This window comes from Indicator indicator, chromosome 19 (assembly GCF_027791375.1).
Source record: "Indicator indicator isolate 239-I01 chromosome 19, UM_Iind_1.1, whole genome shotgun sequence".
NCBI classification, from domain to species: domain Eukaryota; kingdom Metazoa; phylum Chordata; class Aves; order Piciformes; family Indicatoridae; genus Indicator; species Indicator indicator.
Window position 1 is genome coordinate 5,629,575 of NC_072028.1, and position 142,686 is coordinate 5,772,260.

The 142,686-nt window shown below is 45.4% G+C and overlaps 5 protein-coding genes across 5 annotated transcripts; 4 read left to right on the forward strand and 1 right to left on the reverse strand.

Annotated features, from left to right (window-relative positions):
* The first annotated feature begins 30,603 nt into the window (after positions 1-30,603).
* Positions 30,604-61,536, forward strand: CDH5 (cadherin 5). The gene is made up of 12 exons (XM_054389472.1): positions 30,604-30,635; positions 45,701-45,902; positions 49,288-49,576; positions 49,670-49,786; positions 50,998-51,162; positions 51,545-51,732; positions 53,407-53,660; positions 54,440-54,582; positions 55,655-55,779; positions 56,770-56,878; positions 57,751-57,996; positions 59,582-61,536. The coding sequence occupies exons 2-12, from the start codon at positions 45,714-45,716 to the stop codon at positions 60,073-60,075; spliced, it is 2,319 nt and encodes a 772-aa protein (XP_054245447.1). The 5' UTR covers positions 30,604-30,635; positions 45,701-45,713; the 3' UTR covers positions 60,076-61,536.
* A 1,001-nt stretch (positions 61,537-62,537) lies between these two features.
* Positions 62,538-104,800, forward strand: BEAN1 (brain expressed associated with NEDD4 1). The gene is made up of 7 exons (XM_054389482.1): positions 62,538-62,582; positions 79,708-80,545; positions 81,097-81,171; positions 88,431-88,565; positions 100,342-100,551; positions 101,665-101,806; positions 104,449-104,800. The coding sequence occupies exons 1-7, from the start codon at positions 62,538-62,540 to the stop codon at positions 104,798-104,800; spliced, it is 1,797 nt and encodes a 598-aa protein (XP_054245457.1).
* Positions 104,801-116,519: 11,719 nt separating this feature from the next.
* TK2 (thymidine kinase 2) lies at positions 116,520-127,472 on the reverse strand. The gene is made up of 10 exons (XM_054389620.1): positions 127,451-127,472; positions 126,598-126,635; positions 125,364-125,438; positions 123,926-123,979; positions 122,839-122,928; positions 122,169-122,242; positions 119,293-119,381; positions 118,857-118,936; positions 117,670-117,750; positions 116,520-116,702 (listed from the first exon to the last, which is right to left on the reverse strand). Exons 2-10 carry the CDS (start codon positions 126,622-126,624, stop codon positions 116,604-116,606), a joined length of 669 nt encoding a protein of 222 aa, XP_054245595.1. The 5' UTR covers positions 126,625-126,635; positions 127,451-127,472; the 3' UTR covers positions 116,520-116,603.
* A 300-nt stretch (positions 127,473-127,772) lies between these two features.
* CKLF (chemokine like factor) lies at positions 127,773-130,709 on the forward strand. Its single transcript, XM_054389483.1, has 4 exons — positions 127,773-127,835; positions 127,986-128,144; positions 129,142-129,237; positions 130,383-130,709. The coding sequence occupies exons 1-4, from the start codon at positions 127,773-127,775 to the stop codon at positions 130,485-130,487; spliced, it is 423 nt and encodes a 140-aa protein (XP_054245458.1). The 3' UTR covers positions 130,488-130,709.
* A 9,636-nt stretch (positions 130,710-140,345) lies between these two features.
* LOC128973545 (protein phosphatase 1 regulatory subunit 3E-like) lies at positions 140,346-141,305 on the forward strand. Its single transcript, XM_054389887.1, has one exon. It carries the CDS (start codon positions 140,346-140,348, stop codon positions 141,303-141,305), a length of 960 nt encoding a protein of 319 aa, XP_054245862.1.
* Positions 141,306-142,686: the final 1,381 nt, after the last annotated feature.

A 142,686-nucleotide genomic window follows, 5' to 3' on the forward strand; every position in this document is an offset into this window, starting at 1 on the left:
ATTGTCTTTTCTATGGGACTTCTTGTAATAAGGGGATCTCCATCCTCCTGGTAGCCACCCTGTATGTGCTGGTCCATGGTGATAAGGTCTCTCCTAGGCCTTCTCCATGTTGAACAAGCCCAGCTCTCTCAGCCTTTCCTCACATGGCAGGGCTGCCAGGCCTTTGAACATTCTCCTGGCCCTTCTCCAGACACTCTCAGCCTGTGCTCCCATTTTAGCAGGATGTGTACATTGCTACGGCTTCATGCCCTGAATGGAGACTCTGTCAAGTGGCAGAATAGAAACCAAAGACCTGTAACTAAGCCCCATTCACCTGAGCCACTCTCCATTCACCTGAGTCACTCTCCACTCCAGCAGCCCCTCTCCCTTCCTTTGCCTGGCTCCAGATAAGACACACAGCCTGCCCCAAGCTCTCCCTCGTTCCTACACCATCCCTAGACTTGGAGGGAGAAATCTATCTCCTTTTCTTCAGAAAGGAGATTAAAGGATCAAAAACCTCTTACTACCTCTCACCAGGGGGGTTGGCTAACACCCTGATGAAATATTCCCTTTCTTGCAACTCTGTGAAGATGATTAATTCATTCCCACCACATCTGTGCCACCCAGGAGCTTCCACTCCAGCCAGCAGCAGTGGCAGGGAGACCACTGCAACCCCCCAGCACCACCAAACACTCTGTAATCAGCCTGGCTGCACGTTGAAGGGATTTTCTCTCTGCTCTGTGCTGTGAAAAGCCCTTGCTCTTCACTTCCAACCCATCTAAAATATTTAATGAATATTTGAAATGGGCACCAACGTTTAGTTTGCCTCCTGAAAAACAAGGAGGAAAACATATGGGTACTATGCAGCTTGTTTTGCTAAACAATCATGAAGCATCTGGTAACTTCTCCAGGAAAAGAAATGAAAGCAGAGGGGATATTTTACAGAACCTGGAAGCATCCATGGGATGTTGCACTATTATCCAGCATGTGTCTAAACACACACAGTCTCCTAGCACAGCTTGAGGAAAGATATTTGCTATATTCACTGTAAATCTCTGGCAAGCACAGCACACGGCCACTCTGCTCCCACCAGCAGGCACGGGAGCCAGCCCTGCTCCCACACAGCCAGCCCAGGCACAGGATTTGCTGGACACTCAGGGGAAGGCTGGTGACAGAGCTGCAGCAGAATCCTGCCTTCATTCATAGATTCATAGAATGGTTTTGATTGGAAAAAAACCCTTCAAGAACATTGATTCCAACCATTCCCTAACTCTACCAAGGCTCGTCCTAAACCATGTCCCTCAACACCACATCTCTGCCTCTGTGAAACACCTCCAGGGATGGGGATTCGACCACCTCCCTGGGGAGCCTGTTCCGGTCTTGGAGAACCCTCTTAGGGAAGAAGTTTCTTCTGAGATCCAATCTAATGCCAAGAAAAAGGAAGCCTCTAGATGAGGAAGAGTAGAAAGGAGAGAAAGCTGCTGGGACAGGGATGGGGAAGGATTTTGCAGGTAGCCCAGCACCAAGAACTGAGGCCATACTGAACCACTGTATCATAAGCCTCACATGCCAATGGATTTTTTCCTGCTGGGGTAAGACACCTGTCCTAAAATTCAGGTTTGCCTTTTGAAGTTTAACATCAAGTCCAATTCTAATCTCTGCTCTGAAGAATAGACAAACAAACAAACAAACAAAAAAGCAAAATATCAAAAATACACCTTCCAGATACTGCTTTTCTTACCTATAAGCACGTAGAAAATGGCAAATTGAACAAGCACCACGTGTTCTGCACTACTTATTGCTCACACACACCTATTAGGCAGCACACACTGAGCAATACCTTCACACTGCTGTAACAGAGCCAGGGTTTGTCTTAGCAGTGTAAGGAGAGCATGCTAATTAGAGAACTGCCAGACATCTTATACCCAAGTTGTTATAAAATGCTGGAAAAAGGATCAATGCTGACAGAGGGGGGATGCAACTGGCATGCAGTCGGCAAGGACATGATCAAAGCTAGGACAAATAGACTGCAAGTACTGTATAATGTGCAAACAGCTCTAAGGTATGCAGAAGAGTCTGTGAAGCATCCTCACAGCAGGAGCCTGCAAGCACATTTGGCTTGGCCTAATTCACCAACATATCACAGCCAACTAATAAAAGCATTTCTCAAAGACAGGCAAGTTCTGCTGGCCTGGCCTAGCACTATGTAGGGAAATTAAAAAGCTGTTCTCCATCCTGCACACAGCATCCATCCACATCTTCGTTACACCTTCAGCAGGGCATGGAATCCATTGTTGGAATGTTTGGCTTTTGGCAGAAGGCAGCAGCAGGAGGGTATTTAGCAGCAGGCAGCCTGGCCTTAGCAAGGAGGACAGCCCAGCAGCAGGCTGGGTCCCTGCTTGCACCTAGTGCAGGACCAGGGCTTGCTGGCCCCTCACACCTTGGAGGGGGCAACTGGCATAATTAGCTTACAATCCCTGCTGCCCTGGGCCAAGCTGGCTGCAAGGCACTGAGCCCCCCACACCATGGACACCATCAAGCATCTCAGATGCCTTGAGTTAGCTTCCATCTGAGCTGAAGAAATGTTTCTCTTTCCTCAAAAACACCATGCCTTGGGTGTTCTTCTAAGCAACTCTGTCCCAATTCCCTTCAGGAAATCTCACTGGGGGGGCAGGAAGGGGGGAAATGGGGAGGGGGACAAATGGGGAACAGCAGGAGGGAACAGTCACTGTCAAGGACCTGGGGGTTAAGGGTAAACTCCAGTCACAGAGGATGGCCCCAGCTGTCAGGCTGGAACTGCTGCCACAGGAGCTGCCCCAAGTTGCTTTACATGTGCTCTCAGCTCATCGAGTCCAGCACCACCATGGCCATTAATCCATGGCCCCAAGTGCCATGTCTGCACGTTTCTTGAACCCCTCCAGTGATGGTGACTCCACCACCTCCCTGGGCAGCCTATTCCAGAGCCTGACCACTCCATGTCCTTCAAAAATTAGAAGAGGGAAGGGGGCACTTTGAAAATCTCAGCCTTTACCCAAAGTAGTCTTCTTTACAAGTCTGTGCCATGCCTAAGCCTGCAGATTTCCAAGGAAGAATCAATTATTAATAACTTAATGCAATGAGAGCTGCTGTTTTCCTTCTCCTTACAGCTGTCAGGGAGGCACAGATGCAGCACCACCTTCTGTAATTGGAATCTTTATTTTACAAACAGTGCAATAGACTGTGTTTTATCTCCTTTGATCCCTGTGTAATACAAACAAGGCTCACTAATCAAGGCTCCTTCCCCTTTGTTTGCCCTTCAAATGCTGCAGAGAGCCTCTTCCTTCTGGATGCTGTTGTTGTGTACATGGCAGAGTGAAAATGTGTGTGATACAGCAGGCAGTACAGGGAGTTTTAGTCCTGACTTTTAAGGCATCTCTGTAGTGCCAACTGGCAGCACATTCCAGCCCGGCCAGGTGCTCTGCTCCTAAAGACACCATAGTGTCCCACCAGTTAACACATCTATCAGCAGATTTCCTTTGTGGCTCTTGGTGCAGAAGAGCAGGAGTGCCTGGATGGGACACAGAAACCTATCTAGCTGGCAGACCTGAAACATGACCAGAGCAAAACAGCTCCATTAAACCACAGAAGGGGTGGAAGCACAAGCAGATCATAACCCTGTGCAAAGCCCTTCAGTCACAGCCAGAGCAGAAGCTCTCACTGCCTGACACTTGTACCTGCAGAACACCATCTTCAGCTGGAAACTTCATCAAATCTTAGCTTGTTAGGGCATTGCCAAACAAAGGGAAACATTTTGTGTCAGCTTTTCAACCAAAACGCTTCTGCCTTTTTCTGAGAAGTGCCCTGAAAGAAGAACAAATGAGTTTTGCCCAGGGTAACTACAAATGTTCACAAGCTTTTCTGTTTTGTTTTCTTCAAGAGTTAGAATGTCCCAGTACTGTGGAGCCAGGGGATAAAACCTAAACAGCCTTAGTTTTCATGATAATATGTATGATTTTAACATGACTTCACAAGAAAAGTTCACTTCCATTGAGGATGCTTCCTTAAAATATGGTAGAGTCAAGACATCTCATGGAAAAGATTTTTTAGGGTCAAGGCATTTCATGGACAAGGTTTTTTCTCTATGCTCTTTTTGGCTGCTTACTCTAGCTTGTTCTAGGGGGGCAGGAAGGATAAGAGTTTAAAATTGCAAAAGATAAATGCTAAATAATCAGAGACAGCATGATAGATCAGGACTAGGAGATAGCTGGGACTGGGTACAGAAGAAAAACTAAACAAAACAAACAAAAAAACCCACGAGAAATCAACAGGAAAAGTAATGAAAAGTCAAAAAATAAGGTTTTGCTATAAGCAACACAAAAATAAACCCAAATGAGTTGATGAGGAAGCAATATACTGGAGAAACAGGGAAACAGGCACTCATTTGACAAACAGCAGTGGCGATGGAAAGCCAGAAAGACAGGAAAATAGGGACAGATTGGTTGCAGAGCCAGGAAAATAGTGTGAATGATGTGAGGAGTGGGGACTGTTACTGAAGGGAGTTGGGGACTGTTACTGAAGAGAGCTGGAGACTCTAGCAGGCTTGCAAGTGAGCTGAGCACCTGCAGCAGAAACATCAGGACTACCTGAGTAGTGATTTGGCTCTAGGTAGGTGAGGAGCAAAGGTTGTGTTTGGACACAAACCACCTCGAGAAAGGGCTTGTTGGAATGGGAAGGGAAAAGCAAGCAAGGTTTTGGGTAAGGGAGCAGCAGAACATGTGTCCAAAGAGTACATCCTCTGCCTGCCTTAGCACACCTGGTGAGGACACAGCTGCATTGCTGTGGGAATAGCAAAAGTGTTTGAAGAGAATTAGCAAGGTGGTTAAAACAGCTATCACATTAGCTGTTAGTTCAGCTTGTGCAAGCCTCTTGGAACCCTGCAACCCAAGACCAGGGCAGCTTTTGATGGTGTCTTTCTCCTCAGGGTGTGAGCTGTGGCATGGGTGGCAGAATAAGCAGGATTTCTATTTTGTTATGCAGAGGTTTTGTGGAGGAAGGTGAAGTTCACCTGCCCCTCAACCTTGCAGCACCAGGCTGACTGCTCTCTCTGACCACACAGGGAAGTGGCAGACCCTCTCTCCAGTGAAACCAGGGTCAGGCCCACCAGCTGCCTCTGTCCTGGTTTTGTGCCCTGCCTTCCTGGCCATCTTCCCTCTTTTCTCTGAAAGTGGTAAAAAGAAATCCAGCAGCAAGGAAATGAGGAGGCTTTGGATGGGAGTCTGCATTCTCTACCTAAATCCCAAGAGCTCAAAAGCTTTCAGCTGCATCCTATTCACATCTTTTCCTTGTCAGACATCCCTTGACAAGAACAGAGCCTGACAGGAGGGGAAGAAGAAAGAAATTACATAAGCAAAACAAAGTGTAATTAAATTCCCACTGCAGATGAGCAGATCGGGGCTCGGCTGTTACTTTCCTTCACTCTGTCACATTCTGGACTGTTCTTTAAGGAAAACTCTGCTAAATGAAACCAAAAGGGCAGCTTAAGGTTTCCTCTTTCTGAGGAGTGCCATATGTCTGCTCTCTTTTTTCACTCCTGCTGTCTCATGCCATTCTTCCTAGGATGAGCACCAACCGGGTGCAGCACAAAGCATACATTTTGAAGGTACTAAAAGGACTCCACCAAAGCCGTGGTTGAATTATGCAGGAAGAAAGCATGCTTTCCACCAAGTGTCAGCCTCCCTGGGGTTTAGTCCTCAGCTGTCTTAGCAATGGCTTGCAGCAGTAACAAAATGCCAGCTGACTGATACTGTTAGCATTGCTAAGGTATCTCATCAATCACAGCTTTAGCCTTTCCCAGTGAGTAAGGCAGGAAAACAAGGCCATTCCTCCTGCTCTGGTGGGTTTCAGTGGCTCCATTATTCTGATTTACCGACAGATGCCTTGTTTCTCCCACTACACAACTATTGGGTACAAACTCCTTTTGATTTAGCACACAGATTAAGTCCCTACCCCATCTCACCTTTCTAATTGGAAAAAGGCTCAAGAAAGACTAGGTTTGGTTTGGTTTGGCTATCAAAGAATGATTTCTCATTATTTTAGGCACAGTTAATTGATCTTATTGAGGAAGGCATTGAATATGATATTGCAGCATCCTTAATAATGCAGATTCTGAGTGTTGTGTCAGACACTTCAGGGAGGACTTAGTACACACAGTCAGACAGATGGCCAGAGGACTGCATACCTATAGAGTTTATTAGCTCTATGAGTTACTAATGATCAGATTTCCAGCTAGTTTTACCCACAGCTTCTAGCTTTCATGCTCCACACTGCACATGCAATTGCTTAATCCCTGCACTCAATGGCTCACCCTTCAACCTTGCAGAACCCAGATCCCTGCATGCAGCCAGCCAGCGCAGTTCCAGTAAATAAGGCTGTGTGAGGGAGCAGACAAAGCTGTCACGATGGTGTGCACTCAGCAGGTGCAGGAGGTGGCCATGCACTTCATCTTTTGTGCCCACAAATCCCCAGTCAGTTAGAGGACAGCTTTCCAACGCCTGTCTTCTGGTCTCGGGTATAATTTAAACAACAGTCACAGCAGGACAAAAAGATGAGCCAGTAAAGCGTTGCTGCACTATTGAAGAAGCTCTAAGGAATGCCATGAATTAAAATGGCTCAAGGAGTAGAGGCATACAGTTAAATGTGTCACTTCAAGGAACTACACTGCTCCACAGTCCCAGAACATTTGGCCTTGGGCTCACAGAGCTGTGCTACGTAATGAGCCACCACACAGATAGAAAGGTCTGAGCTGGTTAGCATGTCCTCAGACATCCCCCACAGCTGCAGAGAAGGGGCAAAGATTGTGGAGACAGCACTCAGGGAGCAGCAGAATTTGTATCAGATGAAAATTCAAATGGAGAGGTTGTTGGGATGGAGTCACAGAATCACAGAATGCCAGCTTGGAAGGGAGCCCAAGGATCATCCCCTCCAACCTTTCTAGGTGATAGTGGAGTTGAAATGAGCTGGCCCAGCACCCTGGCAAGCTGAGTCTTCAAACTGCCTGATGTAGGGAAGTCCACTGCTTCCCTTGGGAGATGATTCCAATGTCTGACTGTTCTGGAGTCCAATGGGAATCTCCATAGCCATAACTTGTGCCCATCATCCCATGTCATTCCTGAAGAAAGGCTTGGGGACCCATAGGTTCGGTTTAAAAACTCTCTCTTAACCCAGGACTATACTTGATCTCCTAAGTAAGAGAGCCTTGTCTCAAAGAGTCAAACTAACAGCAGCCTATTCCTTTAAATAAATAAACAAATAAAACCCCAAGTTTCACAGAGTGATGACCAAGTTGTGGCTCAATATTATCCCTCCCATCAAATCCTGGCAATAATTCCAGTGTAAATGCAAGCAATAAACATTTGCCTGTCTTAACTGAGAAGGACACACAGCTTCTATGACCCAAATAACTGCAGTGATAACGCACAAATGTAAGTGAAAAACAATACCCAGCAGGGCAAGAGAAGGGATTCCACCCCTCCACTCTGCTCTGCTGAGACCTCACCTCAAATACTGTGTCCAGTTCTGGTGCCACAGTGTAAGAAGGACACAGAGCTGTTGGAGCAAGTCCAGAGGAGGCCACAAAGATGATCAAAGTGTTGGAGCACCTCTGCTATGAGGACAGGCTGAGGGAGCTGGGGTTGTTCAGCCTGGAGAAGAGAAGACTCTGGGGGGGACCTCAGAGCTGCCTTCCAATACCTGAAGGCTTGGGGGAGCATGGCTGTCAAGCTGTCTAGCAGAAAGGAACCTGGGGGTTCTAATTGACAAGAAGCTGAATATGGGCCAGCAGTGTGCCCGAGTGGACTCTCTCTGTATTTGATTTTGACAATGTATCATTTTTCAGACCAAACAATAACCTCTTCTTTCTACTTAAGATTCATGAAAACCCAAAAGGATGGGAGTTTTCACCACGTGCTTTAGAGCTAAGAGCTGGAAGTGGTAGGGAAAGTAAATCAGCGACTGCTGCCTGCTCATTCATCTGCACATCTACATTTTCATAGATTCATAGGATGGTTTGGGTTGAAAGAGACCTTAAAGATCATCCAGTTCCAACACCCTGCCATGGCCAGGGGCACCTCCCACTAGCCCAGGCTGCTAAAGGCCCCATCCAGCCTGGTCTTGAACACCTCCAGGGAGGGGGCATCCGCAACCTCCCTGGGCAACCTGTTCCAGTGTCTCCCCACCCTCACTGTATAGAATTCCATCCTAATCTCCAGTCTAAATCTCCCCTCTTTTCTACCTTTTTTTTTCCTACCTGTGAGGAGCAGGCAGTTTTTCTAACCATTTCCACAGCCTCTCTCACGTCAGGGTGATGTGGTCTAGTGGGAGGTGCTGGAATTAGTTGATTAGATGATCTTTAAGGTCCCTTCCAACCCAAACCATTCTGTGAATCTATGACCCCTCCAAAGAGGGCAGCGAGGTGCCATTGCAAGGTTTCTCCTCCTGGCACAAATCACAGTGCCACAGAAAAATCAGAAATATTTCCCTGCTGCACTCTGCTGGCATCTACATAGCCATATTTTTTCTCCTTAGACACATTACAAGCATAATGGAGAATACATAAAGGAATGCACAATGATTAGAGATATTTATATGCATCCTGCTAGTGAGAGATCATGCCTGTAACTCAGAGGAGGGGAAGCCACAAAATTATGAAGATCTTCCTACCACTGCTATTTATAATCCGATGGGAATCCATTAGGGTTTTATTTCTCTTGTTACAAGAGGCAATTTATGACTGTCTGTATATCACAGCATGTTTTTAGAGGTGATGGTAATGTAAAACCAGCCTGACCTCAACATGGAATAACTGATTCAAGGAAAATGCCATTTCACTAAAAGTAGGCTTGGTTTCTTAGGGAACTAAGTAACTACAGGTAAGTAGCATTTGTGATAACAACTATCCTGTACCCTCCAGAGAAGCTGCATGCCACTCCTGAGAGCAGGACATGCTGTGACTGTTCTGTCACCACTGTTCCTGCTGGGTTTGCCTTTCTTTCTAAGGATAAGACTTCTAGTACATCCATTTAGTTTCTTACCACAGCAGCACCATGTCGTTCATACTTTCCAAGCCTACCCCATTTCAGTTTTCAGATTCTTCAGTGTCCAGTGTTAAGGACAGCATTGCCACATTCTGGTTACAGTTTACAGAAGCAGTAGAATCTGTGTTCTTCTACAGGGCTGCAGTATTTCAGAGGAGATTCGTAAAAACTGGCAGCTAGCTAAATTTTATCCATCTTGACCTCACTAGGAGTTCAGTTTCACCTGCAGCAGAAGCATTTATATTGGCATAATGTGCTACACAAGTAGAGCTGAAGTCATATCATACTTAATAAGCTAGGGTATATTTTTAAAAGAAAATGATATAATGGCTATAATATTTAATGCTCCACTTAACTATCACATTAATAGTAAATCTATCAGCAAAGATGACAGAGCTACAATGATTTAGCAGTTACCAATCCAGACCATTAAGAGCTTCATGAGTGACAACAATGAACAGCATTATGGGACCAGTTCAGATCTTTTCTCATATGGAAAATGAGTCTCTTGAAATTTCTGCTCAGTCCAAACTAAATGGGACTAGTTTTGAGGCTACCCAAAGCCAGTCAAGGTACCAGAAGATGGTTCTAGCAAGAATAAAATGCTGGTTAGATACCTCTTGATATGATTCTATGCAACACCTAAAGGATCTGCTGGATGTGCTACTCTCACAGTGCCTGAAGGATTTACCTGTACTCAGCTCTGGTTAGACCACACCTTGAGTGCTGTGTCCAGTTCTGGGCTCCTCAGTTTAAGAAGGACATTGAGATACTTGGACGTGTCCAGAGAAGGGCAAGGAGGCTGGGGAGAGGTCTGGAGCACAAACCCTGTGAGGAGAGGTTGAGGGAGTTGGGGTTGGTTAGCCTGGAGAAGAGGAGGATCAGGGAGACCTTATTGCTGTCTACAACTATCTGAAGGGAGGTTGTAGCCAGGAGGGGTTTGGTCTCTTCTCCCAGGCACCCAGCACCAGAACATGAGGACACAGTCTCAAGCTGTGCCAGGGGAAGTTTAGGTTCAAGGTGAGGAGAAAGTTCTTCACAGAAAGAGTAATTGGTCATGGAATGTGCTGCCCAGGGAGGTGGTGGAGTCACCACCCTGGAGGTGTTCAAAAAAAGATTGGATGTGGCACCTGGAGCCATGGTTTAGTTGTCAGGAGGTGTTAGGGATTAGGTAATAGGTTAGACTTGATGACCTCTGAGGTCTTTCCAGCCTGGTGGATTCTGTGATTTTGTGATCTGCTGGCTGTGCTGCTCTCAGAGTGCCTGAGGGATCTGCTGGCTGTGTTACTCTCACAGTACCTGAGGGATCTGCTGGCTGTGTTACTCTCACAGTGCCTGAAGGATCTGCTGGCTGTGTTACTCTCACAGTGCCTGAAGGATCTGCTGGCTGTGTTACTCTCACAGTGCCTGAAGGATCTGCTGGCTGTGCTACTCTCACAGTGCCTGAAGGATCTGCTGGCTGTGCTACTCTCACAGTGCCTGAAGGATCTGCTGGCTGTGCTACTCTCACAGTACCTGAAGGATCTGCTGGCTGTGCTGCTCTCACAGTGCCTGAAGGATCTGCTGGCTGTGTTACTCTCACAGTGCCTGAAGGATCTGCTGGCTGTGCTGCTCTCACAGTGCCTGAAGGATCTGCTGGCTGTGCTGATCCCACAGTACCTGAAGGATCTGCTGGCTGTGTTACTCTCACAGTGCCTGAAGGATCTGCTGGCTGTGTTACTCTCACAGTGCCTGAAGGATCTGCTGGCTGTGTTACTCTCACAGTGCCTGAAGGATCTGCTGGCTGTGCTGCTCTCACAGTGCCTGAAGGATCTGCTGGCTGTGCTGATCCCACAGTACCTGAAGGATCTGCTGGCTGTGTTACTCTCACAGTGCCTGAAGGATCTGCTGGCTGTGCTGCTCTCACAGTGCCTGAAGGATCTGCTGGCTGTGTTACTCTCACAGTGCCTGAAGGATCTGCTGGCTGTGTTACTCTCACAGTGCCTGAAGGATCTGCTGGCTGTGCTGCTCTCACAGTACCTGAAGGATCTGCTGGTTGTGATGCTCTCACAGTGCCTGAAGGATCTGCTGGCTGTGCTGCTCTCACAGTGCCTGAAGGATCTGCTGGCTGTGCTGATCCCACAGTGCCTGAAGGATCTGCTGGCTGTGTTACTCTCACAGTACCTGAAGGATCTGCTGGCTGTGTTACTCTCACAGTGCCTGAAGGATCTGCTGGCTGTGTTACTCTCACAGTGCCTGAAGGATCTGCTGGCTGTGTTACTCTCACAGTACCTGAAGGATCTGCTGGCTGTGCTGCTCTCACAGTGCCTGAAGGATCTGCTGGCTGTGCTACTCTCACAGTGCCTGAAGGATCTGCTGGCTGTGTTACTCTCACAGTGCCTAGACACAGACAACTCTTTTCCAGCATCAAACAGGCATCCCTTCTTGTCTCACCTGCACAAGTGTCTCCCTAAACTGACTCAGTGCATGTCCTAGAGGTGCCAGAGAACAGAGAGGGGAGGTCAGGTGTGATGGTTTGAAACTGTCTTTTTAATTTTTCCTTGCAAAGTTCAGAACAGAGAAAGTGAAAGAATGTAAATAAGTCACTATTGGGTGTAAGAAAGCAAAATAACGATTGTTCTAAACACTTCCATTGGATAGATAGAAATGTTTAAGAACTATTACCCAAAACAAAGTAGGCACTCTGCACATTCTGCGTTCGGCAGTGGGGGCAGTTGCTGGGCTGTCTGGCTGCTGTTTCTTCTTCTCTTCTGGCTGAAGATAACACACTGACCTTGGCAGCTAAGTTAACAACTTTTTGCTTAACTAACCTGCTTCTCTGTCCAGGGGGGTCTGGGGGGGAAGCTCCTGGGAGAGAGGAGGCCCCTTTGGGAGGGTCCCCTTGGGGGGAAGCAAAGGGAGATCGGTTGTGCTTTTTCTGTTGATTGTATATATTTGTGAATGTTGTGAATTTTGTATATTTGTACATATTCATTGCATTTCATTGTAGATTTTAGACTCTGCTTGTAAATACAGCTTTTCATTTGCTTCCAGACTGAGCTAGCCTGGTTATTGTTGGTGGGGGGGGGGAATTTCAGCTCACACCGACACACTTTTTATTTTTGGCGCTCCAACTCGGGGCTCGATTGCTTGTGATTTATTTCTGCTCAGATTAGGAAGCAAAATGAAGCTGTTTTGGATTTTGAGTCATTTTATTTCATCTATTATCGGTGCAATTGTCTACAGATGGGCCATTTCTTGCATGATAGACAAGATTGTGAGATATGTGGCATATAAGTCATTTCTTTGGGTTAAGAACAAGTTACTGAATGTTGGTGAATTCTGTTGTGGTCTTATTGGGCTAAGAAGCTATGGTAACTCAACTATGGATGTGCTAGCAGACACATATGAGTTTGTTACTCCTCTTACAACTACAGAGGGTCTTTGGAACCAGTGGTACCCTAGATATCTTGTGCTTGCCTTAATTTTGTTGCTTCTTGGAATAATCATATGGCTACTGATAGCACTGTGTCAAGAAAGACATAAGGCTACTTGCTCTTCCAACTCTGCTGTGAATGTGAAAACCAAGCCAGTAAATTTGGTGGCCACTGTAACCAGAAAGCGTAAAGGAGATGCAGATGCTGCAGGAGATGGTGCAGATGGAGATGAGGGTCCTTCTACTCAGGGTCCCTCTCTTAAGAAAGATCCTTCTGATGAGGAAGAGAGGGTTAGCCTTAAAACTCTGGTAGACCTCTTGAGACCCCACATGGATGATGGAGATGTAGGTCAGGATGTAGACCCTAGTAGATTAGCAACTGCTGGCAGTGCCTCTGAACTCAAAGAAATTCAACGGAGGATTAAAATAGGATTATGGGGACAGCGACCTCAGGATGATGATGATGATGATGATGAGGATGACATACAGTCAGCTAATGCACCCAGACAGGAAATTAGACATGTGAGGAAGGATTACATCAGAGGAGATAATGAGCCAGTCCTGTCTTGGCTAGCCAGGTGTTTTGATATGGGAGCCCCAGCATTGGTGGTAGGTGACAAGTCGGCCTCTCAGTTGGGGATGCTCTCAAAGGATACAGGCATAGACAGGCACCTAGGCAAGTGCATTGGTAAAGTTTCTCTGTGGGCACGCCTCCTACTGGCAGTCTCGCTGAGGTACCCCAGCAGAGATGATTTACCATGGAACCCTAAGCCTTGGACCACAATAGCTGAGGGAATCAAGCGTCTGAGAGAGTTTGCTGTGAGAGAAGTAATGTATGGAGATCATAAGACTCTGAATCCTGATGAAATTCCTGTTGGAACAGGCCTTGCCAAAAAGCTCATTAAGCTTGCTCCTCCTAATTATGCTACTATTCTGGCAAGCAGGATTGTGGCAAGAAATTATGGTGGAGTGCCTCCCACTGTTGGCCATTTCACTGACCAAATGAGGCAGTTGGAGGATAGTCTTGCACGTACTTCTTTGGTTTCAGCCATTGAAACTTTGTCTGGAGAAATGAAGAATTGCATGAAAGAGCTGAAGGAGGAACTTAAAACCTCCATATCCAACTTGATGAAGGGGGATGATTCTAATTCCTCTTCCTCCAGATGGATACAAGTTTCAGCTGTTAGGAACAGACGTGCTCCAAGAAGGCCATTCCAGAATAGGTCAAACCAAAACAGACAGCAGAGGCAATCACGTGGCAGTATCTGGATAACTCTGCGTGATCAGTTTGGTGAGAACATGAACAGATGGGATGGTCAACCAACTTCTGATCTTTTCAAGAGGTTACGGGAGCTGCAGAGGGGCAGATCCCGAGGTAGCAATACCAGGAGGGTAGCTGTCGCTTCCTCAGTTTCCCAGAACAACTCTGATAGCTCCAACAGTGATCCTAATTCTGGTGCTGGACGTTGTGCCAGCTGTACATGTGGAGGTAATCCCCACCATTAGGGGTGCCCTGCCTTCCGCCAGGGGGAGGTAAGGGATAATGGAGATAACAGAATCTATTGGGATGTGTACATCCAGTGGCCTGGCACTTCAAAATTTCAGAAGTACAGGGCCTTGGTTGACACAGGAGCTCAGTGCACCATAATACCATCAAATTATCAAGGGGGAGAATCTATAACTATTCAGGGAGTCACTGGTGGATCTCAAGAGTTGTTTAAGATAGAGGTTGATATAAGTTTAACTGGGAAGCAGTGGAAGAAACATACTATTGTAACAGGTCCTAATGCACCTTGTATTTTGGGAATTGACTTTCTGAGAGAAGGGCGTTTTAAAGACCCTAAGGGTTACAAATGGGCTTTTGGAATAGCAACTGTAGAAATTGATGGAGGAAAATTGAAGTTGTCCATTAGACCTGAGCTTTCAGATGAATCTGCAGTTGTGGGACAACATGAGATAGAGGATGTAAAGCTGCCGGTTGCTTCTCAAACTGTGCATCACAGACAATACAGAACCAACCGTGACTCTTTGGTGCCCATTCAAAACTTGATTCGTCAGTTGGAGAGTCAGAAGGTCATCAGCAAAACTCATTCACCTTTCAACAGTCCAATCTGGCCTGTGAGAAAGCAGAATGGAGAGTGGCGTCTGACAGTTGATTTCCGTGCCTTGAATGAAGTAACTCCACCCATGAGTGCAGCTGTACCAGACATGATGGAACTCCAATATGAGCTGGAATCCAAGCAGGCCAAATGGTATGCTACCATAGACATTGCTAATGCTTTCTTCTCTATTCCCATAGCAGAGGAATGCAGGCCTCAGTTTGCTTTCACCTGGAGAGGCATTCAGTACACATTCAATCGTTTGCCCCAGGGGTGGATTCACAGTTCAACCATCTGCCATGCAGTGATCCATGATGCTTTGGAGAAAGGTGGAGCTCCAGAACACATTCAGTTCATCGATGACATCATCGTCTGGGGTGAGACTGCTGAAGAAGTCTTCGAGAAAGGTAACAAAATCCTTGACATTCTCTTGCAAGCTGGTTTCGCTATCAAGCGAGACAAGGTGAAAGGACCTGCCAGGGAAATCCAGTTTCTGGGAGTGCGGTGGCAAGATGGTCGCCGTCACATCCCAATGGATGTGATAAACAGAGTCTCCACCATGGCAAATCCCATCAACAAGAAAGAAACTCTGCGTTTCTTAGGCATAGTGGGATTTTGGAGACTGCACATTCCTGGATACAGTCAGATTGTGAAACCTCTCTATGATGTGACTCGAAAGAGAAACAGTTTCCAATGGGGTCCTGAGCAACAAGCAGCCTTTGACCAGATCAAGCGAGAGGTAGTCCAAGCGATGGGTCTGGGACCTGTCCGAACTGGTCCAGACATTAAGAACATTCTGTACACGGCCGCGAGTGACAATGGTCCAACCTGGTGCTTATGGCAAAGAGCTCCAGGGGAGACACGAGGACGTCCTCTTGGTTTCTGGGGTCGTGGCTACAGAGGCTCAGAGGCAAACTACACTCCAACAGAGAAAGAGATTTTAGCTGCTTATGAAGGAGTGAAAGCTGCTTCTGAAGTGATCGGAACTGAGTCACAACTTCTTCTAGCTCCTAGATTGCCAGTTCTGAATTGGATGTTCAAAGGCAAAGGTTCTTCACCACATCATGCAACAGATGCTACCTGGTCTAAGTGGATGGCTCTGATAACACAGAGAGCTCGAATGGGAAATCTCGAAAGGCCTGGTTTGGTGGAGGTGATCACAAACTGGCCAGAAGGCACAAGCTGTGCTAAACCTCCAGAGGAGAGAGTAACTCGTGCTGAGGAAGCTCCTCCTTACAGTGATCTGTCTGATGATGAAAAGAGATATGCTTTGTTCACAGACGGTTCCTGTCGTCTTGTTGGGAACAAGCGGAGATGGAAATCTGCAGTGTGGAGCCCAACGCGCAGAGTTGCAGAAGCGAGAGATGGAGAAGGAGAATCCAGTCAATTCGCAGAGGTAAAAGCTGTCCAGCTAGCTCTTAACGTAGCTGAACGTGAGAGATGGCCAAAGCTTTATCTCTACACCGACTCGTGGATGGTAGCCAATGCCTTGTGGGGTTGGCTGAAAGACTGGAAGAAGAATGGCTGGCAGAGGAAAGGAAAGCCAATCTGGGCTGCAGATCTGTGGCAAGACATTGCTGCTCGCATTGAGAGAATCCCAGTGAAAGTGAGACACATCGATGCTCACATTCCTAAGAGCAAAGCTACAGAGGAACAACAACACAACCATCAGGCAGATCTAGCTGCAAGAGTTTCCCAGGTGGACACAAACTCTGATCCTGATCCTGATCTTGACTGGAAACACCGAGGTGAGCTGTTCTTAGCTCGGTGGGCCCATGACTCGTCAGGACATCAAGGCAGAGATGCAACCTACCGATGGGCTCGTGACAGATCCATTGACATTTCCATGGATGCTATCACACAAGTCATCCATGACTGTGACATTTGTGCTGCTATTAAGCAGGCAAAGCGGATCAAGCCCTTGTGGTACGGTGACCGATGGTCCAAGTACAAGTATGGTGAAGCCTGGCAGATTGACTACATCACTCTACCTCGTTCTCCATCTGGTAAGCAGTATGTGCTGACTATGGTAGAGGCAAGCACTGGATGGCTGGAAACTTATCCAGTTCCTCATGCAACTGCACGTAACACCATTCTTGGTCTGGAAAGACAAATCCTGTGGAGACACGGAACTCCAGAGAGGATTGAGTCGGACAATGGAACTCATTTCAAGAACAATCTTGTAAAAAACTGGGCCAAAGAGCACGGCATCGAGTGGATATTCCACATTCCCTACTATGCACCAGCTGCAGGGAAGATCGAACGCTACAACGGTTTGCTGAAAACCACTCTCAAAGCCATGGGGGATGGATCTTTGAAAAACTGGGAGAAACATTTAGCACAAGCAACCTGGTTGGTGAATAGTAGAGGTTCAGTGAATCGAGCTGGACCTGCCCAATCAGATTTGTTGCGAAAGGAAGAAGGTGATAGAGTTCCTGTTATCAGATAAAAGAATCTGTTAGGCAAAACTGTTTGGGTATTTTCTCCTTCAGGAGAGGCCAAACCTGTCCGAGGGGTGGTTTCTGCTGAAGGTCCTGGTCACACCTATTGGGTGATGCAAGAAAATGGTGAAATTCAGTGTATTCCACAAAGAAATCTAACTTTGGCTGAGAGAGGTTAAATTCAGAGTGTTGCGCAGATACAGCATCGCGCCCAAGAGGAGAGTTCATGAGATCTACGGTGCACGAACCCTGAGAGCCCTGAGTCACCTGAGAGTCCCTGTTCCTTCCTTCGCTCCATCTGCGAGGAAACAAGCTGTTTGCTGTTTTTCCTGTGATTTGACTCTTTTGAATCATCTACATCTGAGATAGCCGGAATGGACTATGGTCTTTATTCACCTATTGTTGTAGATATTATTTTAGATTAGATAAATGATAGTAGCAGCCAATGGAATTGTTTAGAAGGGGTGGACTGTGATGGTTTGAAACTGTCTTTTTAATTTTTCCTTGCAAAGTTCAGAACAGAGAAAGTGAAAGAATGTAAATAAGTCACTATTGGGTGTAAGAAAGCAAAATAACGATTGTTCTAAACACTTCCATTGGATAGATAGAAATGTTTAAGAACTATTACCCAAAACAAAGTAGGCACTCTGCACATTCTGCGTTCGGCAGTGGGGGCAGTTGCTGGGCTGTCTGGCTGCTGTTTCTTCTTCTCTTCTGGCTGAAGATAACACACTGACCTTGGCAGCTAAGTTAACAACTTTCTGCTTAACTAACTCTGCTTCTCTGTCCAGGGGGGTCTGGGGGGAAGCTCCTGGGAGAGGAGAGGCCCCTTTGGGAGGGTCCCCTTGGGGGGAAGCAAAGGGAGATCGGTTGTGTTTTTCTGTTGATTGTATATATTTGTGAATGTTGTGAATTTTGTATATTTGTACATATTCATTGCATTTCATTGTAGATTTTAGACTCTGCTTGTAAATACAGCTTTTCATTTGCTTCCAGACTGAGCTAGCCTGGTTATTGTTGGGGGGGGGGGGAATTTCAGCTCACACCGACACATCAGGGGACCACAGTAGCCCATGCTTAGATGAGTTTAAGCTGCTGTGAAGCTGAATATCTAGAATGGAAACAGCTTAGGATTGATTTCAGCTTCCACAGCACCTGTGAGTTAGCTGCAAGTACAGCTAGCAACTCCACACCAAAGTGTTAAGGAATAAACTGAGTTTTACTATTCCTACATAAGACATTTTATTTTATATAGCTTATAATCTAAGTGTAACTTTAAGTAATAATTACATCTGGATTATAAAATAAATTATAATTTAAAATCAAATTATTAAAAATGATCTAATTGAAATTTTTTTCATTGCTGGAAATGGAAAAAACAAGTTTAAGTTTGCTTGCTGCATTCAGTGCCTGCTCTGCTTCCTCAGCAGAAACTGAAACCTTTGTTTCTATCTTCAGTACCTACCCCAAAAATAAGATTCATGCCCACAGTGGTCAGCTCAGAAACTCAGTAGCTTCTGGTGACAGATAACCATCCACCAGGTAACCTAAAATGTTGTCTTCTTAAGATTAAAAGAAGTGTGTTTAAGATTGCTCTAGCTTTCAGTTCTCATTCTTGCATCCTTCCTTAACTTGTGGCTTCTCAGGAGATTCTGCCCAGGGGTGGATTCAATGTGTTTTTCCTCTTTCATTCATCACAAGAGGTGGGGTACATTTTTTAAGCCCTGGAATGAGAGCTGGTCAGCACAAAACAGCATGCAGGGAAAATAAAACTGTGATGAAAACAAACCTGGGAAAACAGCCCAGAGAAGTGCACAAAAACCTCTGCCACCAGACACAAGACCTTATATCAAGCAGCTCACTGCATCTGCCTCTCCAAAGTGCTGTAGTCTCATCTGATGTTCTCATTGCCATGATGCATTAAGGATTATTAACAAGAACCTGGAATATCTCCCAAAAAAAATCAACAGCTTTTCTCATCTTTGAGGCCTGTTCAGGGAAGGAACCCAGGAAGAAACCCACTCAATATTCCTCCTGGGTTAGTATTGTCCACACAATAAATCCAGCTTCATAGACAGAAACTATTGCAAGTACTTTCCACATAACCTTTTAGTAGACCATGACTTTGCTCCATATCTATTTCACACTTTATGGATCTACACTCACCCTCTTAAGTCTCCCACAGAAGTGTCAAGGAAGGAGCAGCTTTCACTACACCTGAAGTCCTATGTGTCATTAGAAGATATTTCTCACTATTTACTTTTCATGTTAGAACCAACAGGAATTAGGATGCAAGTAACACACATCGAGTAACAAAACTACTCTTGAGATTACTGAGAGCATTTCCTCTCCAAATCAGAGGGGATTAACAACAGGGTTTGCCTTTGCACAGCACAGAGATCCATGCTTACTACCAAAGTCCTCAGTCATGAAAGATTTGACTATTTTGTGTGCAGCTATGATTTTGGGACAGGTCACAAAACTCAAGGAATGCAGTTTCCATCTCTGGGGGTAGCTGCTATTGCACTGTGTGTACATCACAAACTGACTGTTTTAAAACTCAGGTTGCTAGATCTCTGCAACAGCCCAGAACACCTTCTGAATTCAGAACTTAAAGCACCATGGCACTATTGGCACAGAAAAATGAAACCCTAAAGATGAAATCTTCCTGCTGCTGAGCATTTTCATCTATCACTAATCTACATGAGCTGTTATTTCAGAGGGATAGGGATATACCAGAGAATGTCCAATGGAGGCTATGAGGTTGATGAAGGGACAGACAGCTGTCTGATGAGGAAAGGCTGAGAACCTGGGGCTGTTTAGTCTGGAGAAGAGAATGTTTTTAAGCAAACAAACAATTTTTCAGCTTTCTGAAGTCCTTCAGTAAGACACAGGTATGGTGGTGCAAGGGAAGATGCCAGTAAGTGCCATCAAGTACACTCTGAGTAGAGTAATATGAGGGAATGGGAACATCTTTTTCTTTCTGAATACAGAAGTTCTGCTTTTGTTTTACCCCATCTATGCCTCTATTGAAAGGATTTCCGTTGTGTAACAAAGCCTGGGACAGGAAGCACATTGTGTGGGGACCTGTGCTGAATAAGGTAGAGACTGTTGTGAAATGTTTAACCTGCACCTTTAAAGTGGGCTGCTCTCTGTTGGAATTGTTCTTTTCACGCTTTAGAAACTGGCTCATGGGGAAACAAAGCAAAATGTAAAGCAAAGGAGAAAACTGTTTTTCTCTGTTGGTATAGAATTTTAATGCTGGAGGAAGGAGAATGAAGAGTCTCATTTTAAACATCAAGCATGCTCCCTTTGCTCACTATTTCAGCTTCCTACAATAGGCAAGGGTTGTGTCTCACCTTCCCTGCACCTGAACTCCCCTCCTGAGCAGCTGTTGTAACCCCAGCTATGGTGGTAATCACTTTACATGCTGATCTGACCTCAGCAAGACATCTTCTGCCCTCTCAGTGTCTCCTCAGAGGCTACCTGTCTGTCATAGAATCACAGAATGGTAGAGATTGGAAGGGACCTCTGGAGATGATCAAGTCCAACCTCCCTGCCAAAGCAGGATCATCTAGGGCAGGTCACACAGGAATACATCCAGATAGGTCTTGAAAGTCTCCAGAGAAACAGACTCCACAACCTCTCTGGGCAGCCTGCTCCAGGGCTCCAGCACCCTCACAGGAAAGAATTTTTTCCTCATGTTGAAGTGGAACTGAAACGTTCTCCAGAGCCACACCACGTGTGTGTTCCTCCGCCCATGAGAGAGCATCACCCAGGGCCAGCAGCACGTTCCAGCCTGCTGACTCACTGCATTGCACTGCTGGTGGGTTCGGTGCCTCCTTTCCAGCAAGCCGGAGTGTGGAAATCTGCTCGAAATTAATGCCTGCATTTCAGAACACTTCTGCACTCATCTCCTACGTGCAGCCCTGGTTGTGATCGTGCTCCAGAGGGGTGATTTAAAATGGCTTATTTCACCCAAGCCTCCCTTCAACCAAGCTTCCTGAAGAGCTAAAGGAAACACGTGGAAGGTATTTCTCATTGTGCTGCTGTACACCTGCAGGCAAGGGCCAAGGTCAGCAGAGGAAACAACAACAAAATTCTTCAAGCAAGCCAGTTCCTTTGGCATCTGAACATGGGCAGGAAACGCTGGAAGTATCATAGGAAAGTTATTCTGATGAGACCTTAGCCCAGTCTAGCAGAAGCCAAACACAGATGATCATTCTAGGTCCCTTCAATCTGCAGTCACATATTCTGCTCTTTGCAGCTCCGAGGAAGAGAGGTGCTAACATCCAACATCCGGCTCTTCCAGCCCAACAGTCCAGCAGCCCAACAGTCCAGCAGCCCAACAGTCCAGCAGCCCAGATCCTCACCTGCACAGAGGTTTCTCTGCTCCAGGGCAGAGACAATCACAGAACTTTGCTTTGAGGGGAGGGCAGGGTCAAGGTCTGAGTCAGCCCTGATCTGGCTGAACTGTCCCATCTGCCAAAGAAGGGCCTGAGCTTCTGAGGATCTGTTGTTCTTGTTTAACTTCAGGCAGCCTTCAATGGCAGATGTGAGTTATTCTGCAAGACAAATAAGATTGAGGTGCTGGAGTATGTCCAGAGAAGGGCAACAGAGCTGGAGAAGGGTCTGGAGAACAGGGCTGGTGAGGAGCAGCTGAGGGGGCAGGGGTTGTTTAGTCTGGAGAATGAAGCTGAAGGGAGACCTCATTGCTCTCCATAACTCTCTGAAAGGAGGTTGCAGCCAGGTGGTCACTTCTTCCCAGTCTCAGGTGATAGAAGGAGAGGAAATGGCCTGAAATTGTGCCAGGGGAGGTTTAGCTTGGAGATTAGGAAACATTTCTTTGGCGCTAGAGTGGTCAGGCATTGGATCAGGCTGCCCAAGGAGGTGGTGGAGTCACCATCCCTGGAGATGTTCAAGAAACACATGGCCATGGCACTTGGGGACATGGTTTGATGGCCACGGTGGTGTTGGGTTGATGGTTGGACTTGATCTTAGGGGGCTTTTCCAACCCAAACAATTCTGTGATTCTACCATTTTATGATGCTCTGATAATATTAATTGCCAACCATTTTATTTCACAGGTGCTTGAAGCACATCCACAAAATACTGCACTTACTGTACAAATCATACATACAAAGTGGGGGCTCTGGAAAGCCATGGGTTTTAAATTTATGCTTTCTCTTCAAAACCAAATTTTTTAAAGCTAAATCAGGAGAATTTTCTGCTGCATTAAAGTCCTGACAAGCCAAAATAGCTACAAATCTCCTTGCAGTAATTCATAACCATTTCTCTTTCTTCTTGTTTATTGTAAATATATCTTCACCCACAAGTATATTTTTTCAGAAGCACACTCCAGAAGATGAATCCTAACAGAAGTGTTCATGCCCAACCTTTGCACACCATCAATCATTTTTCTCTTTCTCTGAGTTTCCAAAATTAATCTAAATCCTGAAAAGTCAAAGCAAGGATTCAGCTGCCTTCAGATTTCCATGGTGCTTTTCAATATCCACATTCTCTGTTGTGAGATTCTGCCTGGATGTTAGCAATCAACTCTTATTCTTTTTTAATCTCTGTTAAAGTGCCCAGGGATGGGCACTGCAGAACCATTTGTATGTTGAAGATGAAATATCAGCAAAGGAAAAGTGTCCAGGGCAGATATATTTCAGCATGAATCATTAATTCCTAAAGCTTGAGTCTCTTCATTATTCATTGCCTGGTTTTCACCTTGCATTACTCCCTCAGCAGGGTTGCAATGAGGTATTTGCAGTGGTAGCATGGAGCTGCTGAGACCAGCCCCATGCCTCAGCACTATCAAACTGAGCAATTCAAAGGGAACCAGAAGATTAAAAAATACTTTTCCACTGCACTCCATAGATCACAGGCACTGAAATATGGCAATTTATAGGCTGGGTCCTCCTTAAGTCCAGAGAAGGGCAACCAAGGTGGTGAAGGGTCTGGAGAACAAGGCTGGTGAGGAGCAGCTGAGGAAGCTGGGGTTGGTTAGTCTGGAGAAGGAGGAGGCTGAGAGGAGACCTCATTGCTCTCTTCAACTCCCTGAAAGGAGGCTGCAGTGAGGTGGGGTTGGCCTCTTCTCTCTAGGATCAGGTGACAGAAGGAGAGAAAATGGCCTGAATTGTGCCAGGGGAGCTTCAGGTTGGACATGATGAAAAATTTCTTTGCTGTTAGAGCAGTCAGGCATTGGAACATGATGCCCAGGGAGGTGGTGGAGTCACCATCCCTGAAGGTGTTCAAGAAATGTGTGGGCATGGCACTTGGGGACAATGTTTAATGGCAATGGTGGTGTTGGGTTAATGGTTGGACTGGATGGTCTTAGAGGCCTTTTCCCACCCAAACAATTCTATGATTCTAGGCCTATTTGTAGGGTAGTTCATCATGACAAAATAGCAAACAAGAAAACCTAAACCAAAATCTTTGGGTTTCCATCAGATTTCCACCATCCTTATGCTTCTCAAAGATGGGAAGTCTTTAATGCATAAATCTGTTTCTGCTGTGGAGAATTAAATGCTGTTTTATGAGTTCTGGGGAAAGACTGAAACTTTTTCTCTACGTTCCCCTACACTGTGTATGTTAGATTGCTTCAGAGTGGAAAGCTTGAAGACTCAGCTTGACAGGGTGCTGGGCCAGCTCATTTCAACTCACACTATCACCTAGAAAGGTTGGACCAGATGATCTTTGGGGTCCCTCCCAACCTGGCATTCTGTGATTCAAAATTCAACCCAGTGCACATCTGAGCAGCTTCACTGCAGAGAATGGCCTCCAGTGCTTAAATAAAGGAAAATAGTAGCTGGTGTTGCCTTCACACATGGCTCAGCTTTAGGAGGGGGGAGGGGGGAGAAATCTCTGCTGCCTGATTTCCAAGCCGTTAGGAGTTGCTACACATATTCTCTGTGGCTATAAGAGGCACAATGCAGACTGCAGAACAATACGTGGGGGACTGTCAGTGATCCACTTAAACCATCTGCATTTGCACAGTGTTTGGCAGCAACACCACACCCAAGGCAGCCTAGGTCTGAGGGTGTGCTAAAGGAGTGCATACAAATGAGTAAAAGTCACTGGAGCAATTTCCAAGGCGTTAGTGCATTGGCAGCCACACTCCAGCCCCTCAGCATGAATTCTTGCAGAGCAGCTCTCTCCACCCTGCCCTTGGCAAGCGCTCAGCCAGGCTCAGCCCAGCAGACAGATCCACCAACTGCTCGCACAGAAAGCACAGGCACCTCCTCCCTTTGCCCATGCGCTGCTCTAAGGAAACAAAGCCCCAGGCTGAGAGCCCCAGCCCTTGGGAAACGGGTGGCAGCGAACCGCAGCCTGGGTCCAGCTGATCTGTCACAGAGCCCTGGGAGTCTCACACCCACTCTGTGCCGTGCAGCAGAGCCTGGACCCCAAGCCTTGTGCTTCTGCATCCCCTGCCTGGCATCTCACACATCGATAGCAGGGTGGCACAACCTCTCTCCCACTCCAGGAAACCATATGCCAGAGAGATCTGGCCAGCCCCAACTGTGAGCTGCCAACCAGCTGGGGCTGGCACATTGTGCTGCAAGAGGGCCCATGGCCACCCAGCAGCAAGAGAGCATCTGAATGTGCATAGGTGTGTGGGCATGAGTGTGGGCATCTGCCTTCACAGGGCACATCAAGTACTGCTGGAGGATGCTCCAGGCACAGCAGCAGAGTGCTCCTGCCCACCCCGGTGTGATGAAAGCAGAGGGAGGGATGATCTGTGACCCCTGCCAGTGGGTGATTCTGTGACCTGCTGCAGGAGACTAACATCAATGCATGGCTTCATGCATGGGGCTGACATCACCTGGAGTGCCAGCAGTCCAGTGTGACAAGATAAAAGGCAATTCTGGAGACTTCAAGTGGCATCAAGGAATGTAATTAAGATATTAATCACAGAATGGTAGGGGTTGGAAAGGACTTCTGGAGATCATCCAGTCCAACTTCCCCTGCCAAGGCAGGGTCACCTAGAGAAGGCCATACAGGAACACATCCAGGTGGGTTTGGAAAGTTTCCAGAGATGGAGACTCCACCACCTCTCTGGGCAGCCTGCTCCAGGGCTCTAGCACCCTTAAATTAAAGTTCCTCCTCATGTTTAGATGGAACTTCTTGTGTTCAAGTTTGTGCCTATTACCCCTTGTCCTGTCACTGGGCACCACTGCAAACAGACTGGTTCCATCCTCCTGACACCCACCCTTGAAGTATCGGTCAGCACTGATGAGATGCCCCTCAGTCTGCTCTTTTCCAGACAAAAAAGCCCCAGTTCTCTCAGTCTTTCCTTGTCACAGAGATGTTCCAGTCCCCTCAGAAGCTTTGTAGCTCTTTTCATCTCACGTCCCTGCCAGGAACTTGTTTATTTCCAGAGTCATCTAGCATGGAACAAAGCACCAGTGAGACACAAACCTCTGGCAACTTTACAAGTGGATAGGGTGCACCAGTGATGGGAAAGACACTGAGGTGAATGGCACCCTCCTCCAGCTCCCACCCTGTGACCTGCTTTTTGTTGCATCTTGCTCTCTTCAACCCAAACCTGTAAAATCTCACTCTCAAAATAAAGCTTCTCTGCCCCTTCATTAGCCACATGAATCTCAGCAAGACTGCTGCAGCTTTTGGGGTGCCACCTCCCCAGTGTCTGGAATGGTTATATGGTGTGTAGCTTGCAGTTCCAGCAGTAATTTGATTTCCTCTCCCCTGAGGCTCTCACAGAACAGTAAGAAGCCAAAAAAAACCCTAAGTTTCAATCTTTTTTCAGAAGAAAACCCAACATTATTTCAACTTTTTTTTTTTTTTTTTAAGTTTATCTACAGTCCTGTGGTTTAGAGCTTTCTGGCAGACTTGTTTCTTCCAAACAAGTCCAAGAGCCAGTGTTGCTGAGAGCAGGGACCAAGAGCCACCACCCTTGGTCATCCCAGCACTGAAGCCAGGAGTGTGCAGCTGGCAACTTCTGACCTGTTAATGAGGAGAACATGACATGAAAGCCAGGATCAGGATGGGTGTATCAGTTATGTAAATAGTGCAGGAAGGAAAGAGAGGAGGCCTAAGCCCTGCTTCTCTGCAGATCCCTACTCCTGACACGCTGCATCCCTTATGGAGTGAGGAATGACGGCACACAAGACATGAGCACAGTGTCCACAAGCTCTCAGAGGGAAACCTCTCCAGTTCCTCCTTCCCCAGCAGCTCCACAGCACTACCCTCCATCACCTACTGCAGACTCTGGCTCTGTTTATTTTGGACATTAGTGCCACACACAAAGAATGTTTGCACTGCAAACTGTGCCAAAATTTCAGAGGGATGTTATCCCTCTCATTTCAGACCTGGCATAACAGAGAGAAGGAAACTCTCTACATCCAAACATCAGCTTCCCATTCACATGACTGGTCAGAGTTGAAAGCTGTGTGATATATAAATGTCTACAGGCAATCAGCAGTGTTAGTGAATGAAAGGTAACAAATCTCATCAGTTTTGTTCAAGTGGCAGAAGAGGAAATTGTGGTGGTTTGGTTTCTATTTGAAGGGACATAGCAGATATGTTTTGGGGGTGCTCAAGATTTTTTTTTTAATCCAAATAATTTCTGAAAAAAATCTGACCAGCTTCATACCTCTGCAGCATTAGACTTGCTCTTCAAACTCCCATCCCATAGCAAGGTCAGTGTGCAGGCTTGCTTGCTGAAATCCCTGGGGATTGTGTTTTCAACAAACAAATCCAAGGGAGCCACGAGTCCTCTCTTTCAGTTCAGTGATGAGGCAGTTTGATTCCACAGCTCCTGCTCAGAGTGCTACAGAGTTTCAATACAACATGGATGTATTTTCTACCAGCTAGTTTTGCCTGCAATTTCCAAACAAGGAAAAAAGACCATTTGGGATCATTCCCTGCTAAGCATTTCAGAAGGAAATCCTGCAGTCACCAGTCTTTATGCAGCCAGAGGTCTCCTATATGATAAGAGATTTGCCTGATTAAGGAGCACAGAATGTAACCCTCCATGAGGGATCCACTTTAATGAAATGTGCATGGTACAGCCTGAGCAACCTGATCTAGATAAAGAGCTTTAAAGAGCCTCCCTGCTCACCACAGGGAGCTTGGACTAGATGACCTTTAAAGGACCTTTCCAACCCAAACCGTTCTTTGATTCTCTAATAACAGTACTCTAGAAAACACTTCTCAAAAATGCTATCACAAACACCCAATTCCACCAGCTTCAACTAAAATTCCTCAGCAGTTATTTAAATGCACCTTATAATAAAAAATAAATTCAGAGCCACGTTCTTCACTTTAACAAACCTGACAAAAGGAAGCTGAGTCAGACTCGCTCCAGGATGTGCACCTCAATCTATGACGGAAAGGAAAACAGTTACCGAGTGGAAATGACTAAAAGCACTGCACTGCCCTGATTAAAAGTCCCAGGAATAACAACAATGTTCTGCAGAGATTGTGCTTCCCACGTGGAGCACACTAACCTGCGGCTTTTAAACTTCAAGGAAAGCTTCTTCCAGAGAGGCTGCAGACAAGAGGCAGAAACTACTGCACACTGCAAACGGGAGAGGCTTTACAGTGATGGCCTCAGCTGTTCAAAATTAGTGGTTCAGGTTTGTTTCAATAACTGAAGGAAAGCTTCTGCTCTGACCTACCATAGTTCGTAGGTGGTCATAAAAGCCCTGACACAAGGAGTGCTGCTGTGACTAGATTTCAGTCTTGGCAGACCTTCCCTTGCACTGTGCCTGTAACATGCTGCTGTTAGCAAGCCAGACTGCTAGGTCTAACTTGTATGAACTGTTACAAAGGCATTCTTAGCTCTGCTGCCAAGTGTAAAGCCCTTCTCCAGTGAGAGTCAACTATTAGGATGACTTTTTGAGAAATACAAACATCCTGAGCTGCAGCTGTGTCAATAGCTGTCACTGGATTTGATGGCTGTGCTTATTAAGAAGGGCTTGTTAACCATGTGGAACTTCACCATAACTAGGTTTGGTTGGAAAGAAAAGAAGAAAATCCATGTTCACTCACAGAAAGGCATGAGCTGTTTTATCAATTTGGCTGCACTTCATGTGAGTTAGGAAAGCAATGGACATGTTCCTACAGCTCTGGTTTCCATTAATTCTTTGAGGAGAACTTCACAGATGGGACAGCAAACAAGCACTACAGTGAAATCTGAAATGAGATGTAACCAAAAGCTATTGTCAAAAGAATCACAGAATTGTGGAATTGTTTGGGTTGGAAATGATCTCTTAGATCATTGAGTCCAACCATCAACCCAACACCACCATGGCCATTAAACCATGTCCCAAGGTGCCATATCCACACTTTTCTTGAACACCTCCAGGGATGGTGACTGCACCATTTCCCTGGGCAGCCTGTTCCAATCCCTGACCACTCTTGCAGCAAAGAAATTCGTCCTCATGTCCAACCTAAAGCTCCCCTGGCACAATTTCAGACCATTTCCTCTCATTCTATCACCTGATACTAGGGAGAAGAGATCAGCCTCACCTCACTACAATCTCCTTTCAGGGAGTTGTAGAGAGCAATGAGGTCTCCCCTCTGCCTCCTCTTGTCCACACTAAATACTCCCAGGTTCTTTACGGACATTTTCTCACAGCCAGAAGGAAGGCTTAAAGAATACATTCAGCAGTGATGGAATCTGTAAAGCATAATGTGGAAGGTGTTGAGATACTAAATCAGGTTCCTAAACAAAAATGAAAGCATCTTCCTCAAAGCTTACAAGTGGTTTTCAGTGACTCTGAAACAGAGCATGCTGAAAATGCCTTGAGAAACTTTCTCTTCTCTTTCCTTGGACTTTTCTTCAGGTATTTAGCAGGCATCTAAACAGACTTTGATACTCCAGGTCTGTTGCCTTAGGGCATGTATAGAGAACACAGAGGTTTTGTCTTTCCCTTTTCTTAGCAGTGGAGTGAAGGGCTCCCTCTCCCCTTCCTTGTTTAGATGAGCTCAACAGCATGCTCACTCCCAACTCCACAGCTATGGACATCAAAGGCTCCCCAACGGTTGGAAATGCAGTTGAAGTAATCTGCAAATGTAAATCATCTCTGGGGCTGTTGTCTGCTGTGGGCTCCAGATTATCACTGAGCTGCATCCTACCAGATAACTGCCAGTTCCCTGGAAAACCCCTATCAACATCCTCCCTGCTCTCCTCTCAGCAATGGCACAGGAACAGCTTCTCTCGTAGGGGGACTTCACTCAAGTTGGTCTCCTTACACAAGCCTTTGAGAAATGGCCCCTCATTAGTTGCTTTACTTTGCTGAAAAATTAACATATATAATTTCTTTTTTTTTTTTTTAAAGCCACTCATCTTTGCATCTTTGCTGCTGTGCATCATTAAAATGTTTAACAGTCTAACCAGCCTCAGCCTTCTAGCAGCCAGGAAATCAGTGCCATCACCTGTGCTAGACTGTGGTGACAAATAGAGGCAAGAAAGTATTTAATTGGGGAACATTATTATTGAAAGTCCTGCTTCAGATACATTGGACATTTGACTACATTTATTATAACTGGTTCCAAACCAAGGGAGTTTTGAGTTAGGTTCCGCACGTCTCAGATTTTCTGCATTACTTAGTAAAAACACTCCTCTGCAAGGCCAGGGAAACACCTTTGCTTGCATTCAGTTTTAGCATGCAGGTGAGGGTCAGAAAACAGCAGGTTGCACTGAAGAATGCATCACAGCCCCACAGAAGAGTTTGGCTAGGCTGTGACAAAACCACTGACTCATCAGGTTGGACTCTGTCAGCAATGTTCTGATTTAAGTTCGATGTGGGCAACAGTACCAGAGGCACTCGTGCCTGGGCTTTGGTGAGCCTTCCCCAGGCTACCACTGCCCAGCAAGGCAGCCTCAGCAATGACCACAGATGCTATATCTGCCCTGAGTGATATCAAGACTGAAAACTAAGCCCCCTCACGGTGTTACAAACATTTTCTCCTTCTGAAAAGCCCACTTACACCATCTTGCTTCTGAGGTTATAATTTTACCTTGGAAAGATCCTGTTAAATTTCATTTTTGCAGCCAGCACTGACGAAGCTTAGCAGGAACCTGATCTCATTCATATGAGGGGTCCAACTTATTTTTGCTTGCAGGTATAAAAATGCTTATAGATAGGACATCTCCAAACTGCTTTGAAAATCCTGTTTGTGCAAAACAGGCAGATTCTGTGCTGATCAAATATCAGACACTATTTAAAGTCCCATTCAGATGTTTGCCAACTCCTAAAACTCTCTCTGAAGCGACACTAAGTAACATACCAACTTTTGTGTTTCTCTCCCAGCCAATTTCCTTTTATTCAGCTCCTTCATTAGAGCCAGCAACAAATAAGTTGGTATAGCAATAATAAGGCTAAGTTTATCTTGTTTCCTCCACTCCCTTTTCTAACTGTATTACTAAGACTTGGAACAATAACAGGATGCCGGGATGCAGGATGGGAAAAGGTTGACTCCCAGCTGGAAAACCTTGGAGACTGAAGAGCTGAACACTCCCAGTATTGCTTAATGAAAAGTGAAGTGGATTTTTCTATTTGATCTTCATTTTCTGTCTCCTGCTTAACATTTTGGGATACTGTTGATTTCAGTTTGCCTGACTTGGGAACAAACCGACGCTCTGCCGGCTCTGGCTCAGGTAAGGGTGAATGGTTATTTGCTGTCTTTCACCTATGAAGTTCATTTCAAAGGCTTTTTAGTTAAAAAAAAAAAATCTCTTCTAATGTCTTAACTTAAGAAATGTGAACAGACAGGCTATGAATTTTATACATATCCACAGAATCATCTGGGCCTAACATTGATGGCAATTAAGCCGATTTTAGTGCAGAGAAAACAGAACTGTTTGCAATTGACACTGGAAGGGAGCCACTCTCTGGCTTTCTTGGGCTGTACATTCCCAGATTGTTTAAAGGAAGAGCCATTTTATGCTTTTTAGTAGTCTTGTTTTCTACTATTTAGATTATGTTGTGGCTGCTCACTCACAATGGAAAAGGGACAGAAATACTGCAGGTTGCACCTCTAAAGCCTTTAGGCAGGAATTTCACTTGCAGTGTGGGAAGGTACAGGCTTAGTGCTGCTCTGATGGGCAGGTGCATGAGGTGTGCTTGGACCAGTGTTTGATCAAAGCAGGGGCTGCCTTGGTATCTGTCTTTAAGGAGCTGTGGCTTTCTTGAGCCCAGTGCCAGGAGGAGGTGAAAGCCACAATGTATAGCAACCAGCTTGTGTGCATCTCTCCTGCTACGAAATCTGTTCCAGACTTAGAGGACAGTTTACATAAGCACATCGGTGACTTTGTCTCTTACATCTCAAGTTTAAAGTGGCTCAGGTACTTTGGCAGCCTAACCCTGGACCACCAGGTTTTACATCCCCTTGCTCTAAAAGAGCAGCAATTATGACTTCAGAAGTTTCTTGATCTCAGCGGTCCAAAAAGAAGCCTTTTCTTTCTTGACGAGGTGTTTTATGAGCAGTGGCTTGATACAAGAAGTTGGTTAAAAAGCTTTTATCTTATCCTAAAGATTGTGTAGCAAGTCCCTAGAGCTAACAAGTTTGCTGTATAGCTTGCAGAGACAAAGCATTTATGCATAAGAGATGAAGTGATACTGCTTTTTCTGTAAGAACTCTATCCTGCAATAGCAGAGCTGTCAGCCTGCACAGCAGCACCTTGCTGTGCTGGTTGTCACACTGTAATAAAGATAAAGGAAAGAAAGAAATGCAAGGGGGGTGGGGGGGGAAGTATGGAAGAAGATGAATTTCTGTAAGAAAATCTGCTCCATTCTTAGCTGCTGCAAACATTCAAAGTTGGTTGCTACTGCAGTTAACAAAGGTGCAGTTAATCAATGCGTGCCTGCCTCTCCTGATTATAAATCATGACATCAGCATTTGTAAAAGCACACAGCGTTATAGATGTTCATGCAGGAAACAAACAGGAGACAAAAGCAAGGATGCTTCAATGATTTACAAAAGCTTCTCATCTGAGGTTAATTTGTGCCTTGTAACAACAACCAGTATAGCAGAAACAAATCACAGAAATGCTGACTTGCAATTTATTTCTGGTACCTCCAGGAGGTACTTTTTATCCTTAAATAAAGGGTGACCAACAGGAGAAAAGGACACAGGATTAATCCAGGATATGAAAGCCTTAGAATGATCCAGTATGCTACAGAGAAGAATGGGAATTCACAGCCAATAAAACAAATTAATTTGAAAGCAAGAGATAAACACAATTAACAAATCACTGCCTTGCCCACAAACCTGGGCTTTGTTTTTCAGAGTGCTGTATCTGCACTGCAGTGCAACAAGAAGAATTTCCCAAAGCTTTGCACTTTACCATAAGAGCATAAAAACTGTTCCTTAAACATTTGAAAACAAATGAAATAGCTACAAGTCACTCAGCAATCTGCAGCTTGCAGAGCATTAAATGCAGGGCTCAGTGCTAAAGAGGCAGCCTTGTACAGTATCACAGAATGGTAGGGGTTGCAAAGGACATCTAGGGATCATTCAGTCCAACTTCCCTGCCAAGGCAGAGTCACCTAGAGAAGGTCATACAGGAACACATCCAGGCAGGTTTGGAATGTCTTCAGTGATGGTGACTCCACAACCTCTCTGGGCAGCCTGCTCCAGGGCTCCAGCACCCTTAAATTAAAGAAGTTCCTCCTCATGTTTAGATGGAACCTCCTACATTCACAGTTGTGCCTGTTACCCCTTGCCCTGCCACTGGGCATCACTGGAAACAGACTGGTCCCATCCTCCTGACACCCACCCGTGAAGTATTGATCAGCATTGATGAGATGCTCCTCAGTCTGGGAGACCTGGGGCTGCTTTCTTTGGAGAAGAGAAGGCTGAGAGAGGATCTTATCAATGTCTATAAATATCTGAGGGGTGGGTGTCAAGATGAAGGGGCCAGGCTCTTTTCAGTGGTGCCCAGTGATAGGACAAGGAACAATGGGTACAAGCTGGAACACAGGAGGTTCAACCTGAACACGAGGAGTCACTTCTTTGTGGTGAGGGTGCTGGAGCCCTGGAGCAGGTTGCTCAGAGAGATTGTGGAGTCTCCATCTCTGAAGACTTTCAAAACCCACCTGGATGCATTCCTGTGCAACCTGCCCTAGGTGGTCCTGCTTTGGCAGGGGGGTTGGAATGGATGACCTGCAACCCCTAACATTGTGTGATTCAGGCTGATCCTTTCCAGACTAAATTCAGACTTTCCAGCCCAAATTCTCTCAGTCTTTCCTCACAAGAGAGACATTCCAGTTCCATTCAGCATCTCTGTAGCACGTTCTGTCCAAACAGTTAACAGGTTTGTTGCCAGCTTTGCCTCACATCCTGCCTCTCTTGAGAGAAACAACTGAAAACAGGATACAGGTACAAAGCACTGGGGCTGGCTTAGAAGTTCCTCTCATTTATGGCACTTATGGAACAAAGAACTTCACTGTGCACCTATCAATCAATTACTTCAATTAATATTTCCAGTGAAAAATAGAAACCCTGTTTTTAAAATCCTTTTTCCTTGTCAGGGTGTTTGCCTACAGAACTACAAAATCAGGTCAGCTAATACTTTATATTTTCTTAAAAAGCAGTGGTTTACAGAATAGAGGTAACTGATTGTTTCTAGCATCTTCCTTTCTGTAAGGAACCTTCCTGGTTATTTTTATCAGGTGTTCATAAGTCTGGGATTTGCTTACGTTCTAGAAGTTTAATTCAGAGGTCCAAATGTTAGTGTCAAAAGGAAAATAAGAGGTTCTCTGTCCTTGTGAGAAATTTGCTGGCCATGAAAATATTTTGGTGTATTAAAAAAATCAGTCAAACAAACAAACAAATGTTTTCCCCTTTGTTATCCTTCTGGGTTTACAAATCAAAAATCCATCAAAGTTTATCCCTGACAGGACTGGTTTCCCTTCTACCACAGAACACAGTAGACAGTGATTGTTTATGTCAGCTGAAGATTTACTGGGACAGAGAGGTGCCCAGCTCACAAGCACTAACGTAAAACATTTCCCCACACATGACTTTGAAGAGCTGATCAGAATTTGAACTAGGAGAACTAGAACCCCAGCAAATCCAGAGCTGGATAGTTGAGAGTTTGCCTGATCCAGCTGCAGACTTCCATTTGAAGGGCCTCTGCAGGCATATCTCTACTGCAAACACAGAGAGCAGACAACACTCTGCTGCCACATTCATGATCAGAAGCCACGATTTTTGCTGCCAAGAAACTTGCAGGCATCCTGCTCCAGGGTCTCTCCTTAGTGCAAGTACAGAGCCCACTGCAAACCAGGGAATGTCACCAACAGAACTGGGAACAATGACATGGAAAATGAATACACACCACTCAGCAAGGCATGTGCCACCTACCTCCTGATTCCGCAGTAAGTTTGGTCTTGAAACATAACCAAATGAATTAAAAACTGTGAAGAATCTGACTGCAGGTCTTCAGTGCCAGAATACAACCCAGCCCTGTCATCTAATGAGAACCTGAGCTTCACTCATCTTCTCTGAACATGCATCTGAATGTCAAGTGTGTCAGTAAGCACTGTCTCTATTGCTTCCTGAAAGGAGGATGGAGCGAGGCTGATGTTGGCCTCTTCTCCCAAGTAACTAATGACAGGACAAGAAGTAATGGCCTCAAGCTGCACCAGAGCAGGTTTAGGTTGGATATTAGGAAACATTTCTTTGGTGCTAGAGTGGCCAGGGATTGGAACAAGCTGCCCAGAGAGGTGGTAGAGTCCCCATCCCTGGAGGTGTTCAAGAAACATGTGGACATGGCACTTGGGGGTACGGTTCAACAGCCATGGTGGTGTTGGGTTGAAGGTTGAACTCAATGATCTTAGAGGGCTTTTCCAACCTTAATTATTTTATGATTCTATGGAACTAGATACATGAACTAGATATAGTTTGAATATAGGATTTTGCTGAATATTTTAAGTAAATTCTCTGTAACATACTTCTGAGACTGACATTACCTGAAATGCAAGTTCCAGATGGGCCAAAAGCAGTTATGTTTACAATTCTTTAGTTTTCAAAATCCAGAGAGGTCAGTTTTATTGTCCCTGTCTTGCTGTCACAAAACCCCTCCTGTTCCTGTGGGATTTCACCACTCTCTTCTGCCAAAACTAAGGAGAAAGAGCTCCCTGTTTCCATCACACATTGGTTTTAAAAGCCCACCATCAGTCTCCACAGATTAGCAGCAGCCCATCTGGCTCTGTCCCAGCTGAAGTCATCTATTTCTCTGCATTTTGCTCTCTTCTCAAGCCCACTAGCAACATCTGGAATGGTCCTTCTGACACCTGGGGAAGTTCACAGGGTGCAAGGTGGGTTATCTGCAGCACACACAGACCCTTCTCCTCATTGTGTATGACATTGTTAAAGGGAAATTCCATTGCCACAGTGTGTCTGGAGGATACAGTTGAGCTCCTTCTCCTGTCTTTGTCTACACATCTAAGCAATGCTTTGGTAGGATCAGTCTTCCTCTTCCCCTTCCTTTTACGATGCTATCTGCTATGAATTTGTGTGGTGGAAATCCTCTAGGAGTGGAAAGTCTACCTTAAAACATGCTGCTTGAGGAGACTAAAGGCCTAATGCTGCTCTCCTGCAAATGATAGGAAATCCTGCCATTGATGGGAATTGTTCCTGTGATGGGTTCAGCTTCACTGGCAGAACCTCCATTGCCAGTTTTAGGTTAGCTTCTCCATTCTCTTTGTGGGAAACCCCTACCTCCAGGTCTAGACCTGAATTCAGAGGAGATTTTCATTATCTTATTGGATTTATTGTCATTATCTTTCAGATACATATGATCTGTCTGCAAGAGAGCAGGTTAATTATGTTAGGCTTAGTGCAGCCAATTAATACCACTAATGAGGTATCAGACTTTCCACCATATAATCAGTGAATCCAAACCTACAACAAAATGTCACACAGTGTTTATTTGCTCAGTATTGTTTTTAGACTGCCATTAAACCCAACAAATATTGCTGTGCTCTGCATGTGTTAGAATCACCCAAACCACCAGTGCACCCCACTTAAAATGTGGAGCCAGCACAGAAATTCAGAAGGGAGGGCAGAAAGCAGAGGGCACAGGGGAAAAATAAATGCTTTTTGTGCTGGGTTGGTTTTACAAAGACAGAAAGGTGGACGGGATAGTGACAAAGCTACTGCAGAGCTCTGTCATCTGCAGCACCGTTTAACAAACAGAGCTGCTTTGTACACTGGGTTTGCCAGTAGCTGCCCTGGTGGAAGTTTAGGATTGGAATAGATACTGAATCTTCCAGTAAGTGCATTTGAAGATGACTTCAGTTTCACACAAGAAGAAAGGGGCACGTTTCTCTTTGGAATAGATTGCATCATTTTCCTGCTGTGAGATCGTGAGCTCTATCACCTGCCTTATATGGATTGATCTTTGGCTTCCTTAACTGAAGAGGAAGGCTTCCTTCCCACAAGAAAAGGGGCTTCAGTGGCTGTGATTAAAACATGAGCTGTGGGAGAAATAAATGTTCCACTTATACAGCCACTGACTAAGGAGGAAAAAAATCCCCCTCCAGCTTAAGAAAGATCTCCAGCTGTGTTTTGGATCCAGGCAGCAAACCCACAAGTGCAGCACTGCTGTGAAGAACTTCCCAAACCGTGAGGTTACTTTAAAGCTGTCAGCTCCCAGGGGGCTGCAGGCTGCTCCCCACCTGTGCTCACTGCACTGAGCCCCAGCAGGGCAGGCAGCAGCAGCAGCCACCAGCCTAGATGCTGGGTACTGGCTTGAGCAGACCTGTGAGCAGAAGTGTTCTCCACTCAGCTAGCTGAAAGCCCCCATCTCTTACATGTATCACTTCCACAAAGCAATCTTACCACATGAAAAGAAAAGCAGGGCCTGCCCTGAAAGGGGATCACTCCTCTTACATGTTAAACTGACCATTTGCTATCTGCTTTGTGCACCAGGCTCTCCTTGGGTGTGGGTTCCCTCGTGCCTCTGCCACTGGGCTTGTAAAATTCATCAGACTAACTACCTGCTCAAGACAGCACAGAGATAATGGAGCAAAACACAACACTACACTGTGTCAAATCACAGTCACTCCCATATGGAAACATTTCCAGGCAGAAAGACGTCTAGCTCTAAAAAAAAGTCATGAAACACAAGAGCTTCCCTCATCTTTCAAAGTTTCTCTCTGCCTGAGGTCCCCTTCTCACCCCACCCCTCCCCCCACCCTTTATCAGCATGGTAAGCTGGAAATTTGCTTCCCCAGTTTTTATTTGGATTTAAGTAAGCAAAAAACATTGAAAGGCTCATTGTAAATTCATAAGAGCAATAATAATATCATTTGTATCATCTCACAACACATGGAGATCAAAACAATGGAAATGGTCCAGGAAAAGACTAACTATAGGGGTGGGCAGCAAAGGTCTTAGAGTTAATTAAGCCTGGTCTGGAAGTCTAGTTGAATAAGGGCAGGAAATAGAGAAGAATGAACTGACATTTGAATCAGACATTTTTAAAAGGGAGAAAAGAACTGAATACTAATTGCAAAACAAAATAGATCCAGACACACCCTGGGATTTCAGCCTCTTGCCCAGTCAGAAAACCAGAGATCTGTGTATGTGGAAATGCTTTCCTTATCTGCCACAACATGAATGTTCAGAGGAGATACTGATGCATTCAGTTACCCAGTAGAATCACCTGGGCAAAGGAGCCAGAGCACACAGCCAGCTAGACACGGTTCCTCTGCTTCAGACGACTGTTAGCACAGTAAATATCAATTACTGTGACCTGTTCATGATGCTTGTGTTCAAGACAGATACCTTTGCTCTTGAGCTTTGGTTGAAGGAAAATGTCAAAAAAAAAAAAAAAAAAACTTATCTCCTGTAAACGTAGCTCCATTGTGCTTAAAAAAAAAAGAAAAATTTAAAAAAAATCATATTTATTGCAAGCAGTTCCTCAAAGGATGGGGACTTGTCCTTCATCAAAACTCCTCAGCTGAAGCTCTCTGCTAGAAACCTCTCTGATACGAAGGTTTTATCTAGAAGCAAAGGGCAAGTGGGAAAAGCTCTAAACCACATTATTCTTGTAGTCTACCTTGTTTTGTTTCAGCTTGGCCAAACTCCTAAACATTCAGTGGCAGCTCTGTGTGCAGCAGAGCCAACCAGAGGCCACAGCAGAAGAGCTCAGTTTGGAAAGGTGCACACAACTTTGTGTAGGACGCCAGGCTTCTGGTTACAGACGCTTGAGAAATCTTTGTAGTGATCACAAACACCTCCAATATACCCAAACCATTCCACTTCTGCACTGGGATGGGACACAGTAAGAATGGTGAGACACTGGAACAGGCTTCCCTGGGGAGGGTTGTGGTCCCAAGGAGAGTTGTGGTCCAAGGGAGGTGTTCAAGGCCAGGTTGGATGAGGCCTTGAGCAGCCTGGGCTAGTGGAAGGTGTCCCTGCCCATGGGCTAAGCAAAAGGAAATTGGCTCAGAGCAAGCAAGCAAGAAGCTGGATGGACAGCCACATAAATATGCCACTCAGCCTGCCAGAGCCTCCTTCTTCCTCAAAGTCAGTGAGCACACCTGACTGCAGGATCAGCCCTGAAACTACTTTCTGGATACAAGGAAGAGAATGAGTTCCTTGCCTGTCTTCAACACTGGCACTCCATCCCTGTTGTCAGCATCTATCCTTATCAATAATTAATCTGGGAAGGAGTCATTTTCCTGTTGGACAAAGAATCCACAGGGGAACATGTCTGCAGTTCCAAACTATGCATGCAGGCTTCACCCCACCCATTCTATTCAACTCAGAAGGGCTGTATTTAATGCAAAGTTAACCCCCCAAAATAGCTGAGACTTCAACAGCACTTGGCAACTGTCATCCAAAGACACAGCCAAGAACAAGTTTTTTGCTATTGAATTGCTAGTTTCACCCCTGCAACATCTGTAAAGCAAATAAATCATACTAGTCATAGGTGCTGTGAGGATGCTGCTTTCAAAGTCCAGAGTTCTGTAAATCAACAGAGCACAGCTTGTGGGTTTGAGCATCCTGACTAAACACCAAAACACTCCTGCCCCCTAACAGTTATTCAGCCCTCATATTTGTGCTCCCAAAGCTCAGAAGCTGTAAAAAGCTAAAGAAGAATAGCTTATGACCTTAAGCTCAATGTTGGCCATGCTGTCAACAGCTAAGGGAAAGCCAAAATCCTCTGTTCATGTCAATGTTTCTTTTTTATGAAATAGTGTCACAAATTGGCTTTGTAACTTACTCACAAACAAGCTTCCATTCAAAATTTGTTTTCAGTTCATACTCAGCCTTTCCATGTGTCCTTCTCTCAGTATTTAGTGCAGCACTTCAAGCATGGGCTCAGCAGATCACTTGCTAAAATGCCAGCAGGGGTGTAGAAAAGGCACCAAACTAGTGCTTGCCTCCTCCATTTTCAGCCAGTTCTGTATCTGAGATGACAGAAAGCCTGGGAGAGCAGTTTGAGTGCCTGCTTTCTGCTGGACAATGAACCTCTAATGTGTATGTAGTACTACCAGAAACTTGGAGCTTAAATCACAAAGAACTTTCAGTTTAAAACTATTCACTTTTTTCCCTGGAAACGTATGAGGAGCCAAAAGTGAAAAAAAGCCTTAAGTGCTGAATTATCCACCTCAACATGAGGAAAAATATCTTTACAGTCAGGATGCTGGAGCAGGATGCCCAGAGAGGTTGTGGAGTCTGCATCTCTGGAGACTTTCAAAACCTGCCTGGATGTGTTCCTCTGTGACCTTTTCTAGGTGACCCTGCCTTGGCACGGGGGTTGGACTTGATGACTTCCAAAGGTCTCTTTCAACCCCTACCATTCTATGTTCTGATGGGGAAGGGGGGAAGATAAAAATTCCAAAGCCCTAAATGATACACAGCCTCCAGCAGGGCTGGACTCATAGATCCATAGAATGGTTTGGGTGGGAAGGGACCTTAAATATCATCCAGTTCCAACCCCCTGCCATGGCCAGGGACACCTTCCACTAGCCCAGGTTGCTCAAGGCCTCATCCAACCTGACCTTGAACACCTCCAGGGAAGGGGCTTCCACAACCTCCCTGGGCAACCTATTCCAGTGTCTCCCCACCCTCACTGTCAAGAATTTCTTCCCAATATCCAGTCTAAATCTGCCCTCCTCAAGCTTCAGTCCATTCCCTCTCATCCTAGAAACTTCTTGTGTTTCAGCTTGTGGCCACTGTCACTGGGCAGCTCAACGATCCTCAGAGGTCCCTTCCAAGCCCTCCCATTCCCTGATTCTGTGATCTCCTCAGCTGTGTTGATACAGTGCTGCAGCATCAACACCGAGACCTGAACAGCACCAAACGCACTCAGGAGTGCTCCCACAAAGCTGAGTGATGTGCAGGGCTTGTTTTTTTAAGTAGCAGGTTTAGTTAAGATATTGCTGAAGTGGCTCTTCATTCAAAGCTACCATCACAAGTATAAAATGTCATTTTATAATCAGTTTTCAGGCAGGCATTTGCACTCCAGATTGTGTAGTCATCAAAGTGGCTATTTACTCGGAGGTACTACCATGCATATAAAAAGTCATTTTATACTCAGTTTTCAGGTAGGCATTTGCACTTCTGACTGTTTAGTCATCAGTGGAAACCACTTCTCAGATGCATAAAATCGACATAAGGACAATCAAAAATATAATACCTGGTAGTCAGGCACTGGGCCCATTTAAATCAGCTCAATAACCTGGAAATGAAAAGGCAGCCCAGCATGCTCAGGCTAGGCTGGCTTCAAAATGAATCATTATACACTCCCGAGGACATGTGACAAGAATGCTTTAAGGAGAAATAAAAGAAACACTGAATAACCTCCTGAAACAAATTTTGCTTGAAAATGCAACTGAGAGAAAGCTTGCTCCAAGTCAAACATTGCACAATTTACTTCGTTTTTTTAAGTAATGTTACCAGAGTTTGAAGACCTTCCCTAGTTCCCCTTCTCACTGTACCCCACTACGTGCCCTCAACTCTTCTCACACTCTAAGCCCAAGGGAGCGAAGGAGGATCACAGTTCTGCAGCTTAGATGCCAAGCTGAAACTGGAGGGAAGGTAACAATTCCAGCTGGGTAACTGCTTTGCTGTCATGTTTCTTTGGGTTTGTCACAAGCTGCTAAGAGCAATGCTGTCTAATTATGAGGTGAAGAAATTGGGAGAACAAAGTCCTAGACTGTTGTTACTCCTCACCCTGGTCAGGAGGAGGCAAATGCATCTAAGTCCTCTGTGCTTCAGCTGTACCTTTTGAAGGGGATATTGCTTTTTGTCTAGCTGCAGTACTTTCCTCAGAGGAATGAGGAGGCTCTGCTGAGACCCCCACCTCCAATACTGCCTCCAGTTCTGGTGTCCCCAGCATAAGAAGGACATAGAGCTGTTGGAGAGAGTCCAGAGGAGGGCCACAAAGATGATCCAAGGGCTGGAGCACCTCTGCCATGAGGACAGGCTGAAGGAGCTGGGGATTGTTCAGCCTGGAGAGGAGAAGACTCTGGGGGGACCTTAGAGCTGCTTTCTGATACCTGAAGGGATCCTACAGGAAGGCTGCAGAGGGACTTTACATGAGGGTGTCTAGAGACAGGACAAGGGGGAATGGTTTGAAGCTGAGGGAGAGCAGGGTTAGACTGGATCTTAGGAAGAAGTTCTTCAGTATGAAGGTGGTGAGACTCTGGAATAGGCTGCCCAGGGAGGCTGTGGATGCCTGTTCCCTGGGGGTGTCCAAGGCCAGGTTGGATGAGGCCTTGAGCAGCTGAGTCTAGTTAAGAGGTGTCCCTGCCCATGGTGGGGAGGTTGGAGTAGATGAGCTCTGACATCTCTTCCAACCTAATCCATTCTATGATTCCATGAATGCAAACTTCTAATTAGTACAGTATTGTCTGTATCTCCACTTGACATTTTTTTTAATAACTACTCCCAATCTGCAAGAAGAAACTGCACTGTGTGAGCCATGTGCCCCATAAATCAGTCTGAATAGCAGAATTTCTCAGTTAACTGCCTGCAGTACCCTGCAGACAAAGACTTATTTGCTGAAATAATTCAACATATAAAATGAATAATGCTGGTGGAAAACCCATCATTTGCTGAAGGAAAATTTAAGAGCAAAGCAAGAAACGTAGCTATTTGAATAAACCATTCCCCTGCTAACTTCAGAGAACATTTATGGTCCCTATTTAAATTGAAACAGAAGTTTGACTTACTGGTCTAATCTGGTGGAGACACAGGGGTATAACTGGAGACTGCATGTTAAGGTAGAGCAGTGGTGGGACCTCACAGCAGCATCCAGAGGGAGCCACACGTGGGATGGATCAGTCACCATGCATGCTGTGCTGGCCCCTTCTCTGCAAGTGTGTGGCCACGGAGGTCCCTAAATAAGGTGCACGGAGGGTGCACCTTATTTCCTCCTCTCCTTCCCCCCATCACCCCTCTGAAACCTTCTTGCCTCTGACTCCATGGGAATGCATTCTCTTGCTCAGCCATGGGAATATCTCTCTTCTGCTACTACCTCTGGCATAGCAAAACTAGCATGGCCAGAGAGAGTATTTAATACAGCTTGTCAAGTGCTAACATCCATGGAACATGGCCTTCACACCAGGACAGTGCCCTTATCCAGTTACTGCTCATCAGGGTCCTGCTTCTGAAGTGCTTATGCATGCTGCCAAAGAAGGGTACTCTTAAATATGGTGATTAATTCAGCTAAAGATTGAACAGCAATGGACTTCCAGCTGCTGAAGGCAAAACTTGCATGGTATCACAGAGGAAGTCTTTTCAGAGTCACACTGTCCTGTGGAGCAATGTATATCAAATGTCCCTAGACAGCATGCAAAGTGCTTGAGTGTGCAGTGTTCCTTCCAACAGAATGAGACATTCTGAAAGGCACCAAAGACAAAGCAGAAGTCATTTTTTGCAAGAAGCTCTTCTGTCTCAGCCTGTGTTTGGCACAGAGGTGCATAGCAGGAGGCAGACTAACCTCCAGCACACTACTCACAGAGGAGCCATTCACCTACCAAGAATTCATTAATGAGGAGTTAAAGAAAGGGAAGCTATCTTAAAGTCTAAGAACACAACGATGGAGGTGCTGAGTGGAAGGGCTAGCTGAAGTTTCAGAGGAAATGTGCATACATTTAAAAAGATTCAGCCTATCACCTTCTGTACTAACGGCCAAGCTTTCAAGCAAGGTCTGAAGTGTGAGACATGGACTGGCCACCGACTTCAAAGGAGAGTTTGAATTTGCTGTGTGGATCTTCAGGAGTTATCAGGCTACTGCCACAGCCCCAGAGCTGCTATGCAGATAACCATGCACTGGTTAGGAATTTGAGCCTTCAATTTCTGATAAGCAGTGCCCCTGTCTGAGGACACCAAAGGTCCAAGAGTTGCTGTTCCTTCTCAGCAAGAGCAAGAGAAGTACCCTGAGGAGTTTGACAGAGGCTGTAAACTGAGCATGAATAAACAGAGGCAAATACTAGCAAAAAACTGCTGCGAAGAGACCAAATTTCTCTTCACAAAGTAGAATTAGACTGAGACCAGTATGCTCCAGTGGAGATTTGACTCTTTAAATTTAAAAAGCTGTCTGCGAGGATGTTTGTAAATGTATCACTTGGAGTGAAGTGGGCAGCATTGTCCTCAGTTTTCCCAACTCACCTCTTCACCAGAGCGGCAGAGGAGATCTCCACTGTGCCAGAGATACCACAGAAAGGGACTTTCTAAACACTACAGCCTGGTTTTTCCAAACAGGTAGCACAGCCTGGACTAGTTGAAGTTACCCAACTGCTTTCCTTCAATTATCATGTTTTGTAATTTTATGAATGACAGACTGACACCATCACAACAGAATCATAGCAATGCCTTTCAGTTTCCAGCTGCAGTCTGTTATGTATGCAAAGAAACAAAAGCAAAACAACTTAATCTTACTCATTTTCCTAAAAATATTCTGAGCCAAAACAAGGGAGACCTTGCAGCAGCCTTCCAGTACCTGAAGGGGACTACAAGAAAGCTGGGGAAGGACATTTCACAAGGGCTTGTAGTGATAGGGTGAGGGTGAATGGCTTTGAGCTGCAAGAGGGGAGATTGAGACTAGAAATTAGGAAGAAATTCTTTACAATGAGGGTGGGGAGACACTGGAACAGGGTGCCCAGGGAGGTTGCGGATGCCCCCTCCTGGAGGTGTTCAAAGCCAGGTTGGATGAGGCCTTGAGCAACCTGGGCTGGTGGGAGGTGTCCAGAGAGGGATTAGAACTGGATGATCTTTAAGGTCCATTCCAACTCAAACCATTGTGTGATTCTATGACAATAACTGCATAGAATTCAAACAACTAGCTAAACCAAAAAGTTTCAGATGACCCCATAAAACATATAAAGCACAGCTTAGTTATTAAAAAGCAACTTCAAAGCCACCTTTTTAGTCATTTCTTGCAATCACAAAGGTGGAGGACTGTTCCTCAGTGTATGTACAACAATATAGAAGACAGAAAAGAAGAGGAAAGCAGTATTTTGTGGTAAATAAAATCTTTTTACTGACAGTGATGATGCACCACGGGATGACATTGATTGCCTAGTTACCAAAGAGTAATTTTGGAAACATCTCAACACCTTCCTGCTGAAAATATTAATTTAATCTCACATCTAGCAACCTGTGTGATGTCGACTTCTCGATCACAATTAATGCTTTTATTTGTGATGTGCATGCTGACAGCTCCTAAAAGCTAATGGAAAGTCATTTATGTGTAATTTAAAGTCTGATTATCTGAGTGGTAAAGTTCCTTGACAGTCCTTTCTATTGGGAAGGGGAAATTTAGTAAGAAAACAAATCAGCTTTGCTACATTAAAATAACTTCTCCATCTGATATGGAAGTCATGCCTAAAGTTTGTTAACATATGATGCAAAAGGATGGTTTCAGCTGAGAATAATTTCACAAGTTGTCATTTTGTAGATGGCAAAACCTGAGAACAGAAAGGAACTTTATCTGTGTCTTCAAACATTACAGAAGACAAGGAATTCAATCAATAAATGGGTTCTGCGAGTAAGATAATTTGCTACGTTCTATTGGAACTGACTGGAAAATTCACAGAAATCATCTTTCCACCAAAACCCCCAGATTTTATTCTAAATCAATATTTTCCATATGAAAAAATTTGGCATATTTTGTGTCAGGGCAAGTCAAAACATTACATTTGGGGTTGTCAAGCTGCAACATTTAATTTCAAATAGAGTTAGCATAAACATTGTTCTGGCTCAGCCCTGGTGTAGCTTTCCAAGGATCCTATTCCCACAAGCAGCTAGACTACAAATTCCATGGAAACACAGAATCATTCAGGTTGGCAAAGACCCTTGAAATCATCAGGTCTAATCACTAATCCTACTCTGCCAAGTTCACCACTAAACCATATCACTAAGCACCACATCTAAACCACTTTCAAACTGCCAAGGCACAGAGGGTGATCTTTGCTACTCAGTCATCTCTTCAGGTTAGCTACGGTAGCTCAGCTGGGTGCTTTTAAGCTGCCTTTCAAAACTTGCACATTCTTTTTATTTCAGGAAAATATTTTTGCTGGGTTTTAGTTGGCACTCAGTTAAAACTGTTTCATGGAAGGAAGAAACCTGGTATTGCAAACTTTGATGCTAAGGAACCAAGCTTTCCTGTAGAAGAAAAGTCCATTAGCACTTCTATGTGTGCTCTGTTATTATTAGTTTATTTATATAGCTTTCATGTTTTATCTCACTGTCTAGGCTACAGAAGAAGATGAACCACCTTATTCTGCTTTTCTCATTGTTCCTCACTCCAGCATTTGCTGACAAAGACAGCCAGGAAACAACCCAAACCTTCTCTTCAAACAGTGCCAGTCATAAACGACTGAAGAGAGACTGGATATGGAACCAAATGCACATCAAAGAGGAGATTGACACACCACTACCACACCATGTTGGCAAGGTAAGCAGCAGTCTGATAGCAGTGAATCATTAGAAATGCACACAGCAAATGACTAAATAAAAAATAATGTCCCAGGGATTCTCCTGCTTTTGAAGAATACAAATCCATTGCAGAAAGCAGCAAGGACGGAGCATCCACTGTGCAGGAATGCCTGCATGGCATGCAGGGGCACAGTTAGGAGGGCAGGCTGGCAGCTGATGGAGATCAATATTCATCTGGCAGCTCAAGACTCTTTCAAAACCCTACATTTGCACTTCCAGTACTGGGTTCAGTTTTGGGCCCCTCACCACAAGGCATGGAGTTGCAGGAGTGTGTCCAGAGAAGGGCAAAAAAGCTGGTGAAGGGTCTGAAGAACAGAGCTGGTGAGGAGCAGCTGAGGGAGCTGGGAGTGTTTAGTCTGCAGAAGAGAAGGATGAGGAAAGACCTTATTGCTCTCCACAACTCCTTTAAAGGAGGTTGCAGTGAGGTGGGAGTTGGTCTCTTCTCCCTAGTCTCAGGTGACAGAAGGAGAAGAAATGGCCTGAAATTGTGCCAGGGGAGGGTTAGGTTGGAGATGGGGAAAATTTTCCTTCCTGCAAGAGTGGTCAGGGATTGGAACAGGCTGCCCAGGGAGGTGGTGGAGTCTCCATCCCTGGAGGTGTTCAAGAAATGTGTGGCCATGGCACTTGGGGACATGGTTGAATGGCCTTGGTAGGCTTATGTTGAGGATTGGACTCGATGACCTTAGAGGTCTTTTCCAACCAAAACCATTCTATGATTCTATAAAATGCACATCCATTAAAATTGTAGAGTTCACCTCTCTCAGTCTGGATACAAACCAAAAATGCTATGTTTACAAAGTGTCATATAATAAATTGTTTCATAAAGTGAAAGAAAAATAATGTTTTTAATTAATAACAAGCATTGATGCTGGCAAACTCATTTTGTTCAGGGCAACACTCAAAGCCCTGTGATTAAATGCACATCAACCAGGCAAAGCTCTTCCAGTGTAGTCTTTCAAACTGAACTACTTTGACACTTCTCAGATAAATGCAGGTCTCCCTTTTCCTTCCATGTATGATAATCAGCATCTGTCAAGGCTGCCTGGGCAAAGGAGAAACAGACCTTTCTGGATGGATGCAGCTCACTAGCAGGAAGCAAGAGAGAGAGAGAAAGAGAAGAAAGAGGCCAAAGGGTGCTCCCTGTTTCATTTCAGACCAATTCAGCAGCAGATTGAGGAGAATGCTTCCATTCCTGGAGCTGTCCTAAATAAGAGTAATTCACTTTGTGCTCTGTGGAATGCTTCTGATTACTTTTGCAATGGCTGTGTTCAGTGCATTGCTTTTGCAGGATTGAACACTTGATAAACCCTTTAAAAAGGGCCACAGCAGCAGCAGGGCAGAACTGATTGACAGCTGCAGGAATATGCTGATGCAGTTTGATTTCACCTTGCATGGCCTTGGATGCTCTCCTTTGTATGTTCATCCTCAGTGTTAGAAAAGGCAATCCTGGAAGTCTCTACTTTTTCCATTGAATAAGTCAATTAAAATGGTCAAAGAAGGTGCAGACTACTCTACCTTTGAGCAAGGAGTGGGACCTTAGAGCTGCCTTCCAGCACGTGAAGGGATCCTACAGGAAGGCTGCAGAGGGACTTTTCATGAGCATATCTAGAGACAGGACAAGGAGGAATGGTGTGAAGCTGAGGGAGAGCAGGGTTAGACTGGATCTTAGGAAGAAGTTCTTCAGTATAAAGGTAGTGACACTCTGGAATAGGCTCCCAGGGAGGTTGTGGATGCCTCCTCCCAGGGGTTGTTCAAGGCCAGACTGGACGGGCAGCTGAGTCTAGTTGAGAGGTGTCCCTGCCCATGGTGGAGACGTTGGACTAGATGACCTCTGAGGTCCCTTCCAACATAAGCCATTCTAGGATCCTATGATCTCCAGAGCTATAAACTGCTCTTCAGCAGCCCCAGCAGACAGAAACATACTTAAGCATATGGAAGAAAATTTTAATGATCCATTTCAAAATAGAAAACACAACTGAAAGAATGTTCAACAGGAGATGGCATCTGCTGGATAAAGCAAATATCAAACAGCTTCAAGTTCTGGTAACATCAATACCAAAAGGCTAGAGATTCTTACCCAAAAGCAGCAACTATGGATAAGTAGCTTGCTGAAATAAGAATGCATGGACAATTGTGGGTTTCGCCCCTATTCCTCAGTTTTCAGACTCAGCTTACCAGGGTGCTGGGCCACCTCATTTCATCTGCATTATCACCTAGAAAGGTTGGACCAGATGATCCTTGGAGTCTCTTCCACCTGCCATTCTATGATTCCATGATTCTGTCAGTGCCCTCAGATGAGTGAAGTATAGAAAGGGAAGAATCATCAGATTATGTGCAGATCAAACAATGTGTAAACCCATTTAGGATTGGATTGAATTAAATTACATTTTAAACCTGATTCAGATTCATTCCTTTTACTCCATCCCTTTTCATGGCATCTAATCTTGAACTTCACAATCCTGATTTAATCTTACTGTCACAGCACAAGCCTAAGGACTGACTACCAAAAAAAACTGCATGCAACTAAACACAAGAAAGCTGTCAGCTATGGTGGGAATTCTGCTAAATGAATGCTAAGCAATAGAGACTAATGCTGAATAATGGCAGTGGCTGTGAATAGAGATTTGATTCTGTAATTCAGTAGCTGTGAATATAGATTTGATTCTGCAGTTCTGTGGAATCTAAGCAAAATCTCTGCTCAGCTCAGAATACTTGTAAACAAGAGTAGCTCAAAGTGATGATGTTATTTAAGACACAATGAGGTTAATGATATGTGTTAAATGCATGAACAATTTATATGTTTAGGAAGTATGAGACTTGATCTTTAAAAAAAAAAAAATAACTGTTTCTTGATAAATAAGCAAGCCAGTTCCAGTCTGGATGCAAGTTTCATCTCCTATAACCCTGCATGGTTGCAGCTGCTGTGGTGCTGTTTGTTGAGCAACACACCAGACAATTATAAAGGTCTTGATGGCTATTCTGGTTTTTAGCTGAGTCTGAAGAATCAGTCAATCATAGAATCCTATAATGGCTTGGATTGGAAGGCACCTCAGAGATCATCTGTTCCAGCACTCCTGCCATGGTTACCCAAGGCCTCATCTAATCTGGCCTTGAACACCCCCCAGGGAGTACCACCCTTGTACTGAAGAATTTCTTCCTAAGGTCCAGCCTAAGCCTGCTCTCCCTCAGCTTCAAACCATTCCCTCTAGTCCTGTCACTAGACACCCTCATGAAAGTCCCTCTCCAGCTTCAGGTGTTGGAAGGCCTGACTGTGTGTATCTGCTAGCGGGCACTGTGCTGCATCCAGATGCCAAAGCTGACTTTTGTCTCTTTGCTCCTCCTAGATCACCTCAAGCGTACGGAACAGCAACGCCAAGTATATTATTGAAGGTGAATATGCCAACACCATCTTCAAAGTGGAAGAAACCAGTGGTGATGTCTATGCATTTGAGAGGCTGGACAGAGAAAAGAAAGCAGAGTATGAGCTGACAGCTCTCATTATTGACCGGAGAAACAACCAGTCGCTGGAACCTCCGTCTAAGTTCATTATCAAGGTTTATGACATCAATGACAATGTCCCCGTGTTTGTACAAAAGGTATTCAATGGATCTGTCCCAGAAATGTCACCAGTAGGTAGGTTTTTCCATCACTTATTTCCCTTCATGTCTCGGGTTTAAAAAAGTAGAATTTTATACTAAATGTTGCTGTTTGAACATCTTTTTGCAGGCACCTCAGTTACCAAAGTGACAGCTGTAGATGCTGATGACCCCACAGTTACAGGTCATGCTACAGTCACCTACCAAGTCATTAAAGGAGATGAGTACTTCACAGTTGATGACTCTGGTAGGTCAGATACACAAATGTCCTCCTATTTTGTCCTTTGAAGGAAACAGTTTTAAGGTTTTTTCCATTCTGGACAAATTTGGTAACAATTCAAAAATATAATTTAAAGCATGATTTGGAAATATTTTTCATGGCCTTTCATATGATGCCATTGTCTGCATCTGGAAAGGAACTAATGAAGCTGGGATATCAGGTGCCATGAAGTACATGAGAAGAAAAAAAGGTCATTTTTTTCCTCCCTGATTAAGAGACTGACTAAGAGCTAACATGAGTTCATGTTTCCAATTCAGCATTGACCTAACAGGAAAAGAGAATACAGCAATTCCAAAGTAGCAACTCCTAATCAATAACTCAACCTTTTGCCTTCCTGAATTTCCTTGTTTAAATTTCACCCAGGTTGAAAAATAACATCAGTATCTCTTGTGACCATACTGGTCCTCTGCAGCAAACAACTCAGATAAGAGGTGCTCAATACTGAGTTCAGTTGAGGGCCCTTCACTACAAGAAAGATATTGAGTTGCTGGAGAGTGTCCAGAGAAGAGAAACCAAGCTGGTGAAGAGTCTGGAAAACAGGGCTGGTGAGGAGCAGCTGAGGGAACTGGGGTTGTTTAGTCTGGAGAAGAGGAGGCTGAGGGGAGACCTCATTGCTCTCTACAGCTCCCTGAAAGGAGGTTGCAATGACCTGGGGTTGGTCTGTACTCTCTAGTATCAGGTGATAGAATGAGAGGAAATGGCCTGAAATTGTGACAGGACAGGTTTAGGTTGGAAATTAGGAAAAATTTCTTTGCTTCAAGAGTGGTCAGGGATTGGAACAGGCTGCCCAGGGATGTGGTGGAGCCAAGAAAAGTCTGGACATGGAATTTTGGGACTGTTTACTGTTTACTGGCCATGGTGGTGTTGAGTTGATGGTTGGACTCAATGATCTTAGAGGGTTTTTCCAACCCAAACAATCCTTTGGTTCTCTGATACACTGTAATGACCAAGTTTAGACATCATCAGACTGCTTCTAAGCAGCAAAGCTCAGGGTAAAGAGATGTATTGCATCTCCCAAATACTCAGTCATGTAGCAAGAATTCTAGCCTTAGAAACATACCCCTGTGAAAGTGCTACTTAAAGCTGAACATGTGGCAGAAGACCAAAGTTTGCTGTCTAAACCAAGACGTGTCAGACAAGCCACTACATCTAATCCTGTTCCCTGGCTTTCTTCAAAGGTGTGATCTCCACAACAAGGGCTGATTTAGACAGAGAGAACCAAGCAACCTACGAAATCGTTGTTAAAGCAAAAGATGCTCCAGGGTCTTCTGGGGAGTCAAGCACAGCTACAGTGATTATCACTTTAACTGACATCAATGACAACTTCCCCGTGTTCAAACACCGTGAGTATCCTGCCAGGGCTGCCTCCTTGGGGGTGACACAGCTGTGACAGGCTGATGTCAGAGCTCATCCCTACTCACCTTTCCTTAAGGAAAGAATCTTAGCTCTTCAGAAGGTGTTCTGTATTTCAGCCCTGGGTGGTGCACACCTAGAGGAGAAAATAAAACTCAACATGAATTTCCTCACTTTGCACAAGATTTGGGCAACTTGAGGAGGTAATTATACTCTTATAAAAAATACATCAAAGTTCTGACTGTAGAGATCTGGAATGCTCAATTCTCCATGAAATCTCTTTCTGTGTGTCTATAAACTAAGAACAACTTTTACCTAAGTTCTAACTCACATGTACATGCCTTTTTTTCCCTTGTTGTTATTTTTTAACAGCATCATTTTACTTCAAAGTTCCTGAAAACATTTCAGTAGGAGGAGAAGTTGGCAGAGTCAAAGTAGAAGATATTGATGAACCACAACATAGAAATACGAAATACAGTTTTGTCAGAGGAGATTACAGGGACACCTTTGAAATTGTAGCAAATCCATTCACAAATGAAGGAATCATTAGGCCAAAAAAGGTACTTTTCCCACTAACAAAGATGACGATTTTGTTGTTTTCCCTGCGTAACAAGAGTGTTTGCTTCCCTTTGTGACTAGAGGCAGGGAAAAAAAGAGTAGAAGACAGAATTCAACACATTCATCCTGAAAACCCTGTTCTGTAAGGTGTGTGAGAAGAGCAGCTGGTGATTCACGTGCCCGTCTCAACTGCCTGTCCCAAGAAAACCTAGAATGAGTGCAGACAGCAGTGGGGATGGTGGCAGATATTCAGGATACACACCTCAGGCTTCTCTCAGTCTGCTTCTAAGAGTCAGTGATTTTATGAGTTGAACCAACCAAGTCCAAGAACCTTTCCCTTCTGTAGCCCAAGTGCAACCAAAGCAGAAAATGTAAACAAGTCCACCTGACCACTCCTCCAGTGCTCTTTACAGTTTGGCACTTACTCCAGTCTGAGTCACAGCTCCTCTGCTTTCCCCAGGGTGTTTTCAGAGCTTCCCCACTAATTCCTTATAACTCTCTAAGAGAGCCTAGACTCCAAAGCCTTGATTAGGGTTTACTCTTTGGGTTGTTTTCATTCTCATATGAGATCTACTTGATTTGCACCAGGGGACATTCCTGCATTATGCAGAGTACTGTCAAGCTGAGAGTTTATTGATTTAATTTGACTCACTGGAAGAACAAGAAAACAGGGAGGAGGACTATAAATCACCTCCTGTAATCCTCAGATTGACAGGAATGTGGTTTTCCCTTCTAAAAGTCTCTCTGTAACTGTTAGGACTTAGAAATGTCATTAAGAAGAACATTTTAAGGAAAAAAGTACCAAGTATTCCAAGATCAGCAATAAAAGTGTGGTCACACCAGATGTAAGCAGCTTTCCTTCACCAAATGCAGCCCTTCCCCTGGTCTTTCCAGGACCTGAGAAATGCATTGCTTGCAACTTCTATCCCAAGAAGAAGCAGTAAGAGACCTCACACACACACACACATACATCTAGAATCAGCTTTTAGCATGCAGTGGACAAAGGTCACCCTATGGTGTCATAACATGCTTTTGGTCATGCATGTGTCACAGTTTACAGTAAGCAGCCATCTGGATAACATTTCAACTGCATGGTGACTTCCACTTGCTGTGTCTGCTCAAACAAGAGTCACCCCAAACAACTACTGTGAGTTTCACAGGGCTCTTATCATCTCAGGGACCCCAAGTTTGAAATGAGTGGTGGCTTGGGCATTTCTTACTGCCCTAGCTCCTGGCCTTCCTTCCATTGTCTGATTCCTTTTGTAGTCTCAGTCAATGGGAAAAACAAGGAAGTGGATGTCATTTATCACCAGATGCTCCAGCTATGAACTCTGCCATGAGCGAGTTCAGAAGTAAAAGCTTAACCAAGAAGAGGAAAATGGTCCCCAGCTTTTGAGAAAAAGGAGCTAAACAAGTTTTGGTAGCTACAGAATTATATGAAGAAAAATTATTTAAACTAAGAAATATTTGCTGAACTTGGAATACTGGATGAATCTGTTCAAAACCTGATGTCTCTCTTTATGAAAGAGAGGCTCGGTGAGGAAATGCTCTCCCAAGAACATGGCTAAGATGCAGTTTGGTAGTATTTCCACAGAGCTTCCATTTGCAGAGCTAGCCAAATGCAAGCTGCATTTAGATACTTCCAAAGGAATAAACCCTGGGTTTTTTTTTTCTAGCCCCTGGACTTTGAAAAAGTAGCAGAATATAGGTTTGATATCGAAGCAACAGACCCCACGGTTGATCTTCGCTATTTTAAATCTGGTGGCTCTAGGAGCATTTCCACAGTCACCATTGAAGTCACTGATGTTGATGAGCCTCCTGTCTTCACCAAACTACCATATGAATTTAAAGTCAAGGAAAATGACCTAGAAATACGAACACTGGGATCAGTTTGGGCACACGACCCTGACGCAGCTAAACGGAAAATCAGGTAAAGTGACACCAGATTCAGTCATTCCATTTTAAAATGGGGAATCCATTCATGATTCCAAGGATTTGATCAAGAACTGAGAGTTTAGCCCTGTTATATTCAGGAACTGCATGCAAAAGAAAAAAAAAAAATAAATAAATCCAGTTTGATTTTCCAGCACTGCAGCCCTGGGCATACATGGTGACCAACAAATATGACCATAAATTATATTTAGCCCACATAAACTTACTTACTAATAAAATATTTTCATACTTATGGGAAAAATGAACAGTGCTGCATATCTTTATATGGTTATAATTTATTGTTACTTTTATTGTAATAACTCTCTCAAGAATGTGCTTTGAAAAGAAAATAGAACTTCTGAAACAGTAAAAGACAATAATCTGGAAACCTTGCCAAAGGATAGCATAGAATGCTTTGGGTTGGAAGGGACCTTGAAGATCATCTAGTTCCAACCCACCTCCCACTAGACGAATTGCTCAAGTCCTCATCCAGCCTGGCCTTTAATACCTCTGGGGAAGGGGCATCCACAACCTCCCTGGGCAACCTGTTCCAGTATCTTACCACCCTCACTGGAAAGAATTTCTTCCTAGAATTTCTTCCTATATATTTCAGTCTCATAGCTTGCATAATTTTAGGGAAGTATTCTGAGGCTGCCTGGTCAAGATATTAATGCAATTTGTCACACAAGAGCTCTCTGACCTTCCACTCTGAAGACCTGAAGTGAAAAACAGTGTTATCACCCTTGTGTTGACATACCCCTTTTTAAACAAACCCAGATTCATTCGACGAAGAGCCAGTCCTAATGGAGACTACATCAGGGTATCTGACACAGGAATTATTCAGCTTCCCAAGCCCCTGGACAGAGAATTCAGTTCCTCATACAACATCACTGTAGCAGCTCAGGAAATCCTTGAAGATGGTAAGTGCTCCCTATTTGAAAGAAATCAGTGTGCAGCTGGACTGTATCTTATCAGAAAGGAAAGCCACAACCTGACATCCCCTTTCCACTAACAAATTAAAAGGCTGCTTGCAGGGTTTGCACAATCATCTTCCAAATCCAGTGAGCACCTACAAATGGGTCAAATCACATTTGACCCCTGGCTTTTACAAAAATGCATTCAGTTAGAAGATTTGGCCCCTAGCTGTTATGAAAATGCATTCAGTTTGTTACAAGGAATAAAAAGGGCATGAGAAGAGGAAGCAGGTTGGGAAATAGGCCAAGCCTGTGGTTAAAGCACAATGATACTAGCCAGCTTCACCCACTAACATGGAGTTCCAAGATTCCACTCCCATGGTGCTGCACAGGCAGCCTCACAGAGCTTTGCTCAGCTTAGGGAGCAGGGCAGGCCCAGGACCCAGTCCTCAGTTGGTTTGGGGGAGATTGGCCTTTTCTGGAGTGTGAAAAGTACTCAGTAATAAAGACATGGCCAGTTTTTAGGAAACTGTCTCAATCTGCCCAAGGAAAAGTTCTGTTTGGTGATGAAGCCAGAAATTCTCAACATTCATCAAGGAGGAGACACAGAGGTGGACACAAACAGTGGAAAGAGCAGGACCTACACAGTGCAGAGACTCACAAATTACATTGGAAAGACCCTCAAAGGTCATTTCATCCAACTCCCCTGCAGTCAGCAGGAACATCTCCAACTAGATCAAGCTGCCCAGGGCCATATCAAATCTGATCATCAATGTCTCAAGGGATGGAGCCTCAACCACATCGCTGGGAAACCTGTTCCAGTGTTTCACCACTGTCATTGTGAAGAAATTCTTTCTGATGTCCAACTAAATCTACCCCACTCCAGTTTCAAGTCATTGCCCCTCATCCTATTCCTATAAGCCCTTCTCAACAGTCCCTCCCCAGCCTTTCTGCAGGTCCCCTTCCGCTATTGAGCTGTAGCTCTAAGGTCTCCCCAGAGCCTTCTCTTCTCCAGGCTGAACAGCCCCAGTTGTCTCCCAGCCATCTCAAGAGGGCTGTGCTATTGTTGTCATTTCAGGCCGTCCTTCTGACAGAGAATCACATGCCCATGTTCACGTCATAGTTACTGATGAGAATGACAATGCTCCAGAGCTTGTTTATCCTGAGGAACCCCGAGTGTGTGAAAATGCTGCACCAGGAAAGGTGAGACAGGAGGGGGAGTTTTCCCTCCAGACTTCAAGCGCCAGCTTGCAAGCTCAAGTGAAAGATGTCTTTTAATAAAAGCTAGGCTCAATTTCATGCCCAAGCACTTGATCACTTCACTGCTTTCCAAAACATCAGTGATCAGAAATCTCTCCGCAGGACTTTACACCCTTGGAATATTGACTCTGCCCTGCTTACGCAGTCAGGCTGCAGAGTACCTCTCCCCCCAGGCTGCTGCATGTGCAGGATATTAGCAACTGAACCATGAAGTGCAGCCAGGTCCTGCAGAGTAGGAACCAGCAGTTGAGTTTTACCGCACAAATGTTCATAGGTGGTACTAAGAAGGAAAGCATTTCCAAATACTGAGAAACACTGCTGCACAGAGTGTTCTTGAACTCTTCATCAGAGTGCAACATCCCCACTCACAAACAGTGGTAGTGGTTGGGAGTTTAGATGTTTGGCCTCACACACAAACACTCAGCCCCTAAATGTAACTTTTGTTTAATTAAGGGGCCTCATCACTTCTAAGGTGAACACTTTCAAGACGGCCATCACATGAATCACGTGTCTCTGAGCATGAGACTTTTATGTTTTACTTAGGTAAGATTTCCTCTGTGGTTTCCCACCTGTGAATGAAGGGACAAGACTGCTCTTTTTGAAGACTTTCAAGGAAATTACTTGCCTTGAAAGAACTTGAAGAGGAGTATCACAGGACAGCTTTGTCCTGCCTTTTACTGGAGGAGATTATACAAGACATGCAGCTCAGCTCTAGCTTAGAATCATAGAACTGTTTCAATTGAAAAAGACCTCTAGGATCATTGAATCCAACCATCAAACTGAGACCACCACAGCCATTAAACCATGTCCCAAAGTGCCATATCCACAGATTTCTTGCGCGCCTCCAGGGATGGTGAATGCCTAAATACTGTAAGCCCTTTTATCCCTGGAGGCAATGTATACTGAAAATTACCATCTCTTCCATCTTTGCAGGTAATCATCAGGATTTCAGCTACTGACAAGGATGAAATATCACCTAGAGGTTTCTTCAAGTACTCCCTGGCCACAGAAGACAGCAACTTCTCCTTGGTTGAAAACTATGGTAGTGTACCTCTGTAATGCATTTTCTCAGCTAGCCAAAGCAAGGTGCTAGGATACACGGGAGAAAAGCTGAAGTGATGGCCTATGGTTGGTCTGACTCATCTAAGTAACAATTTCATAGATCCATAGAGTGGTTTACATTGGAATGGACCTTAAAGAACATCCAGTTCCCACCCCCCTGCCATGGGCAGGGACACCTCCCACTAGCCCAGGTTGCTCAAGGCCTCATCCAACCTGGCCTCAAACACCTCCAGGGAGGGGACATCCACAGCCTTCCTGGGCAACCTGTTCCACCTCACTGTCAAGAATTACTTCCCAATATTCAGTCTGAATCACCCCTTCTCAAGCTCAAAGCCATTGCCCCCTGTCCTACCACTATAAGCTCTTGCAGAAAGTCCCTTCCCAGCTTTCTTATAGCCCTCTTCAGGTACTGGAAGGTTGCTCTAAGGTCTTCTGGGCACCTTCTTTTCCTCAGGCTGACCAGCCCCTGCTCCCTCAGCCTGTGTCCACAGGGGAGGTGCTCCAGCCCTCTGATCATCCTCACGGCCCTCCTCTGGATCTGCTCCAGGAACTCCATGTCTCCCTTATGCTAGGGACACCAGAACCGGATGCAGTACTCCAGGTGGGGGTCTCATGAGAGCAGAGTAGTGGGGGAGAATCACCTCCCTCATCCTGCTGGTCACACCTGCTTTTGATGCAGCCCAACTCATTTTTAAAGGCTTCACTTCCTGAACAAAAATGTTTGTTGCCACCCAGGCTTCACTGAGTTCCCTAGAGGCTGGCTCTGAGGGGAAAATGGCCCAAGTGACTGCTCATCTGTGAGGGCAAACTGGCAGAGATTAGCTCTTAATTAGCTGTCGTTCCTTCTTCCAGACAACACAGCCAATATCACTGTCAGGTATGGACAGTTCAATCGTGAGCTTGCCAAAATCCACTACCTGCCTGTCATCATCTCAGACAACGGTGATCCTGAGCTCAGCAGCACAAACACTCTGGTCATCAGTGTCTGCAAGTGCAACGAAAAAGGCAACTTCACTTTCTGTGAGGAAAGAGCTAAACAAGTTGGAGTCAGCATACAAGCGCTGGTGGCAATTTTTATCTGTATCTTCACAATCATCAGTGAGTATTTGGCTTTTGTCATGTTCATAGAATCATAGATTGGTTTGGGTTGGAAGGGAACTTAGAGATGATCTAGTTTCAGACCCCCTGCCATGGCTGGGACACCTCACATCAGACCAGGTTGCTCAAGACCTCATCCAACCTGGGCTTGAACGCCTCCCTGGGCAACCCATTCCAGTGTCTCAGCACCCTCGCTCTGAAGGCTTTATTCCGAATCTCCAGTCTAAATCTCCCCTCTTCCAGCTCAAAGTCATTGCCCCTCATCCTGTCACTACAAGCCCTTGTCAAAAATCCCTCCCCAGCTCTCCTGCAGCCCCTTCAGGTACTGGAAGGCTGCTCTAAGGTATCCCCAGAGCCCTCTCTTCTCCCAGCCTGTCCCCTTAGGGGAGGTTCTGCAGCCCTCTGACCATCCTTGTGGTCTCCTCTAGACCCACTCCAACAGCTCTATTACCTTCTCGTGTTGGGGGCACACAGAGCTGCAGGTGGGGTCTCATGAGAGCAGAGCAGAGGGAGAGAATCACCTCCCCTCTCTGACATAAAGAGAGAAGACTGTTTTGGGTTGCTTTTTCTTAGCTGAGATGTACAAAAGCTTTTGGCTATGAAATGGTCACAAAGGCAGAAATATTGCACCTAGTGACTCATCTCACCTGCTCTTTCTAGTTGGCCTGTTAGCACAGTTTCAGCTACACAGCTGCTCACTCTGGTGGAAAGGGTGAGTCACTAGAAAGGTTCTGGCACCTCTCTGTAATAGCTGTAATCTACACTTAGCTTACTGCTACCAGGCTCACATGCAGCTAGAAAACAGTAAATTTGTGCTGGGACAGTGCCAATGGGATTCCTGTTTCCAAAGGCTGAATTAGTCTGGAAATGTTTTAAACAGTCCAGTGAACATGTACATATAAAGCAATCTGTAACACATCAGCAGACCTGGACCTATTGGCTGTATTTGGAATCTACCAGAGAAGGGCAGTAGCTTTTCCTGCTTGAGAAGAGGCCTCCTTTGCAGTCACATCAGTCCAAGGCAGTAGCTGATCCAATGAACTTCTGACACTGCATTTGTGCTTCTGATTCCAGATCATAGAACCACAGACTTGTTTGGGTTGGAAAAGCCCTCTAAGATCATTGAGTCCAACCATCAACCTAACACCACCACAGCCATCAAACTTTGTCCCCAGGTGCCATGTCCACATGATTCTTGAACACCTGCAGGGATGGTGACTCCACCACCTCCCTGGGCAACCTGTTCCAATCCCTGACCACTCTTGCAGGAAGGAAATTTTCCCCATCTCCAACCTAACCCTCCCCTGGCACAATTTCAGGCCATTTCCTCCCATCCTATCACCTATAGGTGATAGAGATTGACCCCACCTCACAATTCAGTTGTACAATTCCTGTTCAGACTTCACTGCTTTGAGACCATACACATCCTGCAGTTCCACAGTATTTTAAGCTATTTTTAAATAAACATGGTACACAAATTTCACTCCAGCAAAAGAGCTCTTCAAACTGTGTCACTTAAATGCAGTTTGTATTTTACTTCCTTAATTTCTCTCTTTGCACATGCTCATCTACGTTCTCTTTGCAGTAATCATCTTGCTAATTCTTCTGAGAAAAAGACACAAGAAGGATTTGAGTGGTCTTGGGAGGAATGTGGCAGAGATCCATGAGCAGCTTGTCACCTATGATGAAGAAGGTGGTGGTGAAATGGATACTACCAGCTACGATGTGTCTGTACTCAACTCTGTCCGCAAGAATGGTGTGAAGCCAGAAGCAGTTCCCTCTCCATATGCACAAGTGCAGAAGCCTCCTGGAAATATAACTTCTGGTGCTGGAGAAATGGAGATGATGATTGAAGTCAAGAAGGATGAAGCTGACAATGACAGGGACTTGCTGCCATATGACACCCTTCACATTTATGGCTATGAAGGTGCCGAGTCCATTGCAGAATCTCTCAGTTCTTTGGGATCAGGCTCCTCAGACTCAGATATTGATTATGACTTTCTCAGTGACTGGGGACCCAGGTTTAAAATGTTAGCTGAGCTGTATGGGTCAGAACCCAATGAAGATTTTGTGTATTAAGTTCAAGTTAGCCATGCATTTTCTCCCTCCCACTACAGGTAAGACATCAAGAGCCTGCCAATGGCCAAAGAACTCACAGCTCTTCACCCAAGCTGTACAAGGATTTCACACAGACATGGAAAAGAACCTGCCAGCATTAGGGTTAAAAAGAAATGCACAGCTCACCTCTGTGGACTTTCCCCAGCACTGCTGTCCTTACTAACATCCCCAAAACTGCTGCTCGAGGACCTGCTCGAGCTTTCTAGGGCACAGCTCCTCTCCCTATCTGGATAGAGTCTTCTCCTTTAAAAGTGGTTTTGTCCTCACTTTCTTCTTCATTCCTCTCCTCCTGTACTGTGTCCATCAATGAGTTTCAAGGTCACCATCCACTGGGTCAGAGAGGTTTGGTGGTGTTGGGAAGGAGTGTTTTGAATAACCTTCAGAGTCTCCAGCCAGCTGGTTTGCCTGGCCCCCTTGTAACATCTTTATTGATATTCCAGACTTAAGCTCAGCCAGCAGAGGAGGAACATATGGGCTATCACTTAATATCAGAAATTATTCCATCACTTTCAGAAAGAGACGTGGGTTTTTCCTTCTTTCCAATCTATTAATTATTCTTACTTTATAGTCTTCTACTACAGTTCTGAGTTACTACAGATAAAATTAGGCAGGGTTTTTAGATGCACAATCTGGTTTCATCTATCATTTCTAACAGCCTGGTGATGATTTCAGGCACCTTTCTGCCATCCTAGAATTTGCTCCAGCTAGCAGCAAAAACTGTGTTTTGTTTCTGTCAGTAGGATCTCAGTGTTACCCAGTGGAACACATCCTGCAGGGCAGGAAATGTGGAGATCAGGGGAACATTAAGTCTCCAGTACTGTAAATCTCTCTTGATGGCAACATAGGTCTCTCTACATTCCTAAAGAGGCTGAAGAGGTTTTTAGTTCAATGTTATTGAAGCAACTGTATATTTTTTTCAGGGACAAACAAATGAAGGGCCTCATTACTGTGAAACTGTTTTGATTTTACTCTAAGCAGGTACTGTAAAACGGGTATTTTCCACCGAGAAAAGTATTGTAGGCTTCCAAACCAGGATGCTACACACCCACACATCTGTCTGCATAACAACTGCAAATAGAAGTAAGGCTTTGGAGCTGCAGCTATTACGTCCCTGGTAAGCATGTGTTTAGTTTCCCACCTGATGAAGAGCCACAGATTGAAACTTCCCATGCAGGAAGTTAAGAACCCCAGACATTGGCTGGGTTTGTCTGCCTGGGTTTGTCTGTCTGTCAGCCCTGAGACAATGGCCTGTCTCTGGCTTCTGGTAATGCAGGTTCCTGCTGCCTTCAGCAGGAACAGAGCCTTGCCTCACAGATACTCAGCTCTGCAGGATCTGTGCTGGAGCTGTATGCATTAGTTTAGTTGGTTTGATTATTTAATTTTGGTAGCTAACCAAGTAACACTAAACTTTTTTTTTTCTTTTTTTCTTTCCTCTTAGTTTTGGTTTTTTTTTTTCCTTTCCTAAATCAGTACAGTGGAACCTCACAAATTTGCCTTTCATTTATTCAAGTCATCTGTGATTTAGACTCCCTTCCTCCAAAATGCTTCCTTGGCAGGAAAAAGCATCACATTATAATATGATATTATATATAATATATATAATATAATTATATATACACTATTATAGTATATATGTAAGGCTATATTACATATAATAATATATAATATATATTATATAGATGTAGTTGCACTACATCAGCTCTCCCTGCTGTAAAAAGTTGTGCAACCCTGTCCTCAGCTGGACACTGATGCTCACCATCATCACCAATGCAATCACTCAAATTCTCAACTATGAACTAAAACAAAGCAGAGTTCTGTCCAGTCAAACATTTGGGGATGACTTAATTTTATTTTCAATGTGTTCATTCTCTTCTGGTTTGCTTAGTCCAGTCAAAGGTGCATTCTATTGAGGTTCCACATGTTAGTATGTTAGAAAGAGTGCTAACTAATAATACTTACAGTTTAAGGATCTTACCAGTAACAAAGGTATTGGCTATCTAAAAGGTAAAGTTAGTTATGGAATTATTTAGAGCAGTAAGTAGAGTACTTTGGTAAGCATCATGCCTGTAATCGCTGTTTTATAGCCTGTTTTATAAAGCTGTTTAAGGAACTCTGTACCAAGTTCCACTGTATAAAGAGGTTTGCACTGGAGAGTTTCTTTTTATATTCCTGTACTGTTGTGGTGTTTGTTTTTTGGGGTTTTTTTACTACATATAAAGCCAATCTCACACTGGATTTTCTGTGTATGAATGAGTTTTACACAGAACACAACACCAGGCTCTGTACCCCGGTAAACTCAGCCACAAAACCTCTGCTTTCTCGGCCCTAAGGGAACTCAGACCAGCAACAAATTTACCAAAGGACTTTTCATAAGAGAAGTTTTCTCCCAGTCTTTGGAAAGCTGTCAGCAAAGCTCCTGGGGTATGGAAGAGAAAAAGCCCAACAGTGCAGTCTGCATTCAGCAGCTGGTAAGGTTGAGCCTTCTGACTTTGGAGGACTTGTGTCTGCCAGTGCTACAGGATGCATCCCATTTCCCAGCAGATGTTTGGTATTTTAGCAGCCAGGCATCAGTGTGATTCTAAACCACCATGTTTACTGAAAAAAATCTTTCTCTCAAACAGTAGAGGACATACTATGGGACAAAACAACAGCACAAGCCACCCACCTGTCAGGAAACCACACAGGTGGCCACGGCCTGCTACCTCAGTGGGAGAAAGGCTGAAACTGCAGCCCTACCACCCCAGCCCCTGGCCTGATTCACAGATTCATGGATTCACAGAATGGTTTGAATTAGAAGAATCATAGAATCAGTCAGGGTTGGAAGAGACCACAAGGATCATCCAGTTCCAACCCCCTTCCATTGGTAAGGACACCTCCCACTAGCCCAGGTTGCTTGAGGCCTCACCCAGCCTGGCCTTGAGCACCTCCAGGGAGAGGACATCCACAACCTCTCCGAGCAACCTGGTACCTTAGAGACAAACAGCTCTTGATCCTTCTGTTCTCACCAGTCTCCTTTGATCCTATGAATCCTGACTCTGAGCACTACCACATGACCTCAGCTCCTGCTTGTCACTCAAGCTCCTGCTTGCAAGAAATACCAACCCTGAATGCTAGGTGGGACAGCACTATCCAGATCTCTCCCTCCCTCACATCCTCATGGGTTTCCACCTGCTCAGTATGTCTGATATTTTAGAATAATGGAACTGTTTTGGTTGGAAAAGACCTCAAAGATCATCCAGTCCAACCATCAACCCAACACCACCATGGCCATTAAACCATGTCTCCAAGTGCCAAGGCCACAGGTTTCTTGAACACCTCCAGGGATGGTGACTCCACCACCTCCCTGGGCAGCCTGTTCCAATCCCTGACCACTCTTGCAGCAAAGAAATTGTTCCTAATCTCTAACCTAAACCTCCCCTGGCACAATTTCAGGCTATTTCCTCTCATTCTATCACCTGATCCTAGGCATAATCTGCCCTGCTGCCCAGACACAAAAGCAGGATTGCTCTGCAGCACAGAGAAAGCTGCAGCCTCCCCTTCTGCCAGGATTTAAAAAGGACATGACAGAATAGAACACACTTGTGCCACAAAAAAAACAAAAATGACCCCTAAAATTTTCATAGTTTCTCACCATTTCCTTTGGCTATTAATAACATATTAATTGGGGTATGTTAATAATGATTGCCCCAATATATTCCCAAGATTATTCTAGTGCTTTAAAAAAAAAAATCCCATCAAGTTTTGGCACTTGTAACTTACAAAGCCTGGAATAAAGAAAAAAAATTCTTTCACTGCTAATTGCCATGAGCAAACTCCACATCAAACACACTTCAGCACAGGTTGTATTAAAAGCACAATAGATGTGCTAATTATGTTATAATGAAATGTATTTTTCCATAGAAGGGATTTGATTAAACAGCTCCTTGCAACTGGTAGCAGAGATTCTCATGAAGGTTTTTATTCTTCATTTAATTAATATGCATTTTAATATCTTAGCCCTAAAAATGTATCCTAAATTATTGTTTTATTAGTGTTTTATTACATACAGACACAGAAGGTCATGCCATTTAATAAATGGTTTTACTCCCACCCCATTAGAAGTTTTTTTAAGGAATAATGACTTGTGATCAGAATCCTTGATAGGGATCAAAGCAACAATGAAGAGCTACTTGAATATTAACATCTGGCACTCTCCCACACTTCCCTGATAAATGAGGGAAGCTAAGGCTCTATTATCAAAAGGGATTTCCACTGTTCAGAGAAAGAAAGAATAATTCTATCAGGTGTTATCTGATTCTAGTCCACTACTGCTAATACACTGTCAAGAAGACTGCAACAGCAAATCCAGTGAAAACAAAAGAATTAGTTATAAAAGACAAAAAAATCCCACATCAAGCCAAAAACCACAACCCACAGAACAGCAACAAAACCAAATCAAAACAGAGAAAAAACAAACTAACAAAACAAAAACAAAAAACCGCAAAGCAACCAGAACAAGCAAGCAAAAAAACCCAAACAACAAATTAAAAAGCCAAACCAAAGGGAAAAAAAAGACCCAAACTAAACAAAAACACCCCACCCAAAACAAACAAAAAAACCCCACAAAAACAGCCAAAACAAACAATAAAAAAGGAAACAAATCAAAAAAAAAAAAATCAAACAAGCAACAACAAAGAAAAATTCAAAACCCAACCAACCAAAGCCAACAAACAAAGAGAACCAAAGCAAAGAAACAAACAGAAAAATAAACCCAAATCTTTTCTGAGATCTTCAATTGCTGGGTTCTTCTTTTTTCTCCTTTCAGCAAAATGGGCTCAGAATAGCCCCAGAAGGGACCTGGCAGCCTGGCTATCAGACCTGGGACTTGCTCAAGCACAGCTCTTGGCGTCCAGCCAGGCTTAACTGGAGTAAGCCACAGAAAGCCACACTGGGGTTTCTTGCAGCTTAGGTCTGCAAGGTCCCCTCCAGCCTAAGCCATTCCATAGTTCTATGTCAGGGTACAGATCCCCCCATCTGTGTTTATTTTAAATGCTCCCACTCCTATGCATATGTCACATGCAGAGGAAGTGCTCTTGGTGGTGGTAGCCATGCAGAGAGGGAAGTGATAATTAGACTTATTCCCATCCCAGTTCAGGTGAGGGAAGGACAGAGAAAAAGAACAGCCACCAGCTTTCCTGACCTATTCTCCATTCCTACTTCTTTTTCTGTTTAATAAATGTTTCACATTCGAGGGAGTAAGAGATCAAACTCTTGAGTTCATATGTTCACATGCCTCCTGGAATGAAAGAATCACCAAGGTGACATCTTTCCCATTTAAGAAGCTATCACAATTTGTAGCACAAGTCATCATGTCTTAGTAGGAACTGAATCAGAGCCTGATCAGATCAAAGCAGATGATTTAGCCTAGGTCTAGTCCACAGTAAAAGCATGACAGAAAACAAACCAGTAAAGGCACCCTGATAGTCTTGCATCAGAAATAAAAATAATAATTTAAAAAGCAAAACTCTATTGTGAGCAATAAGAATCCCTGGATCTTTGCTGACCTCTCTCAGCTTCCTGACTTTGTTCCTTCCTGATGTGAAAGAAAAGGGGAAAACAGCAGTTCCTTCCCCTTATCCCCAGCTAGGGGCTGTCCCACCTGCTTTCCCACAAGACTCTCTGGACACATGCCAGTTAACCCTTTTATCAACGCCACAACCCAGCTCAAATCTTTGCAATTCTTCCATTCCTCATTAAAAGCAACCTCTGCTTGAAAGGCAGTGCTCTGAAGGAAGTTACCCAAACAAGCAGAGCAGAACAAGGCAGAGTTCACTAGGCAAACATCTCTGAAAAATAAGCCAAATAAGGTTCTTCAGCAAGTCAATAACAGCTGGGCTGCAGATGGTCCAAGGAGCTCTTCTGGTAGCCTCACCAGAGCTCAAGGCCTGACCTGCAATGCCATCTACAAACCAGAATGTTCTCCTGTGGAAAGGTTCAAAAGGAGGCACCATGTAGCCATCTGCTACTATGACCTGCAGGAAACCTCCTCCACTGCAGGTATTTCATGGGACAACATCTAGAGACTACTTTTGTGCAGAGTGAACAGACTGAAATGTGAGTCCAGATCCTATCACTGTAAAATGTCTTCCCTGAACAACTGCCCATGCTTTCCTCCCCCTACTTAAAGAGTAAACCTGAAGAACTTAGAAGTGCCAAAGGCATGAAAGGAACTCAATGACTATGAGCTAGCAACCCTTGTGGCCAAGAAATGCATCAAGAAGTGTGGCCAGCAGGCCAAAAGAAGTTTTCTCCTCCTCTACTCTGCCCTGGTGATGCCTCATCTGGAGTCCTGAGTCCAGTTCTGGGCTCCCCAATTCAAGAAGGACAGGGACTTGCTGGAGAAGGTATGAAAATGATTGCAAAGATGATCAGTGGGCTAGAACATCTCTCTGATGAGGAAAGACTGAGAGGATTGGGGCTTTTTAGTCTGGAAAAGACAAGACTGAGGGAGATCTCATCAGTGCTTCACGGGTGGGTATCAGGAGGATTGGGAACAGGCTTTTTTCAGTGGTGCCAGTGACAGGACAAGGGGTAACAGGCACAAACTTGAACATAAGAAGTTCCATCTAAATCTGAGGAGGATCTTCTTTAATTTAAGGATGACAGAGCACTGGAGCAGGCTGCCCAGAGAGGTAGTGGAGTCTCCATCTCTGAAGACATTCACAATCTGCCTGGACGTGTTCCTGTGTGACCTTTCCTAGGTGACCCTGCCTTGGCAGGGGGGTTGGACTGGATGATCTCCAGAGGTGCCTTCCCAGCCCTACCATTCTGTGATTTCACTGCAGCACTGAGTGTGTCCCACAGTGCAGAGGTATAAAGGCAGAGCAGCAAAGCAGAAGCGAGTTTAGGATGAGTTCAAGCTGTCAGCGCTGTGGCATTTCACCAGCTGAAGCAAGGAGAAGCCAAACGGCCAGCTGCAGGCAGCAGTGGCTGCCATGGGCACAAGCCAACGCCTGGTGGCACTCGATCCCAGCTCTTGGGCAAGGACAGCTCCCACCCTCTCCTGCTCCACAGCCAGCTCCCACGGACTGCAGCCGCCTCAGCTCCAGCAGCTCACACCGACCCCTTAGCCCAACACAATAAATCATTGAAGTTAACTCCATCAGTTTCACGCTTTTAGCGCTGACTTCGCAGAAAAGCTCAGCCCTCTCCAGAAGCCAGAAAGGCTGCAAAGCCTGACTTTCTAAAGGCAAAAGCAGTGATCTTGTTCAGGCAGGAGTTTTGAAGGGCATAGAGGGCAGGGAAATAGCTCTGGGGAAAGGATGTAAGCTCCAGATGTCTCCTCTGTTCAAACGTCAGTCCAGATCTCCCAATGTGGGGCACTTTTCCTGTTTGCCAGAAGGAGACGAAGTCCTGCAGGCTCATCCCATGAGGCTGAAATCTGGTTTTGATGATAAGGACATTGTCCAACTCTATTTCTTTAGGATATTTTTCCTTCCAAACCAAACTGCAGCTACTGATCAGGATTTGCTCAAGCAACACCAAATACTTTTTCTTTTCAGTGTGAAGCAGTTGGGTTTTGCCTTGAATGAGGATATTTGGGTATGAACCTGTGCATTATCCACCAGTCATTATTTGTTTGTTATTTTTATAGTATAACCATGCAGCAAAATCTTCCCAAGGGACCATACAAGCAAACTAGTAAAAAAACCCAACCAACCAGTACCAAGAACCTTTCAGTGCCCACCTGAAATCACTTGTCACACAATTAGATCAATGGCTTCATGAGCATCAAAGGCACCTTGCAAGGGGATTTAACTTGGGATTTGTAAAAAGCCATTCAATCAGCTTTCATCCTCTCTCCTCCTCCTCCTCCTCTTCTAGACAGATCACTGCAACTCTGCTGATCCCTCAGCTCTGCAAAGCTCAGTGTGCAGTGTGGCAGGAGAGGCAAAGCTCTGCCTCTGGGACCCAAAACGGTGCTGTCTGCAGAGCTTCAGCATCAGCAGACAAAAGGAATAAGAGCAAACTGCTCTGTCTGTTTAAAAGCTGCTAACAGTATTTTACTGGACTGAGGTTGTGATAAAGGTTTATGGCAGAGTAAAGGATTGTGCACACTGCCAGCCTGCTGTGCCTCCCACAGCCATCCTCCAGCAGCTGCTTCTCAGTCTACTGCCTGACCTCTCCACTCCTTTCTCCGTCTCCAGCCTCTCTTCCTCCCTTCTCTGCACAGTGGCAGCTCTGCAAAAAGCCTGGTGCTTCTTATTTCATGTCACCCTCACCTAACCACCTGTGCTGGCCTGCACTGCCACCACCCTGACTGAGAGCCTCACCCAGCCAGCCTCCCCTAGGGACACAGAATGACCCAGCTGAAAGAGTCTGGAGAAGAACTCTTATGAGGAGAGGTTGAGGTGGGGTTGGTCTCTTCTCCCTAGGATCAGGTGATAGAATGAGAGGAAATAGCCTGAAATTGTGCCAGGGGAGGGTTAGGTTGGAGATTAGGAAAAATTTCTTTGCTGCAAGACTGGTCAGGAATTGGAACAGGCTGCCCTGGAGGTGTTCAAGACATGTGTGGACATGGCACTTTGAGACATGGTTTAATGGCCATGGTGGTGTTGGGTTGATGGTTGGACTCAATGATCTTAGAGGTCTTTTCCAATCCAAACAATTCTCTGATTCTGTGAAAAGCCCAGACCCTCTGAGCACCTCTACAGCTGATGTTGCCAGAACTATGACAAAAGGCTTGGCAGCAGCCACCACCTCTCCAGCCCCACCTCAGTCACTGCTTAATTCTGTTTTTCCCCATGCTTCAGCCTGACCTCTCCCACCCACATCAGACTGGATTCCCCAGACACAGCACTCATCCCCCTGCTCTGCCATCCCCAGTGATGGTTGGCAAGGCACTCGCTGCACTGCCACCCCAGTACCCCTCCTCCTGAATGCCTGGAGACTGCAAAACTTTTGCATAAGAACATGCCCCAAAACAGCTCTTTGTCAGCAAGCAAATCTTGCTAGGATGAGGAGAGAGGATGAAAGAGAACCTTAGAGGACAAAAGAGAGACCTGGCAGCACGTGAATTTGTAGGTCAAAAGCAGGAGAGGGAAAAAAAAAGAAAAGAAGTCATTTCTCCTTCTGCCCTATGAAGCTGTGTCATGCACAAGAAGCAACTGTGGCAGACTTTCAGCAGAGCAGAGTAGCCTGAGGGACAGGACCTCCTCTTGCCTCTGCAGCAGCTGAGGTTCCTCAGCCTGCTCAGCTCACATCTGTTCCCCTGATGCACATCCTGCTGCCATCTGTTCTCCACAGATGCCATGGACAACACAGGCAGCAACAAGAGCTCTGTGAGCAAACCACACAATAACTGCAGGAACCACCCTGCTGGGCCTCCTTCTCCTCGGAGAGCCAGAGAGCATCTCACCAGTACCTGCAGCTGGTAAGAGCTGAGGGTTTCCTCCTAAACCTGTGGTCCTGGCAGACTGCCAAGCAGAAGTGACAACCTGAAGCTTCCCCCAGGTCAGTAGGCAGCCATGTTTCTACCACATTGGCCTGGTCAAAGGGTAGCAAGGACAAGTGCTCTGCACCCTCCAGAGCAGCCAGCACAACTGCCAGTGAAGGTGCTGCTGGTTGGGGATTACTGTTTGAAGAGGATGGAGGCTATACAAAGTGTATGACAAAGCTCTCCTTTGTGTCACCCAACTGGGCAAGAGCCATCCACACAGATGCTGAAACTTCCCAGTGTCATTGCTAATGACTCCAGCCTTGGCTGTCTGATGATTGCCCAGACCTGGGGCATGTGGCACCTGCAAACACAGGGGGCAAGCAACACAAGCAGTGCACTGCCCTCCTAACCAGGCTGTGCTTGAGAATGACATGGGGCACCCGAGCTGGTGAAGGGTCTGGAGAACAGGGCTGGTGAGGAGTGGCTGAGGGAACTGGGGTTGGTTAGTCTGGAGAAGAGGAGGCTGAGGGGAAACCTCCTTGCTCTCTACAGCTCCCTGAAAGGAGGTTGCAGTGAGGTGGAGGTTGGTCTCTTCTCCTTAGTATCAGGTGATAGAACAAGAGCAAATGGCCTGGAATTGTGCCAGGGGAGACTGAGGTTGGACATGAGGAAAAGTTTCTTTGCTGCAAGAGTGGTCAGGCATTGGAACAGGCTGCCCAGGGAGGTGGTGCAGTCACCATCCCTGGAGGTGTTTCAAAAACATGTGGACATGGCACTTGAGGGCATGGTTTAATGGTCATGGTAGGCTTATGTTGGTGGTTGGACTTGGATGACCTCATAAGTCTTTTCCAACCAAAATAATTCTATGAGGTACACAACTGCAGCCAGGTTAGGATCCATAGCACCAAACCCATCACCTTTGTGACCAGTGCAGCCCAGACAAGGGTCAGAAACACAGGATGGCCATGCCTGGTGTGCTGCCTTCTAGTACTCAACAGTAATTGACAGAAGCAGCAGAAGGCAAGACTAGCAGGGATCCACCAAGGTAGTCAACCATGCAAAAGAGCTGGCAGCAAGGAGCACACCTAGGAAGCCAGCAGAGGGCTAGATGCAGGGCAGTCAGATACACCAGGCAGCAGAGCTGTCTCCTGCTGACACAAAATCATTATCTCATTCTGTTGATTTGGCAGTGACCACTCATCACCCCAGTGAGTAATCACATCCTGGACAGACTCAGCTCTGTCTCTCAGTACCTGCATGGATCTGGCAAAACTGCTCATCAAGCCAGGCAGAGCCATCACTTTGAGAATGTCAAGAGAATTGGACCCATGCTGAAGAGCCATAAAGGAGTGAACATGGCCAGCCTCCTCTTCTGCCTTCACTAAAAAGGCTTTGAGTGAGATAGAAAAATCAAACTGTTCTCGTCCACACTGGTAAAACAACCTCCACAATGAATCCCTTCCTACAGATGATGAAGCATTCTCTCTAGTCAGAATGGGCTTTCTTAGATTTTGTTGCAACATCTGGGTTTTTGGGGATGTTGACTTGGCATTCCATGGGCATAGCTGTGCAGAATCCATCTGTTATCACATACATAATTTCTGAGTCAACTGGAAGCACCACATGGCCTTCCAAGAGAAGGATGTCTGGCAGAAATTAGATGGTCACCAAAGAGACCTATGCAGACATATTTCAGGAGGAAATCTGTGACTTAGAAACAACATGCACTAATAAAGCCTGTTTGCAAGAGCAGAGCTCTGGGCTCATATCCTAACCAGGACACAGACTTCCTTTTGCATCTCAGCTATGCCACATAGGAGCAGATTTGTTCTTGTACACATCAAGTGCTCAAAGTGGGACTCCCTTCTGAAAGCTTATCTGGCCCTTGCCTTCCCCTTCCTGTGCCACAGCAGTTGTTTTTCTTGCATAGCTCTGAGGTGAGCTTTTTTAATTTCAACCCACCTCTGAAGCTTTCAGTCACCAGGTTCAGAGGCCCTCTGGTTCAAATCTTTTACAGCACAGGAAAGGACTTGTGGAACACAGTCACCTCTAGTTAATATTTCCTTTGACCGTGGAAAGCTCATCCCAGGAGAGTCTGAAAACACCAAAGGACAGCTGAATAGTGGGACATGAAAGTAGCTGTCTGGGCTGATGCTTCCAAGGATCCACCTTGGAAGCATTCACATGCAAGATTTAAACTTAAGAGCTGACACACTTCAGCTGGGCTAAACTGGACTCCAGTTAGGTAGAGAAGTGAAGGTAACATGCACAACCAAGGTTCTACATTGTGTGTGCTCAGGTAGTGCTTTTTATTTAGATGTTTCTCAAAGATACCTAGAATTGCATCACTGTAAACAGGACCTTGCATCACTGTAAACAGGACCTACTTCTAGTCATCACTGAAGTGGTAAGAGCTGTGGCTGCAGAAGCTACCCTGGGGCATGTCCCTACTATACAGTGACAAGAAGCTGTTTACAGGGCACTCATCACAGAGGCTTGGTCACAGCAGGCAGCATTAAAGAGGCAATGCCTCAAAACTTTCCTTTGTAGCTACAAAAGGAGCAGCCTTCACACACCAGCATTCAGACGAAGCCCAGTGACCATGAGAGCACATCTTCACCCAGAACATTGCAAGCCCCAAATAAAGCTCTGACAGCTGGGTTATAGGACCCTGAAGATATCTTTGTCATAGAAATGCTGGTGGGAGCCTAACTACAATGCTAGCCCTACCTGCTGCTCTGCTAGGCAAGCTATTTAAGTCCTCTCAATAATATTTTGTTGTAATGGGAACAGTTCAAGCTGCAGTAGCAGGTTTGTGACACAGAAAACGAGCAGTTGATCATATTCCTTACAGTGCACTCATTTGAACAGGGCTTCTGCTGCTGCTCCAGCCAGGAGGTGCTCTTATCTCTAGAGAGCACAGTTGTCTTTTTTCTGCCATTTCCAGGTAGTTATGATGTTCAGATTCAGCTTAGAGAAGCTTCACTCAGTCTGAACTAAGCCTATCTTTTGCACATCTCATTTATTTGAGGAAACTGAAGAGTTCCTATTGAATGCTGGGCACATGGCTGCACCCAAGTAACTCTTTTCTGATGGGTAATAAAGATCTGCAACATTTCCCCTGCCAAGAAACCTGGGCAAGCTAAACATTAACTATGTATTTCTACAGAAGTCATCAAAGAAAGTATTAAAGCAGTATGAGTAGGACTCACCTAGAGAAGCAGTTCTGCCAGCCCTGCCATCAGCAGCAACATGCCTACTTTCCTTGGGTTTCCCTGTCTCTCATGCCTGTTTCATCCATTCAGATTACAAGCCCTCCTCAGGAGGCTCCATGCAGTTCCCAGTCCAAGTTCATGTCCAGCTTGCCTGTCAGCTTGCTCCTGAGAGCAGCTTCAGGATAGATGGACTCTGTAAGTAAATGTTTTCACAGCAACATTCATCCCCTTCCATCAACAAAAGGAGTGCTCTTCTTCGCTCTATCTCATCTTGGAGTCCCTGCCACACAGGAGCAGGAATTTAAATGCAGCTGGATATTGGTTTCTACTAAGTGCAAGATCTATATTAAGTCCCTAATGTGGGGCAAGTGAAGGGAAAACTGCTTAAGCAGGTCCAGAGAACCTCCTCTATGGAGACAGGCTGAGAGAGTTGGGGTTGTTCAGTCTGGTGAAGAGAAGGCTCTAGGGAGACCTTACAGCAGCCTTCCAGTACCTGAAGGGGGCTGCTAGAAAGCTGAAGGGAGACGTTTTACAAAGGCTTGTAGTGATAGGACAAGAGGAAATTGATTGAAGCTGGAAGAAGGGAGATTTAGACTGAAGATTAGGAAGAAATTCTTTACAGTGAGGGTGGTGAGACACTGGAACAGGTTGCCCAGGGAGGTTGTGGTTGCCTCCTCCCTGGAGGTGTTCAAGGCCAGGTTGGCAACCTGGGCCCATGGCAGGGGGTTGGAACTAGATGATCTTTAAGGCCCATTCCAACCCAAACCATTCTATGAATCTATGAAGAGAAAGCAAGCAACTAGAAAAGAAATCTCTAAGTGGGTGGGACACATTTTCATTTTGTTGTCAGTTCACATTGTCATTAACAAAATGATTTTGAAAGTAATAGAAAATCAGTGTAATAAGAGTGTCCTCAGCATGGCTTTGCAATCCACTTCTGCCCCCCCTGCCCCCCCCCCAGTAAAGTACACAGATAATTACCACTGAAGATGGATTGAGCTCCAGCCCAAAGCCCAGCATGAGGCAGGGTGCTAAATAATGTATTTCCCTGGTGCTTTCTGCTGCCCATGTGATCATTTCAGACATTACATTTCTTTAGAGAACACACTCCAGTAGCTTCACAGCCAAGGCGCAGACACTTTGTGCAGGTTTCAGTGAGGCAGAGAGTGTCTGCCCCCTGAGAAGTGATCAGCAATACACAAATCTCCCTGTGTTTCAGCTGCACTCCCCCTGCTTCGCCTGGGACTTAAACTAAATCCCAAAGAGCCAGCAGAAAAGACAAGACAATAAAGCCTGACTGCCCTCTGCTTCCTTTGGCCTCTGTTTGACAGAGTTGAGTTAAGCTTGGAGCAAATCTGGATGAATACCAAAGCCATGCTTATGTCTCCAGCTTGTGAAGCAATGAGAGCAAGCGTGGGAGAGCCACAGCTGAGGTGCATGTGCCTGTGACATTTCTTTTTTTTTTCTGCTGGGCTTTCAACAGAAGTCAATTGTCCTTTGAAGCACTAAGCAACACAAAAGTGTCCTTCGTGATTACAAGCCACTAACTCAAGCTGCCTGTGGCTTCATTTCCCTTCAATTCCTTTTGTGTTTTCCCCACTGATACTTAATCATCATTTCCCTCTCCAGCCAGCAGCCAGTTTCCCTGGTGTTTGCTCACCTATGGCCCAGAGTGGTCATTCACAACTGCTGCTCGTTTCTCATTTTGTCCACAATTTTGAGGGTATCTTGTTTTTGTCAAAAGGATACACAAAAGCTGACCATAAATTGATACAGCTGATCTCTTAAATGTGGGCTTGCCCACCAACCTTTTAAGTGGTGCCGCAACCCACCTCATCCCATTTCTTTTTGTTATCTTTTTTTTTACTAGCTTGTGCCACACTATAGTTTGCTCTTTCCACTGCATTAAACACCACATCCAAGCTGCCAGAGACCAACATTTATCCTAAACCCTGCTCCAATCCTTTTGTATTGTGGAACCCTCAGGGGCCATTCCTTTTCCTTTGCTTTGCTCTGTTCATTTTGTACCCAAGCCTGACTTATATTTCTCTGTAAACGAACTGCATAAAGCCAGTTAACTGCCCTGCTTTCCTACTTCTCCTTCTGCTTCTTTCCTAGCAACTGAACTTCTCTACTCTTGAGTTTTTAAATTAACTGCCAGTTTGCTTATCCATCTGCAGTTTTATTTCCAGAGGTTAGAAATATCAAACAAGAGAATATGTTGCATTCTCACTTTAACCATTAATAGTTTATTTAAAAAGGTCTCACAGCTCCTACGTGGTGCCAGTCTGTCAGGATAGAAGAGAAAACACAACCTGGAAGGTGCTGATGTATTTTTATTAACCCATTTCATGTAAAATCTGGCTGCATTGGAATCATTCCCTGTGCAAGTTCTTCTCTGTCCCTGGTTTCTGCCTTTCACCGCAATTCCTCCCAGGCAGAAGCCTCATCATTGCATAAGAATCAACATTGCTTCCAGGGCTTTATTTTGCCCTCACTGCCAGTGAAACCAGGTTTGAGCTGCACAGGGGTTTCAGGACCCTGAGAGCTGTCCCCAAGCATTTTGATCTCCAGTCTGCATGTCTTCCTTACAATTATGACAGTTTCAGTGAAGAACTTTGTGCCTTTGCATATTTGTAAATTATTTACCACCTTCCAGAGGTCCTGCAGATTCACAAACACTTCATAAATAAAATAGCATCAGAATGGAGAGATTCTGGGTTGTGTACTCGTTGGTAATGCACAAACCACCCCTAATGACAGGGCTTGTATTTTGCCACAGTACACTAAGTCTTGCTTGCTAGCACACAGCAGTTTCAGAAAGATAAAACCTATTTTGGGTCACACAGATATTTTCTTTTGCTGCCATGCTGGCTTTTTCCAATGTGTGCTTTTGCTTTAGGTTAACAAATGCACTGCTAGATTCACATGCTTGCCTACACTAACAGCACTGCAGGGGATGCCTTTTTTCCACAAGAGCTCTCTATCAAAAACCTCTTTTAAAAAGATTACTGCTAGCAGATGCCAAATATTTCACTTCAGTGTCCATCTGGATTAAAAAAAAAAAAAAAACACAGCCAAAAAAAAAACACAGAAAACATACAACTCCTAACCTCCATAAGAGTTACTCTGAACAGCAATCTTTCAATCAAGAAACTACTCCAGAGTGTGAAGCCTTCTTCAATGTCACCTTTCTTTTCTCCTTCCCCATGACCTAGGTCAGGGCAACTCTTAATATCAATCCAGGCTGGGGGATGATGATATTGAGAGCAGCCCTACAGAAAAGGATTTGGGGGTGCTGCTGGATGAGAACTTGGGCACGAGCCAACGACGTGCACTTGCAGCCCAGAAGGCCTGGGCTGCATCAAAAGCATGTGGCCAGCAGATGTGAGAAGGGATTCTGCCCCTCTGCTCTGGTGAGATCTCACCTGGAGTACTTCGTCCAGCTCTGAGGCCCTCAATACAAGAGAGACATGGACCTGATGGAGAGCATCCAAAGGAGGCAATGAACATCTGCTATGAGGACAGGATGAAAGAATTGGGGCTGTCCAGCCTGGAGAAGAGAAGGCTCCAGGGAGACCTTATAGCTACATTTCAGTATCTGAAGGGGACCTTCAGGAAGGCTGTTTAGAAGGGCTTATGGTGATAGGACAAGGGGCAATGGTTTGAAACTGGAGCAGGGTAGATTTAGGTTGGACATCAGGAGGACGTTCTTCACAATAAGAGTGGTGAAACACTGGAACAGGTTGTCCAGAGATATGGTTGAGGGCCCATCCCTGGACACGTTCGAGATCAGCCCTGATGTGTCCCTGGGCAGCCTGCCCTAGTTGGATGTGTCCCTGCTGACTGCTGGGGCTTTGGACAAGATGACCTTTAAGGGCTTTTTCTGTGAATCTGTGAAAAATACCTAAGGCACATAAGTGAGGCTCTGACCCTTAGCTGAGTTCTGTCTGTACAGGGTGAGGGATCTCCACTGAGCAATCATCTTTCAAGCATGGTCTTCTCCCTGACACCACAGATAGATACCTGTTCCTAAGATGAAGACTATGTTTTAGGGACTACAAGTGGACCTGATCACGCAAACATAGGATTTTTAGTGCTGAGTCTGCTTCCTGTGTCAAAGGGTGGACCTCAAACATATCATAGTGTAATATTCTGACATAAATAATTAGTGTTACTACTGGTGGTAGTGCTGTCATCTCTTTTTAAATGCTGTGTGTGCCATAATTCACTATTTCTTTTTGTACATTTGTGTGCATTTCTAATTCTGCATCTCCAGGGACACAGGTGTCATTATTTTTCAGTCATCCATTGGCCACCTTTCATTCCAAAAGTGCCATTGGAATTTATGATAAATTCATACAAGGACTCAGTGGAAATAAACACTGAGATTCTACTTTCACTGTCAGAAAGGTCAATGCAAAATAAATTGCATAATTATCTATAAATTAATTAAGGAGCTACAGAATCAGAGGGAAAAGAACACTGAGATCAAATTTTCCATTCTACATCCTTAAACATTAGCTCAGATAGCATCAGGAAGATTGAAATTACAGATAGTTAGGAGAAATATTATTGGCTTTTCAATAACAATCTTGGACACAGTTATTTCCTAGCACATATATGCAAAAAACCCCCAAACATATATGTATATATTTGCAGGGGGCAACAACAGCATAATTCACTATCTTCCTGTTCCCATAAACTGATTAATCAACTTTGCTCATCCTGAGGCATTTTATCTAAGCTAATTGTATAATCCAACTGGTATTTATTTCCTCACCACCTTTCCCATCCAAAAAAAAAAAAATTAAAAAAAAAGTGATGAACAGAATCCTCCAAACATCTCATTACTAATACATAAAAATTCTTGGCCAGAAAAAACAGATCTCATGACAAAAAATTGAGTGTCACAAAAAGTCCAGGCAGGTAACAGGATCCCAGGTACCACACTTAAGCATCACTTCAGGGCTGAGCTCTAAGAATCCCAGATGAAACGGCAGGAGATGGGAAGCTGAGTTGAGGTCTGTCACTTCAGCAGACTGCACCACTGGTACAGTCTTATAATGAGGTCCCTAGATTGAAGAAAATGTAAACCCACCCAAGAATAAAATTATCTGTCTCCAGCAAGGGTTTCTCACTCATTTCCCCTTCTCAGTAAATTGAGAAACACCCACAGAGGACAGGAGCTTTGCACAGCTCCATCCATAAGCAAGGCCATCCTGAACCTTGAGCTCCTAGGCAGTCACACTTCCTACTTCTGAAGACTAGGGAAAAATGTTCTTGAGAAAGTGACAGAATTCAGACTGGATACACAGGCCACAAACCACCAAAGCCTCTGCTCTGGCCCTCCTTGTTTTGTGATGTTATGAGAAAGAGAAGATACTAGCAGCAGAAATTGTGATTGGTCCCTTCCAACCCAAAGCATTCTATGATCCTATGCCATGACTCAGAACCCCAAAATGAAGCCACAGTTTCCATTTATGAAGTAACAGAGAACAAATCTTTCAAGGAGTCAAATATGCTGAGTTGTGGAAGAAATTAATCACAAGATACTGTTTACAACAGCATTTTGAGGGATTTTATGGTAGAAATATGTTAATTAAGAACAAGGTACCATAGTTTTGGCAAAAGGTAGAGGGACCTTTGAGTCATAACCACAAGCTGGTGTTTTAAGGAGCAGCTGAGAGAACTGGGGCTGTTGAGTCTGGAGGAGAGGAGGCTCAGAGGAGACCTTATTGCTCTCTACAACTCCCTGAAAGGAGGTTGCAGTAAGGTGGAGATTGGTCTCTTCTCCCTAGGATCAGGTGATAGAACAAGAGAAAATGGCCTGAAATTGTGCCAGGGAGGTTTAGGTTGGAGAATGGGGGAAAAAATTCCTTTCTGCAAGAGTGGTCAGAGATTAGAACAGGCTGCCCAGGGAGGTGGTGAAGTCACCATCCTAGAGGTGTTCAAAAAACATGTGGACCTGGTACTTGGGGATATAGTTTGATGGCCATGGTGGTGCTGGGTTGATGGTTGGATTCAATGATCTTAGAGGGCTTTTCCAACTGAAACAATTCTATGATTCTATACTTCTAACAATTTCCAGTAAACCTTTGTTTCAGCTTGCCTAGATTTAAAAAGAAGAAAAAAATAAAAAGGGTGGGGAGGAAAGAAAGAAAAAGGGAAAAGGTGATCAATAACAACAGGAAAGTTCACAGAAAAGTTTACAAGCATTACATCCACTCCAAGCTTCTTGAGTCCATCATTGCTGAACCAAAGAGAAATTAAACAGCCTAGATACTGATAGTAAAGTTGTTCCAACATGCGAGAATTTGCTCTCCAGACTTCACAGCCACCCGGGGGCAGGGAAGTGAAGAGGAATGTCTACATGCTCAGGGAGCTTCCATTTCCCTCATAAACAGGATCCGTGGGACCACTCTGCAAGCACTTGCAGGGCTAAGCCTTGCACAGGAGAAACTGTCAATGTAACGTGGTTCCTAAAAAACCCCAAACTGCTGCCAGCACATGCCTTTTAAAAGTCTCATTTCTTGCATCCTTCACCTCAGCAGCCGATGCTAGGCTTTTCCTAGAGATGAAGAGCCACTCAGGAAAGTTCACAGGCTTCAGCACCTGCTGCAGCCCTGTCTTCTCTGTCTCTAGCGCTCTGCCTTTACCATGCACAAAGAGAAACGTTTCCAAGACCCCCGGTAACAAGGAACTCTCACAGCTATGAAGTGGTTTTAGTGTTTACTTGAGCTCCAGTCCTCTCCTGGCCCCCATCCAGCCGCAGCGACTTATTCCCGCCGCACTGTTGGGATAATCCCGTGCATCTCCGCGGGTTTATTCCCAGGCAGTCCCCTCCCTTCCAGCCCAAGTGCGGGGTTGGACTCGGCTTTCAGGAGCTGTTATCCGCCTACAGCTCCTTACCCAGCCAGCGAATCCCCGCAGCAGCCCTGAGACTTCCCTTCCCTTCAGGACCGCAGAGGGAGGTCAAGGCGCGGAGCCCAGGCCCCAGGAGCTCAGCTCACCCCCCACCCGCCCCCGCCGAGTCAAGCCCCCGGAGATGCGCGGCGCCCAGCACCCCAGCGGTGTGCGGCTCCGCCGTGCGGCCTGTGCCGGCCCCGGGCCCCGCTCCCCCCCGGGCACCTCGATCCCCCTCGGGCCCCTACTCCGTCGCTCCCCGCCCCGGCTGGAGGCAGGGCAGGGGGAGCTCCGGCCGGCCCCCGCGGGGCGGAGGTCACCCGCCTCCCCCCGCCCTCCGCCCATGGGCGCCGGCCCCGTCCAGCCGCCGCCGCTCCGGCCCCGCTAGCAGAAGGAGGCGGCGGGGCGCGTCTGTCGGCGGCGGCTGCTGTGTCCGCCTCGCCGCCCGCGAGCCGCGGCGCATGGAGACAACGGCCGCGCCTGTGTGCTGGGGTAAGGCGTGATTCCCGGGGACCTGGCGCAGCGAGGGGGCGGCAGCTGGGCAGGGCTCTGCCCCGTGGGGCGGCGGCGGCCCGGGGCGGGTGTCCGCGGAAAGTTTGCGTTACTCCGGAGCGCGCTCCGGGAAAGCAGCAGCTGCAGCCGCCCCGCGGCGCGGTGCCCTCAGCGCGGTGCTCGGGAGGCCAGCAGAGAAGAGCCGCTGAGGAGGAGGTGGTTGGGGGGCAAGAGATGGGAGGGACGCGGGGGACAGCCCGCAGGCTACGTCTGGGGGTTCACTGGAGCTGGGCTGCCTTCCTGCTAATGCTGTACCCCACCCGGCTGGGGCCGGGGCTCACAGTATGTATGCAACTGCAGGAGCAAAGGAACCCATCTCCTCAGAAATCTAAACGTGTTGGTATTTAGGACATCTTTTACTCCTCTGTGCATTTTGTTGCCTGCAAGTATAAATCGTTGAAGTGCAAGTTATAAATATTAAAGCTGAAATGCATAGGGGGAGGATGTGTATCAAAATTTTGGCATAAATTTATTCCAACCCCTAATGCATGCAGGGGGCACTGAAATGAGGGAACAATTGTGTTTTACAAGCATGGGTACCTGTGTCAGAGACTGGGGAATGACTGAACAACAATAGCATATTTACATAAAGCAGTGTTGTTTGTACATGGAGTAAGGAATCTAGGAGTCATTAGGGTCCTATATAATACATTTCCTAAATTGGAGTGATTCCTGGAAGTATGAAGCAAGTACTTGTTTGGTTTGTTCACCCCCATCCAAGCTACAGCTGTGCATGCAGTGACAGTCCAAAACATGTAATCCCTGCCCCAGAGAGGGAGTGCAGGTTAACACCACAATGTGTCTTCAGCTGACAGCTGGCTGCAAAACAAAAACTGCTATTAAGGACCTTTTTTTTTTTTGTTTCCCCCCTCCCCATTTTTCCCTCCTTAGTTCTTTTCATCCATCTTCCTCTCATCTCTGGAAGCTCCCTCCCTATTGGACTAGGCAGCAATTATTCCAATCTCTGTAAGTAGTCTTTTTTTTTTTTTTAAACTGCATTAATGTCATGCCTTGCAGCCATGTACAGCTGTAGGAATATTATATTTAAAGTCCTCTAGCAGATAAACATCAATCCATTAAAAAGCTAATAGCTTCCTGACTAAGGAAACAACCAAGTTAACAGAATCAGAGTTAATCTCGTGCTCTTCATACAGACAAAAAACTCACAGGAGTGAGAGAATTGCCTGAAATAGAGAAACATAACATTTCATGTCTTCAATATTTTCTTTTTTCTTTAAAGGAAAAATAATAATAATAAAATAATCCTCCTTTTGAGCATTTTCTCCCACAACAGCAAATTAGCACATAGCTGCTAAAACTGAGTTACCAAGCTTAGCACACTGACATCAGTCAAAATTGATATAATTTTGGCACTCCCTGCTGCAATAAACGTGGCTAAAAATTACTTCCAATCATTGAAATAAAAACTCCTGACATCTGACTCCCTTTCCCTCTCCTTTTTATGACTGATTTTTATAGGTATTACATGAAGGTGTTTTTTTAAAGGAAATAAAACATTATAGGAGGCACTTCTGCTCCTGTCACTGGTCCTATTTCAGCATAAAACTACATGTATGCAGGGAATCTAAGCAGCATGTTCAATCTCTTGGATGAAGGAATGCATGCTGATAAAAGCAATTAAAACAAGCAAGATCTCTCTCAGAACAAGTGCTTCAGATCAAGAAAAATCTATTTACAACATTTCATCACAGTTTATGCCATGGGTAACAACTTCCAAGCCCGTCCTGGGTGAGAAATCATGTGATTAAACCTGACATTTAAAGAAAGAAGAGGCAAAGATTGATTTACTTTGGAGCAAACTTAAAGGAACAAAACCATCATTCACAGACAAGAAATACTCTCAAGCTTGATGTTTGCTGCCACAACCTACCAACTTGGAGAAGTTATGCAGAATGTCAGGATCAGCTTCTCTCAACGGTTTGGGGGATCTAACCTTAAGATAACCTTGGTGACTATGAGCAGAGTTGATTGATAAAGCTGAAGACAGCACAAACCCAAGTAAATGCAAAGTGAGATTTTTCAGATTGCCTGGTAATGCCTTAAGCTTTTAATGCCTTAAAAATCACATTAAAATTGGGCTCAGGAACAAGTACAAAATCAGTAGCTGCTGAAGATTGTTCACTCTCTGGCCACCTAATAGATGACCACCTGGCATCGCCACTGTAGCCAGCACACATTTAGTTTGGGCATCCATATCACAGTAATATCATTTCTTATGCATTTCTTGGCTTAAGCTCAGGTTTTTCCCTGCTGTTGCCCATTCCAGAGAGACAGCTTCTTCATGGCAAGACATCTTGGTATGGCATTCATTTCAGATTAGTGGAGTTTTGTAACAGCGCAGTTGCAGCAAGAATAGTTTGAGTGTTGCTCTAATTTCCAGATGGGTACTTACATCTCTTCCAAATTAAGTGTTCTTAAGACTATTATTGTTTTACTTTGGCCTTAACTGATTTCAGTTCAGCCAGGCCCAGCATTCTGGTCTCCTGCATGAGGGCTATGATATGTAGTGCCTAAACTGCTGGCAATTACAGGTGATATTAACACAATACAAGGTGGGCATTAGCCAATTAAAAAAAAAAATTAAAAATGCTTTTATAGAGAGCATGGAAAGAGACTACTGTCATCCTAGGTTGTAACTATGCTCTTCAGGAAGGAGACTGCCACCTGTGTTCTTGAGCTACACAGAATGTGTAGCTGATGTGTGCCAGGTACCAGAGCTGTTTACCTTCCTACTGAATTTGTAAGTGCAGAAGCTCAGGAGCAGGGCTGCAGCTCTTACTCATGCAGCTGTGCCTCATGAATATTGCTCTTATACAGGACAGAGATGTAAAGCCAAGTCCAGGCAAGTGAACACTCAGGAGTTCTGTGACTTGAGCCACACAATACCAAGGCAGGTTGACCGTTCCAGCATTTAATAGAGCTTTCTGATAGGAAATTAAATTTCCTATTAAAAATTGTTGGTTTAGCTGTTTCTTTCTAAGAGAAACACTGGGTTTTCTTTGCAAGATGTTTTTAGCTTTTTGGTCAGGTATAGATGACTGTGAAAGTGAAAAGTCAGCATTAGCTCTAGAAAATTCGTTTGCATGCATGGAGCAGGAAAAACAAAGCTATGAAGTAGGCAGATAGCATTTTAAAATCCAGTGTTAAGACTCTTGTGTTTTAACCTTTATAGATATTACAGACTTAGTGTCACTAAACAGAATTATCTCACTAAATCAAGAAGGAACAAAAGTGTTCTTACTGTGACTGCCTTCTCTTTGTACATGAAGACTACCCTAAGCCAGGCACAGGGACATACTTCCTAAGAAAGTAAGTGTGGAAGATCCTGATTCTAAAACCAGCAGGCCCTTTGGATGCTGTCCTTCAGCACTCAGCTCCTACACAGTAACAGCACAGCTGGATGCCAGCTGTGCTCTGAGACCTCAGGGTGATAATGGAAGGTTGAACAAGCTTCTGCTCATAAACAAGGAAATCTTTCTGTGCACAGCAAGAATAAAAAGCTCACTGCACTGCTACAGACTAGGGAGCCTGCAGCTCTTGTTTTTGATGGCAAATGCTGCATGTTACCCAGAATGGTCTCCAAACTCAGCCAGTTTAACACAGTTTTGTAGAGGCCAGCACTCAATGAACAGAACTCCATGTTCACACACACCTGCAGTTCAAACAGGTGAAGAAACTTGCAGAGGTTCTGTTGGCTACAGCAGATAAGAGACATTCATAAAGAGAGGAAATTGCCTGAGGCCTGTACATGACAGCTCCGCTGTGAGCTGGTGCCATGGAGAGAAGAGTGCATTATGCCAGGAAGCTGAAGAGACAGACTGACAGATGTGCACCAAGAGTTCTGCAGCAACATAGTCCCTGCTACTTGTAGGGTGCCTTGAGAAGTGTCAGTGATCAAAGCACCAACATCTACCACTCATTAGCAGTCTCTCCTCTGAGCAGGGAGTGCCAGAAGCCATGTATGCCTGTGATGCCAGGCAGTGACAGAAACACACTCCAGTTGCCCCCTCATCTCTAAGTGCACACCAAAATTTAATCCCTAGAATAATCTGCTCCTTTTCCTTCACTGACTTTTTTCCCCCCTCAAAGTGTTGATGTTTTCTGAAGGAACCCATCTCTCCCTGTAGGTTCCTTCAGAAAAGATCAACACTGAGTTTCTGCAGAAAGCATCCATGCTAGTTTTCCACCTTGCACTTCAAGCTTGAATGACTCCATCTTCACAGAAAAGGATGTTCAAATGCCACCAGACCCACACGTCAGAATTCTCCCCTACTAAGTGATACCCTGCTCAGTAACTGCCATTAATTTATTTTATGATGGCTTGAAATCATCTCAGTTACATCAAGAATGTGTTGGGGTTTTTTTTTATCTTTTCATTTATTAGACTGGAATTTGCACTAGGAAGGTATCAATTTATCTCCAAGCCTGCAATTTCTCATCCTCCTTTATGGGGATGTAGGCTGTTAACTCCAAATCATTCATTTCTACTGTAACCACTGACTTAGTGCTCTAGCTTCAGCAGCTTCCACCTCTCATTCCTGATTTATTTACTTTTTAGTGGAGAGAATGATAGATTGGAATCCATTCCTATGCAGAAATACAGATTAGAGTCCTTGCAAATAAAGAGAAATGATGCTTTAGTCTTTGAAGGGAATCTGATCAAAACTGGTACAAGTTTGATCTAAGAAACCTCTCGGAGAAGGGGAAAGATACATTTGAGGTGCTGAGTGCTGGTAACTCTTGCAGTCTGACATTCCATTACTATATAATTACTGTTATTTGAGTTAGGTGCTCAAGCACCTAAAATGCAGTAGATGCCCAGACACATCAATGCAAAGCTTCTTTCAAGGAGAGGCAGACACCTGATTATGCATTTCTGTAAAGCCTACTTAAGAGTCTCTATCTCCAGATGCTTTGAAAATTTGGCCTCAAATTCAGAGCAGACAGAAGCATTGGCATTGACAGCATTTATGCAAACAGTGATTTTTAGCTGCAAGACTTCATACATATCTTGCTAGAACTTCCTGAAATCCCTCAAATGTTGGTAAAAATGCTGACATGCTATGACATTGAGCCACCCACAGTCTCCAAGGTCCATGTGCTAAGGCAAGTTATTGGAGGACATTCCAGCCACTTCATCACTGTCTGTTGTTAATGCAAATAGTGCTTCTATGACACTTTGCTTCTTCAGCCTCCTCAGTTCTATGCTTCTTATCTTTTAATTGCTGGATTTAGTTGCATGCATGCTAATCCTTTTACTTCTAGCATTAAAAGGAAGATTTTCCTTTCAGCAATTGTTTTCTTTCTTTGTTAGAAGCAATGAATTAGAATCCTGCCTTTCTTCAGCGGAAGGCAAGCAGGCTGGTGAAGGGTCTGGAGAACAGGGCTGGTGAGGAACAGCTGGAGGTTTGGGGCAGCTTAGTCTGCAGAAGAGGAGACTGAGGGGAGACCTCATTGCTCTTTACAACTCCCTGAAAGGAGGTTGCAGTGAGGTGGGGGTTGGTCTTTTCTCTCTAGATCAGGTGACAGAAGGAGAGCAAATGGCCTGAAATTGTGCCAGGGGAGGTTTAAGTTGGAGATGAGGAAAAATGTCTTTCCTGCAAGGGTGGTCAGGGATTGGAACAGGCTGCCCAGGGAGGTGGTAGAGTCACCATCCCTGGAGGTGTTCAAGAAACCTGTGGGCCTGCACTTGGGGACATGGTTTAATGGCCATGGCGGTGTCGAATTGCTGGTTGGACTGGATGATCTTTGAGGTCTTTCCATTCCAAACAATTCTATGATTCTGTGAGTATAAAAAGTAGTGAAATGTGTGTGGGCTTGGGTTTGTGGGGTTTTTAACTTTTGGATCCTATTTGTAATTCATTTCTTATAGTTTAAGAGAAGCAGCTCTGTAAACATCTCATCTGCACAGGTTTGTAGCACCCTAGGTTTATTTTGTAGTAGCTGCAAAATTACAAAGAATCACAGAATGCCATCTTGGAAAGGACTCCAAGGATCATCTGATCCAACATTTCTAGGCAATATAAATTGTTACAGGATTCTACTTAAAATACCTAAGGCTGATGCTTTATCATGGTAGGCACTGTACAAAGTAACTGGCTTTGTCCTTCCAGATTGCAGGTGTCTGGATAACACTAAGGGTGGGGAAAAAAAAAAAGTTGGCAGAAAAACTGATTGCTTTAGATGACCTAGCAATTGAAGGAGAAACAAGGCCCTCCTGGACTAGTGGCTGTCTGGCACTGATTCTTGTTAACAAGATACTGCACTAGCTGCTTTCTCCTGTAGCATCATTTTTTTTCCCCTTCATCCTTGTCCAATCTCATACCTGTCTTTGTTTCTGGGGTTGGAGGAACAGACTTGATGCTAGACAATTTCCACCATTCCAATATTCTGCTTTTACTTTTGCATATGATTATGTAGTTGAAGTCATTGTCTTCCACTGCTTTTCAGTTCAAAACATTTTGCTCTGTCCAGGTAATTTCTTATAGTTTAAAATCTTCCTGGCTTTCCTTGAAGATAATAAAACATCACAGCAGTTTTCTAGCATTCTCATCCAGACCATAACCCAAAGTGACTGACACAGCTCAACAACAACTGGCAGAAACAGAAAGCATGGTATTGCTTTCTAGATGAGAGAGAAGAGCCATTTATCTTCCAGTGACCTTCAAAGCAGAGCCAGCAAAGCAGTGAGAAGTAAAACAGGAATTTTATGTTGCAGGAAGTGTAGCAAACATTCTTGCATCCAGAAATGGTGAAATTGTATCTAGTGACAGAGCAGGATTATGTCCAACTAATAAAAACAGTAACAGATTGAGAGAGGGGGTAAGAGGTTGTGGACTTGAGCAAGTTCAGAGAGGTTTAAAATAATCAAGGGCATTGTGAGGTACATATCAGGATCAATTACTCTAATACATTTTTGGTTGAGGTTTTGTTTGTTTTGGTTTTTTTTTCTTTTTGCATCATTTTCGTGCAGGTGAATTCTTTTTTGCCATTTGCAGTGACTTTGTAACCAGCCTAAAGTTACCAAAAGTTGTTGCCATTTACACAGTGACTGTGTTTGGTACCACAAAGTAATTACTGCTTAGCAGCTGATTCTGTCCTATTTTAACTCTAAAAAACCCAGACCAAACAGGAATCCCCTCAAGTTTAATTGCTGGAGTTCTTTGCCATTTTACCTCGAAACTGTCAGAGAATTAGAGCAACCATCTGGGAAATGTAATGCAACAAACCAGTATGATGTCTAGATTGCAGAGCTGCCAGGTACAAGCCTACAACCCAAGGTTTGCTGTAACAGGATGCTGTCAGTGCTGGTGGTATTTATAACTGTACTGACATCTCCTGGAGCAGCTGTGTGGGGAATTGGAAATCAGAAACAGCCACTCCAGAGTGCCTGATTTTGCAGCTAGGAAGGGTGACAAAAAGACTCCAAATTAGAAATACTGGAGAGCAAACAAATCCACAATACAGCAAAACTGCCTGGCCTCTGTCAGGTACCTATTTGCACACTAGCCTTCTGTGTCCTTACAGTTAAGGCCAAAAATGTATCAAGTTGGGCTTGAAGTTTTACTTGCCTGTGTTTGGAATAGTTTAGACTGCTCACATCAAGCAACCTGAATTCAGCTCTAAGACCTTGCTATAAGGTATTTCATGTCTCTGCAAACCAGGCCTGAGTTTGTGTCTCCATAAATTTACAAAGAGCTTTTTTAAGATGATTCCAAAAATCCTCCCCTGTTCAATCAGACTGAGTTCCTACACTTCATTGTCAAACTGGAAAGGGATTGTGACAGAGTTATATTAAAGGCTAAAAAGCCCTTAATCCAGTATTCCAGATTCATGCAAGATCTTTTTCCCCCCTCATTTATCCATTTTGTGTGTTAAGCTGGTGCAAAGATGGATTGGTTTCTTTTGGATGCTAAAGCCTGTCAGTCAAGAAGGCCTCAGAGACACAGCACCCTTAAGATTTCTTTGGTGTGTTTCACCCAGACCTCATCTGTCTCATGCACCATTTCATGATAAGCAACTACGGTACAGGAAGAGCTTGTTTGAGTCTGAGACCCTTTTCACATTTGACAAAAGGCAGAGTGACTTCATCCACCCAGGGATTTCAAAAGCAGGAAGACTGACTTCCGGCAGACACGTGGCTTTGTTGCTCAGGAAGGAGTTGCTGGTTACACAAAGGCATCTTTTGTTTCTCCTCCTTTCAGATGAGCAGAGCATCCTGCCATGTAAAAAAGAAGAACTGCGGTGTGGTGACGGACTCTGCCTCTTAAACTGGCTGCGCTGTCGCAACAAGAAGGACTGTGGCAGAGACTACATGTCCATCAAACTAACATGCTCAAGTGAGTCACCCTGCACCTTCCTACATCACCACCTAGGAATGCAAAAACCATTTGCTCACCGAGTCAGTGTTTGTAGCAATGTTCTAGACATGAGATTTGATCTGGTTTTGCTGTGGTGAGGATATGGCTGTTTAGGGATTTATTTATTCATCTGTCTAAATCATTTACACTGATGATTTCAAGTAGAATAGCAGACATATCAGCAGTGGTAGGACTGGAAGGCTTGGTCAAGCTCAAAATGCATTAAGCTAATGTATTGTGAAGGCTGCAGCTCTGAAATGACAGTTGAGGGGGGAGAAGATTAAAAAAAAAAAAAAAAAAAAAAAAAAAAAACAGCCTACAAAAGGCAGTCACCATTGCCAGAAACAGTTAGACACTGGCAGCTCTGCAGGGCCGTGACTGCTGGCTGGGCACTCTGCAATTGGAAATGGTAATGTGAATAGACAAACTGCCAGCTGATTAAAACAATGCTTGGGCAGGGGAGAGGGAGGAATTCCATCCAGTCAGAGATACCCAGTGTGCTTACTGCTTCTGTAAGCAGCGCAGGTAGCTTTAGCCAGTTGGTTTAGAACCAGACTTAATTGCAACAAGTTGAAAGATTATAGAATCATTAAGGTTGGAAAAGACCTCTAACCATCAAGTCCAACCTTCTACCCAACACCTCCATGACCACAAGACCATGAGGACCTCCAGGGATGGTGACTCCACCACCTCCCTGGGCAGTCTGTTCCAATGCCTGACCACTCTTGCAGGGAAGAAATTATTCCTAATATCCAACTCTAAACCTGCCCTGGTGCTGTCTTGAGGCTATTACCTCTTGTCCTGCCCAATCCTAGCCTCACTCCGACCTCCTTTCAAGGAGCTGAAGAGAGCAATGAGGTCTCCTCTCAGTCTCCTCTTCTTCAGGCTAAACAACCCCAGCTCACTCAGTCTCTCCTAAGACATGCTCTCCAAACCCCTCCCCAGCTCCATTGCCCTGATGAGCTAGAGGATTTCTGAGGAACAAAAGCGTGTTGTCCTCTCAGCAGTTGCTGTTCACTAACAAACTTGGTGGTATAACCACTGCATCTTTTGCTGTTCCTACTTTTTGCTCATTTTGTTTAGTGATTACAGGTTTGTTTAGTGATACAGATACAGAGTTTTAACTCTGAAACCTTCCTTTTCAAATACCATTTTGTAACTAGCAGCATCTAAGAGGGCAAATTACTTTTAGCCCTCCATTCTGCAGGGCACACATAGGAAAGGTCACATACTGCTGTCACTAAAGGCCTGCCAGAAATACTTGCAGCCTTGGGGTTTTTAGCAAACACAACTCCAGACACAGAAGAAGGTAGACAACTTTCCAGAAAGACCAGAAGTTACAAAGAGGAGAGCAGGTTTACACCCACTGGCAATGCACATCAGATGAAAGCAAACCAACAAATGAGTGTCAGGAGTGAGCCTAGGACAGTCCATCCTCTACTGGGCACTCAGATGTATTGAGGCAAGGCAGAACTAATCCCAAACAAAGCCCTCTGAAACATGCATAGAGTAGACAGCAGGCCTCAACACTGTTCAGTCTACAGGTCCCTGATTGTCACAACCTGCTACCTGCCTTCACACTGGAGTTTGAGCACTCACGCAACACAGGCACTCTGCAGAATTGATCTGAGCCCATTGAGCAGAGCAGGATTCAGGTCAGATCCATGGAGCATGAAAAATTCCAAGTTTATGGTTGACATTCCTGAAGGGCTACAGTTAACAGGCACAGGAGGACACACAAGACCTGAATTTGGGCAAGACCTTAAACTCTTGTGCTCTTAACCCCTAATTTCATCAGCAGAGATTAGAGGTAGGGTGGGGCCACAGAAGATTTAAAGGGAACTCATCAGACTTTGTGCTCCTCCATCTTGCCTGGATCACATGATAACCTTTCAACAATTTAACATTGCACATAAATATGCACTCTTCTCTGCCCTTCTAGAAAGGTGTGCATCAAGTAAATAGTGAGTAGCAACAAACTCTTTTCAGTACATGCAAATACCTCCTTTTTTCCTTTAAATGAAATGCTGTGAAGTCAGTGCTAACAAAAAAAAAAATACAGAAGCTGACAAAAATCAAACAGTCACAGGTTTGCTCTCAACACATTAGTCAAGAGCTCAAAACTACAAACCAGATCATTTGCAACAGTTACAGAAGAGCACACAAATCAGAAAGTGCCTGGAGGAAAGTGTCATTATTTTACAATGGAAAGACTGATTTACTGTTATGAACCTGAGAGCAGAGTGTCATCAGTGAGGAACCAGCAGCTGTCACTTCAGATACACTTCAGACACAGAAATGTTTCAGACAAGTGCCAAAGCACCTCTGTCAGCACTAGAGTTCTTCAGAATGCATCACAGAAGCATGGTGGTTCTTCACTTCAGCCTGGACTAGATAATTCTAGAACCCTAGAGTGCCTTAGGCTGGAAGCTACCTTAGAGTCGATCATGTGCTCTGACCTCCTTGCCATGGGCAGGGACACCTCTCAACAGGAGACTGCTCAAGGCCTCATCAAGCCTGGCCTTGGACACGCCCAGGGAGGAGGCATCCAAAACCTCCCTGGGCAGCCTGTTCCAGTCTCACCACCCTCATACTGAAGAGCTTCTTCCTAAGCTCCAGTCTAACCCTGCTCTCCCTCAGCTTCAAACCATTCCCCCTTGTCCTGTCTCTAGACACCCTGATGAAAAGTCCCTCTGCAGCCTTCCTGTAGGATCCCTTCAGGTATTGGAAGGCAGCTCTAAGGTGCCCCCAGAGTCTTCTCCTTGTGATGTTTTTTAGTTGGGACTGGACTAGATCCTCTCTGATGGTACCTAGGTTTAAACTAGCAGCTCTGGTGTGAGTATTCAGGCCTTTAAACACACAGCTTCAGGTTACAGAATCCAAAAGCATGAAAGGTTGTGCAGCATGCAGGTTTAAAAACAAAATGCTTCTCCATAGGACAGCCATTCAAAGTTGATCTGTCCAACAGTTCTCTTTTTTGGTCAGAGAAAGCCTTTTTTTCTTTACACAGAGCAATGAACAGCCACATTCCTCAGCTCCCTCCGGAGGGACATTCACCCCAGAGGATTTGTGATTCGTCCCTGGCTAGGGGGAATGGGTGAGATCTGCTTCTTCAAACGCAGGCAGTTCATCAGCCAAGGAAGCAGACTAATGACAGAGTAAAGGGAAATGACTTCCAAATCACCTCCTGCCCACTGTGTCATTAACACCTAACCTCATATTCTGGATTCATGTACTCAGGCTTTCAGAGGGAATAAAATTAGAACCTTTTGTTCTAGCATTTATCAACTCAGATATAATACTGTCTGTAATGGAGGCTCCCTGTACCAGGAGCTGCTTCTTAGATGCATACAAAGATTTTAGGTATCTTTTAGTATCTCAGGTTACCTGTGGGTTTGGTGTTTTTAAAGCTGTACTACCTCGTGTTGAAGCCTAAAATACACACATTGTCATAGCAAGAGAAGAATCTGCCTCACTGAAGCCAAAGATGATCATAACCTGTGCAATCACTGCTCCCTCTTTCCAAGGCTTGCATGATTGGAGCCTTTAGAACCAAAGACATTGAATGTCTTTATGTCTTCACAGAATGCCAGGTTGGAAGGGACCCCTAGGACCACCTGCTCTAACCTTTCCAGGTGATAGTGGAGTTGAAACAAGCTGGCCCAGCACCCTATCAAGCTGTCTTCAATCTGCCCAATGTAGGGGACTCTACTGCTTCCCATGTGTGGGAGATGATTCCAGTGTCTGACTGTTCTCATGGAGAAACATTTTTTCCTGGGGTCCAATGGGAATCTCCCAAGCAGTAACTTGACCCCTTCACCACCTGTCTTTGCCATGGGACTCCTTGTCAAAAAGGAGTATCCGTCTTCTTGACATTCTTCTTTTCATTATTAATTAAGCACTGCACAAAAAATAACTCTAAGACTTTACTTAAGGATCATATTAAGAGGAATCAGGTTTATGTTTGTTCTAAAAGCTGCATCTACACAGACAATCCTGCAGGTTCACTTTCCAGTAAGAACAGAGGCCATTTGGATTAATAATCTCCATCACTCTCTATGCAGCTTTATATAAAATCCTGTAGGTAATCCTGCCAAAGGAAACTTCTCTCTAGATAATCCTGCCTGGAGTCCACCAGGATGACTGACATAATCTTGTCATGAGACTGTGGAAAATAATTGAATAGTGTCCAGACTTTGATTTTGGACTTTTCTTGTCAGAAAAGCAGATTTCACAGGAAGGACAGTACTGTTATTTAAACAACCATTACACAAACATAGCAACTCTTGAGAGTGACCACAGTCATTGAAATTATTACATTTTAGCCCACTGAATGTATTCTTTTGTTTCCATTTATTCCAGTTTAAGTCCATTAGATCTCCTTTTAAAGTTACTCCAACAGAAGAAAGAGAATTTGTCATTTCACAATCTCTTTGCACATTTGTATCCAGGCTTCTCCCAGGCCATTGAATCATGGAATCTTAGAATAGTTTGGGTTGGAAGGGACCTTAAATATCATCTAGTCCCAAACCCCCTACCAAGGGCAGGGACACCTTCCACTAGCCCAGGTTGCTCAAGGCCTCTTCCAACCTGGTCTTGAACACCTCCAGGGAGGGGGCATTCACAACCTGCCTGGGCAACCTGTTCCAGTGTCTCACCACCCTCACTTTCAAGAATTCCTTCCTAATATCCAGTCTAAATCACTAGTTCTGTGAATTACAGTTGTTTATGAGAGTGTCCAGTGGTGTGAGGTGGGGGTCAATCTCTTCTCCCTGGTATCAGGTGATAGGAGGACAGGAAATGGCCTGAAATTGTGCCAGCAGAGGGTTAGGTTGGAGATCAGGAACAATTCTTTTGCTGCAAGAGTGGTCAGGCATTGGAACAGGCTGCCCAGGGAGGTGGTGGAGTCACCATTCCTGGAGATGTTCAAGAAAAGTATGGACATGGAATTCTGTGACATGGTTTGATGGCAATGGTGACGTTGGGTTGAAGTTGGGCTTCGTGATCTTAGAAGTCTTTTCCAGCCAAAACAATTCTGTGATTCCATAAAAAGCTGTGGTGTCTTGGCTCAGGGAATGATGCTCTGCCAGCTGAGGGACAGCAATGGTTAAGGCTGATGCTGCTGTCTGTGTGCCTCTGCCAGCCAAGCCATCAGTCTGAGAACAAAACCAGACATTGTGGGGATTCTCTCAGGAAAGAGAAATGTCAGAACTGACACAATGTTTGCAATAATGAGCTGTGTTGGCAAAATTCTTGTAGATGTCACCAAAATGTAAATCAACTCCACTGACTCAGGGAAGCAATCTCCAGAAGAAAGAGACACAGAACTTATTTGCATTTAGCAGAGGATTACAAATAGCATTGTTCCCTCCTCCTCTCAGATGAAAACTGTTGGCTCAGTGTCAGTAGTGCAGAGATGCATTTCTCTTTCCTGAAACCAGTTTAATACCAAGAGAATAAAGTGTGGATCCCTCTGCTTTTCAGCCAGCTCCTTTTCACACATGCTTTGCTGCAGAAATCTGATTCTCCACAATGGGAGTAGGCTATGTGATATAATAGAGCAAGAGCATACAGAAGGGCATAATTGGTACAGAAACAAAGAGGTCAGGCTATGAAAAGACTTAAGTAAGATACAGTGAAGTCAGTCCACAAGCTTTTGTTGGGATCCAAATGCTTTCTTGCCCTAAGTACTACACTGGAGGAAGCAGTCAACATGGACTTCACAAAGTACTCATTCTGGAAATACTCCCTGGAACATGAGTTAACAAGAAGGACAGCAAGTTTACCTGATGATAAAAACGCACCAATGAGAGAGAGAGAGAGAGAGTGCAACATCTTAATCTTTGTTGTCTGGAGAAAGGAAACATCACCAGGATTATACAAATATGCAACAAATATAGCATGGGCTATTTTTTTAAGAGCATAATGAGGATTGCTCTTTTCCAACCAAAGCAATTCCATGATTCTACAAGTCTGTGACTCCAGGATTAAAAATATCTCTGTGAAGATTACATTTCCCAAGGAATATAATGCAAAAGATGACAAATCTAACAGCCAAAGTGCCAAAAAGAATAAGTAGCACAGTAATCTGCACTGCAGAAGAGAAGAAAGCATCAATTAAGACACCACCAAACCATGTTTACATAGCAAGTCTCTCTTTCCCTGGTTTTCTAACTTCACATAATCCATATAATATTCATTAGAAGTGATTTCTCATCATAGGAAAATAGTGTGCTGGTAATTTATCCCTCTGCCACAGGTCATGGGAAGTGCAGACTTAGAATGTGACTTAACACATCATAAGACATGATCATCGTGCATGTACCTTAAACCTGCCCACATAAAACTGGTGTGAATGCAGCCTTGAGAAAGGCAGGAAGCCCCCAGGACATCTCACTGATACCCTGCTCATTTGGAATCCTACCTTGGGGAAGGGTCTGCTTGCTGCTTTGTAATTTCATGTTTAGGAATAACTGGGAGGTGAGCAGGTAATTGAGCCAGAGCACACGACAATGTCCAATCAAAATGATTCCTCTTCTAATGGTTCATGAACTTGTGGTGACGAAGACTTACTGGGACAGAGGAGTAGCAGTACAGAAGACACCTACCTCGTAATCAGGGAGCAAGAGAAAAGAAATCTTGTGCTAAATTAATGAGAGGAAATAGGACCATCATTCAGAGAGTCAGTAATCATCCTGACAGATCTGGTAAATGAATGCAGTAGATGTTGTTCAGGACTTCCTCTCTCCCAAGGAATACCACTGCCTGTCAACTGGGAGGAACTTACTTTTCCCAGCCTGTCAGTGGTGCAAGTCTCCTCTCCTCTTCAAACCTGCCAGCTCTGCCAGCCAAAGATAAATAGGAGAGAAGACAGAATACATAATGTGTAGCAAGCAGCCCCTAGACACAGCACATGCAAGGGATGGTGTCTGGCTGCATGGCAAGCCCTGCACGCAGATTTACCCAACAGGTCTCCTAGAGTAAGCAACAGGGATTTCAAAGAGAGGAATTCCCCCACCCCAAGAGTTTCACGTAGTAACCTTTGAGTAATTTAATTTCTGTAGATCTTTCAGTGTCCTTGAATTTTGGTGGCTCCTTACAGGAAAGGAATTAGTTGACTGAAACTGTCCCAAGGATCAATACCTCTTTGCAGCTATTGACATTCCTGCAGCCGAAAGAAGTCTTAGTCCTATTCAGACAAAATCACTTCTTAATGGTGTGAGGAAACCCCTTGATTTATGCAGGCAGAAGCTGCTGGAGCTTTTACAGATACAAATGATAATGTAAGTCACACTACAGGCTTTGTGTACTCTGAGAGCAACATCATCATTCTTATGGCAGTGCAGAACAACACTGCAAACCCATTTTAATTATTTTAAGAACTCAAGTCACCTTGAAGGAAAGGCTAAGATATACCACATGAGGTCACCTCTTCAAGAAAGAGCATTTAACAGGTTTCTACCTTAGCAGCTTGTTCCGACAAACACCTATATCAGTATTTCAGTTGTCACTATTTTCTAAGTAGTTTCTGTTAACCATTCTTCTACAAACCTACTCTCCCTCAGCTTCAAACCATGTGTCTCTAGACAACCTCCATGAAAAGTCCCTCTGCAGCCGTCCTGTAGGATCCTTTCAGGTATTGGAAGGCAACTCTAAGTTCTCCCTGATGAACCACCCCAGCTTCCTCAGCCTGTCCTCATAGCAGATGTGCTCCAGCCCCTGGATCATCTTTGTGGTCCTCTCCTGGACTCACTCCAACAGCTCTGTGTCTTTTTTGTGATGGGGATACCATCAGACTTTGTGAGGAGAGAAAAAAAGTTATTGCTTTTGCCCCGGTCAAGTCACAACCAACCTAAGCTGGATCCAAGTTTAAGAAGGCAACTTTACTTTAATGGGTGAAATAGGATTCTCATCATAGTTATTTCCAAGCCCTAACACAGAGTGCCTGAAGAAAGTAATAGGTTTGGGTCCTGCTTATGAAATTGTATTAGTTCAAAGTTGTTTGTATATGAGAAAATAAGGGAAGAAATACATTGTCCATCACTAAGTGGGCTGTTACACTTCCAGAGTGATTGGTTTCACTGCAGTGGTATTTATCATGTTGATGAAACAGAGCATGGATCCGAAAATGGGAAGATTTTTTCCTGTTAATTTGAAGCAGCACCTATACATGCTGCTGTGGCATCAACATAATACCCTAAAGCCACAGCATCTGAAAAGATTTATTTGCTGAGCCCTCATGCAGCCGCCTTTGCTTTGCTGCTGACATTCTCAATTTGCAGGCTGCTGCTGATCCAATCTTACTCATTCTGGCTCTATAATAAGGATGTCAATGCAAGAAGAGAAAAGTCATTATCTGATAGCCAGCAGACATGATAAAAAGGCAGTTAGCTATCTCAGAGGAAAGGCCACCCTTTCTGCCTTGGATAAGCTTCTCAAGGTCATGGGCAGCTTTTGTACCTGTAAGTACGCTCCACATTCACTTCAAGCTGAGAGCATCAGATAGAGCTGAAATGTCCCCAACACACAGTCTCACGTCCAAGTGAGGGTTTGATTTTGTATTTTTTTAATGATGATTGGAACATGTAAGTGCAGTGATCAAAGGGGCAATTACAGAAACGATTGCAGCTTCCCTAGAGCTGATGTGTCCTCAGAAGAAAAGATAATTAAAATATCCACAACTATTTCAGTACCCAGAAAAGTGATTCTTGTTTACATGCAGTGCTCTCTTCTGTTTCATCTGGGGCACAAGCAAGTAAAAGCCAGAGAAGGAGAGAGAAACCACTCCTAACAAAGGGCTTTGGTCTTGGATGAACCCCATGACACATCTCCACACCAGAATAATTCACTCTGACTGTATATGACTCAGCTGAAACTCCAACATTACTTGAAAGGTATAAGGAACCTCCTTTCAAAGACAGGTTAGTGAGAAGGGGAAAGCACAATGTATGCCACAAAAATCTGAGTTGTACTACACCTCCTTCTGCACGCTGCAGGGGGGTTGGTCTAGATGACCTTTGGATGTTCCTTCCAACCCAAACTATTCTACAGTTCTAGAATTCTACGTTAATTGTTTCAGTTGGAAGAGACCTTCAAGACCATCAAGTCCAACCATCAACCTAACCACCATGGCCATGAAACCATGTCCTGAACTGCCACCTCAGTTACTTGGAGTTACTTTACAAGTTGGTCTGTTGAGGTGCAGGAGCACTAGGTAAGATAACGTCACGTGATACTGAAAGGGTTTTGCAGATTGATCATTTATTGTCCAACGCAGAACAGGTAGGAGGCAACTCTCCACTAGCACTGTCATGGTAAACTAAGAGTTCAACTCAGCCACACGTGCCCCTTGCATTGTATCCATGACTGCAACAACCAGCATGTTCCATTTATGCCATACCTGCTTACACAACTCCCTTCTGGAGAAAAACAGTGCTTTGTGCACCCAGTATAGCTAATCCTCTAAGCATGACTTATAAAAGACTTCTGTTTATGCAGGTATTGTTCACAGTTTTCAGTTTCATGGCAAAAAATATAACTCACTTAAAAAAAAAAAAAAAAGAAAAAACCCACAACAACAAACAAGCAGATCCTGCTATTGCTGTTCTGATTGTGAAATTTATATAAAGTTCTAGATAGTTCTATTTTGAAAGAAACCAACATAGCATTTTTATATCCAGGTTGCTCAAGGCCTCATCCAGCCTGGCCTTGAATGCCTCCAGGGAAGGGGTATCCACAACCTCCTTGAGCAACATGTTCCAAGGAGACAAGACAGCCCTGAGAACTTGCTAGATAAATGGGCTGTCTTGAAATAAAAATTAAAAAAAACCCAAAAATCTGAAGTACAAAGAGTGTAAGATAATCTATAAAGCAAAACAGGACCAAGTATGAGTACTTACACAGGGCTGGCACCACAGGATTCTTCAAAAGAGAAAGCTCCCACCCCAGGCTCATGTTCTCTTCATGGTAACAAGCAACTTGAGTCTTCCCTTTTTGCAAGCCAGCCAAAATTAGCAAAATATTATCCACCTGTGCTTTTAGTTCAGGTGTCAGTTCTCTGCAATTGTGATTTCAACTAACTGGCACTGCTGGGATGTTTTGAATCTTTCAAAGACAAAATCTGAAAAAAAAACACCAAAAAAACCCCCATGAAGACATATGGCAAGCAGTAGGAGAATATACCTGGTGGATACATTACCAACAGAGAGTTAAAAAACCCAATTGTACAAATGAGAAACATGATTAGAACTTGGTTTATCTGGAGGAAGTTTAGCTCTAGTGCAAGGGCAATGAGATCAGCAGAATCTACCCCTCCACCATATCCCAAAAGCTCTTTGTACTAAGGGCATTAGGCTTTCCATACCTTTTTAATTTAATGATACAGAGTCAGTATAATTTTCAGAAAATGAAGTTTTCTGGTATAAAATGCTTTGTAACAGCTCAGCACATTTCTTGGCTGTCTTAATTGCTCATAAAGATTCCCAGCCAACAGCCAAGTGCTCCTAAATAATTAACAAAACCCCTACTACATGCTAATTCCCCAGGTTTTTTGTATTTCTAATCAGTTCTCTCAATGTCAAGTAGTAGCCAATGATAATACACAGTGGCTTGAAGCCGGCATCTTCTTTTTAAGCTTAGTGTGACTTGAAGACAATAAAGTGATATGTCCCAAAGGAAAAGATTGCTGAAAACTCTCTGTTAACATCCCTCCATGTAAAAGCCATAAAATCATAGAATGGTTTGGGTTGGAAGGGTCCTTAAAGATCTTCCGGTTCCAACCCCACCTGCCGTGGGTGGGGACACCTCCCACTAGCCCAGGTTGCTCAAGGCCTCGTCCAACCTGGCCTTGAACACCTCCAAAGAGGGGGCATCCACAATCTCCCTGGGTAACCTGTTGCAGTGTCTCACCACCCTCACTGTACAGAATTTTCCATTTGAACCATTCATTAGCTGCTCGCCAAGAGGACCACCACATTGCCCAAGCTTCTGTCTAATCAAAAGCCATGTCTGATGAAAATGCAGTGCCTCACTAAGAATCCTGGATGAGTCCCTTCCTCGATTCTGCTCCATATCAGCTTTTTGGCTACTGGCTCATCCCACAAGCACAAGCATGCCCTATTCTATGAGAGCTGTCTCCTCTATTTCCCTCCAGCCCAAAACCTTCTCTGCAAAGCCTTGGAATGTTTTCAACCCCAGTTAACAATGTACACTTGCTCTGTTCTGCTTGGAGCCCACATTTTTGAGTTTTCACATTCCTCTTGGTGCACCAAAGTTCTTTCAGCATCAATTTGTGATACAAATAATCTTTCCAGGAATAAGCAAATAAAATTACACAACATCCTTTACTGACTCCAGCAGGGCCTTCCCCAATATCTGAGAAATGATTGCTGAGTGACTCCGCCCCAGAGTCAGTTCCTAGCAGCTCCAGAAACAGGTCTAATAAATAAGTTTCATGTAAATGTTGAGGTTGGAAGAGAACTTTGAGATCATCAAGTCCAGCCACTTGCCTAGAGCTCACAATGCCACCACTGCTACTAAACCACATCCCTCAGCATTACGTCCACATCCCTGGGCAGCCTGTTGCAGAGCCTGAGGACCCTTTCTGTGAAGAAATTTGTCCATATAGGCATGAATTCAAACAGTGGATCTGCCTGAGGCTGCCCCTTAGGGCCCTGAAGCCCTCGATTTGGCATCTGTGTAACCGCGCTTTGTCTCGTTTCACAACTGACACAGTCTCTCTTTCTCTGCTGTACAGAAGTTCACTTGAACCAGAGCAACGCAGCCAGTGAATTCCCCAGCTATGGTGAAAATGGAAACGATACCAGTTTACTTGTTTCACCTCTCCTGGTGGCTGGAGTAGTGATTGGACTTGTGCTATTTCTGTCCTGCATTACAATCATCGTCGGCAGCCTGCGAAAGGACAGCCGGTTAAGACACCCACATCCCAGGAGAGATGCTGTTTATGGTAAGCCAGCTACTTAGAGCAAGAGAATGCTTAACTTGGTTATTATCTGGTGCTATGGGCAATAAAAAGCATCTGCCTGCTGTGCAAGGGATAAAAAAGTAACATAAAACCCAGAATAAGCAGGTCAGGGGCAGATTTGCTGTTGAATAGCATCATTGTGCTGGCTCTGAATTCACATGGTACAAACTCCGTGGGTAGTGGTTAATGCAAGCAAGGCCAATGCCAACAGCATTTCATAAACAGCTTATTTCCCCTTGATAGGGTGTAGGAGTTCTTCTCCATCACCAGACTCTACATAATTTATCTTCATATCCCACTGGAGCCTTGCTATAGCATAGAATATAACTTTGGTGTGTTGGAAAGCCTGGAGGGTTGCCACTTTGGCAGGGGGCACCAACCTACAAGAAGGGCTGGGCAATTACTTCTGTTTGGACCACAGAAGTGAATGACTGGATATAAACACAACTACAGTGCAGCAAAACATCATTTCAGCTGTCATCATCCTCAATGATGCCACCGAGGACATCAGTGTCATCACTACATCAATGTGGCCTACAAGAAAGCTAGCGAGGGACACCTTACAAGGGCTTGTAGTGACAGAACAAGGGGGAATGGATGTAAGATGGAAGAGGGGAGGAGATTTTGACTGGAGATTAGGAAGAAATTCTTGAAAGAGGGTGGTGAGATATTGGAACAAACAGGTTGCCAAGGGAGGGTGAAGATGCCCCCTCCCTGGGCAGGTTGGAAGAGGCCTTGAACAGCCAAGTCTAGTTGAGAGGTGTCCCTGCCCATGGTGGGGAGGTTGGAGTAGATGAGCTCTGAGGTCCCTTCCAACCTGAGCCATTCTAGGATTCTATGATCTACAGATGATGCTAACTTGCTCTTAGTGGAATAGAAAGCTCCTGTGAACCCTGCTTGTTCCAGAAGATCAGGAATTCTTCTGCCTCAGATTCATTTGATTTATGATTTATGGAAGTGGGGTTGGACTGGATGACCTTTGGAAGTCCCTTCCAACCCCCAGACCATTCTATGATTACAATGAAACAGTGATAATGTCTCAAAGAATCCACCAGGGAGGATAAACCCAGCAAGTATTAATTATGTGTTTTCCAGCTCCAGATGGCTTCTCCTATGGTGGCTCCTTTGGAGAGCTGAGATCCACCTGCATGGAAGAGTTTCCCCCAGCTTTTGATTTTGGTTCCTATCTGGATACACTTTCTCAGGTCAACGTCATGTATCCTGATTCACCTCCATGGTAAGCATTTCTCTAAGGTTCAGAGTGTTCTAGTCCTGCACTTGCAAGGAAATAAATGTTAGACCTATACCTGCTACAAAAATACAGGTCACACAAACTCAAAATATAGACAGAATTTGTTTAGTTCAAGTCTAAATTCATGCTTTCATTAGCAGAATATTTGACTAAATAAAGGCATGGGTACAGGCAATTCTTGTTTACTAATATTCACATTAAAATGTATGATTTTGATGGCGTGCTCATGAAACACAAGTAAAATTACTTATAAACATCTTTCTTTGAAAGATATTATTTTACCAGTCAAATTTTCACTTCCAGGAGAAACTAGATACTTTTCAAAGAACTTTCATGTGCTACTGTCCTTGAGATCACAGTGAAGAGAAAAAACAAACAGAAAAAAAATCAAAGGGAAACAAAAATTCAAGAAACCTTTAAAGCTTTCTGTGCTTTTCAGCAAGTCTCAGTTCTGAGCTTTCTTAACCCTGGTGTTCTAGCGAACCTGAAGAAGACACCTTCCTGATACACCTCACACCTAGTCATTATAGTGTATTTAGTAAGGGGAGAGATGGATGGAGATTGTTCATCCTGTCTCAGTAATCTGTGAAGGAGGATGATTGCCATTGCAGCTGTTTAACCCAAGCCTGCTCTGGAGGAACATAGTTGCCTAGATTGTTGTGTAGCACCTTTGGAGAAATGGCCTGCAAATGCCAGACAGTTCTCATCACCTGTGGAGGTAACTTAGGTAGAAAACACGCTTTCCAAGGGATCTTGAGAGCAGCTTTATCTTTTAAATGCCATTCTTGCTGATGATAAAACCAAAATGTTCTCCTCTGAATTTAAAAGCATTGTCCTCATGAATATAAAAGATAAAAGGGAAGTAAAAATAGCAACATCTAGGGAGGATGTTCTTTATCATGGGGGTGGTAGAATACTGAAACAGGTTGCCCAGAGATGTGGTTGAGGCCCCATCCCTGGAGACCTTAAAGGTCAGACTTGATGTGGCCCTGACCAACTTGATCTAGTCAGAGATGTCCCTGGCCAGTGTAGAGGGGTTGGACAAGATGACCTTAGAGGGTCCCTTCCAACCAGATGCATTCTATGACTCTATGTTTGTTTAGCAACCTAGCACTAAGATTTCCCTTTCTTACCTTTCCCTTCCCTAAGCCCCACTTTCATCACCCAGACTAGGAACAACCAAAGGTGATGCAAGGGAATGGTGTGAGTAAGTGCAGCAGAACCAAGTATTTGTCTAAGGCAGGTCCTCCATGGTTAAGGGCAGTAGATTTGAGCTCACTACAAGCAATGCAAGATGCCCTGGTGCAGGCCACTTATCATCCAGAAGTAGGGTTTATTAGCTTCGGTTTAGCCTGGTAGTAATGCAATTACAGGAGCAGAATGACTGCCTGCAGTCTACTGGGAAGACACATGGTAAATATCCTGAGTTTCAGGAAGGATCCTGGATCTTAATAGCTCTGCAGTTAGTATGGTTGAGGAAATGGGTTCTTAATTTGTCTGGCTCCACAAAACTGTTTTTCAGGTCAACAGAGTAGGCAGAGGATTTGGTTGGTTTGGGTTTGGGTTTGGGTTTTTTGCAGAAACCATTCCCTCCTTCAGAACTGGATTTTAAAGGGTCTTGAAACAGTTAAACAAGGCAGCCACAAACAAAAGCAGGTCCAACATTTAAGATCATGATGTTAGGACTCCTCCTCACTTTTGCCTGTAGCCAGCAAGCCAGGAAAGCAGGACCTGCCTTCAGACCACTAGATCTTGGCTGGTTCTGCTCAGCCCTGCTTGTGGCCACAGTGGAATCAATCTCTGCAGAGCCCTTAGGCTCAGGAGGCCTCCCAAGTGATCATCTTCCAAAGGAAGATGGATTCCCCTCCACTGGACAGCTTGAAGACTCAGCTTGGCAGGGTGCTGAGCCAGCACTCCACTATAACTCCACTATCACCTAGAAAGGTTGGACCCTGGGATCCTTGAGGTCCCTTCCAACCTGGCACTCTGTGAAGACATCCTGCTGCCCCTGCCAGCACAGTCCTGCAGCCCAGACAGCCCACCACATGTAACTGCTGACTGAGCACCAGAGACCTGTGAGCCACGAGGACAACACCCAATATGATCCTCTGCTAAACACCATCCAGAGCTCTCTAGAAGTTATTTCCTAGCTGCAGAATGCCAAGACCACTTCCTTTTCCCCAGCCATTTTCTAACCTAGCTACTTATAAGCAGGTGAGAGGAGGAAGGAGTCCTTGCTGTATCACACCTACAGTGACTACTGCAGTGTGCACAGCTCTGTGAGCCAGCACTGTTACTCCTCCTTGCAGAACTGGCTGCAAGGAGCTGGGCTTGTGCCCAGGGAGCTGAGCTCAGCAGTGCTGCCAGGTTACCTTCGTGCAGGAGGATGGGGGCTGAACTTCCGCTGAGAGCTCAGGGATTATTTCCAGGTAGGTAGAGGTGTGCTGTTAAAGTATTCTGCTCTCAAGTGTCTCACAGGGCAGGCTAAGCAAGGGTGGGGGCTGAGGAACAAAACACCATGATGATCCTTTTCTTCTCACTCCACCTGCCCCTGTTGTGCTGTCAATAACATACTGTGGGATTTTTCACAGGAATCTTATGAAAAACTCTTTTCTTTTTCTTTTCAGCTACGATGAATGTGTGGGGCCAGGAGCAACACAAATCTATATCCCCACAGATGATCCCCCCCCATATTCCCTTATGGACCCTTGCCAAAGAAATGAAATCTCTCTAAACATTAGCCTGGAAGAAGCAGCAGCAGCACCTGGGACTACAGGACAGGCTGCAAACCGTGCAGTCAGGCTGCAGGACCTGCAGCAGTCCATTTCGTCCATCTCTCTGTCATCTCTCGCTCCGGAGGCTGCTCCCCGGTACGAGGCCGTGGTGTGTGAACAGAACATCCCCATCCCACTTGTCCCAGTGGAAGTACTGAAAAACTCTCCCACTGCCTACCAGACCCTTCTGAACAGAATCATGTGAATACCTGTGGTTCTTTCCTTCAGTTATTCTGAAGAACTCAGACCAACAAAAAAACCCCAAACAAAACAAAACAAAAAAAAACATTTCCAAGGAAGAATAAAACCTCTGAAAGCTGTAACCTATTTTATATCTTTAAACAGGGATGCAATGAGATTTTGCCTTTTTTTTTTTTACAATGAATTTTGGAAGTTTACCTAAACTTCCCTTTTTGTGCTTCAAATTGTTCCATGACATCATGCAGCATAGAAAGAGGAGCAGTGACAAGCAGCTGACTTTGGTGAAGCATTGTAGAAGAGATTCAAATGAGCCACTCTTGATGTAGATACATGTTAGCCAGACAGGTCTACCTGTTGATTTTAGGATACTTTACATGGTTTAGAGCAGGAGAAAGAAGAGCATTTTGTTGTCCTGGTAGATGTCATTCAGTGTCTTGGCAAGCAAGCATTCTTGAATAACTCTTTGTGTAAATATGTATTTCAGCAGACAGAACAGCACACTGCCTGCCAAACGTGACCATCAGTGCCAGTCATGCAAAGCCTGCTGCAGAGCCTTCCTCAAAAGAAACCAGCAGCAAGTGATGCAGAAATGGCAGTGGATTCTCAAAGACCAATTGGCTTTACCTATAGGAGCTGTGCTGCAGCTGTGTGCAGGCCTGGGAGCTGCATGTCCTTCATGGGCACTTGCTCTGGCCAAGGGAAGGGCAGTTCCTGGAATCCCAGAAGATGCTTCATGGCAGTTCCCATGCAGGAATGCATTTTCTGGCACTAGCAGGGCTCTTTCTTCAGGAAGGATCCTGTAGTCTTACAAAGGACCTTGATCTCCAGCAATTGTGTTAGGGTGGTGTAAATAATAGATAATGAAGTTGGCATGCACAGGAACAGAGACCCTCACTTTGTGCAGAAACCCCTTTTAATGGGCACCATCCTGGCCACTGAAATGTTGCTACCCACAAAGCTAACCTTTGGTCATAGACCTGGACCTCCCACACTTCCATTTGATAAATGTGTACAAGGGGGACTTCAGAGCTGCCTTCCAGTAACTGAAGGGATCCTACAGGAAGGCTGCACAGGGACTTTTCGTAAGAGTGTCTAGAGAGAGGACAAGGGAGGATGATTTGAAGCTGAGGGAGAGCAGGGTTAGCCTGGATCTTAGGAAGAACTTCAGTATGAGTGTGGTGAGACTCTGGAATAGGTTGCCCAGGGAGGTTGTGGATGCAGAGAGTTGAATCCTGCATGGTACAGAAGCCTCCTATCTCCACACAAGGACTAAGCTACATCTTCAACCAGTACTAGTTAGCAGAGTTATCAGAGGCTTAGCCCCACTCAATCTCTTAGAGGTATTTTCACTGAAAGAAAAACCCACTTTTGTGTTTTGGGTTTTTTTTACACTGGTAAAATGGACTTCAGTTTGCTACCCTCCCTGAAGGCTATGTCAAAATCAGTAACCATATAAGAGTGTTTAAAAGGAAGCATCATCCAAATTGCACTTAGGTTTTCTGTAAATACTAAATCATTTTCCACTGTAATCATCATTCAGCACTCCAAAGATTGACACAATTATAATTAATACTTAGATGGGAAGTAATTACATGGTTCTTTACTGCTGTATAAATGATTCCGTTACTGACTCACATGCACATGATAAGGTAAGTATGGATTTTGTTTTTTATAAGTAGATGAGTAAATACGTGTTTTGCTCAAATGTCAGAAGAGAATTCTTTGGCAGTTCAGCAAGATTTTCAATATTCTCATTAGTCTCTACCCAAAACAAAACTGCTGGCGAGCACTGCCACAACAGAGGCTGCATTTCACAGGTCTGTTTTCAACAGGTATTGCTCTGCATAGAAACACTTCTTGAGGTATGCAAAGTGTCCTGCAAGAGGAGAGACAAAACTCTGCAACATCTATTAGGAGCCAGGAATGAGAACTTACAGAGAAATGAGACAGTTTTATTGGCAGGAAAATGAGAAGGAGAGCACAGAGGTTTATTTATGCAGAATAAGACATGCTTTCAGAGCTGTGTCTTCCTGCAGCTCTTGGAGACCTGCCTAGAACAGGGCAAGTCACTGGGACGACATTCTGCTTGCTGCAGGCTGCTGCTGGGGAGGTAGAAGGGGAGATCTGATAAATATGAGAAGGAAAAAGTGATATCCCCCCCAGAAATCAGTCTCTTTGAGGCAAACCTGGAGGTTCTCCTGAAGACAAGCACAGAAGGCTTGAGGTAAACATGAAGGTTTTCCTGAAGACAAGCACAGAGGGCTTTTCACACCTGGCAGGCAAGCTTCTACTGTGTTAGAGATGCTTATGTTTCCTGTATATTTTGGGAAATCTTTTCAACCTGCTTGGCTCTCAACCTGACAGGGATTTCCTGCCCTCCCACTAACTTTCTGTCTGTGGTTAAAAGAGTAACTCCTTTTAAGGAGGCCTCTGCTGAAAACAGGAGATTTGTATGTCACCTCATGCCAGAAATGCATCATTAAGATGAGAGAAAACTAATCAAAGTCTTTTTTGCTTGCCAACTGTTAGGCACCCTCAGCGTTGCTCTCCGGGTGCTGTGTAGCAGCGTTACTTACACGCAGCTGGCTGCTCCCTCTTGTGGCACACGGCGTTATAAAGCCAAAGGCATCTACTTAGCACCCACACAGAGTTCACAACCAGGGACTTGTCTGTCAAAATCATCCCAGTTTCTTTGTCACACGGATATGGAAGCCAACCACATCATAAACTTCCACCCTGCAGCATTTTTCCAGGTTACCACTAAATGCAGAAGTTCTGGCATTCAATGCAAACAAATCTCTTTTAAAAAACAAATTGTAAACTAAAAGTAGAGTGTGCTACCTTTAGAGATACCTTACCCTGATCACTGGCAATAGTGGCTTAGAAGTTTCTATTCCTGTTAATCTTTTCAACTAGGTGATATCCAGCAAAGTTGTAAGGGGAAAAATGCTTTAGCTCTGCAAACAGACAATACTCAGAAGCGTAAAGCTCTGAAGCTGCTCTGACAGCTTCTGCTGCTACTCCTGGGCTAGGGTTGCCATTTCTTGTAATGATGCAGTAAGAACGTGTTTTTGTGTCTTGGAGAATATTTAAGGTACTGGACAAAGGCCTTTTCCAGCCTGAACGAGTCTATAAATCTCAGCAAAGTTGACAGGGTCTGCTGGTGCTTCTCTTAAGAAATTCGTATCAGATTTTATCCTAAACTCTTGCATAATTTTACTGCCAGTCCTTTCACTTATTACATGATTACTGTCAGAAAGCAAATTGTTTGACCATGCTGTTTCTTGCTATGTGATAACAATGCTGTATTTCTGTAGTCATGTTTTGATTCCATTTTCAGAACACAGATCTCTACACAAAGCTTTTAGTAAAGAACTTACTTGCACTCACCAGCTTCTGTGCTCTTTACTGTGTGTCAGTACCAGCTTTGGGATTGTTTACAGCCTTTGGCCTTCTAAGCAACTGTGGACTAAGCAACATTGTGCTTCAGGCACTTACATTTGGATTGTATGAAGAATAAGCATGGCCCTACCACAACAGCCTCCATCAGAGCAGTCAGGTCCCTCCTGCTCAAGTGGAGGAGTCAGTGTGTGCCCAGCCAGGATCAACCCAGCTCAGCAAGGGCAGGAAGGGAAGAGGCTGCAACACTGCTGCAGTGAAAACTGTTACCCTTGAAATACCCTGAGGCATTTCAAGAAGCATCAGAAACCCTCACGCACTCTAAAAACTACTGAAGTCAGGAGACTGGGAAATGCGATATACCACCAAGGAAAGAGGGAAAGCCAGGAAATAACAGGTCAGTCTTCCCAGAAATACTCAAGCACAGCAAGGTAACAGTGTATTTCCTGAACAGCAACCACCTCTGACTGATGTAACTACTCATGGTACAGTCTGACAGAGCATTCCCCTCCTTAAACTGAAGAAATTCTCAGTACACAGAACTCTAACCACAGACTCCTGTAAATTAAAATCATAACCTTCACACAAGAGAGTGTTTATCAACTGCACTGAGCTGGTGTGAAAGGATGCATCAGATTGGATCACCTATGCCCTTTCTTAACCTGGAAAAGGGCACAATTTAGATTGGAGATTAGGAAGAAATTCTTTACAGTGAGGGGAACAAGTTGCCCAGTGGGGTTGTGGATGTCCCCTTCCTGGAGCTGTTCAAGGCCAGGTTGGATGGGGCCTTGAGCAACCTGGTCTATTGGGACCATGGGTTGGAACTAGATGATCTTTAACGTCCCTCCAAACCCAAACCATTCCATGATTCTATGATTCTAATGCCAATGCTAAGTGTTTAAGCGACCTGTGGACCTGGGGCTTAGGGACTTGGTTTAGTGTTGACCCTTCGGTGTTGGGTCAAAAGTTGGACTGGATGATCTTGAAGGTCTCTTCTAAGCAGACATGTTCAGTGATTCTGTGCTGCCAGATTGCAGAGCACTGAGAGAAAAAGGACCTATTAAAACCAGCAAAAGACATTAAATCACAAGAGGCTAGATAGATGCTCACTGGTTTATGCAAATGTGAGAGACTCAGAAGAAGCAACAACAAAGCAAGAGTCTCTGCACCATCCTAATAAAACACACAAGGTTTTAATTATATCTAAATGAAAATGGCAAAGTTTAAAGAATCCAATCCCCCTCCGGTGGGAGCCTGAAATCAAGCCTCTCATTTGGGTCAGTAAAGTTTTGCATACAGTGAGAAGGGAGCTGAGGTGCCTGCAGGCACCCTACGGAGAGTCTGTCTGCGTTCACAGGCACATATGGCAGGGGAGGAAACTCAGACATTGCAGCAGATGGCCAGATGGCCTCATTTTAACATGTGGTGGGAGAACGGGGATTTGTCCCCCCTTCCCTCTTGGCTAGATCAGCAGTTTTTATAGAGCAATTATCCACACACAAATTCTACAGAAGTGTTTCCTAATCATCTTTCACTTGGAACGATGACCAAAAGCATATGTTTTAGGAAAGCCCTTTTGCCTGGCAAGTCAGAGAGACACGCAGCTTGTTTGCAGCACAACGGAGCCCCTTCCCACGAGGGAAGGAGAAGGGCTGCGGGCAAGTGAGTCCAAGGTTTGCCTTAGCGAGGAGAAGCCACACGTTCCCAGTGGGTCACAGGGAGACAGTAATTCATTTGGAAACCCAGCACGTAGCAAAGACGATCTTTAAGATGAGCCATTAGAAAAACATCAAGTCGCAGCAAGTCAAGTCCGTGGAGACACCACCGAAGGCACCAGCCCAGCTTCTCCACAACGCAAATTAAGGTCACGGGCGGCTGATGCCAGCGCTCACTGATGGAATCGCACAGGTGCACATCAGAGCAGCCATGGGAAGCGGGGCTTGGGCCAGGAGAGCAGCGGGACCAGCAGCGGAGCGAGGAAGCAGGAACGGGCTTGGGGAGATCAGTACCGGAGCGCGGCCTGGCCGGGAAGGGCCGAGCCCGACGTCGAGTGGGCAGAGCGGCCACTCCTTCGCGCGACACCGCCACGCGCCCCTGCTGGGGTGACGCCAGCCCGCGCGGTCACGCCGGGCCTGCCCTCTCCGCCTTTCACTTTCAGTTCGCCGGGCACTCCTTCCCGCCTCCCCCGTCCTGACTGACACCGCGGGGCACCACTGAGCGGCCGGAGCGCCGCCGGAGTGACCAATGGCGACCGGGGGCAGCGCCTGCGGGCGGGCCGACCGGCCGGGCTGAGACCGCCATGAAGGAGCCGGCGGCGGCCGAAGAGGAGGTGCTGCGGGACTACCTGGCCTACTACGTGGCCCGAGGGGCGGAGGGGGAGCTGGCAGTGTGCGATGAAGCCTCCCTGAAGGCGAGGGCGCGACGGCTCCTAGGCGTGCGGCAGCGCGGTGCTCTGGACGTGTGCAGCCTGGCGGAGCGGTGCCGGCGGGCCCGGGGCGAGCGGGGCGGCAGCGTCCTCCGCGGCCTGCTTAGAGCGCTAGAGGTGCTGGAGCTGCTCTGCATCAACCTCCTCCTCTGCCCGTGGCGGAAGGAGATCAGATCGCTGAAGGTAGGGAAGGGCCGCAGTGCCTGGATGGGAGCCGCGGGAAGCCCGGGAGAGGGCTCGGCCCGTCCTCTTTCTCGGGCCTGTGCTGCACACAGGCACAGCAAGGGTGCCTGCGGCCCCTGGAGCAGCGCTTACGAGCCCGTTTAGAGGTGTCAGGGGTGCCCTGAACGGGTTCGCTGGCCTCGTCTTCGCTGAAGCCGGGCCTTCAGGGGCCTTCGCGGGAGTTTTCGCGGTTCAGAGGCTTGGAAACACACACCTTCGGTCGTGTGAGATCGTAAAGGAGTGAAAACGTACCACGAAAGGCTTGCATTAGTCTGAGCTTTAACCTTAATTTGTCTGTAAGGATGGCATGCTTTGGAGCATTAGCTGTCACTTTTGCTAAGAGTTTGATGCCAGGGGCCAGCTGAGCAATGTCTTTCTGCTCTGCTGATTTTTAGTACCTATCCAAGCTGTCATGGCTGCAGCTGCTGAAGTGAGCAGGAAAATCTTCAAAAGAGGAAGTGCTGTGTGCTCTGCCTCTGTCCCATGCACACCTAAGGGTGGGGACCTGGTTCAGAAAGTGACATTTTATAGATTCAGAATGGTTTAGGTTGGACTGGATCTTAAAAGATTATCCAGTTCCAAACCCGGTCATGGGCAAGGATACCTGAACCACAGAAAAATGTCACCAGTTCAGAAATAGAATTAATAATGAGTGCAATCCTGTCTCTAGGAAAAGCTGAGACCTCAGTGATTCATTCTCTGACTCTTCATTGTTTTTTAAAAAAGCTTCCATTCTTCAGCAGAACACATAAGACTTATAGTGAGTTTCTGTAGTTCAACTGAAATTATTTTCTCACTTCCTTTCTGAATATTGATGCTCTCAGCTGGTATCTCAGCAGGTTTAAACTGACATCATTTCACAAAAATGTGTGATAGCAAAGCTGTAATGCTCGAGAGGCTGACAGAGTAATGCTGACAGAAGCACCTCACTGATTGAAAAGTCAGGTTTTTAGGATCCTGGGTTTTTTAAAGATTTAAGTGATTTTTGGAAGTCCTTTTGAGTTTAAGGATGTCTTTCATGCTTTCCTCTCCCACCCACGTTCCCCCCAGTGCTCATCTGTTGCATTCTGTTTCAGACGTTCACTGGTAACTTTGTCTACTACATTCAATCAGTGCTCCCAGATGACATTGTCACAACAGTGCTGGAGAAAATAGGTTACACTGCAACAACAGCAACAGAGTTTTCACTTGTCAAAAAGAGGAACAATGAGGAAACAAAGCAGACTGCATTTGAAATATTCCTGGCAAGGATTGAGTGTGAAACCATCCTCGAACTGACAAGTGAAGGAAAACATGGCAGTGTGGAGAAGACCCTACAGAAGAGAACACAAATGCACCAGCATCATCAGAACAAAGAGGATCAGACAGCCCAGAGAGATGAGGCTGAAAGTGGAGAAAATAAAGCAGGCAGTGAGACAAAGTTGTGCCTTGACCCTCAACAGCAGCCTCCAGCTCACAGCCATGCGTCCTTTGAATCTGCTGCGAGCCTGAGGAGCCAAGATGAGGTGCCTGAGTTAGGAGCTGCTCAATCCACTAACAGGTCTCAGGAGCACCAAAGGCAAGGCACCAACACTCTACACTTGTCAGGCAAGTGCTCAGAGAGTGAGGACTTCCTGACTGAATACAGTGACATTTTCATAAGACGAACACCTCTCTTCAGCGAGAACCTTTCTCCAAAGGCGTTTGAAAACAAGCCAAGAGCCAGCCTGAGTAAAGAACGTGTGCTGGCAGCCACTGCAGAGCCAGCTGCAGATGACATCAGGCCTGTGCCACTCTCACCAGCAAGTGGCCCACCAGCTTTTGCAGTATTTGCTGACAGCTCTTGTGGCAGCAAAACCACCTTGGACTACAAAGCTCAGCAAGTCCCCCCAGAATCAATTGAAGCAGAAATTCATGATGCCATGAACTGCATAGACCCAGACCCTGCTGATGAACCCAACGAGCTGAAGCCTCTGCCATACAGGGACATTGCATCTGTCCAAAACTGCAACCTCCCTAGGGAAGAGGAAGTTTGTGAACTGTCTTTAACCTTCACAAAACTCCAGATCAAGGACACCCAAGAAGACCTCATGTATCCAGTAGAGGAAACTGGCCAGCCTGAGTCAGTATCATATGCACCTGCAGGTGACAGGCACGTGAGAGAATTTAACCACTCCAGAATGGCACAGACATACCTGAGCAGTGCTCAGGGGCAGAACAGAGCAGTTGCACATCCTGAGCCATCTTCAGATCTGTGCTGTACTGCTGGGAGCATGGAGGATCCCACTGCTGCTTCTGATAGCAAGAGACTCTTCATGGCTGCTCCTGATACACATCCAGCTGCTGAGTACTTCCTGCACATCAGAGAGCCCCCTCACCTCACCTACATTCCACCACGGAGTATTGATGTCCAATCCTCACACATAAGGAGTGCACGGGGCAAAAGGAGCCCCTTGCAGCCTGAAGGTGACTCTTCTGAAGCCAGTGAGGTAAACCTGGAGACCCATCACTCCAAAGTCAATGAACTCCAGGAGCCTTATGTCATTATTGACAGAAATGACCCAGGAATGTTGTGCCATCAGGCTTGATTCTACCAGTGCTTTAATACTGAGCTGCCTGCAGTTTGCTGCCCTCACTTTTGGCCTTGATGAACTTTGCAAGATTAGCTTTGTCAGAACAGTTTAAAGAAACCTTGCTTTACAGACCTGTTCCTGAACTACTCTTCAAGAGGGCTATGAGGATGATGAAGGGACTGGAACATATGGCTGATGAGGGAAGGATGAGAGACCTGGGACTGTTTAGTCTGGAGAAGGCTGAGAGGGGAATCTTACTAATGTTTATAAATATCTGAGGGGTGGGTGTCAATAAGAAAGGGCCAGGCTCTTTTCAGTGGTGTCCTGTGACAGGACAAGGGGCAGTGGACACAAACTGGAACCCAGGAAGTTCCACCTCAACATGAGGAAAAACTTCTTTGCTGTGAGGGTTGCTGGAGCCTTGGAGCAAGCTGCCCAGAGAGGTTGTGGAGTCTCCTTCTCTGGAGACTTTAGAGACCCATCTGGATGCATTCCTGTGTGACCTGCTCCAGGTGATCCTGCTTTGGCAGGGAGGTTGGACTGGACAATTTGCAGAGGTTCCTTCCAACCCCTGCCGTTACGTGATTCTAGAAGATGCTGCACAGCAATAGAATCAGGTCAATGTTTCTAACCTGGCAGACCCAACCTTGCAGCTTTACCAATGCTGTGGAGGGTACTGCAGTGCCCTCACTGCATTCCTATGCAGCTGTGCTCTCAGCTAATCTTGCAGAACATAAGTTCAAGATTTCCATAACATTCCATTAGGTTAAAGCCCTGTGCCCGCTTGCAGCTTTATTTTTGCATGAGGAGTAAGAGTTTAGCCCTTGCAGAGTCACAGGCTTTAGAGCTGTCTCCTCTGACTAGTGGTATTTTTTGTGGCTACCACCACGAGTTTGAGGAGCAGCATTGAGCTGTGATCGCTCACTGCTGCCAGAAGAGGGAGATCCAGCTCCTGCTGCCGGTTCCCTTCCCCCTGGTCCTGCCACTTACCTCAGCACTGGTTAAAGGGAGGGAAAAACCTGCCCTTCTCTGATGTTTTAGTGACAGGAAAGAAATCAGCTCAGAGAAGGGTCCCAGTGAGCTTCAGAGCTGAGCTGGGGGCTGTGTGAAAAGCATTGTGCTGAGAAGGAAAGGGAGCAGGACTGTTAGATGAGATCAGCTGGAACCTCAGCACTGAGAAACTGTGGTACAGAACATTTAATTACATTTGGAGCAGCACAGTCACTCCTACTGCACTTCAGCACCATCTTCAGTGCTTCTTTCATACCTGGAAAGGTATCAAAGTGCTTTTTGTTACCTAGACAGTTATATACTGCTTGCTTCAAAGGAACTTTTCAGTAGCACTTCAATGCTAGGGATGGTTTGTTCTCTCAGCTATAGGTAAAATATTAGCTGAAATTAAAAACAGTTAAATACAGCTGAGCTTAATTTGGGTAAAATATTAGCTGGAATTAAATTAGGTAAAATATTAGCTGGAATTAATTTAGTATAAATTAGAAACAATTTACTTTTATCCCCCAAAAATTCAAGAAGAGAAGCAGATGCTAGAAAAGCCTCAGGAGCTAAAATGCTTTTTTAATGACTAATTATTTAAGTCTTGTCATCATCTGATTCCAGCAGTGTAGGAGGAATGAACCTTGGAGCAAGCTAAGAGGCCTGCCTTCGGCCTTGGGTGGGGCTGGGAGGAACAGATTGTTTTGCACATGCACACACAGATTAATTCTAGGATTGAAACAACTTCCTTAAAAACAGCTCCTGCGGCAGCATGGTTGGGATTTGTAGCTACAGCTGCTGCTAACACACCAGTGTTGTGGCTGCTGCTGAGCAGTGTCTGTCACAGGCTTTTTTCTGCTTTTCTAACTACAGCCCCAGCAGCTGGGACAGCTGAGCTGCCCAGGCCAAAGGGATGTACCATGCCATGTAATAAAACTGGACTAAGAGAAAACCAGGTAAGGGTAAAAGCAGCTAACCATAAGCTTTTATTTGGGTTACTCAGCACTGCTTTACAGTGCTGAGACACTGGAACAGGTTGCCCAGGGAGGTTGTGGATGCCCTCTCCCTGAACATGTTCAAGGCCAGGTTGGAGGAGGCCTTGAGCAACTTGGGCTAGGAGGAGGTGTCCCTACCCATGGCAGGGGGGTTGGAACTGGATGAGTTTGAGGGTCCCTTCCAACCAAAACCATCAAGAGAAGGTTTTGTCTAACAAGGTGTAGCCATTGCTCAGAGACTAGCTGGGATCAGTCTGCCTGGGGGAGGTGGTGAGTTCCTGCCATTGGGGTTTTTCTTCCCTTCTTTCCTTCACACTTCCTCTGTCTTAACCCAAAAAAGTCTCTTAATTTTGCTCTTCATATTCTGCCCTGTTCTGCTGGGAAAGGAGGAAGCAAACAGCTGTGGAAGTGCGTAACTGTTGGCAAGGTCAACCCAACACAACCTCCTTAATCTTCTTTCAGGTACCTTTCTATTCTTCCTGTTTTTTCCCCCTGTGGGGTTATTAAAATTCTGTGTTTAAAAATCAAGAAACAGAAGCAAATAAATTCCAGGCTTAAACTCAGCTATTTATGATAACTACAGTACTTTTTATCTACACAGCTAGAGCAGACTGCAAGCATTCCACATTTATTACACATAACAAACAACCTGTTTAGGTTGATTCCATTCTCTAACATTAAATACCCCCCACCCTTCCTCTAGATGAAAGACTGCCCAGGGAAAGGGACAGCAAATCATCAAATAAAGGTGCTCTGTGTCCAGCACATCTGTCTGTTTAATGAGTTCTAGAAATGATTGCTTTATATTCTGCTGCTAACACCAAACTGGAGAGGGTGGCTGACACCCCATCAGGCTCTGCTGGAACTGATTTTTTCAAAATACAAAAATGGGATTGTCTTTGGAGAAAAAGACTAAGAAACTTAGGTTACTTCAGAGGAAGCAAAGTGGGAAATGAGAGAAAAAGCCACACTTTAGCTGGCTAAAACTGACACAGTAAAGCTGGCAGAGAACCTAAACACAGGAAAGGGATTTGATTTATATTCTGGTTAGGATTTGTGTCTGAACATCTCAGACCAGCAAGTCCACAATATTCTACAAAGCATACTGGAAAAAAAAAAAACCGACCACCACCACCAACTAATATTTAGAAAAATTAAAAATACCCCAAATTGCCCCCAAATCAGACTTGATGTGTTTTAAAATGCAGCAGTGGCAGACTCCTATAACTGGTGGTGTCTGTTCGATGGGTTCAGGATTTGGTCCCGGCTTTCTTCATACTTCTCTATCATTTTCTGCATGTCATGGTCAGCTCCAATGACCTTGGAAAGAAGCAGATGAAATTAGAAATAATTGACAGCACAAAATGTGGTTGGTTTTAGGCAAAAGAGAACAGGGCTGGTGCAGCAGGAGAGAATGAGAATTGCAGGCTGCACAAGGGCTTCATTGCTGCACGGTGCTATACTAATACAGAAGTCATAGCTAAGAAAAATCAGTGGCCAGCAGGGCAAGAGAGGGGATTCTGCCCTTTATTCTGCTCTGCTGAGACCCCACCTCCAATACTGCCTCCAGTTCTGATGTCCACAGCATAAGAAGTACACAGAGCTGTTGGACTGAGTCCCAGAGGCCAGGCTGAGGGAGCTGGGGTTGTTCAGCCTAGAGAAGACTGGGGAAACCTTAGATTTCCTTTCAAATACCTGAAGGGATCCTACAGGAAGGCTGCAGAGGGACTTTTCATAAGGGTGTCCAGAGACACAACAAGGGGGAACGGTTTGAAGTTGAGGGAGAGCAGGGTTAGACTGGATCTCAGGAAGTTCTTCAGTATGAAGGTGTTGAGAATCTGGAATAGGTTGCTCAGGAAGGTTGTGTATGCCTCCTCCCTGGGGCTGTTGAAGGCCAGGTTGGATGAGGCCTTGAGCAGCCGAGTCTAGTTGAGAGGTGTCCCTGCCTGTGGCAGGGAGGGTAGAGCAGATGATCTCTCAGGTCCCTTCCAGCCTAAGCCATTCTAGGATACTCCTAGAGCTTTCTCTCCATTAGCTTTCTGTCCAGGAGCTGGCATTCCCTGAAAAGTTCCATGTGTAACCCTGCAAACAAGCACAGGGACCCTCAAATTCCACCAGAGATGGAAGCCCAGACTTTTATGCTATACCCTGTGGATAGCTGTAAACACTTCTCTGAGGTTTTCCTTCTTCAGAGGTTATTAGGAGAGCAGGTTGATTTCCTTGTCACACAAGACTAGCTGAAGTGCACCATCTTCCACAGGCTTAACTGCTGATAAACACTACTTACAAGCACTGGGCAGGAAACTTCAAACAGGGTGTGTTTGATGAGCCACTCCTCATAGAGCTGATGGATAGCTTCTAAATACTCCTAGAAAAGAGGGATTCAAATAACAGATGTTCAAGGATGAAACACACATTCTTGTTTTTATACTTTTAGAAGTATTTAAGAACTGCAATAAAAGCCAATAACAAAAATATCAGAAGGTTTCTGAGAAAAATTAATTCCCAGTGCAAAGCTTACAGGAGCACAGGGCTCTCAGCTCCTTTGAAGATCAAGAACCACATTTCACCTCCCATAGGTAAAGCATGGTTCAAGATTTTACAGAGGAAAATACACCAAAGAAGTAAGGACATAAAGGGCAGGACTTGCAAAGAATACGGTGAGGAGGCACCTCCTGTGCCATTGTATATCCCTAAAATTCCCTGCTCACTTCCCCCAACTCCATTCCCTGTGAAAGGCCCTTTTGCCTGCCATCAGCTCTTAGGTTTTTTTCATGGAGACTACAGAACTCTCCTCATCCATTTTTGTTCTCCCATCCCTCAGCAGAGCTGCAAATTTACACAATGTCTCCTCAAATCCATTATAAGGAGGATTTATTCTCCAAAGCAACATCTCACATGGCCCAAAATCTAGCTCTTTGCATCCACCTTCACCTGACAGTTGCTCTACTGAAACCACCCAGCTCTCAAAGTACTCCTGGTTGGGCTTTCTCTGGATGAAAGCTTGTTTCCTCAATGATCACTCAGTGAGAGGAGCTGATTTTTGAGCAGACTCCCACTCAAACAATTTTCAAGATGTTTCTTCACAGAGACATTTCCTGCAGACACATCCTGGTGATAGCAGACAGCAGAAAGTGCCCACCTCAACCTTCAGTACCTGCAAGCACAGCTCTCTCTGCTTCAGCTGGGTGTTGTTACACCATTCAGTGCCCTCTTTACATCTTGGAGAAGATTAAAAGTGGATGAATATTGTACCCAAGCAATCAGCTACAGTACTGATAACTAAAACACCACACTTGGGAAGCCAGTGGGCATGGTAGATCATAAATTAAATTAAATCAAAGTCTTAACCTGTAGTGGAAACAGCAGCCCCACATGTTGGCAATACCCTCAGGATAGGACTTTAGTGATTAGATTGGAACCATTCTGGTTTTCAAAGTCACAGTAACGACGAATATTGAAGGAACTCCTTACCAGAGGAATGATCTTTTCCTCTTCTCTGCATCTTCTCTTTAACCTCTCGTAACAAACTTCAGGAGAAGTCTGCAGATAAACTGTGTTAACAAAAAGTTAAAATAAAGATCAGCTTTAAAAGCAAAAAAACTTGCTTCACAAAGTCTGGAAGGAAAGAATCCTGACTTGAGCCCCACCACTGAACCTCCCCTTTGGCATTAGTCAGTCCATGAACCACCCACAAATTCATGCTGTCTGATGCTAGACATTGGCAGCCACTCTTACACTGAATAATGACATTATTTATTACCTGAATTATTATTTATTACCTGAACAAAGTGATTATTTCTTACCCAAAGGATGGGATTATTTATTACTCAAGAAAGAATTATTTTTTTCTCCAAGTAAGGAAACCCCACCCACAAACATGCCCCTGCAGATCCCATCCAAACCTTACCTATCAAATCAACTGAAACATCAATGTTCTTCTGGATCCAGTCAAACCATTCACTCAGGACAACATAATCCACCTCTGGCATTTTCCCACTGAATAAACAGAACAGCCATCACCCAGGGAACAGCATACATCAGTTCCAAACTCTGATGTTTTTTCATCTGACTAAAATGACTCCAAATTTACTCCAGCACATAAGAATCACAGAATTGTTCCAGTTGGAAGAGACCTTTAACATCATCCAGTCCAAGCATTCTCTAGCTCTACCAGGCTGGAGCTAAACTATGGCCCTCAGCACCACATCAATGCCTCTTTGAAACACCTCCAGGGATGGGGATTCAACCACCTCCCTGGGCAGCCTGTTCCAGTGCTTGAGAACCCTGTCAGGGAAGAAGCTTCTTTTAATGTCCAAATTAAACCTCTCCTGGCACAACCTGAGGCCATTTCCTCACATCCTAGGACTTGTTATTTGGGAGAAGAGACCAATTTCCACCTAGCTCTGACCTCCTTTCAGGGAGCTGTAGAGAGCAATGAGGTCTCCCCTCAGCCTTCTCTTCTCCAGGCTGAGCAACCTCAGTTCCCTCAGCCACTCCTGAGAAGACCTGTTCTCCAGACCCTACAGATACTAAACAAGCTCATTTTTTTTCCTCATTCTCCTTCTTTCTCCTCTAAAAACTTCTAATTTAAGGATGACAGAGCCCTGGAGCAGGCTGCCCAGAGAGGTTGTGGAGTTTCCATCTCTGAAGACTTTCAAGACCCATCTGGATATGTTCCTGTGTGACCTGCCCTAGGTGACCCTGCTCTGGCAGAGGGGTTGGACTCAACGATCTCCAGAGGTCCCTTCCAACTCCCACCACTCTATGAGTCTGTGATAATCCAGAATAATATTTCCACTTCAACAGGCAAGAAAGTAGGCCCGTTTGTACCTCCCTTCTTTATCTGCCATCCAGCTGAATCTCTTGCCTCAGAAATGGGACAACACAATTCAGTGCTGCTGTAATGCAGCAGTTGTGTTTCTGGCTAGCAGGCACACACAGAAACCCAACACTGCCTGCTGCTTTTCTCCAAGGTATAAGGGGAAACTGGGGAAGGTCTGAAAGAATGAGGTACAAGAAAAACCTCCACTGTTCTGCTCCTAGAAGGTGCTTCCAGCTCAGTTCTGCATTGACCTGCCCTGCAGACACCATGCCTTTGCCTTCCCTGCATTCATGGGGCATTCTCTGAGGACTTTGGCTCAGGCTCAAGCTCCATCACGACACAAAAAGGTATCTTCATTCCCAAACTTTGCTGACATTTGACTCCTATCAAGTGAAGTTTGTTACTGCAGAAGTTAAAGGTGAACAGAACCAGTTTTGTGTCACAAAACACAGGGCACAAAGCTTACCCTAGAACATGCCATGCATACTCACGTTCTTCTACAGTTTTACACCTAACTCTCAGTGCTAAACTCAGCTGTGCAGTGGTGGTAAGGACTGGGACACTCCTGCAGGAGAAGCTCACAGCAATTGCTCACAATTTAAGCCTTCCATCAGCACTGTAAAGCTTACTCTATTTGTCTCCCTGGGAAAGAGCCTGCAAAGCCAAACACAAACACTGAGTGACACTGGGGCAGAGAAGAGCTGATACTCCTGATAGTCCCACAGCTCTTCACCCCATGCTTCAACTAACCACTCTCCTCAAAGAGAAGAGCTTGTGTGAGAGATAACAAGGGATTCTCCCTCTGGAAGATTGAGACCCTCTTTCTGCTAGCCTGCTGCCTGAATTCTGTCTCCTTCAAATTTCAAAGCAGCTCCACTACAACTTGTGTAGCATGGGTGACATCTTGTGGCACACAGCCACTCTGCCTGCAGACAGGAGCAAGACACTGGGTTTGTCCCTTAAGACCCCTGAAAAATCATTTGAAACAAGCATCTGTGATATGCACTGCAAACAAACACAAAACCAAACCCACACCCCAGACCACTGCTCATTAGTAAAGGAAGGGCAAGTTCACATCACCCAGGTAGTAAGTGGTTTCTTTCAGTCTTATCCCCCAGGACAAAACAAACCAGGTTGGGCCCAAGTGCTATACCTCTGTGCCATGCACATCTAGGGCTGGGGACCTCATTCAGAAGGGGACACTATAGATTGATAGAATGGCTTAGCTTGGAAGGGACCTTAAAGATCATAGAATCCTAGAATGGTTTGGGATGGAAATGACCTTAAAGATCACAGAATCCTAGAGTGGTCTGGGTTAGAAGGGATCTTAAAGATCAAGTTCCAACCCCCCTGCCATAAGTAGGGACATCTCCCACTAGCCCAGGTTGCTTGAGGCCTCACCCAGCCTGGCCTTGAGCACCTCCAGGGAGAGGACATCCACAACCTCCCTGGGCAACCTGGTACCTTAGAGACAAACAGCTCTTGATCCTTCTGTTCTCACCAGTCTCCTTTGATCCTATGAATCCTGACTCTGAGCACTACCACGTGACCTCAGCTCCGGCTTGTCACTCAAGCTCCTGCTTGCAAAAAATGCCAGCCCTGGATGCTACGTGGGACAGCACTATCCAGTTCTCTCCCTCCCATCCTCATGGGTTTTCATCTGCTCAGTGTGCGTTTGCCTTGCTTCAAGCAAGACTTTTGTATTCAGCTGGAGAGGAGATAACTTCAGTATGTGGTGTTCTAAAAGCTGCTCTAAATACACTTCTGGAAAAGGCCTTCACTTGGCTCATGTTCTACAGATTTTATTCAACCAAAGGGCACCACACCCTCCTGCCAGCCTAACACAGAGCTGACAGATTTCACAGAGCACTTAGGTGCAAATTACCAAAGAAATCAGTCAGTTGTACACAGACATCATCTAATTAAGGCCCAAAAGCCCAGTCCCAAATGCAACACCATACCTGCGGTACAGGTTCTCTACAAAAATGTACTTTGCACTGTGGATTGATCTCTCCATCATTCTCACAGGGGAAATCTACAAAGCAAAACTTCACAGTCACTGACCACTTTACATTCTTCAGCATGCTTCTTTCTTTCACAGATTGCACTGGGTTGGAAGGGACCCTCAAAGATCATCTTGTCCACCCCCCCTGCAGTCAGCAGGGTCACCTCCAACTAGATCAGGTTGTCCATGGCCACATCGAGTCTGCTCTTGAATGTCTCCAGGAATGGGGCCTCAACCTTATCTCTGAGCAACCTGTTCCAGTGCTCCACCAACTTCACTGTGAAGAACTTCCTCCTGATGTCCAACCTACATTTGCCCTGCTCCAGTTTCAAACCATTGTCCCTCATCCTATCCCTACAAGCCTTTCTCAACAGTCCCTCCCCAGCCTTCCTGCAGGTCCCCTTCAGATATTGAAGTGGAGCTCTAAGGTCTCCCTGGAGCCTTGTCTTCCCCAGGCTGAACAGCTCCAATTCTTTCAGCCTGTCTCCATAGCAGAGGTGCTCCAGCCCTGGCATCATCTTTGTGGCTTCCTCTGGAGCTACTCCAGCAGCTCCATGTGTGTATCTTCTTATTACCCAGAACTGCATCTAATTTTTTGATTTCCATTAAAAGGAAAAGTTTTTCACCATTGGCTTGGTATGCTGCTCCAGCATTGTAAGCTGGATGTAAGTCTGCAGGGTTATCCCCCATCTTGATGCATCATGGTACATTAAGCCCTGGAAGCAAGAACCAAACAGACATTTTTGTTAGTTCAAACAGCAAAACCAGATAGAAATATATAAAGCTGGGTACTTAGGATAAGGTGAGGCCATCAGCACCACCTATCAAAACTGCCTCTACCAAGAAAAAGAGAAGGCTTGGTGGCAGTGGTGCTGATTCCTTTCTGAGAGGGACATTTTATAGAATCATGGAACAGAATCATGGAATGGTTTGGGTCGGAAGGGCCCTCCAAAAGTCATCCAGTCTAGCCCCCCTGCAGTCAGCAGGGACATCCTACACTAGATCAGGCTGCTCAGAGTCTTGTCCAGTCTGACCTTGAATATCTCCAAGGATGGAGCCTCAATTATCTCCCTGAGCAACCTGTTCCAGTGCTCCCTCATGGTGCAGAACTTATTCCTAACATCCCATCTAAATCTGCTCTTCTCTCATTCCAAACCATTGTCCCTAGACCTGTACCTGCAGGCCTTACAACAGTCCCTCTGCAGCCTTCTTGCAGCCCTCTTCAGATACTGGTAGGCTGCTATTAGGTCATCCCAGAGCCTTCTCTTCTCCAGGCTGAACAACCCCAGCTCCCTCAACCTGTCCTCATGGCAGAGGTGTTCCAGCCCCCTGATCATTTTCATGACCCTCCTGGACCTGCTCTATCAGGTCCATGTCCTTCCTGTGTTGAGGGCTCCACAGCTGAACAGAGTAGTGCAGGTGAGGTCTCCCCAGAGCAGAGCAGAGTGGCAGAATTCCCCCTCTCCATCTCTGGCCACGCTGCTTTTGATGCAGCCCAGGCTGCCACTGGCCTTCTGGGCTGCAAGTGCACACTGTCACATGCAATGTTTCTATCTGATGCATACCTTAATCACAGTAAAAGATCTTTCTGCATCATAGAGTTTTATTTTTTGCTGTCTAAGATTATGACCACACCTCCTCTAACAGATTTGCTGACTGGTAACAAGTCCCCATGCAGCAACTGTAATTGTAGAAATTATTTCTGCCACTTACCAGGATGTTATGACCACGGACGTTCCTCCACTTAGCCACTGGTTCTGTCAAAACCTTGGTAAAAAGAATTACTCCACATTAGTCACCTTGTGGATTCCAAATCTTTAACTTGCCCCTGCAAGTCTGTAACTATTTATAATGAATTCTCATTCAGTAAGTCAGAGTATTCAGGACTTGTATTGGAAAGCTCATCCAAAAAACAACTGAACCCTGTCATACAGCAGCTAATGAAAAACACTGTCTAAAAATAGAGGAACAGCATTATACAACATCTTTTTTGCATTTTTTAACTCCCAAAATAAAACTCTTGATTATCTACTGAGTGTGGATAGAGTTTCCCTTTTTCAAGTCAAAATCAGTACAACATAAGGGACAGAATGGCTTTGCTGAGTGCCAGCTGCACAGAATCACAGAATATATTTGGTTGGAAGAGACCTTTAAGATCACCCAGTCCATTCCCTCACAAATTAACTTCTCAGACAGTAACACCTGCTAGGAAAGGAAAAGAGGATCAGACTGCTACCACAGTAATTCTTTTTTTGTGATCTAACAAACAAAACGTATTCAAAACTTCCACAGAATTAGCCAGAAAAGCTTCTGAATAGGTAAAATCACAAGAGACTTCTCTAGCTCAAACAGAAATGCCAGCAGTGCTGTACAGCCAGGCCTGGGAAGTTAACTGGCTTTGCTTAAAATACTGCACTACTTCAAGTTTACTTGCCCTTTGTCTTAACAGTTATTTACTCCATAAGGATCATTGCTGTTAAATTACCAACCAACCTCTGGCAGCCCAGCATTTCTATGAGGAACCCTAAAATATGTTCCTTGGTCTGCTGGGGAAAGGATTCATACCTGCTGGATGCAAAAAATCGCTCACTGAGCTTTGACCTTAGCTTTGGGTAAAGTACAGTGAGCCTGCCCTTCCCCTGATCTTCTTGCAAGCAACATGAAATCCAACACCACACCAGTCTAAGGAGTTCTACCAGTTCTTTCATTCATTAACAAAGCCATCCACTTCCTGGCATCTCCATCACACCACAGCAGTATTTTTACAGCGTTCCTTCTTGGTCTTTGCTCATTACAAGACACATCTAAGATTGAAGTGACAGGGGAGAGCAAACAGGCATGTCCAAACAGGCCCAGCCCATGTGGATTGCTGGTACTTCACAGCAGAGGCAGAAAAAGACTCCAGAGGCAGAGACTGTAACCCACAGGTTTTACTGATATTTTGGCATCCAGTACAATATTACATATGACCTAAATTTCTCCTCTGTGATTATCAATAGTTGTGGGAGGTGCCCTATTCAGTGCCCTGGCTCACAACCCACAGCTCCTTTCTCATCAGCCCAAGAAAAGACAACACTTCCCAGATGCCAGATTTGTCAAGACAAGCAGCTGCCTGATGATGTAAAGAGAGAAAAAAATATACAGCCAGTACCTCAATGCTGGTGGTCTGTGCAAAGTAATCCAGGCATGTTGTTTTTCCACTTGCAATGTTCCCCTCGATACATATCTGAGGAAAAACAGGAGCATCTTTACAAAGCAGGCTGTCAGACAGCAGCAGAGGCCACATGCAGAGGCCACTCTTTCCAGATCAACATGGCATAGCCTTACAACAGAAATAAATTACTCCACAGGAAGACACTGGGGATCCCTTTGGATTCTGTGACTCCCTGCAGGCCAGCACTACTTCTCTCCCTTCCACACATACCTACTGCCTCTTCTTCAAGGCCAGGTTGGACATGGGATGTAACCGTCCCCTCTGCTCATCTATGTCCCTCCTTAGGCTGGGAGAGGGGAAATTTGGACTGGAGATCAGGAAGAAATTCTTGACAGTGAGGGTGGTGAGATACTGGAACAGGTTGTCCAGGGAGGCTGTGGATGCCCCCTGCCCTGGAAGTGTTCAAGGCCAGGCTGGATGAGGCCTTAAGCAACCTAGGCTAGTGGGAGGTGTCCCTTCTCATGGCAGGGGAGTTGGAACTAGATGATCTTTAAGGTCCCTTCCAACCCAAACAATTCAATAATTCACCAGGCAAGGGCAGCCCTACTTTTGGGAACCCCTGCCTGCCACTGCTTCCAATTTCCCAGCCACTTCCCAGCCCCCTCCCACGGGCCCAAGAGCTTCTGATGGTCACTTGTGGGACTGTGGCTCCCCAACAACTCACCTCAGAGACTTCAACTTAAGTGCTAACTGTATTAGTAATTCCGGTATCCATTAAACAGCTAAAGCCTTACAACACATTCTGTTTATTTTCAGATGCCTGAGCAATTAAAATAAACTAAAAGAACTTTGATGCATCTGTCTTAAAATAATTTACAACTTAAAGTAATCACAGCTTCACAGAATGCATCAGGTTGGAAGGGACCCTCAAAAGCCACCTTGTCCAACCCCCTAGAGTCAGCACAGGCACCTCCAACTAGATCAGGTTGCTCAGGGTCACATCAAGTTTTACCTTAATTGTCTCTAGGGGAGCCTCAACCACAGCCTGGGGCAAGCCACTCCAGTATTTTACTACTCTCATTGTGAAGAGCTTCCTCCTGTTGTCTGACCTAAATCTACCCTGCTCTAGTTTAAAATTAATTAGATTTCAACTCAAAAAAAAAAAAAAAACACACAGGGTTATTCAGAGCAACCTTTACCTTATCTTTCTTAACAAAACACAAATACTTACAACTGTCTTTCTATCATCTTCTTTCATTAGATGTTTATCTAGAACGGAAATAAAAACCAGTTACAACCAAGCAGGTCTTTGTACCCTGAGCCTCTCAATGTGACCCTTGCTATGAAGGATTTGCTAAATGATCAAGCTTTAAGGTTTTAGGTAACCTTACCAGACAGGTTGTGGCATGCACTGACACGGATTTAGCCTATGTTCTCCACTGTCCTTGACACTACCAAGAGACAAACGGGGAGTGTCTACACTCTTTGAGCAGACTTTTGTTACTGCTGCTCCTCAACGAGTTTCCATCAGGGAAAAAATTAATTTTGGGAAAGGACTTCAAAGGCCTAGGTAGCCAGCAAACTAGGTAGGGGTAAAGATTTTAGGACACCTCCAAGATGAGCAATGGAGATGCCCTGCATCTAAAAACTGCCTGTATAAAACTCGGGCCAGCAATGCTAGGATTACTGAACCTTATCAGGAACATGGGCACCCAGAAAGGGCAGTGTCGGTACCCAAGAGCTGCTGGCGAGGTGCCACAGGGGTGATCCGAGCCACAAGAAGAAACAGGAAACTGCAGATTTGCTTCGTCTGAAGAGGAGCGAATGGGGAGCCCTGCTGTGCCATGCGGCTCCATGGCTCCTCACAGCGATGCCATCGCTGGTGCACAGCGTTAGAAAGAACTGAGCGGTGCCCTCTGCTTCCTCCCCACCAGCCCCGCCACAGCCTCCCCTTTACACGTTCAAGGAGCGGCTGTCAGAGCCCAGTTCGCCCTGCCCTGGCCGGCGGGATCCCCGCCGCTGCGTCGAGCTGGGGCTACCGCTGACCCAGACATCCCCGTGCCCGCCACCCCGCGCGGACTTACAGCCGCCAGCGCCGCTGGGGCCGGGCCGGGAGCGCAGCGCCAGGCCGGTCACCGAGGAGCTCGCGGCCGCTCCGCCCGCGCAGACGGCTCCGGGGACTCCGACCACCGCTCCCCGCCGAGCCCGGGCCCCGCGCAGCGCCGCGGGCCGCGCCCAGGTCGCACCCAGCCGCCACATCGCCCATCCCCGCCGCGGCCACCGCCACCGGCGCGGCCCTGCTCGCTTCCGGCCGCGCGCGTACTTCCGCCGCCGGGGCAGGGCTGGGGCGAGGCTGGGCTTACCCTGAGGCGCGGAGGCTGCTCGGCCCAGCCCCGCTCCGCTACCATGGCGCTGGTGGACACCAACTATCCCTACTCTTTTCGGGGCGCCCTGAAGCTCATGCGCACGGTAAGCAGGGCCTGAGAGGAGCGGGGCGGGCTCCCTGCGGGGGTCCCTCCGCTCCTGGGAGGACGGGGAGCGGAGCGGGGCGGGGCGGGGCTAACGAGCCGTTAACCACCGGTTAACCACCGGTTAACCCTTGCTCCTCTGTCCTCGCAGGTGCTGGCCTTAGTGGCGTTCTTCTTCTTTTTGCATTCCCAGGCCCGCGGGGCGTACACGGCGCTGGCGGCCATGGAGATGATCATCACGGCGCTGTTCTTCCTGCTCTACTTGCTAAAGCTCGATAAAAAGCTGAGCTGGCTCTTCTGGCCGCTGGCCGTGAGTACCGGCCAGCCCTTAACCGGGGGGAGCTCACCCGTTTCGTGGCTGCCTGCCACAGAATCACAGAATGCATCGGGTTGGAAGGGACCCTCAAAGGTCATCCCTGCAGCCAGCAGGGACACCTCCAACTAGAGCACACTGCCCACGGTCAAATCAAATCTGATTTTGAATGTCTCCAGGGACAGGGCCTCAATCACATCTCTGGGCAACCTGTTCCAGTGTTCCATTACCCTCATTGTAAAAAACTCCTAATGTCCAACCTCAATCTACCCTGCTCTAGTTCCAAACCATTACCCCTCATTCTATCACCACAAGTAAACAGTCCCTCCCCAGCCTTCCTGTAGGTCCCCTTCAGATACTGAAATGCTGCTCCACAGAGCCTTCTCTTCTCCAGGCCTCACAATCCCAAATCTCACAGTCTGTCCTAGTAGAAGAGGTGCTCCAGCCCTCTGATCATCTTCATGGCCTCTTCTGGATCCTGTCCAGAGGGTTGTTGTCAATCACTTCAGATACTGGTTCTGTAACATTAAAGACAAGGCCAGTGTCTCTGTGAACCCATTTTTCCTAACTGGGTGACTGTTCCTCTGCAATGATTTCTACAAAGCTGGCCCATACCCCTTAACAGTCCTTCCTCTAATGAGCATCATTTGCATAACTTCGTGATGCTGCACTTTTCACCTTTCACATCACAAATCAAACGTACACTTAAATGCTTTTGCCTTCTCCTCTGCATTCCTTTCTAAAGTTATTGCTGCTTTAGTCTGTCAGGCATAGCGAAATTGCATGAATTCGACTGCCAAAAAAACCCAACCCAAAGTAAAATGAGGAAGTTCTGTCAGAAAACATTGGTTTTGACATCCAACCACTGGGTGTCACTATGATGTGGGTGTAATTCCAGCAATTTTGGTGGAATCACAGGATATTGGGAGCTACTCAGGTTTTCCTTCAGGCCTGGATTTCAGAGTAAGTCTTTCACTTCCACTGGCTGTTGCAGGATGTTTTCAACTCGGTGATTGCAGCGTTGTTCCTGCTTATTGTGTGCCTGTTTGCAGTAATTATCAAGACCAACAATGGGACACTGGCTGGAGGAGTAAGTAGGAGCATTATTAACAAATTGCAGTTCTTACAGTAGGTAGGGTGTGACCTGCTTGGTGGGCTTCCATTATGGTAAGACCATGAAAATAACTCCTGTGGAACAATGTATGCAGAAAAAAAAATGAATGCACATTCACTGTATTGCAGTAAAAAAAAAAAATCCTCAGATCACTAACAATTTAGTAATATACTTAATAATTGATTTGATATATTAAATATATTACTAAATATACTAAATATACTAATTATTTAGTACTACTAAATTTTGAGTATATTTATATATAAACAGAAACACTGGAAACTCCTAGAGTTTGGGCAGAACATCCATCTTTTCAGCTTGCCTCAGCAATACTCCCCTGATTAGGACAACTCAATTTTAAAACCTAGAACCATAGAATCATAGAATGGTTTGGGTTGGAAGGGACCACCAAAGGTCATCTAGTCAACCCCCCTGTGGTCAACAGGGACATCCTCCTCTAGATCAAGTTGCTGAGGGTCTTGTTGAGCCTGACCTTGAATATCTCCAGGGGTAAGGCCTCAGCTACCTCCCTGGGCAGCATGTTCCAGCACCCTGATGGTGCAGAACCTGTTCCTAGCATCCAAGAAACTTGAGTGCGTGTGGGATTGGGCTGAAGGGCAAGAGCTGAGCAAGTTCACTCCCTGGCTGTTCTGCAAAGACATTTCTGCAGCTGTCTGCCTGAAGTTGCATATTTTTTAAATATTTGTATTTTCTTGACTTTGGAAGGTATTTCCCCTTCAGAGGAGAGGAGCACTATTCCTTTCCTGCTAAGCTTGTTTTGACAGACATTGACTTTACTCCAGGCCAATACCGTTAATTAGGCAGTCCTTAAAGAGACAGAAGGGGTTTCATTTAGGATAAAAGCATTGTCTTGCATAAAACTTAGCTTTCAAGGAGAGCACACCACTTAAGGCCTTCACACAAACATCAGACAAAGCTGCTGATGGGTTTTAAATATGGATGCTCTTTAATTCATCAGCTCTCTCATCACACATGCATTTACAAGGCTAGAGACAAGTTAGGAAGATGTGTTGATTGCTTCTTCAAAGACTGGTAGATAAGTCTGTATAGTAAAAGGTAGAGACTGCCTGGGGAAACTAACCTGCTGATTATTTTTGTAGGTGTTTGGTCTCACATTGTGTGTTCTCTGTATTGTCGACGCAGTTCTTGTTTTCCGGAAGATTAGATTTGATAGATCCACAGGAAGTAATACTGCTGCAAAATAAGATTACCATTTCACTAACAGAACAAGTCCAGTGGTAACTGTTTGAGTGTTCTCTTTTCAAGAATGTGTATTTCCATGTGTTCACTTTTGCATTTCCTGTGCATTTAGGTACTTTTTGAGAAGGTTTAGAAGGTTTTCTTACAAGTGTAGTTTCAGTGTTGCAGTTTCACCAGTATAAGCTTCACAGAAAGTTGTCCTTTTTTTTTTCTAAATTTGATCCCAATTTCAGCTGTATGAATTAATTTCATATTTGCCTTTTTTTCTCTAATAAAAAGGAAAAGAAAGAAAATACAAATAGGCCTAACTGCGTTGTTCATTATCATTTAAGTGTACTTAGAGTAAAAGTTACTTGATTTGATGTACCAATAAAAATGTGCAGGAGAGGTTTGGGGTTTTTTTTCACTCGTCTTTGTGTTCCTGATACCACAGATCAGCTTCCTGGCTGATGACTGCCTCATGCCATAGGAGTGCCTGATTGCTGAGGCATTCTGGTCCCTGAATTTTCATTTGTCACGTTGGGCAAGTGCTGAGAACAACTGCACTGCCCCCCTAGTGTAACGCGATCACCACAGGACTTCGGTGCAATGAAAATGGGGAAACAAAGCAGCTAGCTTTAGAAGCCACTTTAAACCCCATCAGCTTCTGCGTTCTGGAGCTCAGAAAGCCAGCGGTGAACTTCAGTGCTCTCTGAACCCCGCTAGATTTCCAAAGCGAGCAGCGAGCATCCCGCGATGGGAGAGCTCCAGGCTGACACAGGGGCATCAGCAAAGGGATGGAGGGCAGGCACGGTGACCGGGACGGCTCCCTTTGGGGGGCAGCAGGAGCTGTGCGGGGCAGAGGCGGGGAGCGGCTCGCCGAGGCCCTCTGCGCCTGTGAGTTCCCCCCGAAACTGCTGCTGAGGGCAGCCGCGGAGCCCCTCACACCCACTGGGGGCCGCTCCGCGCGCTCCGCCGCCATCCCCCAGATTTGGGGATACTGAAACTTTTTTTCCACGTTTCCCAAGTGCCACGATTTCCACTTTCCTCCGTCACAAATAAAAAACACCTCCCGCCCCGCGCCGGCCCCGCTCCGCCCCAGCCCGCGGCCGCCGGAGCCGCTGCAGCCACGGAGGAGCTCGCGGATGCCGCACTGCGGCCCGGCCTGCGCTCGCTCCTGCCACCCCGGGAGCTGCTCCGCTACCGCAAGAAAAACATGGCACGATAAAGATTTTATTCAGTTGCTACACTGAATGATACACGATTTGTGCTGAGCTCTTCGCTGTTCTTACTGGGTTGTAATGATTTAAGTACAAAAGCTTAAAACCTGTTCTAGATTCACATCAAGCTCTGAACACCAGAAGAGAGTATTTCTTTCAAATGTTAACAAAAAGCCACATTCACAAGTGAAAGTGTTTAGCAAGTGCTCAGACTTGTTATGAAGATGGTTACAGTACCCCTCGGAATGACCTTTTCCACGCAGAAGGGAGCATTCGATATCAGCTTTCAATGCAGTGAACCTATAGACAGCTGGCACGGCAAAAAGGCTGCTGTATAATTTAATAACTATACCCTGCAATACAAACAATGAAAACTTCAACAGACCTCATGTTTAGCACGCTGAAATCGCGGATGCGGTCTGCATTTCCCGCGGAGCATCGCAAGGGACCGGCCACCAGAGCCCTGGCCCCCTGCCCGCAGGCGCCCTGGGCACGCCGGAGCCGCTCTGAGCGATGTTGTTTGGCTTGGCGGCCCCTGAGTGGCGCAGCGTGGGGGGTTGATGGGTGGAGGTTGGCCCCGCCCGTTACCGGGCAAGTGTTAGGGTGCAGGCAAGTGAGGGATGGGGTCAGCCTCCCAGAAAGGGTGCTAGCAGCCCTGAATGTTTGAAATACCTGAACATTCTTGGGATTAAAAAGCATTAAAACCTGTAAGTATTAGTGTGAGGTGTTCCAACGGAGAAAAAGCACCGTTATTTATCTAGATATTGAAGAATGGTGTTAATTTATATCCAAAAAAAGACTTGTATCTCTATTATACATAAAAGCTTCTAGAACATAAAAACAAATCCTAAGTAGAGCCGCATAGGGTTTTGAAATATAAATTGTGTATATATAAATTAAAAATTGTGGATTTTCTTGTGTGTGTATGTTGTGGTTTTGTTTCAAATTTAAGCGGAAAAAACTCTGAACAAGGCCAAGCTGAGCTGCTCCCCCCGCACAGGCGCAGATGTCGCGGCCGTGCTCAGTGCTGCCACCGCGTGTTTAATTGTCGACACTGCAGTTGTGAAGCTGCGTGTGCTGCCGTCAGTGCTCAGTGCTGCCACTACGTGTTTAATTGTCGACACTGCAGTTGTGCAGCGGCTTGTGCCGCCCCGTCAGTGCTCAGTGCTGCCACTGCGTGTTTAATTGTCGACACTGCAGTTGTGCAGCGGCATGTGCCGCCCCGTCAGTGCTCAGTGCTGCCACTGCGTGTTTAATCGTCGGCATTGCAGTTGTGCAGCGGCTTGTGCCGCCCCGTCAGTCCTCGGTGCGGCTGCCTCGTATCTAAATGCCTGGAATGCTTGAAAAATCTTTGGAGGACGGGGTTGGGGAGGAGGGGGGTAAAGATTAAAAATCATTTAAACTTGTAGCTATTAGTGTGAGGGCTTAAATAGACAGAAATCTCTTCTTTTTATATAGATACCAAAATTTTCTGTTAATTTATAGTTTTAAAAAGCATTTAAAAACCAAACCCCTGTATCTATTATAAAAAGCATTTCAGACGATCGAAACCGGACCCACTCGGCTCCGTCCGGCTCGGCTGACTTCGGCTCCTTTCGGCTCGACTCGTGTCCATCCGACTTCGCTTCCGTAGCGCATACGTATCAAGGCGGCGCTCTAAGACGCGTGCGCGGAGTCCCTAGCAACGGTCCCATAGCAACGAGGGCTGCCCTGCTGCAGGCGCCAACTCGGTAAGAACGCACCGGTCCCTCGATCGTCTAAAATCCTTTTTGTAACGGAGTGACTGTTTTAGGAGCAATAGCCTCCTTCCTGTTGTCGGACGATTCTGCTCAGTTCAGGATGTTATTTCAGGCTTTCCATTTTTCAGAACAGATTTGGCCCATGGACATAAGCCAGGTCTCTGACAGACTTTCACCAATGACAGACGGTCTAAAGGCACGACAAACTGACATACGTTTGAGAACCGATTGAGAAGAAGATAATGGCTATGTAGAGGTCAGGGAATCCTCGTGTATTTTTGAGCTACTTGTTTGCTGTTGCTGAGAATTCGCTGCTTTCTTCTGCTGGCAGTGAAAGCATCCTGACCGGTTTGTGTTTAGTTCCTGAATTTCCTTCACTTAAAGAAATTGCCTGCTGGCAAGCTGATTGTTTTCTGTCAAAACAATGGAATTAGAGGCACGTTTTCATCCTGGCTCCGGGTTTTGACAGTGAGTCCTCTGGAATCAGTCCTTTGGAAGATTACCTAAAACAAAAGGAGGGCAAACGTTGATTTAACTTTCAGGTGTGCCATCATTGTGTTTTTACATTGTTGTCAACAATTCCCTCTTTGCTTGTTTTGGTTTAGCACCTCGAACAAAGGAAGCACTTCTAGCTGATCTAGCCCTGAAGTTTCCTTTCCCTGATTGGGATTGGCATTATTCTTGAGAGAGGTTACACGTAAACAAGAAGCTGCTGTTTCCCGTGCTACAAGAACCCAGTGTATTCACGGACATGTAGCTTGATTAAGCTTGTGATGGCTTAAGTGCTGTATATTTGTTTCTTTATGTTCTAGGCCCTTAGTTGGCAGCTTTTCTGATCTCTCTCTGTAGCAATAATCTGCCAGTGTGGTTCTGGAACTATCTTGCACCACATTGTAAAACCTCTAATCTGACAGTTTCAAAAACCTCAGCAAAAGCCTTTCCTGGCATGAAACACTGGAAAATGGGGAAATGAAGTATATGTTTTTTTCTTCAACTTTAAACTTTCTTTTTCCCTGTAGTCCTAAGGAATTTAGTACCTATCAGCAGTCACTGCAACCTTTAATTACTACATGTTTGGCTTTATTTACTGTTAACTGGTAATGCAGTTAATTTTTCACTTTTCTCACTGGAATAGCAGTATTTTCAGTGGTCTGAGCCCACTAGGCTATGGAAAACGTTACTAGTTTCACAGATATGTGTATGCTTGGATTTTCTATTTAGTGGGAAACAGGACTGAAACAAATATGTAAGGATTCCTGTACCTTGGGGCTTCCTGTGAAGGATGCTTCTTTTGTAAATATTGAATTTTATATCTAAATATGAAAAAAACAGATTAGAAAATATCATAGAAAGAAGAAAATGCTGTGTTAGAGTGTCTCTCTTCTGTCAGAATGACACTTGTGTCACTGTAGCACCATAACTGAATAGCAGTTAGGAAGGGTTACTACTACAAATAACTGTTTCCTGGGAACTGACCAAGTAAAGCTTGATTGCAAGTAGTCATTGGCTAATATTTTCAGATATCCAGAGTACTGGAAGAAATAAAAAATATATATCTAGATCCATAGTATCAACTATAATGACCTTTTATAACTTTTTAATATGTTCTTTGTAATTTTCCCCCTTGCAACAAAACACCCCCCAGACAGATACAAAAAAATTACTTTTGTTCTTCAGGAAGAGTGAATGAATGCAGAAGGCAGCAATCCTGTCAGCAGCACTGTGCCAGGTTTGGCATGGGTGCTTGTTTTGTTTGCCATTCAGTAGGTGACACTCCTCTCTCCACAACAGAGGCAGTGTCACTTGAAAGATCAGATTTGCTGCCAGAAAAATGGTGGTCTTGTTCTAACCTCCAGTGCCACAAGATTCATACTGTGCACTGCAAGCTTTCCTTTTTTCAGCTTATCTTCTCTCCAGAGTCTTAAGCCAATCACTTCTGAATTAGAGATGGTTAATGCCTAACTAATAAAATTGTGTGAGCATCATATAGTAAGGCAGATTCACAAGGTCATGAACTGAGGTAAACTCTTACAGTTGTATTTTTGTGTTAATCTTGTATCTTTGTTTGGCTGTCAATATTTGAAGAGAAAAACAAAAACCCACAAACCAACCACAAAGCAACATTTCCAAGTGTCACATCTATGTTTAGCAGAATGCACAGCCCTGCAGCCCTCTGGAAATTATTCACTGATCTTTGTTTGACATCAAACATCCTTGATAACAACTCTGTGGATCACACAACTTGCATCTCTAATAGATAGACTGCATACCCTGGTTAGGTGAAGATAATATTTGGTACAGAAGATGCCATTGTTCTCTAGCCAAATACTTAATTCTTTTTATATATACCTCAGGCATTTTACCTAAGTCTAACCTGGCATTTCTCTGAGACGTGACCAAGATATTTTCATGGGGAAATAAATAAAGTCTGAGTTAATTATTTATGTGAAACAATATGTGAAGGCATTTTTAAAGTATAAGTGTTCAGAACAAGTCTATCATGCAAGGCTTACCAACTGTCAGTGTAAATGCCATTGTCAGATTCATATAGTCATATCAGATTATTAAACTCTTGGGTGATATTCTAGGGTAACCCCAGCATAGCTCATCAGCTACAGAAGCACTGCACAGACACAAATGAGAGTAGAAGCTGACCTTTCCAATTCTCATACTGAGTCACAACTTCATCTCAAAAGCTGATGTAATCGTAATGCACTTCGCCTTTACATCCATTTTATCTGCCTACAGTTCTCATTACTAAAAATAAACCTCTGCTGGAAAGTTAAAGTGGACATGTGACAGCAGCCACTTTGGATAAGCCCCAGCACACAGACACTCCTCCCTGTTAATGGTTCCATTGTAGTTCTGTCTAATGATCCCCAGCGCTAGCATCTGCTTTCTCCTAGATTAACTGGAGTCAGGACAACTGATAAATGCAGCAGAAGAAAGCTCCCAGCTCATTGCCTCCATCAGTTTTGCCATTTTCTTTGCAAATCATTTAAATCTTAACAAAAGAGGAGACCAGAAGTCACTGTTCAGTTAGCTGGAAATTCTCAGGCATCAGAGGGATTTTTAAATGCAGTTTGGCACTGCAGAAATGTCAGAGTCACTCAGCGCTACATCGGCAGAACGAGAGGCTGTCTTTAAAATTTTTGATGTCAGCTGGAAGATGCAGAGACAGGTTGACAAAAAGTTACTAGGACAATGTTATTAGGGCAAACTTTATCCTATGACCAATCTATTTAAATCTGCAAAGGGAGAGGAATCTGTAGGAACGAAAGCAATGTCCAAATGCCATTTCCTAAGTCTGTCAACACTAATCATAATGCAAGACCTTTTGTTTTCCTTACCCTAAAATACAGCAACACTGTATAGCTCTAGAACATACACTATGACTACTCTATTCCTGCTGGCACCTTCAAAACTACCTTCTCATAAACCCACTGTTTTTCAGTGAAAAACAATAGGCATCTCTTCAAGGGGGCTGGCTAGGTCCCTACTGACTTCTTTATCAGCTTTGTTATTGACAGTGTCACTTAGAAAAGAGCTGTGGATAACATCCTTAATATAGCACTGTAAACGAACAGGCAGATTAGACTTCTAAACTTAGGTGTCCAAAGTTTTGTGAACTGCATCAGGATAGAGATGTCTACCACTGCATATGTTATGCCATGGTTTTTGTATGTGTGGTGGTGCTTGCTCACTTCTGGTGGTGTAAGCATTTGCTGTGTACAAATATTTACAGTGGGCAACACTGAAAGGACTTCCTTTTACACATGGTGTCAGATGTTTCCCAGTCTGAACTCGCACCACAGCTTCAACATCCCAAAAGAATGCACAAGGCTGCAGGCTATTTGAGGGAATGTCTGTGTGTATGTTTGTTAAATTTCAGTGCTCAAAACTTTCCTTTACTGTGTCTGTCTTAAATTCATTGTACAAGGAAGACCAGCCTGCTAATAAGGACACTGAGATGCAAAATGTGTAACAGTTCACCCTTGGCAAGCAAGCAAGAGAGTAAAAAGAAAGCAGCAAGCAGCAGCACACCTTCCATAGTAGATTCAGCAAGAGGAGTTGGGAAATAAGTAAGAAGTGAGAAATACCTTTGTTACGGACTCTGGTGGAGCTTACATGGTGACAATGCTCAAGAGACAAGGTTGAGGTGCTCCACATGGGCCACAACTTGAGGTGTGTGAGGGAAATTGCAAAGGCAAAAGCCAGTACCTCCTGGATTAGTTGGTGAGTTGAAGTTTTGATGATTTAAGTACCATTTAATTCTGATTTTTTAAAAGCCTGTGAATGGCTTTCTTTCACTCTACTCCAGAAGGATTACCTGTGAAGTTATTCACAGTGGGCATGCGATTATATATCTCCTTACCCTTTTCTCCACTATCCACGTACCCATACAGGATTCTCCTTCCCCTGCAAGGCTAAAGAACCATCAGGTTTTACCTGATGATAAGAGCTGAACCATGTTCTTGTCATGTCAATCATTTAATATAGGTGTCCCTCTGCATCTCATGTTGCCTTGACCTAGCTGGCCCAAAGCTTATTGTGTTGGTTTGTTGGTTTGGTTTTTTTCTTTCTTGTCAGAAAGATACAGAACGTTTTTTCTTTTACTTTTTTAGTTGTTGTTGGTTGGTTGATTGGGTTTTTTTTGGTGAGGGTGGTGGTCTTTGGCTTACAGACTTTGGGGAATCTATATTTTCAAATCACCTGCATGAACTACACTGCCTTCCGTCATCAGAGAACACAGGAGTTGGTTAATTTTTTTTTTCCAGTTCTGTGGAATGTTACCAGAGAGGAGGCCTGAAAAAGCCCAGAGGCAAGAGCATTACACAAGTTCATGATATGAAAAAGTTAGGCAACTAAAGTTACCAGAAGAGGGGAAGTAAAACTCTACTGAGGCCTCTCAATTGTGTAAAGTACAGCAGAAGCTCAATTACTCCAAACAGTTGTGTTCCTCATGAGCACCACAAAGACATAGCTCAAACCCACAAATTGTCTAATCGTGTTTGAGCCAATTTAGTTTTATTAGTTCTGATAATTTCATGATAGTATAAAAAATGCAAAGACTTTGCCGGTTCTTAGTATTTTGTGGTTTATAAGTTTAATTAACATCAGCAAGACCAAGAGTTACTTGTTTAGAAAATTTTTATCATGGCAGTTAGAAATTACTAAAAAAAAAAAATTAAAAATTAAATTTAGGATGTCATCTTTAAGCCTGTTTGAACAATTCATTGGGGTTGTTCTCTTTATCCCCCAAATCAGCAGGAGCATAAAAATACCAGTTCATGTTGTTTTCCTGAAATAGTCATTTTTTTGTGAGGAAGGCTTGGGAAAGAGGCCTAATGAATCCTTCCTGTAGTGTGTGTTAAAAGATAAGTGAGACAATGCTAAGATCCTGGGCTAATGAGTTCAGATGTAATTCCTTACATTATTACTACATCATCTTTCAAAACCTATGATCATCTCGTGAGTGCAAGACAATGACATGACAAATCACTGGGAAGCACAATGGCGTCAAATTTAGCACTGCTGGGCATCATTTTTCATTCCCTTCTTATGAGTCATCTGTCATTAAAAAAAAGATTTGGAGCCTAGCAGCAATAACCAAGGAATTATTTTCATACTTATTAATAAAGGAACTAAAGCTGATTGCTCTGACATGAGACAGGAGGAGCTTTTCCCAGCGTTCTGGTGGCTTTTTTTCCCCCTTTTAACTCTTGTCCTAGTCGGGTTTGCTTGCCCTCTCCTTAATCTCCTCAGCTGCATTTCCAGTGCCTAGACTTTCAGAGGAACATCAAGTGCTGCAGATAAAGTGATGAAGGTGTAAAAACTCCTGCTGAGAGGCTAAATCGGAATCGCATGTCAACACAGTTCAGGCTCAGTCCCTGGCAGGATCACTGTTTTTAATGCAATTTACTAATTAAAAGCGAGTACCAGATTACGGAAAGTCTGGAACGAAGCAGCTTGCTAGAGGAGTATTTTAGCTCCCTGAACTCCCTGCACCGGAGTCTGCTTTTCATTAAACTACAGCTAATTTGGAAGTTGATGTTTCATCATCAGCTCTCCATGTTTAGACTGGAGATGCTTTCACTACAGATGCAAAACTGTAGTAAGGCCACGGGCAGGTGTATTTTATCCACCAGATGTACTGTAAACGCATTACTGAAGATTAGCTGGATTTCTTCCTTTAAATGTACACTGCGAGATCCAACTTGCAAGCCAGCTGTTTCTTATCGGCCCGTTTAATCTTCCAGAGCCCGGCTTTGCTTCTTCCTTGAGCAGCTATTTCTGTAACGGATCGGGCGAGGGAGAAGGAGAGCGCCGCTATGAATTTTAATGCATCCAACGGGGAATCCCTCCCGCCTCCTCTTTTTGGATGAGATCCTCGAGGAAAGACCCAGAACGCAGCGAAGAGGAGGAGGAGGAGGAGGAGGCGGAGGAGGAGGAGGAAGAGAGGGACGGCAGAGCCGCAGTACTAGGGAAAGCAGGACTGGGGAGCCGCCGGGAGACGAGGGCGACAGCCGCGGGGTCTAATTAGGGAAGGTGGCTAGGACGACACCGAGGCGGGCAGAGGGGCGGGTGGGCAGCGCGGAACCATGGGGAAGGAAGCATGACTCGGAGCGTATTTCGCTGCCTGACCCCGGCACGTCAGCAGTGGCCGAAGCGCCGCGGACACATGCGCCCGCTGGCATCCCCCGGGGCCGGCTGCGACGGGGACAACGTGGAGGTGATCCCGCTGCCGCTGGGTCCGGGAGAGAGGTCGAGTCGGCGGACCGGGCGCTAGACCGCCTCGCCAGCCGCACGCCGCGTCCCGAGAGGAGGAGCGCCGGCCGGCCGGGAGCGGGGCGCTGGTCGCTGGGCCCCGAGTCTTGCTCTAGCCGCCAGCACAGCCGCCGCCGCCGCTCCCACTGGCCGCTCCATGGATAAGGCGGGCTCGCTGCACACCTCGGTGCCCACGCCGCCGCCCCGGCTCTACCTGCCGCGCAACTTCAGCTGCAGCGCTTGCCTCTATGGCAGCCTGGCCGAGCAGTGCAAGGGGGGCTGCAGCCCCGACGGCGACGCCGCGCCCCCCCAGCCCGTGGTGCGAGAAGCGGCGGGCGAGAAGAAGCCGCCGCCGCCGCCCCGCGGCCGGGAGCCCACGCTGCCCGCCGTGCCCCCCAGCCCCACGCAGCGCCGCCGCGCCAAGTCTCTGCCCACACCCGGCGACCGCAGCCTGCGTCCTGCGCTTCAGCAGAGCCCCTCTCGCCGCAAGACGGTGCGGTTTGCCGACTCCCTCGGCCTGGAACTCACCTCCGTGCGCCACTTCTGCGAGGCCGACCTACCGCAGGTGCCGCTGCCCGCACCGCCACCGCCGCGCACCGCCGACCTCTTCAAGACCAGAAAGCCGCCGACGCTGGGCGATCTGGAGCCGGTGCTGTTCGGGCCGCCGCCGCCGCTGCTGGAGCCGCTCTTCCCGCCGCAGCCTGGCGCCAGCCCCGGCTTCACGGAACGGGTGCGACAGCACAAGGTGAGGCTGGAGTGGGTGCGGGCCGAGCCGGCAGGGCTGCGCGGTGCCGTGCGCGTCCTCAACCTGGCCTACGAGAAGACGGTGTCGGTGCGCTACACGCTCAACAGCTGGGCCAGCTGCGCCGAGGTGCCTGCCGCCTACCAGCCGCCCGCGCCGGCGGACGGCTTCACCGACCGCTTTGCTTTCTTCCTGCCCCTGGGCGCCGCCGCAGAGGCCACGCTAGAGTTTGCCGTCCGCTATCGCGTCGCCGGCGCGGAGTATTGGGACAACAACGAAGGCGCGAACTACCGGCTGCGGGGCCGGCAGCGCGTCCTGCCCGCTGCCGGACTCCCGCAAGACCCCGACAGCACCGCCTGGATCCACTTCATCTGAGGCAGGGGCGCGGCAGGGGGCGGCCGCCTGCTGAGGGACTGAGGGAAGGAGTCGACGCGGAGGGAGCGCGGAGCCCCGCGGCACTGGCGGGCTGGTCCTGTCTCCGCTGAGGGCCAAGGGCTGGCTGCCCCTAACTCCCAAGCGGGGCTCGACACCCCTCCGGCTTCGTCAGCCCGCCCGGGGTTCTGCGGCCCAGGGCAGGCCTCGCTTCCACCCGCTTCTCTGTAAGTCGCGGAAGGTTTTTCCTGAATTGTGTTTACAGACGGACTATTTATATTTTATATTGCACTGGCCATACCGACGAGAAGCCTCCCACAGTGTGCGGCCGATGCGGTTTTCTGCCTTCATCTCCCAGCCGCTGCACTGAGGCTACCACCAAAGCAGCTGCCCGGCCAGGCTCAGGAGACAGATGGGCCCGGGGCGTTTGTGGAATTCACTGCCCTGGACCAGGGCCCTCAGGTGCGAACAGAAGCTCCCGGGTGCCAGAGGTCAGGATCATCTGCCGTCACCTCCACGGGGTCAGCCTGTGGGGACACGGAGGGCACTGTGATGTGGCATCCACCCCAGCCATCCTGTTTGCCTAAGCCTGCTTAAGCAAAGCCCAGCCCAGTTCAGAGCCTCGCTGACCCAGTCGCGTTCATTGCTCTGTGGGGTTAAGGGCCTGACAGAGCAGGGCTACGAGCAATTACCGGTTTAAACCCAAAAAGAGAAGAGTACAGATGGCCCCAGGTGTAGCTCTGTTTCATCATGCTGTGAAAACTATCGATCAGTTTAAAGCAGAGAGGTTTGGGGCGCGGTTTTTTGTTGGTTGGTTTTGGGTATTTCGTTTGTTTGGGTTGTGCTGTCGTTGTTTGGTTGTTTGGTGTTTTTTTGTTTGTTTGTTTTTTTGTTTTTTGTTTTTTTACCTGAACTATTTAATATGTTTAAACGTACTTAGGAAAGAAAAACAAGGTCACATACTAATTGAAATGCAGCCCACTGAGAGACTTTAAAAAGCAAGCGTTTTGTTTAAAATTCACGTGGTGTGTTGCTGTAAAGGTTTGTCAGGATGCATTGTTTGTTTCGGTAGGACTGGTCCGTAAAGCTGCTTGTGTTCAGGTCAGCGGGAAAGTCATGGAATTGCATCAAAGGAACTAGAGATGGTAAGAGCTGAATCCGTCATTTTAGTCTGCATCCTGAGCAACACTTTCAGTTTTATTCCTCTTCACAGTTTAATTGGATTTCTTATGCTGAGCTATCAGTGCAAGATTCTGCTTTCTGAAAAACAAAACGCTCCGAATTTTTGATAACTTTCCTAGGTGACAGATTTCAATTAATCTGTCTAAATTGATCCAATTTTGTGAAGAAAGCCATATGTTTCCATGTAAAAATATATCAAAAT

What these genes read in the sequence shown, in the direction of transcription:
- BEAN1 (XM_054389482.1), top strand. Translation starts at nt 62,538, where the DNA reads ATGGAAGAGAAAAAGCCCAACAGTGCAGTCTGCATTCAGCAGCTG. An exon ending in CATCAAACTAACATGCTCAA is followed by an intron (nt 88,566 to 100,341) that starts GTGAGTCACCCT and finishes TCTGCTGTACAG; the next exon opens with AAGTTCACTTGAACCAGAGC. An exon ending in CAGGAGAGATGCTGTTTATG is followed by an intron (nt 100,552 to 101,664) that starts GTAAGCCAGCTA and finishes TGTGTTTTCCAG; the next exon opens with CTCCAGATGGCTTCTCCTAT.
- LOC128973545 (XM_054389887.1), top strand. Translation starts at nt 140,346, where the DNA reads ATGGATAAGGCGGGCTCGCTGCACACCTCGGTGCCCACGCCGCCGCCC.
- CDH5 (XM_054389472.1), top strand. Translation starts at nt 45,714, where the DNA reads ATGAACCACCTTATTCTGCTTTTCTCATTGTTCCTCACTCCAGCATTT. An exon ending in CTTCACAGTTGATGACTCTG is followed by an intron (nt 49,787 to 50,997) that starts GTAGGTCAGATA and finishes CTTTCTTCAAAG; the next exon opens with GTGTGATCTCCACAACAAGG. An exon ending in CTTCCCCGTGTTCAAACACC is followed by an intron (nt 51,163 to 51,544) that starts GTGAGTATCCTG and finishes ATTTTTTAACAG; the next exon opens with CATCATTTTACTTCAAAGTT.
- TK2 (XM_054389620.1), bottom strand. Translation starts at nt 126,624, where the DNA reads ATGAAAGAAGATGATAGAAAGACAGTT. An exon ending in CACAGACCACCAGCATTGAG is followed by an intron (nt 123,980 to 125,363) that starts GTACTGGCTGTA and finishes CTTTTTACCAAG; the next exon opens with GTTTTGACAGAACCAGTGGC. An exon ending in AGGAAAAGATCATTCCTCTG is followed by an intron (nt 117,751 to 118,856) that starts GTAAGGAGTTCC and finishes CCTCTTTTCTAG; the next exon opens with GAGTATTTAGAAGCTATCCA.
- CKLF (XM_054389483.1), top strand. Translation starts at nt 127,773, where the DNA reads ATGGCGCTGGTGGACACCAACTATCCCTACTCTTTTCGGGGCGCCCTG. An exon ending in GGCTCTTCTGGCCGCTGGCC is followed by an intron (nt 128,145 to 129,141) that starts GTGAGTACCGGC and finishes TGGCTGTTGCAG; the next exon opens with GATGTTTTCAACTCGGTGAT. An exon ending in ATGGGACACTGGCTGGAGGA is followed by an intron (nt 129,238 to 130,382) that starts GTAAGTAGGAGC and finishes TTATTTTTGTAG; the next exon opens with GTGTTTGGTCTCACATTGTG.